The sequence below is a fragment of the Zootoca vivipara genome, chromosome 10, assembly GCF_965207765.1.
Source record: "Zootoca vivipara chromosome 10, rZooViv2.hap1.1, whole genome shotgun sequence".
Taxonomy (NCBI): Eukaryota; Metazoa; Chordata; class Lepidosauria; order Squamata; family Lacertidae; genus Zootoca; species Zootoca vivipara.
This window is the reverse complement of record NC_142593.1, coordinates 10,417,962-10,545,157: the sequence shown is the minus strand read 5'-3', so window position 1 is coordinate 10,545,157 and position 127,196 is coordinate 10,417,962. Positions and strand designations below refer to the sequence as shown.

The 127,196-nt window shown below is 42.4% G+C and overlaps 2 protein-coding genes, 1 long non-coding RNA gene and 1 pseudogene across 7 annotated transcripts; 2 read left to right on the top strand and 2 right to left on the bottom strand.

Moving 5' to 3' along the window:
• Positions 1–26,809: 26,809 nt before the first annotated feature.
• On the bottom strand, positions 26,810–92,172 carry LOC118077020 (kelch domain-containing protein 3-like). 4 transcript variants are annotated; one of them, XM_035100301.3, is made up of 19 exons: positions 92,022–92,172; positions 91,186–91,257; positions 87,971–88,043; positions 87,553–87,595; positions 85,785–85,863; positions 80,472–80,560; positions 77,714–77,860; positions 74,152–74,203; positions 66,105–66,205; positions 64,229–64,314; positions 62,029–62,110; positions 59,630–59,715; positions 54,688–54,772; positions 50,324–50,372; positions 46,257–46,347; positions 38,933–39,033; positions 33,965–34,049; positions 32,488–32,592; positions 26,810–27,798 (listed from the first exon to the last, which is right to left on the bottom strand). In XM_035100301.3, the coding sequence occupies exons 2-19, from the start codon at positions 91,245–91,247 to the stop codon at positions 27,694–27,696; spliced, it is 1,521 nt and encodes a 506-aa protein (XP_034956192.1). In that variant the 5' UTR covers positions 91,248–91,257; positions 92,022–92,172; the 3' UTR covers positions 26,810–27,693. The 4 variants fall into 4 exon arrangements, with proteins under 4 accessions (XP_034956192.1, XP_060136098.1, XP_088508766.1 ...); XM_060280115.2 differs by having other exon boundaries at positions 91,186–91,254; positions 92,022–92,160; XM_088652640.1 differs by lacking the exon at positions 87,971–88,043 and having other exon boundaries at positions 92,022–92,161.
• On the bottom strand, positions 57,248–58,046 carry LOC118077021 (large ribosomal subunit protein eL32 pseudogene; annotated as a pseudogene).
• Positions 92,173–92,324: 152 nt separating the features above from the next.
• LOC148684363 (uncharacterized) lies at positions 92,325–95,032 on the top strand. Its single transcript, XR_015945966.1, has 3 exons — positions 92,325–92,425; positions 94,257–94,329; positions 94,928–95,032. It is a non-coding gene; the product is annotated as an uncharacterized LOC148684363 (long non-coding RNA).
• A 1,012-nt stretch (positions 95,033–96,044) lies between these two features.
• Positions 96,045–126,888, top strand: LOC118076814 (solute carrier family 71 member 2). Of its 2 annotated transcripts, none has more exons than XM_088652618.1 (12): positions 96,045–96,530; positions 101,841–101,933; positions 105,345–105,407; positions 107,944–108,071; positions 108,328–108,442; positions 113,454–113,672; positions 114,663–114,776; positions 116,511–116,582; positions 118,333–118,445; positions 119,826–119,923; positions 122,660–122,817; positions 125,327–126,888. In XM_088652618.1, exons 1-12 carry the CDS (start codon positions 96,333–96,335, stop codon positions 125,525–125,527), a joined length of 1,572 nt encoding a protein of 523 aa, XP_088508744.1. In that variant the 5' UTR covers positions 96,045–96,332; the 3' UTR covers positions 125,528–126,888. The 2 variants fall into 2 exon arrangements, with proteins under 2 accessions (XP_088508744.1, XP_088508745.1); XM_088652619.1 differs by lacking the exon at positions 125,327–126,888 and adding an exon at positions 123,100–124,580 and having other exon boundaries at positions 96,106–96,530.
• Positions 126,889–127,196: the final 308 nt, after the last annotated feature.

The following is a 127,196-nucleotide window of genomic DNA, read 5'->3' as shown; positions in this document are numbered from 1 at the left end:
CCCAAAATCCAACCCTTCCGGACAGCGGTCCTACAAGAGATATGCAAAATAACTAATCAGGTATTAGTAGTCACCCCAGAACTGGCTCGATTGAACATCTTCCAAGATCATAATGACCACACACATTATAAAGGGCTTATAACCCACCTACTCTCAGCAGCCAGAAGCCTCATAGCCAGACTCTGGAGAGACCTGACAGGAGTCTCTCAGATTGTATGGGAAATAGCCTTACTCGAAAAGCTAACCAATAAACTGAAACTGACACGGGGACTAGTAGAAGAGGACACCTTCACCCCAGGAAGGCCCCCCTTTATCACAGCCAACAAGACAAGAACCCACCGACAGCATACAAATCAACCTGGCTTACTTGACCCAACGAGTCCTCCCCCCATCACAAATGCAAAGAAACCCCATTGCAGCCCACCACAGACAACCAGCCACACCCCGTGCCCCCAACCTCTCTCGCTACCGAGGAAACGTAACAAGCAAATAGAAAGAGAACTAATCTAGTTGATGCTGACACAAAACCCCACACGTACACTGTAAAAAAATATAAATTTCACCACCCCCTCTCCTTTCCCCACCCCCTCTTCTTCCCCAACCTTACACTGTACACAACACTAATGTCTCATAACAAATGTAACTGATCTGTAGAAAAGACTGTGCAGCTTGAAAAAAGAGACAAGGCAGGTACTTTTGTAAACCAAGAAAATCCTTAATAAAAAACTATTTTAAAAAAATAAAAAGTCACCCTTTTGTTAAGCAAACAAGATCTTTGCCCATTTTTCACTAAGGTGGGCAAGGAAAGTATTAGTCAGGAAACGGTGCTGGATTACTGAACAGGCAGAGTAGCTACTGGCCCATGGGTCCCCGTGAGAACAGATCAAAATAATATTTATTTGATCTTGAAAGAAAATTACAAAAATGTATTAGGAGATAATTTGCAATGCACCCCCCACCCCACTCCAAGATTCCACTGCCTGGGGGCCTCCACAGGGTTTAATCCGGCATTGGCAGGAAATTCCAGGAGGAACTATGGAAACTGAAGAATCACTCATTTACAGCCCCGTCTCCACTGACATGCCTTGGCAGAAAAGTATTTTTTTAAAAAACTATTAGATTCAAAGGTTCATTAGGTCGAATAGTTCCAACAGGAGAGAACTTATTCAGCTTCGTTTTAAGGACAGGTATATTTTCCTTCCATCTCTCTCCTTCTAGTGTGGGTTTATGGCAAAATTGCTCTTAGAATAGTTAGGGAATGTTTTACTCTTTAATTAAGGTGTATATTGGCTACCTGCTTAGTCTGTATCATTGCTGTCTAAAGTAACATTTTAATATATACAGTGGTACCTTGGTTTATGAACACAATTGGTTCCAGACGTCTGTTCATAAACTGAAGCGTTCATAAACTGAAGCGAACTTTCCCATTGAAAGTAATGGAAAATGGATTAATCTGCTCCAGACGGTCCGCGGAGTACTTAAACTGAAACGTTCATAAACTGAAGCGAACTTTCCCATCAAAAGTAATGGAAAGTGGATTAATCCGTTCCAGGCGGGTCCGCGGAGTACTCAACCTGAAGCGTACTTAACCCGAAGCATGGGTGTAATTGGTTCCAGAAGTCTGTACTTAACCTGAAGCGTTCATAAACTGAAGCGAACTTTCCCATTGAAAGTAATGGAAAGTGAATTAATCTGTTCCAGATGGGTCCGCGGCGTTCGTAAACCGAAAATTCGTAAACCGAGGTGTTCGTAAACCAAGGTTCCACTGTATTCCATCACTCCTGTTTTATATAATAAATCAAGCTTGCTTTATTTCTTTGTGTGAGAACTTCTTGTGGGTTAAAGAGTCAAGAGAGTGAAACTCATAGAATTCTAGAGTTGGAAGGAACCCTGAGGATAATCTAGGTAACCCCTTGTGATGCAGAAATAAGCAGCTGCCCATATGGGGATCGAACCTGCAACCTTGGTGTTCTCAGCAGCAAGCTCCAGCCAACTGAGCTAACTCTTTTAACTGAGTTGGGGTCAGGGTCAGGGTTAACTGAGAGTTAACTCAGTTAGGGACTGAGTTAAAAGTTAACACACATCTAGGGTTGCCATATTTCAAAAAGGTGAAAATCCGGACAGAAGACTTGAGCATTTTTTGGGCCAAAGTCATTGAACTTTTTTTTTTGCAGAATCACAAAGAAATTGAATGGTTTTTTTAGCTATTTCTGAGGGAAATTGGCAAAAATGGCACTCCCAGACCTTCCGCCGAATTCCGCACTGACACTGCTTGAGGCTGCAGTATTCCAGATACGTCTGGAAAATTCCGAACGGGTGGCAACCCTACACACATCCCTAGCAAGCGCACGTCATAACTCCAGCAAAAGATCCTAAATCTCTCAGCTGGCTGCACACAGGTGAGTCCAGGTACACATCCATAAAAGAGCATCTCATGAAATCTGGCATGATGTAGCATATCACGGTATCTCTGGAACATTTGTGTTGGGAAGGGATCGGCTGGCAAGGTTGGAAGAACCCACACGGGAAGTTGTGCAGGAGGCAGAGAGAGTGGGAGGAGTTTGCCGTAGTGATAGAATAATGAGCTAACCAAATCTGCCACTGTTTAAGAGTAGCGCTCTTTTCACAATGTTAGGGCAGGTGGAAATCATGCCAGGCAGCTCACCACAAAACCTATGGAAAGAAAGACAGCGCCAGGATTAGCTTCCTTCCTTGAATAATTGCCCAAGGTCATCAAAGACAACTTTCAGGACTCATCCTGTGAAAAGTTATGATTGTTTTGTAAGTTCTAATGATCAAGTCTTAACAGCAATTATCATATGAATACACAACTTTACCTATGAATGCCTCTTGATTAGTTTTTAATATGCCCCTCTTGTTCAAAGAATCAAGGTAGCTAAGGAATAATAAAGCTTTTTCTTTCTTTCGGTGTATGGTTATACTTGCTGTGTTAATCCCTGTTTTTATTGACAATCATAGTACGGTAAATCAGATTAAAATAACAGCTCTGTCTTTAAAAACTCATTGGGGGGAAATGTAGTGGTTGGTTCTTATACCATTTTTAGCCATCCTAGCAGCATTGAAACTATGATTAACAGCATATTCCTTAATCTGCACTATGAATGCCTCACTAGCCTCAGGCCTGTGGACACAAATCTAGAAATCTAAGGTACTGTACCTACAGGCACAGTGACATACCTGTTTTCCTCAGTGACATCAAATCATCAAATTGTAGAGTTGGAAGGGATCCCAAGGGTCATCTAGTATAACCCCCTGCAATGCAGGAATCTCAGCTAAATTATCCATGAGAAATGATCATACAACCTCTTCTTAAAAACCTCCAAGAAAGGAAAGTACACCACCTTCCAATGGAGCTTCCAATGGAAAGCTCTTACTACCAGAAATTTCTTCCTGACATTTAGTTGGAATCTCCTTTCTTGTGACTCAAGAGACGTTAGGTGTTGGGGTAGGCCAGGCATAGGCAAACTCGGCCCACCAGATGTTTTGGGGCTACAACTCCATCATCCCCGACCACTGGTCCTGTTAGCTAGAGATGTTGGGAGTTGTAGGCCAAAGCATCTGGCAGGCCGCAGTTTGGGGATGCCTGGTTTACGGACTACTTAAAATAAGGCTACATTTTAAATTTTAAATTTTAATATTGTATTTTAATCTGTATTTTAATTAAGTGTTTTCTTTTCTTTTCTTTCTTATTGTAATTTTATTGGAGTTAGCCGCCCTGAGCTTGGCTTTGACTGGGGAGGGTGGGGTATAAATAAAATTTTATCATTATTATTATTATTATTATTATTAAACTGAAGAGAGAGAGAAAATCAAGTTCCCAATGGCATAATCCCAAGTGTTCATAAATAAATCAAATACTAAATTACTGACCTGTCAAAAATAAATAAATACAAATTATCACTAAAAGTGGCATTCTTACTGTAAGACTGAAAAGTAACCAGCGTAACACTGATTCTCCCTCGTCCCTAAAAGGGATCAGGGCTACTAGCATCTGCTCTGAGAAAGTTGGTAGAGAAAGCATGATTAAATAGAGAACAGAATTATAAGCATATAGAAGAGCACGCTTTGCTAAGGAAGACTTGGAATGATCCGGCAAGGAAAAGTCCTGCTTCATGACATTCTTTGGATTAGAGAAGTTATCATCCCTTAGATAAGTAACTGGTTAAAGAACAGGAAGCTGAAGGTAATAGTAAGCAGGCAGATCTTGCAATGCAGGCAAGTAAATACAGAATCTCTCAGAAATTTCTAACAGAACAAGCAATTATTATTATTTTGACAATAAATTCAGTTTTACAGTATTTGCTTTTAAAGGAGAAACTGCATGATTCACACTTCTTGAACCAATTTTGCAAAGCAGTTCTCCAGCCAAACAGTACGCTAAAAGAAATATACATATATATTAAAGTTAAAATGTGCATGAAAGCACATATATTACTGGGAAAAACTTACAGAAATGCCTTATTGTTTGTTAAAAAAAAAGCATATACTGTAGTCATCAAAACTGCATACAAAATATGTTTATTCAGACAAATCCACACTTAAATGCTGATGATCCGTTTGTTAGAACAAGCAATAATTCAGTTGCTTCTTCTTCTTCTTCTTCTTCTTCTTCTTCTTCTTCTTCTTCTTCTTCTTCTTCTTCTTCTTCTTCTTCCTCGATCGCTTGCAGCCGAGTAAGATTGTCTTCCATAAACATGGTTTTAACAATGAGTCTGTAAGGGACTGTGGAGGCCAATTCTGGATCCACACGTCCTTCCACAGTGGGGAGATTGGTTTCCCGGTCGGAAGTTGATCACCCAAGCATGCCTTCCTCTTAGCACAGTGATGGGCAACCTTTTGAGCTTGGTGTGTCAAAATTTGCCAAAAAACCGAGCATAACTTGGGTGGTGTGTCACTTCGAGAAAAACCCCATAATTTCACGATATTTATAGTTTAAATAACAAAAATGTATAATTGTAATATATAACTGTATTTAATAAACCAAAACCTAATTATTTAACCTAACCTAACCAAAAACCCCTTATTTATCACAAAGTGCCCAGAGTTGTTGAGCTTTTTGCGGGGAGCTGCTGACCAAAGTTTTGGAGGTTTTTTGGGTGGGTGTGTGCAAAAAGTTGCTTTGCTTTTGGTGGGAATCCCCAAAGCTGCTGCGCTTTTTTGGGGGGGGGAATAAATGACGAATAATACCTTCACTGGAACTAACACGCAACACCAACATAATCTGCCAAAGCACCAAAAAACCCAGCACAGAACGGGTTAAAAAATGAACGCTGTTACACCCAATCATCGTCAGCCAAAGCGCCAGAAAAACAGCACAGAAAGGGTTAAAAAACCAATCTCTGGCTACCAGCAACAAAAAAACACAAAAAAAGCATCCGGGTTTTAACAGCGGAGACAAGCTGTAGTGTGAGGAGGAGCGGGAGAACAAATGGGGGGGAAACAACAACAACAACAGCGCAGATGGACCAATGGGGCCCGTGCCAGCAGTGAGGGCTCTGCGTGTCACGTCTGACATGCGTGTCATAGGTTCGCCATCACTGTCTTAGCACGTTTCTCCCTTGTGTCCTGAGTTCGAGTGTCTTCAAAGCCCATGACACGTTTGGTAAAGGCTGTTCTCCAATTGGAGCGCTCGCAGACCAGTGTTTCCCAATTGTTGGTGTCTATACTACATTTTTAAAAATTTGCCCTGAGACAGTCTTTAAACTTCTTTTGTTGACCGCCATTGCACTTTCAATTTTTAAGTTTGGAATAGAGTAGTTGCTTTGGAAGACGATCATCAGGCATCCGCACAACATGACCAGTCCAACGAAATTGATGTTGAAGTATCATTGCTTCAACTCTTTGCTTTCAGGTTGTTGAAACCTCCTGCATACTATAAAGAGTTCCAAAATACAAAAATCATTCACAGTATACTAATGAAGCCTAAGGTGGGGGGTTAACCAAGAAAGAGATGTTGGATCATATTGATTAGTTCAATGAAAACATCAACTTGTGCGAGAGAAATGTGTAATCCTATAGAGCAGGATATGTGCTGCCAAATTCAACACCTGTCTATGGTCTCCAGCCAAAACTAGGAGGGCCCCCCCAAAACACATCTACAGGCATCTATGAGCCCGTGCAGGGTCAACCAGAGGGACTGAGGCTCAGCCAATAGCCTAATTTACCTAATCGGCTGACTCTTATGTGCCTCAAAGTGCCTACTCTTATTCTGCACCTCTTCCTTCGTCTTGTCCAGCCTCACGTTTCCAAGTTCATTTGGTTGATTGCTAGCACCTGCTGCTTAATAGCCCAGCAGATATTACTATTCATCTCAGACACTGCAGGGGTGCCAACTTGAATAAAACATTTGGGGGTGGGGACGACGATGACGACAGGTAAGCTCTGCTCCACTTAATCGCAAGATGTGGTACACCATTTGAATGGCAATACCCATCAACTTTTGGGGGCCCAACCCTCTCAATATTTGGGGGAGACCGAAGGGACCTTGGCCCCTGGGAGCTGGCTCCTATGTCAGACAGGCAGTATAGTGTAGTGGTTACCATGTTGGGCTAGGACTTGTGAGATCAGGGTTCAATCCACCACTCAGCCATGAAGCTCACTGTGTGACATTGGGGGGGGGGCAGTCATTCTCTCTGGGCTTAACCGACCTCACACAGTTTTTGTGTGGATAAAATGGGGAGATGGGGACCATGCATATGTTATAAGAATTTTAAGGTCTTAGATATGTAATAAATGTTCATAAATGTACCAAGCAAACACATACATAAATATATAAACCACATGTCTGAAACCCCACAGAAAAAGTCTTGAAACCATTTTGTCCCTCCCAAATTGGCCTCAAATATTTCTCTGCAAGGTCAAAGGAAAATGGGAAAATCCTCCCCATTGTCTTTTCGTTCACAAATCCTGTCTTAAGGGTATATCTGTGTATGAATAGAGTGAGCCTGTGACCTGGCTCAGGAACTAAGTATTTATCATTACAAAAAGACTGTCCAGGCTGCACAGGTAATCCAATCAAGTGACCATTAAAAGGTAACTTGCCAGACAGGAGATAAACAAACAGAAATTCAAATTTCTGTTGTAGACCGCCTTTTTGTGATGTAGGTATGATGTATCTGGGGGGTGATCTTGGGCTACACCCCTTCTGTGATGTATGTATGATGTTTCTGGGGGTGGTTTTGGACTCCAGGGTGGGCAATTTAAATGTCTATATAAGGGCAGGCACACATTGGTTGTGGGTCCTCCTCCTTTCTCCTGCCTGTGAGGGGACACCCTGTTGCAACAGTTCAATAAAGATCAGGCTTACTAGGTGCATTGCTTCTCAATATTCTCTGGTTGGCCTCTATTATTTTCTCCTACCGATGGAGAACCTACAAAGGACTCTATAAGGGCAGATTCTGTTTACAACACATGCTACTTTGAGGTCCCTGGAGGAACTATGGGATATAAAGGCAATACGCTATTACAGTGGAATCTCGGTTTATGAACACCTCGGTTTATGAATTTTCGGTTTACGAACTCCGTGGACCCATCTGGAACGGATTAATTCACTTTCCACTACTTTCAATGGGAAAGTTCGCTTCAGTTTATGAACGCTTCAGTTTAAGTACTCCGCGGACCGTCTGGAACAGATTAATCCACTTTCCATTACTTTCAATGGGAAAGTTCGCTTCAGTTTATGAACGCTTCAGTTTATGAACAGACTTCCGGAACCAATTGTGTTCATAAACCGAGGTACCACTGTACTAATTATCGACTTCAGCTCCTCCACTGTACGCTGCACAAAATGCTTTGCTTATCACACCAACAGGGCGCTGTGAGTTGTCAGACCCTGCCCTGCTTCCCTTTGACGGCTCTCAAGTGATAAAAGGAGGCAATATCTGGCAGATGAAGAGTCCAGAGATTCATCCTGAAGGCAGGTGAGTAACAAGCAGTTGTGCCTGAGGGAACATGAGTTCTCAACAGTGTGACATCTTAACTGTGGACAATGTGGTACCTTTTACAGTGGTACCTCGGAAGTCAAACAGAATCCATTCCGGAAGTCCATTCAACTTCCAAAGCATTTGAAAACCAAGGCGCAGCTTCTGACTGGCAGCAGGAAAATCCCCATCTGTGGAATGCTCTCTCCAGGGAAGTTTGCAAAAATGTTCCTTTTTAACCAGGCCTTTGGTTGACCTGACTGATATCCTATACCCTTTTAAAATGTGGCTCTTTTTTGGAGGGTGTTGTTGGGTTATTGTTTTGATTTTGGTTCTATATATTGTGATCTTTTTTGTGAAGTGCCCTGAGACCTCCGGGTATAGGGCGGTATATAAATTGTAGGAAGAAGAAGAAGAAGAAGAAGAAGAAGAAGAAGAAGAAGAAGAAGAAGAAGAAGAAGAAGAAGAAGAAGAAGAAGTAGTTGCAGTCGTCCAGATGTGGCTGAACTCCATGTCTGCCATCCCTGCTCTGTACGTTGCTCGAAAGTAAGCATTATTGAATGAAGTGGTGCTGATTGCGGACACACGCGCTAAACCCTGCCTGTGGTGCCTACCTGATTCCCCAAATAATGAGACAAGAGACCAGAGTACAGTGGAACCTTGGTTTACAACTACCTCCGTTTACGAAAACCTCCGTTTACGAACGCTGCGGACCCAGAAGTGTTTACATCCGGGTTCCGCGGCGTTGGATGTGCAGACGCGATCTGCGCAGCTCGTGCGTGCGCAGAAGTGATCTATTGGCGCTTCGCACACACGCAGAAGCGTGCCTTCGGCGAGCGAATGCCTCAGCGAGCGAACGCCTCCGTGGAACGGATTGCGCTCGCAAACCGAGGTACCACTGTATGGGTTAAAATCGGCCACAACTTTATTGAACTTCAGAAGTGGGAAACTTGGCTTAGGCCTTGGCAGGTAACCCTCTCAGCCCGTCTGGCTGAGGATATGCAGGCGGATGAGGCACAGCGAGAGGGGACTATAAAGCGCAAACTTACACAGCATGCCTTCCCACTAACCCCATCCCGGGAGTTTGACCTACGTACTGCCACTCTAGGGCCAGGGATTCCCAATTTTTTCCCTTTAACGGGCCCCTGCAAATGCCGCCACATGGGAAGGGAGCCTGGTTGCATCCCTCCCAACCTGAAAATAGCAGGAAGAAAGAACAGAGAGGCTTGACCACAAGGCTCAGCCTACTTTCTTTGGCCTAACTCCACCTCCCCCTGGCCAGGCGTCCCTTGTCCTACCTGGCCAGGTGGCGGGTCATAGGCCAACCCGAGCAGGTGGGTGGCACCCGTTCCAAGCCCCGTGCGATGTCTCAAACCCCGCCCACCTGAGGGGAAGGGTGAGGGCGGAAATTTCTGAGCACCCATGCACAAGATAGGCTGCATTTCAACTACCATTCTGCAGAAGTTTTTCATTGACGTCCAGGAGGGATCTCTACAGAAAAAACAAGGTGTGCTCTTGTCCTTCACAAAAATACTAAATACAGAATATATTCCATCTTTTCCAGAATGGCTGACTTGATAAAGAACAAGCTAAGCGCTCCTTAATATCCCATGGCATAGTGTGGTCAATGCCGCCCCCTTCAGAGTTTCGTATTACACTTCTCAGATTTAAAAGCAACCCTAAAGGCCATTACTTAAAATTAAATAATCACTCATTTTTGTAATACCCTTCTGGGCCTCTGATCTCTCTGCTTGTTCTACCTCACTTTCCCTTATTAAACCATCCTTTTTCTGTTGCTGTCTCCAGGATGATACACTTCTTTTCTACTCTCTGTGAACAAAATAATCTCCATCTTTTGGAATATCACAGAATCTTGCACTATATCTGGGATGCAAGTACGCAGTTACAGAGGAATGTAGCACAACTTTATAGTGTTCTGCTTTTGGCCAGGTGGTCAATGCATTTTTAAATTCTATTCTTAAAGTTCAGCTGCTGTCTGTTGTTTTTGTCACATTTATTTACCCCTTGAAAAAAACATTGTAACCTCACAAATATAATGTAGATGGAGAGATAGTAGCCTGTCTAGGAAGCAAGTTGCTAAACTTTGTAGCTGAACAGGGATTAACCTGAGTTTCTTATCATACATTCATATTTGCTGCAGATGCCACCTGCATCCACAAATTGCTCTGGAAATTTAGTTGTGTTCCTATGATGAGAATACACCAACTCCATAAAAGTCCAGACCACCTGAAAATTGCTTTCTCCCATAATATGAGCCTTGTACTGAGATCATCCAGAGATGCCCTTTTCTCTGTCCTGCCAACGCTTGACATGGAAATAGAGGCATTCTTAGTGCCCAGATTTTTGAATTCCCTAAGGAGGGAAGCCGAACTAGCCACTTCATTGATGGCCTTCTGCCAACAGATAAAACTCTATTTATAGTTGTTTGATCTACTGGGCCGATTTTGTTTGTTTGCTGCTCTGTGGTTCATTATACCGTACATTCATCCTTTTAATTACGTTTTTAGCAGGTGGAGCTGTGGTCTAAACCACTGAGCCTAGGGCTTGTCGATCAGAAGGTTGGCGGTTCGAATCCCCGCGACGGGGTGAGCTCCCGTTGCTCAGTTCCTGCTCCTGTCAACCTAGCAGTTCGAAAGCACCTCAGAGTGCAAGTAGATAAATAGGTACTGCTCCAGCGGGAAGGTAAATGGCGTTTCCGTGCGCTGCTCTGGTTCACCAGAAGCAGGTTAGTCATGCTGGCCACATGACCCGGAAGCTGTCTGTGGACAAACGCTGGCTCCCTTGTCCTATAGAGCAAGATGAGCGCCGCAACCCCAGAGTCGTCCGCAACTGGACCTAACAGTCAGGGGTACCTTTACCCTTTACTTGAATTTTATTGTCATATTGCTTTCATGTTTGTGGACATTTTAACCGGTCTTAATCTTTCTTAGGGTGCCATACTATAAATATAAACTCTGTTAACAGGAGTGAATAACAGCAAAGGCATTGTGGCAGTGCTTCTGTAATCATTGCCAAATAGCTCTGCAAAGGAGGCCCCGTCTGGGATGCTCTTGGCAGAAACTCAAATATAGGAGATAATAAACCAATTAGATACCCACTATTCTTTGTTTTCGGTAGTTTGCCATTACATGGAACTGTAACAAACTGATTAAGGTCATTTCCAGAGCAAGTTGCAGCAGAGTTAGGGTGTTTGCACAAACGATACAATGGAGGCGATCCTGTGTACCTTACTTAAGGGGATGCTGAGGGGTTTTTCCTGAGTAAATGTACATAAGATCAGTCTGCAACAAAAGCTTTGAAAAACTGCAGTGGCTCCTTTATTGATATTTACTATCTTTTCAGGGCCAGAGGAATGCAGTATGCTACAGATTAGTTTTTGTTATATTTTATAAATTTCTGATAATGTTTTACTTTTATATTTCAAAGAATTTTATCATTTTTGAAGCCATTCATAAATTAGAATGATTTTTTTTATGTATCTATGAAATTAGACTGTAGAGTTGATTGGAGGTTATGCTATACACACATAAAAGGTGAAAATCCACTTACTTTTAAATTTTACAGTTACGTCTAAATGTTATTTAGAAAATGGATTCATTTTTCTTTTTCCTATAATTTTTATTAAATTTTCTCTTTACATTTTAGAATATTCATTTAAACAACCTTAAAATAACAATGAGTTCCCTTCTTCACTTTCCATGGTTCATTTTGCATAACATAAATCCCTGCATATTTTATATAAACCATTCAGTATTCCATTATTACATCCATCAAAACTTACTTACATGGTTGAATTCATCTTAACACTGCCCACGTTTTCAAATATACACAATTTTCCTCCATATATTCAATAAACATTTTCCAATCTTCTTTAAATGTATGTTCTTCTTGCTCTCTTATTCTATATGTTAGGTCTGCAAGCTGCACATTGTTATGAAAAATGTACCCCAAAATGTGTTGCCTTTTAGGAAGGAAGGACAGACGCGGGTCGGAAGCTCCAAAATTTGCACTAAGTTCAGCTCCGCCGGGAAATGACAGAGACCACATGATGCTGTCAGGAAAAACAAATTGATCCTTTTATTACAGAAAGAAAGAACTACAGCTGTAGGATCCCTGCCTCAAAGAATGCAGGAAGGAACCCCGGGAAATGGTGCATCTCCCTTTTATACCCTTCTGTCCCCACATGGAAATTCCTGGACTGGGAGGGACGGGAAAGACAAGGAAAATGGGTGCTGATGGGATTAACTGGGTGTTGATACGACTATTTCTTCATATGGTGAAATGTCAATCACTCTCCGCCCGTTGTTGATGGGTTTCCCTTTGTTTGATCAGTCTAGATGGGAGTTGAGGTGGGACCGTTCCTGGCGATTGCCGAGGGGTTGGGGTCCATCCGGCAGGTGTTTTCCCTCAGGTCACGCAAGGATGATCCCTGGGATTATGTAAAAGGTGACACTTTTGGAGGTTTGTCTGTCCCAGTTAATCCATATTTGTCCATGTGTCTTTTGAATCAGGATGGCGATGGGGCAAGGTTCAGGTGGGCTGGGGTCATACACAGTTCATACAGCTTCCTTTTACAGGAGACATATCTAATACAGAGAATTCTATGCAAAAGGTAGTAGTCCTGATATATAAAGGTTCTGAGACATAAAACAGCAATTCAAATACAGAGAGATCCTAGCATACGTCATGAATAAGACAGCAATTCTAATACAGAGAGAATCTAACATAATTTTAAAGGCAAAACTAGGTTCTGTAGTGATAATCTAAAGGAGTCTGGGGCGGAGGGGAAGGTGGAGAAGGGAAATGTGTGAGCTTATGCTAAGTGTTGTGCATATGCAGATCCTTAAGCCTTCCTTCAGGCAGGGTCGTGTCCTAGCGGGAGGGGTGAGGAAGATGGCATTGAACAGGATTCTGGGTAGTTGCAGCTGTCAAATTCTGTCACCCCTCTCTGTTCATTAATAATGGTGTCCTGCTTCCCCCCCCCAATATAATTATATATAACAACATATTCCATCAGTTTAAGTTGCCATTCTTCTTTAGTTGAGACTTTGCTGATTTTCCATTTTGGGGCTAACTAAACACGAGCCACAGTAGTGGCATGAATAAATAACCTTTTTTGACACCTGGGGATTTCCATCTGAATTCTCCCCAACAGAAAGGACTCTGATGTTTTGTTTTTGTGTTTTTGGAAAAGTACTCTTAAACATTTTTTTCGATTCATTTAAAAAATGGATTCATTTTTCCAGTGAACTATGGTTGGTTAAAAATTAACAATTGGAGCCCAAAACCACAAACAAAAGGCAGAATATCCGCCCTCACCCCTCCCCTCAGGTGGGCAGGGTTTGCGACACCGCGCGGGGCTTACCTGGCCAGTGCCACCCACCTAAGCGACTTGGCCTATGACCCCGCCACCTGGCTAGGTAGGACAAAGGACGCCTGGCCGGAGGGGGCGGAGTAAGGCCAAAGAAAGGAGCCAGAGCACATTGGAGAAGCCAAAGGCAGAAAACAAAGCAAAGAGGGACTTTTCCTGAAATACCTTTGCACACAGAAAGCAACTGAAGAACTAGAATATGACAAGGCTCTTGTCTTTTGAAAGTAGTGTTGCAGGAATTTATGTATAGGTTGGGGTATAGGTTCCCCCCCTCCAGCAGATATCATGCACATGCACCCCACTACCAAAATCAGCACAATCATTTGTGACTTTTGTGATTTGTCCCCACAAAACACCTCATCACAGTCTCTTCCTATCTATTCAAAGGGCCTCTGCTGCACAATACCAAATGTAACAATTCACCGATAAATATATCTATTTACTGGCTCACTGGGAAAACTTCAGAAATTCATATAGACATGTGAGCTCAGCTACTCAGCAGCCCCTCTGCCTGAGTGATAATCCCTGGCATCCTGATACCTGAGTGCCAGACAGGTAGCTGTTCCAGAAGTAACAAACCCAGGTGAAGACAAAAGGGTGTGATTAACTTGGCTGGGAAACCAGGAAATGTAAGTATCTCTTTTGTTTCACTTGATGGGTGTGTGGTGGAGGGCAAGAGGAGGAATGGGGCAGGGTCCAGGATACTCAGATTACTGCCACCAGACCTCCCCTTTCATGATGTAACCATGTTATATTACAGTAGTGATGTAGTGGGGGGGGTGTAACATGGGGATTAGGTAAGGTAAGGTAAGGTAAAGGGACCCCTGACCATTAGGTTCAGTTGTGACTGACTCTGGGGTTGTGCGCTCATCTCGCATTATTAGCCGAGGGAGCCAGCGTTTGTCCGCAGACAGCTTCCGGGTCATGTGGCCAGCATGACAAAGCTGCTTCTGGCAAACCAGAGCAGCACACGGAAATGCTGTTTACCTTCCCGCCGGAGCGGTCCCTATTTATCTACTTGCACTTTGACGTGCTTTCGAACTGCTAGGTTGGCAGGAGCTGGGACCAAGCAACGGGAGCTCACCCCGTCACAGGGATTCGAACCGCCAACCTTCTGATCAGCAAGCCCTAGGCTCAGTGGTTTAGCCCACAGTGCCACCTGGGTCCCTATAACATGGGGATTAGCAGCTAATAAAAGTTTGGGTTCTCTTTTTTACGGGGCTTCCATCTTGTTACACCTGGTAGCAGGTGGGAGTCCTGTCTCAACAGTCTTCAATAAAGACCAAGCCTTCTGGCTGCTGTTTTGCTCTGGTATTCCTGGCTGGTGTCCTTGTTTTTTTTGTCCAAGGGAGCCCTCAGATTTCTCCATTAACAGTTGCAGTGAGGGAACTGAATGTGGTGCTCCTACTACAAATGATATAAACTTTGAGACAGAAGTCTCACAAATTGGAGATATCTCTGGAAAACACACAGAGGCAAAAGGAGATGTCATGAAAAAGTAAGAGTACTTCAAAAGATTGTGCCTGACTTGAATTACAGTGAAGGTGCTAACCATTGCAGTGATAATTTACAGTTTATAATATAACATGGACCACAGCAGGTTGTTTCACATGCTTTTCCCAAAGACCAAAAAAAAGATCTCCCCCTATATGGTACAAAAGGAGACTAGCAAATGGTGAAGATGTGACGAGTATAGGACTCCTTTGAGTTATTTACGACTCAATTAGGAGCCACTATTGCCGCCCGGCACGCTTTCTCTAGCGCCTCTGTTCCGTAGACCCGGGCTAGGCAGTAAAATATAGCAGAGTTCTCCTTTTCCTTTCTCACGCACAGCGGTAGCTTGTATAGCCTTTGGATAAAAAGCCTCTTAAGAACACACAGAGTCCGAGGTGTTCTAATAACTACTGAAGTTTATTTTACAGAGAAAACAACAAACGACCTGGTGAGCTCGCAGACATTTTGCGACCGTCTCCAGACAAAAACGAAACCAACTGTTACACAAAGAAATGCTTCCAGTATATTCTGTAACATGATATCTTCCTCAGTCGTCAGGTGCACAGTACACAGTTAACCCTTTGGTTACTTGTTACTCCTCACAGAAGAAGTATGCAATCAATGGTTGATATATTTAGCCTCAAAATAAGTTTTCTTTAAAAATAAAAAAGATGCAAGAAACATGTTCAGAACATAGCTGCCAAGTTATCCCTTTTTTACAGGGATTTTCCCTTATGCTGAATAGGCTTCCTCGCGAGAAAAGGGAAAACTTGGCAGCTATGGTTCAGAAGACTAGGATAATATTGGAGCGATTCTGTCTTCACATGAGAGGAATACTAACCATTTAGAAAACCATGAGAACCAGGGGAAAAAACTGAATTGCGCTTATCTAAAGGAAAAACAGATGAGAAGTCTGAGCCTGAGGTTATCATAAGAGAACATTTCTTAGGATTTGTTCCACTAAAGGAGAATGAAGGTGCCGTTATGAAACTCTTTTTCGACAGCTTGATCAGATGGAATTAGCATTTGAGAACCTGTATGCTGAAGGTTATAATAAGGGGAGCAAACATGGCAGGGGGGGGGGGAAAGGCGAAGAAAACAGTGTCATGGACAACCACATGCGCCAGCCTCCCCTTGAATGTGGGGAATCGTGGTGTGCCAAGAGGTATGACAAATTTAGAAAATGATTCCTGTTTTTCTAAGGATCACAAATATTTTGAGGGAATTTTAAAGCATCAAAGCAGTGTTGCACTGCTGCATTCTTAGGCTGTGATAGCCAAAAAAATTGAAATGATGTTTAAAAGGATGTTATGCTGGAATATAACAAGTGCCAGCAGAGTGTGGAACACAGGGCTTATACTGACTTATACTTGGTTAGCGTATTTGTCCATCTAGCCCACAATGTTGTCTGCTCTGAGTAGTGGTAGCCCTCCAGGGTCTCGGGCAGAGAGGAGTCTTTCCCATTTCCTGATCTTCCTATTGCGAAGGAGTGCATCTAGGGCCTTCTTCATGCTCAGCATGTGCTTTGCCACTGGCTTCAGGTCTTCGCTCTATTTGTGATGTAGTGTAGCAGCAGTTGAAACTAGAGGTTAGGAAGCAGACAACTCTGACTCATCTTGGGGTGGATCTACACACAGGAAAATAACACACACACACACGTAATAAATAAGAAATTAAACGTTATAACAACAACAACAAAACCACTATGGAAAATCGCAAAGAATTTATTTTTTGCTCTCCAGCACCACCTGGTGCTTCATGTTTATAATGCATTAAAAACACTGTTTTTTGACCAATGTAGCTGAGTCCCAACCTTAAACTCACAGGGTGGCCTTTAGCAAGTTATCACCTTTCTCTCTCACGCCCGTCTCCTTTCACTATACTACTGACTTATTTTGGAAGGCCTTAACAGCAATCCCAAAAGTTAACATATGCAAAGCTCCTGGAACACTTAGTACTGTATTTATATGCAGCCCTGTCCCTAAGTGGGAGTAGTAATTCTATACTTCGTTTACTTCACCTGTTTAATAAAAAAACCTGGTAGCAATTATGTAGACTCCCCCTCCCCCAATGCAATAGACAGAAGCAGGACTTTTAATTTTGGAGTCTCAGTTTGCATCTCTCCCAAATAAACTTGGTTTGAATTAGTCTTGAGTTTGGTGTGTGCTGGTGGGGGGGGGAGGGGAAGAGTTATGTAACAAAATACATTTTCCTTCCATGAAAGGGTTTTCTTGTTGAAAGGGTGAGAAGTTCTTCCATGATTCATAATACTGACATTTTGTTCTGAAGCATTTTAAAGTCAACACCTCAGATGTCTGCAACTTTGTATCACCACAGGAAAATTCTTGGTTCCCTTCCCCCCCCCTTTTTGTAGGAAAATTGGAATGAAAAAATAACAGTGAGAAATGAAGGAAGTTGTGTGTGATGAGGAACAGCTGAGATTTTTATGGTCAACTTGCATAAACATTTGAAACCCAGAAACTGAAAGTGAGTTCAGCTCTCCTCGAATAAAGAAAAATAATAGTAAGTTATCACAGCTGTAATAGTTAAAATGAAACCCGAAAACATTTGTATGCAGCTCACTCATAATGCAACAACACAATTGCATTGAAACACAAAAAAATGGGAGAAGACAGCATCTTCCCATGTCAAATCCTTAAATTCAAGTTTTAGGTTATGGAATCCTATCCTGTGTAGATAATAAGGTAAAGGTAAAGGGACCCCCAACCATTAGGTCCAGTAGTGACCGACTCTGGGGTTGCGGCGCTCATCTCGCATTATTGGCCGAGGGAGCCGGTGTTCAGCTTCCAGGTCACGTGGCCAGCATGACAAAACCGCTTCGGGCAAACCAGAGCAGCACACGGAAACGCCGTTTACCTTCCCACTTGGAGCGGTACCTATTTATCTACTTGCACTTTGACGTGCTTTCAAACTGCTAGGTTGCAGGAGCTGGGACCGAGCAACGGGAGCTCACCCCATCGTGGGGATTCGAACCGCCGACCTTCTGATCGGCAAGCCCTAGGCTCTGTGGTTTAACCCACAGCGCCACCTGCATTCCTTTAGATAACATATAACATTAAATCTTTGCAAAGGGAGCCTGGGGCCTGAGGCAAAATATGGCCTTCTATTCAGCCCTTGGGACCCTCCACAAATGACACCCCTACTTGGCCTTTCCTGGTGCTCCCCTGGATTTCTGAAATGTATCCTCTGGTCCTACCTGCTACATAGGCTGCCCCAAATAAATTGGACATCCAGTTTTTGGCAAGTTTTGGGTTGTTTTCGAACTGCTAGGATGGCAGGAGCTGGGACAGAGCGGGGATTCGAACTGCCAATCTTCTGATCGGGAAGCCCAAGAGGCTCAGTGGTTTAGAACACAGCACCACCCGTGTCCCGAATAAACAATCACACAATCACTGATAGGTCCACCTGAGATTGTGAGGCTCAAAGCAATGAAGATGATGCCTCCCCAGCTGTTGCCATTGGCTGTGGGTTTCTTGTGATGTCACAAAAGCACTTGGCAACTGAGTGGATATAAAGGCAGCCCAAGGGGAAAGCCCTTTTCTGTTTCCAGCAGGACACACCTGGCAATGGATGTGACATTCAGCACTGCCCAGGTTTCTTCCACTTGGAGGAGGCAAAGTGGTGAATAGAAGGAGGCAATCCTCTGGCAGTGGGATGCTAAGGAGCGATAATAAGGCAAGTTTGCTTGCTTGAAGGCTGCTGGTATACATGGCAGGAAGCTGGTGGATGTCTCATGATGGACCTAAGAGAAGCTGGTAGATGTTGGTGAAAACATCTGGAGAGCTCATTTCAGACTGCAGCAAGCAGATGAAGGGTAAAGGTAAGGGTTAAGGACCCCTGGACAGTTAAGCCCAGTCAAAGGTGACTATGGTGCTGCGGTGCTCATCTCGCTGTCAGACTGAGGGAGTCAGCGTTTGTCCACAGACAGCTTCCCGGCTCATGTGGCAAGCATGACTAAACTGCTTCTGGTGCAACAGAACACCGTGATGGAAACCAGAATGCACAGAAACACTGTTTACCTTCCTGCTGCAGCAGCAGTACCTATTTATCTACTTGCACTGGCATACTTTCAAACTGCTAGGTTGGCATGAGCTGGCAAGGATTCAAACTGCTGACCTTCTGATCGGCAAGCCCAAGAGGCTCAGTGGTTTAGAACACAGCGCCACCCACAGCTCTCTGAGGTAGTCTTGTGTTCTCTCTGAGGTAACATCTTGTGTTCCGTGTGTTACACAACCATGAGCTGTATTTTACATTTTGGCATGAGATGAGACAGTTTAAAAACCAGACTTGGGTTCTCTCAGATTGTTGTGGAGGTATTGTGTCTGGGAATGTTCAGAAGTGATTCAGCTGCATCACATTTCTGTAGTACGATATTTGGCTATTCAAAAGTAAGCTACTTCCCCCTGCTCCATTGCCATGGCAGCCTCCATCTCCAACATTATTTCTCCCTTTTTTAGTATATTTGTTACTAATGCATGTTTTGTTTCCAGTACATTAAAAAGGCTACGTTTGAAGATAAATCATCTACTTACACTGCTTTTCTTGCCGAAGTCAAGAACACCAAGAAAAAAGGAAGTAATTTTTTAAATAAAAAAACCCAGTGCAGAGACTTTTTAGAAGTCTGGAAGGAAACAAAATGGGGATTTCTGTGTTGCTGGGAAAGGCTGGTTGACATCTTACCATGCTTAGCAGTCAGTCAGTAATTGTCAGGTTTGCTGTACTAGACTGTGGTTTTTCCTCCTGAGTTATAAAACCACAGTTCTACTTTTGGACATCCCCAGGTAGCATAAAAGGGGAATTTATCGGCAGCCAAGGAATAGAAAGAAGCAGCAGAAATGGCTGGTGAAACAAGAACAAAACATTTTAAGTTCGTGGAAATTTTGTCTCTCATTCTCTAGTAAGTGGCGCTGTGGGTTAAACCAGGCTTGCTGATCAGAAGGTCGGCGGTTCGAATCCCTGCAACGGGGTGAGCTCCCGTTGCTCGGTCCCAGCTCCTGCCCACCTAGCAGTTTGAAAGCACATCAAAGTGTAAGTACCTTCCCGGCGGGAAGGTAAACGGCGTTTCCGTGCGCTGCTCTGGTTCGTCAGAAGCAGCTTTGTCATGCTGGCCACATGACCTGGAAGCTTTCTGCGGACAAATGCCAGCTCCCTCAGCCTATAGAGTGAGATGAGCGCCACAACCCCAGAGTCGGACACGACTGGACCTGATGGTCAGGGGCCCTTTACCTTTTACCTCTAGTAAGTAGTCTGATGGTGCTATATGAAAATGTTTTCTTCAATCTTTCGCTCAGGGAACTCATTCATCCTTTTAGATCTGTTGTCTCGTGATGGCTCCCTGGGTGACAAAAATTAGATCTGTTAGGATATGCCTCTTGCACTGTGGCTCCCACATAGTGGAACACCTTGCCTGAGATCTCTATCAGTCTCAGGAATGGCAAATCTATCACTTTCAGTTTCTCTATCTTTTTGCAAGTCTCTCCGCCCCCCCCCCCCCAACATCAAGCTCAGTTCCCCACCTTTGTGATTTAAGAAAAAAAAAGTCCTCACAGAAATCAAGCAACATTTTAGTGCAGATTTCTCCTAATATACACATTGGGCAAGGCCCACTCAGTGCACAAATCCTGAAAAGTAAGGATGCTCACACAGGGACTGTTCCAAAGGTGTGGTTCGAGTATATATGCTTTTGCATCCACGGAACACAGCCCTCATGCACGACACAGTTGTACAGTTTATGGTTTTTGTTTAGACATATATAAAAGTTAAGCATAAGCTGGAAGAGCTTAGAGCATTGGTTTCCAATTAGCCGTGGAACTCGTTTTTCAAAAGCCAAGCCACGGACCCCCTACTTTTGAAAATTTTGGTATCTCTATGGTAGTTTCCGTTATGTGAATGGTGCCGCAAACTCCCTGGGTGGCTTTTGTCCAAAGACCACCAATTGGAAACCAGTAGCTTATAGCATTCACACTCCAACAGAGCTTGCTGTCCAGTTTGGTTTCTAGAGGAGCCCTTTAAGTCATCGATTTGGATCAGCACAGAGAGAAAGTCTTCAGAATGTCTTCACAGCTCTCAGTTCTGTATGAGACCAGCCCCTGGTCTATTGCTGTCTTACACACCCTGATTACATCTCTCACATATATATATTAAATAATTTTTGCATCCTTGAAATATCAATGTAGCAATGACTTCCATTCTTCCCTTTCCATGGTTCATTTTACCTATCACAAATCCCTGCATATTTTACAAAAGCTATACCGTTCAGTATTCCATTATTACAGCCACCAAAACATGTTGAGACTGTTGAATTTATCTTAATGCTGCCAGTGTTTTCAGCTGTGCAAAATTATTTCCTATATATTCAATAAATGTTTTCCAGTCTTCTCTAAATGTACGGTATGTTCCTCTGGTTCTCTTATTCTATATGCTAAGCCTGCAAGTTGTGCATATTCCGTCAACTAAAGTTGCCATTCTTCTTTGGCTGGGCCTTGCTCGTTTTCCATTTTTGGGCTAACAAAAAACGGGTCAGAGTAGTAGTATACATAAATGACTTTTTTTTTGACACCTGGGAATTTCAGTCTGAATTATCCCCAACAGAAAGGACTCTGGTTTCATCCAGGGGTGGAGCGAAAGACCTGCCTTCCCTCCCACTTAGTTTCTGTGGCAGTTGCTCACCTGTACACCTTAGCCATCTGAAGAGATACTTAATGGCTTTACCTAAGTTTGCTAATAAATTGACTAGTTTGAGGAGCCTTGGGCGGAACCCGAATATGATATCCAGACCAACCCACCAATCCCATAACAATGTTTTTAGATTGTAATTAATCATGTTTTATTCCCCCCTTCCTCCTTATTAGTTCGGCAAGTCTCTTTCAAGTGTTTATTTTCCCATGGAAAATTGATTTACATAGCAATTGACATACCCAGGTGAATGGCTAGTCCACATTTTCAGCAGGATTCACTTTGCTGTTGTTTTTTCCGACAAACAGGAGACTGATATATGGCTCTCGGAGGAATGGGGCAACAGCTCATTAAAACGACTGCGCCGTGAGTCTCCTATTCCCTGCACAAACAAGATGAAGATTTAAGGCAGAAGGCAAACATGCCCTCCGATTCAACTCTTGGAAGCACAAAATATTTCCCCCTTGATCCTTTTATCATCTAATCAAATTCAGTCAGGAAGGACCACTGCTTAGTGTTGAAGTACACATTTTGCATGCAAAGGTCCCTGGTTCAATCCTTGTTCTGTCCAGGTTTCTGTCTGAGTCCCTAGAGAACTGCTGCTAATCTATGTGGGCAATGCTAAGCCAAATGGGAATATGGTGTGAGTTGGACAGCTCACTGAGGATTTGGTGCTGCTCATGCCAACCTATACTTTTTGTTCCTTTAATCCGGATGTTTCCTTACCATAAAAAAATAAAATAAGCTGACCTGTTATACATCTGCAGTCCATGTTGCTGTGAGAGCTCCTTAGCACAGTGATGGGCAACCTTTTGAGCTTGGTGTGTCAAAATTCGCCAAAAAACAGAGCATAACTCGGGTGGTGTGTCACTTCGAGAAAAAAACCCATAATTTCACGATATTTATAGTTTAAATAAGAAAAATTATAATTGTAATATATAACTGTATTTAATGAATCAAAAACTAATTATTTAACTTATTTTTTAAAATGGAAGGAGGCAATCCTCTTGCAGTGGGATGCTGGGGAGTGATAATAAGGCAAGTTTGCTTGCTTGAAGGCTGCTGGTATCCGTGATTGGAAGCTGGTGGATGTCTCATGGTGGACCTAACAGTAGCTTCTGGCACAATGGGACATCTTGATGGAAACCAGAGTGCATGGGGATCGGAGTGAAGAAGCAGCGGAAGAAGATTGGAAGAAATTTAAAATTTATTTGAAAAATAAGCATATAATAGATTGAACCAATGGAAGTGAGGGAGATACAAAGAGGTTGTAGATAATACAAGGGTGTGAAATATGTATTGAAAGAAGATAAAGATAAATTAATTAAGAAGTAGATATAGATCGAGTTTATATGGACAAGACATAAAAGATATAGTAATAAGGTAATATTGAAGTATTAATTAGAGTTTATATAAGATTTAGAACTTACTAAGTATGAATTGTAAAGAACCGCAGTAGAAGGGGGAAAGAGGAAGTCAATAGGCTAGAAATAAGGGTTATAAGTTAGAATTTTTGTATTTTGTATTTTTGTATTTTGCATTTTTTGTGTTCTGTATTTTTTTTGTGTGTTTTGTTTTTTTGTATGTTTTTGTTGTTAAAAAAACTTTAATAAATACATTTTTTTTTAAAGGAAACCAGAGCGCATGGAAATGCTGTTTACCTTCCCGCTGGGAATAGCTTACACTGCTGTGTTTTTGAACTGCTACGTTGGCAGGAGCTGGGACAGAAAAACAGGAGCTCACTCCATTGTGGGGATTCGAACCATCAACCTTCTGATCGGCAAGCCCAAGAGGCTCAGTGGTTTAGACCGCAGTGCCACCTGTGTCCCTCTACAGGTGCATGAGATCTATTGAAAACCTGTGGAAATTTATGCTGTATGGTTTTCAACAATAGAGGTCAAAGAAGCAGCGCCCAACCAATCTACTGAATAAGGGAAATGGGACAGCTCCTAATCCACTGGTTGCCGTTTCAAGCACAGAAAAAGAATTGGAAGGCTGGAAAACCACTAGAATACATGATGACTTCTGTTTTGTACTTTCAAAGTGTGTTTAGAAACATGGAAGGTTCAGTACCTTCCGAGACAGAGGCCAAGACTTTTCAACCATTACAATTTTCGGCTGAAAAGCAGCCTTGCTAGAGTGTAGCTGCACCTGCAAGAAACAAAAAATGTATCAATAAGTACCTATGTATGTAGTTGGCAGACTTCGTTTTGAGATTTCCTAGGATTTGAACAGCATGATGCTAACTGAAGGTGAATAGAAGCCTCTTCAATTGGGGAGGGGGCTAAACGCTATAGCAACCATTTTTCATGCTAGTTGGAACTTTCGCATTTATACATATCCGAGGAAAGTGCTTTAAGATATATAGCTTTAAGGGTTCACCACAGAATACTGATGAGATGACATACTAAATTCTTGGAAACGTCTTCTTGTTGATGTTGGGGGATGGGAGAATAAGTCATCGATCTTGTATTCTTGAAGAATCATCTGCTTGGAGTCAAATGCCCCTTAAAACAAGTCTCTATTATTTAAAATGCTTCCGAGGACAAATGCAACATCCACTGAGAAAGCTAAGCTTTTCTTTTTTTTACTATCAATTTTGACGTGACTCTGTGGGTGGGTGCCGCAACCCTCAAAACCACCCAGAGTGCCTCTACCAAAGTTAGCAAGATATCTTCAAAGCAAATGGTTCTCAATAAATTCTAGGTAACAAATGTCCTACTGTGCAAAGCCTCTTTAGGCCTGGCCATAAATCACTTCAGTCTGGATGGTCTACTCTACCACCCAGAACACAATTTTAAAACCATCTACCTATAGAGTGAGGGACGCGGGTGGCGCTGTAGGTTAAACTAGAGAGCCCAGGGCTTGCCGATCAGAAGGTTGGTGGTTCGAATCCCCATGACGGCGTGAGCTCCCATTGTTCGGTCCCTGCTCCTGCCAACCTAGCAGTTTGAAAGCATGTCAAAGTGCAAGTAGATAAATAGGGACCGCTACAGCGGGAAGGTAAACGGTGTTTCCGTGTGCTGCTCTGGTTTGCCAGAAGCGGCTTAGTCATGCTGGCCACATGACCCGGAAGTTGTACGCTGACTCCCTCAGCCAGTAAAGCGAGATGAGTGCCACAACCCCAGAGTCGTCCACGACTGGACCTAATGGTCAGGGGTCCTTTTACCTTTACCTATAGAGTGACATAAGAACTTAAGTTGAGTCAAAGGGTTGCTCATTAAAGATTTTCCCTGACCCACTTCTGGTTATCACAGGAGGATGAAATTGCACATGTACATCTCTCCATAGGTAACGTGGTAATTTGTGGCTCTGAACTCCAAACAGTTTCTCTGCTACTGGTGTAATGTGGAGTAACGTCTGATAATGGAACCAGCTGAATGCAGAGTGGTCATCAGGTTTCTGTACTTGAAAGGGCGCACACCATGGGAGATGTTCAATGAGATGGAAGGGACTTATGGGGAGGGTACCCCATTATATGACGTAGTCAAGCACTGCCATCGTCAGTTCAAGTGTGGTCGGACTTTGGTGAAATGGCTCCAATTCCTGGGTGACCACTTTCCGCCATTGCTGAAGACACCATCCGGCAAGTGGAGGCCGCCATTTTGGAGGATTGCTGCATAAGCATTCGCCCACGAGCTGCAGATGTCAAGATCAGTGTGGTCTCTGTAGAAAAAAGTGATCCATGACCATTTGCACATGGGAAAGGAGTCCGCAAGGTGTCCAGCATGAAGTTCAGTTGTGGTGTGGCAGGGAGTAATTTTTTTAAAAAATAAGCATTTTTATTAAATTTTCCAATTTAAATATCTAATCCATTTTCAAATTATACAAATTATGCAAATATCATAATTAGTCCAAATCCTCTGCCAAATTATACAAATTTATCAACTTCCCATGCTTTAGACTCGAGGCCTAGTCCTCTTATAGTCACTACAGTTCTTTTCAATATAGTCCCGATCTTATTCCATAATCTCTTATTATCTTTCTTCTTTTTTCAAGTCACTGAGTTCTCCCGGCAAGCAAGTTTAATCAAACCATGTATGATTCTGTGTGAATTTATGCCACAATTCCCGTTTATAAATTTAGCACTGTCTCCTCACACACTGGTATCTTGCCAAGTCCGTCCAGAAATCCACAAATCCTTTTCACAGCTGGCAGCCACGATCTTCAAATAATCCCAATAAATCAGATGTTAAAGCCTCTATGATGATTTTCTCCAAGCCTTTTCAGGGGAGGTTTTGCCAGGTCACAACCGTATATACACATCTAATGTCATTATTTATGGCTCCCTCCCCCTTTGACTGTTGTTGTAGCCAGCTCTGTTTCCAAGATGGCGGAAGCTGTTTTTGTAACTGCGTCATAGCTCAGAAATTTCTTGACAAGTTTCCAACTGCTAATGAGCTTGCTTCTCTCTGATGCCCACAAATTTAGGGAGTCTTTAGCCACATTCCAGGCAAGTCCCAAATTACAAACTTTAATTATTTATATTTTCAATTCACACAGTCTATATATTAAAAAAACCATATTATCTCAATAAATTTCCAACATTCCGATCTCGCTTGCTTTATAAATGCTGTATACGGCTCTTCTGGAGGGAGGTTTGTTAAGTAAATAATAAAACACAATTATAGAGTTCTAGCCTCTCCCCTTCTGCTCCGTCACATACCATTTCTTGCCCTGGTGAAAAACATTCCTCAGTTATCTTTTGTTTTCTCAGTGGCTGTGCTTTGCAGAATAAATCTCCTTGTCTGAAGCATGTCCACAACTCATATCCAATTTCTCTCTTAAGTCATGGAGCCCAGCTCACTTGTAGAATCAGCGTCCAGGAGATCCAGACTCCCACGGGGGCTTTCCATCCAGTGCCCCCAGCCCCTCCTTCCGAAGTTGAAGCTAGTGGTGGGCAAGGGAGTAATTAAATTTAATACAAGGAGAGAGGAGAGGAGGGAACACTCCACAAGGGAGGGTGTTTGACAAAGGATAAGAGGCTGCCAGCTCTGCAGGCAAGGGGTGACATAACTGGGCTCCTGAGCCCCGTAGGGGTGCCGCAGAAAGAATGCAGTTGGTTAAGGGAGCTGTGGACTCAGAAAGGTTGAAAACCACACAGTAGCTACGGTACATGCAACACACTGCAGACTCCAGTTGTAATGTTTACACAACAGCAATTGTAAAGCACTTTGTGTATGAAGACTGCTTAACTTCCCAGGGAAAGTTTTACTGGACTTATTTCTGTGTTGCCATGCTTAAGTTGATGATTAATGTGATGTTTAAGGCACTAAATAAACAAATATTAGGAACACAAACTTTATTCAGATAAAATCTCTCATTTTCTTTCTCTCACTGTATGGCACAAGGTGCTTTCTGATCCTCAAACTACCTGCAGGAAAGTGATTTTCAAATAATTACATCAGTGGTATGGTATGTTTTTCAGACTCTTCCACCGGCATAGTAGCGACCTATCTCTGATTCCAGCATGATTGTTCTACCAATCCTCCCAAATCAAGAAGCATTAACACACACCCACACACCCCTCTTACTGGAAACTCACACTGTAGCTATGACACTCACAAAAAGTTAAGAGTTAATGTGCACAGATCCAACATGCCCAATTTTTTGACAAGGAGGACAAAATGAATTTAGATTTTGCCCTTCCTCCACCAGTCCTTTCATCCTAAAGTCATATGTTCTCAGTAGTCCTCAGTACTGTCATTTCAGATAGTAACTTCTACCAGGTAAGGATTGGAGCAGAATTCGGGGTCTTCTAGTGTATACCATTCCAAAGTCTGAGAAAGGGAGAAGGAATCAAAGCGGCTTTTTGATCATAATCTCTCTCTTTGCAAATCCATTAATCTTTCTTAACAAGAACAAATTTCCTAAGTTATGAATATAGCATTATATTCCTTCTGTCCATTTTAAAATGTCGTGTCAGCACATACAAGCACCTGAGATATATATACATAGAAAATACTGAATCAAAAACTCAGAACATTTTCCAAACTGGGTGGGAATTTAATTGAACCATCGTCCTGGGGCCGGATGGAAAGTTATCGAGATCAAACTTCAGTTTGTACGGTAATGGGATCTTTGTTACATAAGAGCTCAGTTGTTCAAGTGGTGCTGTGTAGCTGCTATGATCTAGAAGAGCATGTGACCAGGCTTTTTTCAGCAAACGGTTCACATTCCTTTGAACTGCTGCATTATAGAAAGGAGCTGCTGATTGCGCTGATAAACGCTTTGCTGTTCGTCTCTCAATCTTTCCTGATCATTGAGAATCTCTTCCTGCGACAAAACAAGAAAACCGGGTTTTAGATTATTATTATTTTGAGCCACGGGAATGAACTGCAAGATAGGACATCTTCCTTTAGACCTGCTCCTTTTACAACCTATCCATGTTTCTTGCAAAAAAATAAGGTATATATATATTGCTATATATATATATATATAGAGAGAGAGAGAGAGAGAGAGAGAGAGAGAGAGAGAGAGAGAGAGAGAGAACAAGTCTCTGGCACTGTGTAACACTTACTTATGCAGCAAGATTCCTGTTACTCTCCCCTCCCCATCATCCAAATCTGCTCTAGGACAGGCATCCCCAAATTGCGGCCCTCCAGATGTTTTGGCCTACAACTCCCATGATCCCTAGCTAACAGGACCAGTGGTCGGGGAAGACGGGAATTGTAGTCCAAAACATCTGGAGGGCCGAAGTTTGGGGATGCCAGCTCTAGGAGGTCTCCTGGCGCAGATTTTGAGAGATGCATGGGTGGCGGCAGGGAAGAGAAGGGAGAAGTTATGTTGGGCAACAGGAAGCCTGCTATACAAGCAGAACAGCACAGTTGGATACAACCCTCTGTGTCAGACCATAAACACATTAGCTCAGGCATCCCCTGATTTGATCCCAGAATGTCCCACTTTTCCTTAGGATGTTCCTATTTTCATTGGGAAAATGTTGGGAGGATATGGCGTTATCCAATCCCTGAGCCATCTGAAGGCAATCCAGTATAGGGAAGTTTTTTAAACTGTTCAATGTTTCATTATGTTTTTATATAAGTTGGAAGCTGCCTACAGTGGCTGGGGCAACCCAGCAAGGTATGTGGGGTAGAAATAGTAAAATTATCATTGAGGAATGGGACGTCCCTATTTTCGTTGAAGAAACGTTGGAGGGTATGATATTTTACATGCACAAAGCAAAAAACAAATAAATCACTTGTTTCATTTACTGTTTTGTTTAAATAATATAAACAGTAGACAGAGCAAGAGGTATGGTTTTGCTTTTAAAACCGAACTCTCAGCACAGGAATTCTCTAAAATCAGTGATAAATATAGGTCTGAATGGGAACAAACTATGTTTATGGCCCCACGAACATGGTATCCCTAAAACATTGACAGTAGAAAAGTCTGTGGACACACTCACACACCAAGGAACTGCAGGCTATAGCAAATCACACTCTCCAAAAACAATTTAATGCTGTGAGTCAGAACGAGCAATATGTGAGTCATCACTGGATTTTGCTTTGGGTCACTTCCTTGTGTAAAGGCAAAGGAAAACAAGGCCCATCCGTTAAACTGTACTATTTCTACTTTTGCAGTCAAAGAGAGCTGCAGATCTTTTAATCTTGGAATACTGTCTTTGTGAAAAACATAACTTTCGGTCCTTTCACCAGGCACACGGCAAGTGAGCTACGGGTAACTCCATATAAGGGCAAACTTGCATCGGAAAATTATTGTTGCTCTCCCCAAATTGCAGTGTGGCCAAGACTGGGAATTTAGTACCATGAGGAAACACCCAGATAGCATAAGAACGTAAGAAGAATGTGTTGGATCAGGCCAGTGGCCCATCTAGTCCAGAATCCTGTCCTCACAATGGCCAACCAGAAGCCCATGGGAAACCTGGACAAACCTGGGAAACCAGCGAGCAGGACCTGGACAACTGGTATTTAGGAACAGCAGAAGCAGCTGGGAAGAAAGAAGAGCAGTTCAGGGATATTTAAAAATAATAATTTTATAGGTTGTGTGTCTTTGCTTCTCAGTTTGTATTGCGTTATTGTGACTTGCTGTTATTTTTATTGATTATGGTTTAGAAATTATTTAATGTAAATGATAATAGTGAATTTCTGTTTCATTATTATTTGCTGGTATTTAATTTTATTATGTACTCTTATATTCTAATTGATTAAGCTGTGACATTTTTGTATTAGAGCAGATTATGAGGTGTGCAATCTTTGTTGTTTCTTCAGCTTGTAAGCTGCCCTGTGTATAGCAATATAGAAAGGCAGTATGTAAATTAAGTGAAACGAAAATAAAATGAAATTATTTCCTCCAGCTGTGGAGCCATAATGCCTAGCAGCTTTCAATAGTCCTCTCCTCCCTGAATTTGTCCCATCCTCTTTTAAAGCCAACTAGGTTGGCAGCCATCACTATCTCTAATGCAAATGAGTTCCATAGTTTAACTATGCTCTGGGTGAAAAAGTCCTTTCTTTTATTTCCCCTGAATTTTAAGGACAGATCCTGAAGCTGAAGCTCCAATACTTTGGCCACCTCATGAGAAGAGAAAAGACTCCCTGGAAAAGACCCTGATGTTGGGAAAGATTGAGGGCACTAGGAGAAGGGGACGACAGAGGACGAGATGGTTGGACAGTGTTCTCGAAGCTACCAACATGAGTTTGACCAAACTGCGGGAGGCAGTGGAAGACAGGAGGTCCTGGCGTGCTCTGGTCCATGGGGTCACAAAGAGTCGGACACGACTAAACGACTAAACAACAAATTCACAAACCACTGCTTTGGCAACCAATCCAGAATTCAGAAAAGCAGTTCATGATTAATGACATCTTTCTTGGGCAAGAGAGCCACAGGGACAGCAAAAATTAGTGGATGGGACTACTGACATTATTGTGAAGCCCAGTATGTGCTCCAACACAGGGGCTTGGCATGGGGTTTCTGGGCCCTGGAGCCTGGCCTTACCACCACGTCCCTTGCCCCCTTGCTGAATGGGCGCCTGTCCAGTGTCGGGGTGGGGTATTTGCCCATCAAGGGCTGCATTGGGCGGGAGGACTTGTCCCTGCATGGGCGGGCAAGGTTGAAACGCAGCCCTACTTGGCTCCAGTGGCCAGGGCTGAGCTGGCGTGCGAGTTCCGAGGAACCCTCCGTACCCCAGGCGTGCATGGCTGGCAGCATTGGTGGTGAGAGCTGGCCTGGTGGGGTGGCTTCTGCTGATCCTCCATGCCCTACCTCTGCCCGGCAAACACGCATGCCGGGCAACAGAAAAGGATGCAGCGCTGCTGGTCCAGCGGTCACATTGGGCCTTTGATGGAAGGGGCTGGTTCTCTATGTCCCAAAGGGAGCATATGTGGCATTATGGTCAGGGAATATATTCTGTAGATTTGGTTTCCCAATACGTCCTTCGGGTATACCAAAATAAACTCTGGAAGTGAGCTGATGAGCTTAAACTAGAGAAAAAACAGGTTGGAAATGGCCCATCCCATAGCCACTGCTAGACAGAAACAACAAAATCCACACCATGCATTTAAGGTAATACTATACAGTGTTACCTTGGTCCTCAAATGCCTTGGTTCCCAAAGTAAGTGTTCCAGTTTTCAAACGTTTTTCATAAGCCGAACGTCCAATGCAGCTGTCGGCTATTGTTTCTGGGCGCCTGCACCAATCAGAAGCTGCGCCTTGGTTTTCAAACATTTCAGAAGTCAAATTGACTTCCGGAATGGATGAGGTTTGGCGCTTTAGTTTTTGCTGCTTATTTTGTGTTTTTGTTTCTGAGGCTTTTTCAGTTGATTTGTTTTTGTGACTGTGTGGAACCCAGTTCAGCTACTGATTGATTGTGTGACTGCGGAAATGGATAAAAGCCCCACCCCCATCCAAACAATGACTATCATCCGTGCAGGTAAGGGGAAAAAATAATTTTAATTTTTATCGTCTACAATACTGTCTTATTTATTTTTATAGTACAGTACACTGTTTATTGCTTTCATTTTATGGATCTATGGTTTCGATAGATAGTAAAATTCATGTTAAATTGCTGTTTTAGGGGTTGTTTTTAAAAGTCTGGAACGGATTAATCCATTTTGCATTACTTTCTATGGGAAAGCGCGCCTTGGTTTTAGAACGCTTTGGTTTTGGAATGGACTTCCGGAACGGATTAAGTTTGAGAACAAAGGTACCACTGTACCAGTTGTGGCTTCCTCTAAAGAATCCTAGCTGTCTTAAGCATATCCGGCACTGTGGTGCAAAGATCCCTCCGGTGCCCCCCCTCCATGTCCCAGAGTTGTCAACCTTTTCCCAAGCCTCTGCGGGGATTGCTCTCCTCCTGTGGAGGCTTGGGAAGCAAGCTGCATGCCCGCCAGCCAGCCATATAGTTGGCGGGGCGCAGCTTCCATCCTAAGCCTCTACAGGGATTGCTGCTTGCCCTCCAGCCATATGGTTGATGGGGCACAGCTGGCGGGCATGCAGGGAAAGGGGAGGCCACCAGCAAAGCCGCGCAGCTCCCCCACTTGCTGGGGCGCCCATGAGAGGTCGGCGCCCTGGCGCAAAGTGCCACTAAACTCTATGGGAAAGACGGCTCTGCTGAGAGTTGCTAGGTGAACCCTATTCTCTTCCCCGAGTTGCCATTCCCACAGTTCCCTATGAAAAGGGATTGACTGTTAAACCACACTGGGAACTATAGCTCGGGGGGGGGGGGGGAATAAGGTTTCTCCTGACAACTCTCATCACCCTTGACAAACTTCAGTTCCCAAGATTATTTGCCATGCATGTTAAAGTGGTGTAAGACTGCCTTAAATATAAGGTATGAAACAGGTTAACCAACAAGTTTTATGGCTGGCAGAACTAAAGGTAGACCCTGAATGCTGAAAGTACACGTCTTGCAACAGCAGTGTGCAGTTCTAAGTAAATGTTCCGCGAATAGCATGGAATGCAAACCTAAGGGACAGGGCATTAGGAAAAGCCCTAACTTGTAATATTTACCCTCAGTTTGTAGAGCTCTTTTCTTTCTTTGTCATTCTCTTCTGCTCTGGCTTGCAGCCACGCTTCATTTTGAGCTTTGTGTTTCTCCAGCATCTCTTGGAGTTCCTAATTTATTTTTTTGCAAATAAAATAAAATCCACACTCGTAAAGGTTTTAAGTGTTTTTCAGCCACACATTTAAAGTTTAAAGAACAGTGAAAGGAGTGCAAGAATTGGCACAGCTTCTTCAGATACACTGAAACAGAAGTCACCAGACCCTTATGTATAGTGTGGTGACTTCTGTTTCAGTGTATCTGAAGAAGTGTGCATGCACACGAAAGCTTATACCTACGACAAACTTAGTTGGCCTCTAAGGTGCTACTGGAAGGATTTTTTATTTTTATTTTGACTGCGTCAGACCAACACGGCTACCTACCTGTTACTCCCAAATGTTTAACCATAGCAGCAAGAAAACCCCATCCTCGCCAAACCCTAAATTATGTTCCTGAAATGAAGAGAGTTTTTTGTGCAGGGGGCTGTGAGATCCATTCAGTTCCGATACTAGGATAAATTCATGGGCTCAGAATTCTTTAATTCTCAACGTAAATCTTTTTACACCAGCCTCCAATTGGTGGATCTTGGGGTTGTAGTTTAAAAAGTCCCCACAAACCGAAAGTCCGTCCATCCCTGGCCTAGAATTCTTCCAACCATTTTAAATATTATTTTTCCATAGGCAACAACAACAAAAACCGAGCAAGCGGACAATATTTCAAAACTATCTAGCGACAGAAGCGTCACTGCATCAAACCAAGCGACAAGGTCCCATAAAAATCATAATTAAGGTAAAAGGTAAAGGATCCCTGGATGGTTAAGTCCAGTCAAAGGCGATTATGGGGTTGCGGTGCTCATATTGCTTTCAGGCCAAGGGAGCCGTTACTTGTCCACAGACAGCTTTCTGGGTCATGTGGCCAGCATGACTAAACCACTTCTGGTGCAACAGAACACCACGATGAGTGCCAGAACGCATGGAAACACTGTTTTCCTTCCCACCACAGTGGTACCTATTTATCTACTTCCACTGGTGTGCTTTTGAACTGCTAGGTTAGCAGGAGCTGGGACAGAGCAACGGGAGTGCACTCCGTTGCGTGGATTCAAACTGCCGACCTTCTGATGGGCAAGCCCAAGAGACTCCATGGTTTAGACCACAGCGCCACCCACTCCCACAAATCACAATTAGAGGGACTCAACCCTCAAACATCTCTCCGGAGCAGGTCATGTGTTGACGGAGGTTGCCAACCATGTTCTTCATGTCAAATGTAGGCCATTAAGCAATACCAAGCAATCCTAAAAGTTGTCTATGGTCATCACTGGATTTCTTCTTGCTTCAACCTGTTTTGACCATTTACTAATCAGAGTACCAAACAATTGTCACATGTGAAAGCTACCTAAGAAGATGTAGGAGTGTCAGCCCAGAGTTTCATGGAGGAGCAGAAACTTACCTTCTGTTGATTTTTAAAGTGTTTGTTGAACCGCTCTTTTTCACGTTGAAAAGTCAGTGTTTCCTGGACCAGTTCAGCTTTTGCACTGAAAAGACGATCATAGGAGAAAATAAAAGGTTTAAATGTTTGGATTCAAGAAGCCACAATGATCATTCAGACTGGAGGAGCAGCAGAGCATCCTTGAATACAGGGATCATTCTTCCTACCATACAGACTTTGAGATAAAAACAGTGGTAGTCTCTACATCTTCCTTTGAAGATGAGTCTTGAGGGTTGATAGCTCTTGATGGAACCCTAGGGAAGTGAATCCTAGTTAAAAACAAGGGGGAGATTTCATCTTGCTCTAAAAATTCCAAGGTCTCAAATAAATTAAGGTAAACACATACATAAGTATATAAACCATATAAACCATACGTCTGAAATAGCATGGGAGAGCAATCCTGAAGCCATTTTGACTCTCCCAATGACTTCAAATATTCCTCTTCAGTAAGGGAGACCAATGGGGAAAGCCTTCCCATTGTCTTTTTGCTTACAAATGCTGTCTTAAGGGTGTATTTGTGTAGTAATAGGGTGAGCCTGTGACCTGGACTCAGGAACTAAAGTACAGTGGTACCTCGGGTTACAAACGCTTCAGGTTGCAAACTCCGCTAACCCAGAAATAGTACCTCAGGTTAAGAACTTTGCTTCAGGATGAGAACAGAAATTGTGCTCTGGCGGTGCAACAGCAGCAGGAGACCTCATTAGCTAAAGTGGTGCTTCAGGTTAAGAACAGTTTCAGCTTAAGAACGGACCTCTGGAACGAATTTAGTTCTTAACCAGAGGTACCACTGTATTAACCATCTCAAAAGAATGGCCAGGCTGCCCAGGAAATGTAATCAGGGACCATTATCAGGTGTCCTGGCAGGCAGAATTTCTGCTGAAGACCACCTCCTTCTGTGATGAACGTATTTTTTTGGGGGGGGGTCTTGGGCTACAGGGTGGGCAATTTCAAAAGTCTATATAAGGGCTTGCCCACCATTGTCTGGGGTTCCTCCTCCCTCCTGCATGTGGTGAGTGAGGACCCTGTTGCAACAGTTAATAAAGATCAGACTTACTAGCTGCTTTGCTTCTCAATATTCTCTGGTTGGCCTCTGTTATTTTTTCCAACCGATAGGGAACCAACTTAAGGACTCTATACGGGCTCTTGGATACCCCATAAGTGAAAAGGAGCACGTTTTTATTTATTACAATCTCTGTGATTGATTTGATCCTGTGCCGGGACAACACATAACTTTTTGTTTAATTAAGGATGAAATATCTTAATTCTTTAAATATTTTTGGGCACCTTCCCATTTTACAAGTTCCTGCTCAGGGTTAAGAATTGCCTATGTTTCTGTTTGGTTAAACTGGGAAGCAGTAGTTGATGGAAAAGCACCCCAATTACTATAGAAGATAGGATGAAAGGGCAGAGATCTAAAAATACAAACTGGACATGTCAAGGTCAAAGCAGGTGAGTGATCACTTTGCCTGTTGACTGGTAATTACTCAAATGTGTGCTTTTATGTTAAACTCAAGGGCAGAGATCCATAGATCACTTTTAAATAAACCATACTTAAAAGTTAAGCAAATATAAGTCCAGAAGATTTAATTTCAGGGCACGGGAGAGTAGAAAGCTGAGCTTCATTCATCTGTGAATTATATTGGTGAGGTTGGCACCACCTGTTTGTTAAAAAGAAATATTGTGTTCCCCTTAGACAATCCCCCCCCCCGTTTAGAGACAGAAGCTTTTGGTCTGGGCTATTAGTTTGAGAAAAGTGTGTCAGGGTGTAAAGTATCCCTTTCGGAGAGAGACAAATGCTTGCAATGTTCTTTTTTTTTTCTGGCTTGGGCGGGAAGTATGATGTAGTTTTGATAGGACTCAGGAATGGAATTAAAGGAAGGGGAATGAAGAAGACCTAGAATCTTGGTATAAGTCCTTAATCAAGAGAGGACTAATTTTTAATGAGGAGGAAAGTTATTCAGTGAATTGAAAAGAGTTTTTATATCAGGGATGCTTATAACGAAGTGGAACTTCGTTTGGCTAGGAACTGACTTTTTCTCTCCTGTTTTTTTTTAATACAACTTTTCAGCTTAACTTGGTTTTCCTCCGGGAATATTTTTATCTCTCCTCCAACTGCGCCTTCCCGGGTGGCATGCCGGCTTGGTGTTTCGGAAAGCTGGAAAGTGGCTCTGTGCTTTGTGCATTTCCTTTGGAAAGCCTGCCTGCTGTTTGCTGGAAACCAGGGAGCTATTTCCACCAGCACCCCTGCTGTGTATCAAATCCCAATTGTATGTCATTGTACACATCAGCATAGCCTGATGTGTTTCCAAGTCAACCACGGTTTGTCCACACGAGGAGGCACAAAGGGGGTATGGATGTCTTCATGTGGCTTACATCCCCCCCAGTGTATTTTATTTTTTATTTTAACAAACAAACAAACAAACAAATGTGCAATGCAACCCCCATTTACATTTTCAAATTGGATCTAATCTGGAGGTTTTTCGGGGGACAGATCAAAATGCAGAATTTTTCAAGAAACTACAGGAACAGATGTGGATTGTGGCTAAAGTCTGAGTTTACAGCTTCACAAACCAGCAGTGGGAGCATGCTAGATGCAGAGGAAAGCGGAATGTGTACTCCTTCTAGGATAGGCCTCATAAACTGTGTACACACTTGAGTGCAAATTTTATTATGTGTGCTTTTGTCCAAACCTGAGCTGAACTCAGGTTTGGACAAAACCTGTGTTATAAGAATTGTAAGGTCCCAAATATAAAATAATGTACAAGGCAAACACATGCATAAGTATATAAACCACCGTGTCTGAAATAGTACAGGAGAGCAATCCTGAACCCATTTTGACTCTCCCAAATTTCTCTGCAAGGAGGAAGGAAATGGTGAAAGCCTCTCCGTTGTCTTTTGCTTACCTGTCCTAAGGGTGTATTTGTGTATGAATAGGGTGAGCCTGTGACCTGGATTCAGGAACTAAATGTATTTACCATCACAAAAGAGTGGCCAGGCTGCCCAGGTAAAGCAATCAGTGACCATTAACAGATATCCCGGCAAACAGGATTTCTGCTGTAGACCACCTCCTGTGATGTATTTCTGCTGTAGACCGTCTCCTTCTGTGACGTATGTATGATGTTTTGGGAGGTGATCTTGAGCTACAGAGTGGGCAATTTCAAAAGTCTATATAAGGGCTTGCGCACCATTGTTCTGGGTTCCTCCTACCTCCTGCATGTGGTGAGTGAGGACCCTGTTGCAACGGTTTAATAAAGATCAGGCGTACTAGCTGCTTTGCTTCTCAATAGTCTCTCGTTGGCCTCTGTTGTTTTCTCCTACCAATAGGGAACCCACTTAAGGACTCTATATGGGCTCTTGGATACCCCGTAAGAGAAAAGGAGCAGGTTTTTCCCCTTCTTCTTATAACACCTGAGTTCTCAGCTGAACTCATGTCAGTGTTTCCTGTCCACACTAGTGGGATGTATTGATGGGATATATTCACACTCTGTGTTGTCCCCTCTCCTCAATTAGTACTTCCCCACCCTCCCCGAGATCTGGAAACCTGAGACCCACTGTGCGCATGTCCTCAGGTTTTTTGCCGATTTATGCCAAGGCCAATCACTTTGTAAAATATTTACGATACAAGTTTTCTGATATACCAAACTTGCACCAAAAAGTGGGTTAAAAACTGGGGCAGGGGAATACGTGTGTGTGGCGCCCGGTCCCACCAATGAGGAGCTCACCAATGTAGTGTAGTGTGGTGATAAATGGCACCCCACAAAATGACACTCACCCACACAAGGTTGGGTAACATGTGATTTCATATTGGATTCTCCTCCTCCCCCCCCTAACCACATTCCCCACAGATTGGGGAAATCCAAATTAAATTTGCAGTGAGGTTTTCCCATGCCTTAAAGTAATGAGAGCCATCATCCAGCATTTTCACAGCAATAAACTTTCTATAACTTATTGTCAAACATATGCTGATTTCAATCATCTAAAGACATCGAGCGTTATCTTTCACTGGAGACCAAACCATGGTCTCCAGTTGTTTTTTGGACTACAAGTCCTATTGTCCTGAGCTAGCAGGACCAGTGACCAGGGGTGATGGGAACTGTAGTCCAAAAACAGCTGAAGACCCAACTTTGGGAAGCCTTGCATTAATGAAACAACATTTCCATTAAGTGTAAAGAGAAAGAAGGCACATTCTACACATGTGGTGGACATGCAAGAGGACAAAAGCATATTGGGGAATGATTTATAATGTTTAATATTACTTTTGTGGAAAAAAACCAGAAGCTTTTTTAATAGGAATTCTAGGTCCACAAATACCAAAGGAGCAGAAAATATTGTTTATGTATGCTACGACAGCTGCGCGGATGTTATTTGCCCAAAGATGGAATGAAGACAAAGTACCCACAAAAGAAGAATGGCTGATACAGATGATGGACTATGCCAAAATGCAAAAATAACCGGGAAGATCAGAGATCAAGAAGATGATAAATTTAATAAAGAATGGGGGAAATTTATATGTTACTTAAAATAACACTGTAAACAATTAAAAACATCGGCAGGATTATTAAAAAAAAACCACTTGCAATATAACGAGGACTATGGTGAGATTGGAGTATTAAGTAAATATGGAGAACAGTATAAGATGCAGTTGGAAAAGAATAACGATGGAAACCATGGAGGAGAGGAGGGAAGTCTGGGGATTCAGAGAATCCTATGTGTATATGATGATGATTTATTTCTGATGATAATAGTTAAAGACAAAAATGAATAAAAAAAATAAGAAAGAGGGTGAAGGATCCAGAAGAAGAAGAAGAAGAAGAAGAAGAAGAAGAAGAAGAAGAAGAAGAAGAAGAAGAAGAAGAAGAAGAAGAAGAAGAAGAAGAAGAAGAAGAAGAAGAAGAAACAACATTTCCATTGATGGCAAACAATACCTACGTGCTGAGCTTTTGAAACTCGGAGTCCAGCAAAGTAAAGGCCTTTGTAATCATGTCCATTGCTTGGTTACGCACAGAATGTAAATCCTGCATCTGAGGTGTCTGAGTGGAAAGCCATTAAGTATTAGTTAATATGAGCTACTATAAATGAGGATTAACGCTTCCCCCCCTGCTGCCTCTTTTCTAAAAATTAACTTCTCTACTATGAAAGACAGCAGCCTTTCAGTGTTAAGAGTCACATTTCTCCCCCTCATAGAGCAGTCCCCCTTTTAGCACAATTATTTCCTCCTTCGTGGCAGTGAAAAGGGAGAGATGAATATTGCTGTTACAATATTGATCCAGTATTAAAGTGGTCCATGATCTTGTTCTCTCATTCATCCTACTGCCGAACCCCCTCTGCAACGTATTAGGAGATCTTCCTCTGATTTTGTACAGTATTTGATTATCCTACCTTTTGTTCCAGCACCTAAAGGGATTAGGGCAAATCCTCGGCACTTATTTAATTAATAAAGCTATTATTAATAAGTCGTAGAACAATGTAACCAAACCTATTCTTTTAAACACAATGCCCTCCTGCTTAACAAGTCATTTCTCAACATTCACTACTAATTAATTCATTTGCCAAGGAGTATGTTATGTAGACAAATATTTAATTGGTGGTTTAATTGCTAAGCAAATTAAGTACAGAGTAATTAATCTGCTAAGTAATGGTGATAATGGGGCGATCCGGGAAATGCATATAAGCAAATGATTCAAGGATCGTTTCAATGGGTCCCTCCAGCAAATAGTTCATTTTGAAATAGCATCGGAGCAATGCTTTTCAATTCACATCTGCAGGAGACAATATATGTAGATTGTAGAGAGGCAAAGACTTACTCTTGCTGTACTGGGAGAAGTACAAAAAGGAGACCTGAAGAGTTTCTAAGGGCTCCCTTACACAACAAGAATGGCAAACACAGCTGCGCTAAAAAGAGAGTTCATTTATTTATATTTGTTAAATTTTAAGCCTGCTGTTTGGTCCTCTGGGGCTGGCATGTGGGCAAAACTGCTCCTATTGCACAAGTGCAAGGGCCCCCGCGCTTACACAACAGCAGCCTGCAGAATTTAGCAGCGGGCCTTCACAAAACATTTCAAGGAATATCTCAGCACACCTAATATGTGTGCATGAAATCAACTATGCCCGTTTGTTTAAAATTTGCAAACACCACTCTTAAACTGACTGCAGGACAGTTAAGAATAATATAATAATTCGGACTCAGCTACATTAGTAAAAAAAACAGTGCTTTGAATGTGTTATAAACATGCAACACCAGATGGCGCTGCAGAGTAAAAAAAAACTTTGCGATTTTACATAGCGTTTCTCCCCCTTTTGTCATATCGATTTAATTTCTGACTTATTTATAGTGTTTTCTTCCTGTGTGTAGATCCACACTGAGTTAGATAATGGGCTTTCAGCTGCATCATGCACACTGTGTTAACGTGGAGAGCTCACAGGAGAAAAAGATAATTCAATTTTTCAATTTTGAAAATCGAATTAAGTCTACAAGTCAATCTCCTGGCTACAGCACTAACCTAGCTTTTGAAAAATGCCTTGTTTCCCCCTCGCACATTTCCCTGTGTAATATCTTGTCTGGTGAAGTTCTAGAGAACTTGAAAACTTGCTGTGTTTTTGTAACATCTTGGTTGGTCTCGGTAGAACTGGGGTTCTGGAGGGGTTTTCCCCCCTTAACAAAACTGCCACCTTTGCTTCTTTTTCAAGGGGCAGTTTCCACACTTCCAAATTTAGCATTGAATCCAAAGGGTGGGAAGCTGGGCTGTGGATGTGTTGTGGGAAAAGAAAGCTATGCCTCTCCTTGCTGTTGCTGCCCATGGCCAGGAATGAGCCCCATTGCCAACAAATTACCATGTTGGGGCTCTGTGGGTCAGAGACAGCCTGGGCTATTTTGGTCCAGAGGCAGAAATCCAAATGAGGTGGGATCTTTCATGGTACCCCAAAATCTACTTCTTGAGGCAGGATATCTCTTGGTACCCAATAGCACAGGTTGCCAAGGGGGTAGGGCAGGGGTGTCAAACTCAAATTCATCGGGGGCCGCATCAGCAGTTTGGTCACCCTCAAAGGGCCGGTTGTATCTGTAGGACTATGTGTCCACTCTTTATTATCATAAATTATTGTCACTGCATTCAATTATTACTGTTTTTTGTAATAATGTAAGTAATAACTAGCTCTGAAAGCAGAAACATAGTCAGAATAATGGCAAGTAAAATAAAAAAATTCCTTCAGTAGCACCTTAAAGACCAACTAAGTTTATATTTTGGTATGAGCTTTCGTGTGCATGCACACTTCTTCAGATACACAGTGTATCTGAAGAAGTGTGCATGCACACGAAAGCTCATACCAAAATATAAACTTAGTTGGTCTTTAAGGTGCTACTGAAGGAATTTTTTTATTTTGCTTCGACTCAGACCAACACGGCTACCTACCTGTAACTAGAACTAATGGCAAGTAGATATTCAAATGTACAATTATTGTACAATTTATTGAAAAATGATTTTTGGTAACTGCACTGGGTGGTGGAGGCTCGCTAGGGTTTCATGCAGGACCTTTGCAGAGCTACTAGTACCTGGAGGTGCTGGGGTCCTTCTGCATGCAGGACAGGTGTTCTGCCAGTGAGCCACCACCCTTCACCAAAGGGACTGGCTGAGGTTGACTCACTGGAGCTGCTCTCCTGGTTCCAGGGTTTAAGGGCCAGAAGTATAAAGCAGCACCCTATGTTTCTGAGGAGAGGGAGAGGGAGAGGGAGAGGGAGGGGAGGGAGGGAGGAAGGAAGGAAGAAAAGAGGGAGTGGGAGGGAGAGAGGAAGGAAGGAAAGAGGGGAGAGAAAGAAGAGTAGGAAATAAGGAAGGGAATAAACAAGGAAAGAAAAAGAAAGAGGGAGAGAAGACGGAAAGGGAGAAAGAAGGAAGGAAGTAGAGGGAAAGAAAGAATAAGAATGAGGGAGAGGAAGAAAGATGGGAAGGACGGAAGGAAGGAAGGAAGGAAGGAAGGAAGGAAGGAAGGAAGGAAGGAAGAAAAGAGGGAGCAGGAGGGAGAGAGGAAGGAAAGAGGTGAGAGAAAGAAGAGTAGGAAAGAAGGAATAAAGAAGGAAAGAAAAAGAAAGAGGGAGAGAAGACAGAGATAAAGAAGGAAGGAAGGAGAGGGAAAGAAAGAATAAGAATGAGAGAGAGGAAGAAAGAAAGGGAAGGGGGGGTCGCCGCCTTGATTCAGGGCCAGAAAAGAGCGCGAAGGGACCCCCCCCCGGCCCCAGCTGTTTGTCGGCGCTTTGTCGGCGCGGCACTTCAGCAGCAAGGTCCCGCTGCTGGGTCCCGCTGGCTGGGGCGCTCGGCGGGCCACATGATGAGGTCTGGCGGGCCGGATTTGGCCCCCGGGCCTTGTGTTTGACACCCATGGGGTAGGGGGTCAGGAACTGCGAGCCTGCAAAATATTACCTGTCTTAGTAGGGGAAATAGCAGACCCTCCAAGTGTCTCTATTTTCCAGGGACAGTCCCAGATTTACAGAAGCCATCCCGGTTTCTGATTTGAACCTGGAATGTCCTACTTTTCCTTAGGACATCCCTATTTTCATCAGATAAACGCTGGCAGGTATAGAGTTATCGGACCCCTGAGCATAGGTGCCAAGTTCCGGATTGAAAAATCCAGGATCAGCAGCCCCGTGGCACCAGAAGTCGCTTCTATACACTTCCGGACATGCGTAGAAGCGACTTCTTGTGCTGCGGACATTTTGGAAATGGGCACAGCGGCATCGGAAGTCACTTCTACACATGTCCGGAAGTGCATAGAAAAGACTTCCGGTGCCGGTGCGGCACCAGAAGAACACGGCCGCCGGCAGGAGCTCCATAATCTGGGGGAATATGGGGTATTTTGCCATTTGGGACACCTGCAGGAAACGGTAAAAAATACGGGGGTTTCCCGGGGAAAACGGGGCACTTGGCAGCTATGACCCTGAGCCATCTAAAGACAGCCATGTATAAGGAAGTTTTTTGTTTTTTGTTTTAAAAAATTCAGTGTTTATTATGTTTTTATATATGTTGGATGCCGCCCAGAGTGGCTGAGGCAATGCAGTCAGATGGACGGGGTATAAATAGTAAAATTGTCATTGTGGAATGGGACATCCCTGTTTTAATTGGAAAAATGTTGGATGATATGAAATAGTATTCTTTCCCTAGGAAAAATATTGCTTCTTTCTTTCTTTCTTTCTGATGGAAAAACACTTGCAAAAACCAACCAAGCAGAAATCCTAGACACATATGTCAAATCCATCTGGCAGGAACTCATTCTTTTTAAATTAACATAAGGCTTACGGCACTAAAGGAAGACGTTCAGCACACTTTACCTTTGTCTTGTTTTTGACGATGGCCCGTGAGGGTGACCTATGGCACCAGAAAGTGGTTCATCTCAGTGGACTGGGGCCTGGCATAAGCCATGGTATACCCAGCGGAATATATACCGTATATATATTCCCCTTTGCATTTTCTCCTGCTCTGACCTAATTGTCTCCACTGAATACCCCATGACATGATAGAGATACCTTGGCTTTAAATGCAGGCGAACAGCCAGGCAACAACAGTGGCAAACCATCGGATGCGTCCTTGATACAAGTCCATACCCTCCAAGTGCCCCTATTTTCCACGGATAGTCCCGGTTTCTCTTTTGATCCCAGAATATTCCGCTTTTCCTTAGGACGTTCCCATTTTCATTGGAGAAATATTGGAGGGTATGGAGTTAAGCAACCCTGGAGCCCAGGAGATAAGTAACTACCGTATATTCCGGCGTATAAGACGACTGGGCGTATAAGACGACCCCCAACTTTTCCAGTTAAAATATAGAGTTTGGGATATACTCGCCATATAAGAAATAGGACCCGGCGTAGAAGATGACCCCCGACTTTTGAGAAGATTTTCCTGGGTTAAAAAGTAAGTCTTATACGCGGGAATATACATCTGAAGGCAGCCCTGTGTAGGGAAGGTTTTTTTTAATGTTTAATGTTTTATTATGTTTTTATATGTGTTGGAGGCCGCCCAGAGTGGCTGGGGCAACCCAGTCAGATGGGTAGGGAATAATAATAATAATAATAATAATAATAATAATAATAATAATACACCCCTATTTTCATTGAAGAAATGTTGGAGGGTATACAAGTCTTGAAGAATTCTTATCTAGCCCTGTGGGCTAGGAGTGATTTTCTCCCAATTATAAATTATATATGGCAAGGCTCAAGGGTTGTGTATCAAAAAGGTGTTCAGACAAACTGAAGCCATGCTGGCGAAGTGGCAGGGAGATGAGTCATAAACATACGATATGCGCCCTTACCATTTTTTGAGGAGTAAGGAAACACTCTCACATAGCTGCCAAGTCTCCCGTGTTCCCAGCCGAAAAAATTGATTTTTTTGTTTTTCCCCGGTTTATTCTGGTGCGGCGGCCATTTTGGAACTGGGCGGAGCATGCTCAGAAGCGACTTTTGATGCTGCTTTGCCCAGTTCCAAAATGGCTGCAGCGTGACTTCTGGTGCGGTGGCCATTTTGGAACAGGGCAGAGCAGCATCAAAAGTAGCTTCTGAGCATACTCTGCCCAGTTCCAAAATGGCAGCAGCGCTACTTCCGGTCTGCTACTTCGGGTCCAGTCCCTTATTTCTCAGGCCGGAACTTGGCAGCTATGCACTCTCACTATGGGTCACCTTTCATTTGGATCTCACTAACAGCCCTCCCTCATATAATACAACTATGAGAGGGGAAAGTGCTTTTAGGCAGTTGTTTTTTAAAAAAATGTTTATTGGCCATTTTTAGCTCCGCCATGTCACTTTTGCTCTGCCCTCGCAAAGACAGCTTTCATTTCATTTTAGGCCATGAAGCTTTGCAGAAGGGTTTTGATGCCTCAGGTTCAGAGCGGAGAACGAGTGTGAGAGACCTTGCAGGCCTAAGGCACCCCACTCCTGATTCTGATTAAGAGGCTCCCCCCTGACATTTCTATCCCTCCGCTGACAAGCAGTGGCTCAGTTGGAGCCAGAAAAAAAGCATAACTTGGCAATCTCTGCCTATTTCTGCAAATTTGTATGAACTTCCGCCATAGTTCCAACCTTCCCCATTTTCCTTCTCCTAGCATGGAATATCTTAAATTGTTTCGCTTAAGAGTTATCAATGTGCCGGGATTATAATCAAATGCACCTACAATTGCAATTAGATGCCCATGTTGCCACACTTAAATTAGTCCTAAAACTGCACTGTTCTTCATATGCTTTTAATAACAACAATATTAATTTTATTATTTTTACCCTGCCCATCTGTCTGGGCTGCCCCAGCCACTCTGGGCGGCTATAAAAACGTAGTAAAACACCAAACATTTAAAGCTTCCCTAAACATGGCTGCCTTGAGATGTCTTCGAAAAGTCAGATAGTTGTTTATTTTCTTGACATCTGGTGGGAGGGCCTTCCACAGGGCAGGTGCCACCACCGAGAAGGCCCTCTGCCTGGTTCCCTGGAACCTCACTTCTCGAAGTGAGGGAACCGGCAGAAGGCCCTCAGAGCTGGACCTCAGGGTCTGGGCTGAACGATGGGGGAGGAGACACTCCTTTTATTCTTCAGTTTCAATAAATGAAGTTTTCCTTTTCCAAAACTTGGTCTGTGTGCATGTTCTTGGGTCACACCTCACTTAAGGTACACTTAGAGCAGCGCCTGTTGCAGGGCCGTCTTTAGCAGATGCGGTGCCGGGGTGCAAATATCTGATCAGCGCCCCCAAATTACCACGCATAGGGGTGTGTGTGCATGAAGCTGTGCACTGCCAGCCATGGGTGTGGGTGTGCGCAACTCTCCCTCATGCCGCTGCGGGAGAGCGATCCCTGCAGAGGCTTGGGAAGGAAGCTGCACGCCCGTCAGCCATATGGTTGATGGGGCGCAGCTGGCGAGCATGCAGGAGGGAAAGGGGAGGCCACCGGCAAAGCTGCGCAGCTCCCTCACTTGCTGGGGTGCCCCCGAGAGGCCAGCGCCCTGGCGCAACGCACCACTAAACCCTATGGGAAAGACGGCTCTGGCCTGTTGCCTTTTCAGCAAAAGATCTAGTTCCTCCTTGGGAGGTGGGTGAGTTGGCAGATACACAAAGGGGTCCCCACAGATACTTGAAGCACACCTAAGGTGTAATGTCACAGTGTGAAACATATCCTGCGAATCCACAGGCGTTCAGCTGCAAGGCAAAGGAGCCTCTCACATGTTCCTATGTCCAGCACTGAGAAATTGTAAAGATTTCTTGATCAGGCAAAATGGAAATAAGGCACTCACCAGAACAGGAGGTGGTGGAGAAACGGATCCATTTAGCAAAGGAGATTCTGTCAATTCATATTTCACTTTGGGGATTTTGGTGGGAGTAAACCTGCACATCCAAACATGAGTGGTTTTTTTTAAAAAAGATTGATTTTAGATTATACTAATTTCACATGATCAGAATGAAATAGGGAGAGACAGAGGAGGTATTTCACCTGCTTTGCACATAAAATATGGAGATAAGGTTTTGGAAAGCTAATTGCTTAAGGGATTCAAAGCTGTTCCTGAGCATGTCTCTCATCTATATTGTTATGAATCTGTGGATACAAGATACCCTAAATTCCAGATTAAGCTAGTGCTAAAATTTAATTAAGGCTGGAGTGTTAAAAACTGGTTGTTAGATCTGTTTGTTAAGATATGTATTAGACACATACCGGTACTATATAAATAAGATGCTATGAAAAAAGTAAGATTTTCAGAGGTGAATATTCTTTTGAACTATATACCTATTTTATGGAAAGTGATAACGGGACAGCAAAATTGGATTTTACATGCCCTAATGGTGGCTAAGAGATGGATATTGATGAACTGGAAGACCAGAGATATGATTCCCCTTAACGAATGGCTTGACAACATAGTAGCAACATGTGAACAGACTGCTTATAAACGCAGACTTTCTTTGGATAAATATAAAGATATTTGGAATGACTTTATACAGAATATAGGTTATTGATAAAGAAATTTGTACCAGGATAATAAGATTATATACATGTGTATGCTAATGTATAGAGATGTAATTGAGTATTTTTCTTTTCTTTTCTTTTCATTTTCATTCACTTTTCTCTCTTTTTTTCACCACTAAAAAAGAATAAGAAAGAAGAGACACTTCCAAATCCTAGGAAATTAACATGTGTTAAGAACTAAGCCAGGTTTGGGATTGCCATGTGTCCTCTTTTTCCAGGACATGTCCTCTTTTTCAGAGATAAAATTTGAATTGAAGTTTCTGTCGGTGTTGTCCTTCAATCCTGAATCTCTCCCTCTTCTTTCCCCACCCACAGCAAGCCTCTTTGAAAAAAGTCAGAGACCCATCCCTTCCTTTGAAGTCTTCAAGCAATTTATTTCATCAACACCCCATTATGTAAAAAGGAAGTCAGCTAGATATTTATAGGCACAGGGGGGGGGCGTTGTATGTGAGCAACCAGATATCTCGCATCATTTGGAAACTGTGCAGATAACCTAACCATGTTCGTATGGGACCCTTGAGAAACAAGACAACATTTTTTTCGCCCATGGTAACAATTCTATTGTTGCATGTGCAAAAAGCAAAATCAGAGTGCTGGATTCTAGCATGCCAATTTCAAGCTCATTTTCTTGGATCTATGTGCCACAGGTTTTAATAGTTCTAGTTACAGGTAGGTAGCCGTGTTGGTCTGAGTCGAAGCAAAATAAAAAAATTCCTTCAGTAGCACCTTAAAGACCAACTAAGTTTATATTTTGGTATGAGCTTTCGTGTGCATGCACACTTCTTCAGATACACTAGAAACAGAAGTGTCAGACCCTATATATATACAGAGGGTGGTGGGGGTGGGTGGGAATGGGAGATGGGCTGATGGGAGTGGTAAACCTGTAGATGGGTGTTAATGGCTGCTGATGGCTGCAATTAGTCCTGGGCTGAGGTGCTAAAGAAAGCTTGATCATGCATAATGAGATAAGAATCCGATATCTCTATTCATCCCAGGTGCTTCCATGGTTTTAAGCTTGGTAATGATTTCCAATTCAGCAACTTCCCTTTCCAGTCTGTTCCTGAAATTTCTCTGTAATAGTTAAACAACAGATCAACAGAGCCAGACTGATACCTAGGGAGAACCTGCTGCAAGACAGACCCAAAAAAGAAAATAACAGAACACCACTAGTCATCACATACAGCTCCCAAGTTAAAACAGTACAACGCATCATCAGAGATCTACAGCCTCTCCTGGACAATGACAGCTCCCTTTCTCAAGCTCTGGGAGGAAGGCCTTTCATTGCCTACAGACAGCCACCACAACTCCTCACCCACAATAATACAACCACCAGACTTAACATGGACACTGGTACCAGAGCCTGCAATAAACCCAGATGCCAACTTTGCTGCCACATACACCCGGACAACATCATTACTGGCCCCAACAACATCCAACATACCATCTCAGGACTATTTAATTGCTCATCTTCTAACATTGTGTATGCCATCAAATGCCAACGGTGCCCTTCAGCTCTCTATATTGGACAAACAGGCCAAACCCTACGCCAAAGGATAAATGGACATAAATCTGACATCAGGAACCATAAGACTGAAAAACCAGTAGGAGAACACTTCAATCTCCCAGGACATTCTATACAAGATCTCAAAGCAGCTGTTTTATTACAGAGAAATTTCAGGAACAGACTGGAAAGGGAAGTTGCTGAATTGGAAATCATTACCAAGCTTAAAACCATGGAAGCACCTGGGATGAATAGAGATATCGGATTCTTATCTCATTATGCATGATCAAGCTTTCTTTAGCACCTCAGCCCAGGACTAATTGCAGCCATCAGCAGCCATTAACACCCATCTACAGGTTTACCACTCCCATCAGCCCATCTCCCATTCCCACCCACCCCCACCACCCTCTGTATATATATAGGGTCTGACACTTCTGTTTCTAGTGTATCTGAAGAAGTGTGCATGCACACGAAAGCTCATACCAAAATATAAACTTAGTTGGTCTTTAAGGTGCTACTGAAGGAAGGTTTTAATAGAATCTATGAAGAATAATACTGCATTAAGGCAGTGGTGGGTTTGCTTTTCTGTATCATCAAGTTTCCATAGTCCATATTTCTTTTTAACATTACTGTATGGTGATTTGCTTCTTTTTTTTACCATGTTTTTCTCATGGTTGGTGAAATATACTCGGACTTGAGTGCTGATTTCATGCTCTTATTTCAGCTCATGGTAAACAGTGAGTGAGTGTGTTTTCCCTCCGAAACCTCTGGCTATATATACATTATTTACACAATGGGTCCCACGTGATTGGCTGATTCAACTCCCCTCATGGAGCCTGACTGGGCTGCTCCTGCAGACCAATCAGGTTGCTGCCTTCTAGGATCCTACCTGCCTATTGTTCTAGGATCCAAGCTCAGTACATAACAGTTGGTTTTTCTTTCCTTCCGCTTTTTGTTTGCTTGTTTTGGATTTATGCAGTGCGCTGCCCCATAGTGCTTTTTTAAAACTGAAAAATGGCATATATGGTGACTAAACAAATGACTACAGAAATATATTTGGGAAAATGGCAGGGAAAACAATCCTATACATGCCTGTGCAGAAGTAAACCCAGCTGATGCTACTGAGCTACAACTCCGATCATCCCTGACCAGTGGCCTTGGGGGGGGGGGTAGTTGGGAGTCCTAACAAGACAACTCAATACATGTCTGCTCCAAGGGCAGTCCCACTGAGTTCAATGGGGCTCAATCACAGGGAAGCAGATGTAGGTTGCAGCCTAAAAGCTGCGGGAACAATCCCAAACTCATTGTGTTGAGATATACGGGAGAGAAGAATGGCAGATTAAGTTGATGGATTATGATGAAAGGGCAGAAATGACCGGAAGGATCAGAAATCAGGAAGACCAAAATGTTAATAAGGAAAGGGGAAATTTTTATTATTTATCTTAAAAATCATTGTAAACCGTTAAAACCATTAGTAGGATTGAAATAATTGGTGAATTTTGGACACAATGGAGAGGTACAAGATGTGGATTATCAAAAAAGATGCAGGAGGAAATGACTAACAATTGGACCCACAAAGGGGAGAAGGGAAATCCAGGAGAAAACTTGGAATCTTGTTTTATGTTGTATGTTGGATATGTGATTATAAAACTTTAATTTGAAAAACCAGAGAGAGAGAGAGAGAGAGAGAGAGATGGGAGAGAGAGAGAGAGAGAGATGGGAGAGGTTTTCCTTACTATTTACTTACATTCAAGCTACCATTATTACAAGAATAATTGGTGTTTCTGGCCCCTTTCCCTCTGAGAATGTATAACAAGAAAGGAGAATGACAGACACAATACCTGCTGCTTACTCCCTGGATTCCCAGTTCTGAAAGAATCTCCTTCATAACTGAAAAGAGACAGAAACATCCATTGGCTCAGCACTAGGTTTCCGTTTTTAAAAAAATCAACAGCTCACCATTTGACCATTAAGAAAAAAACAATGAAGTCTGTTTTCTCCAAGGCAACGTAATTACAATTATGCATATACAAGGGTTGCTTGGTAGCTTCTGCAAGTGATAAATGAGCCTAGCAAAAATGCTATGGCTTTCTTCCTCCAAAAGATTGAGGGTATGTTCACATCAGCAGCGTAACACTTTATATCTTTCAATATTTATTTTTACAATATTATAGCCACCTTGGGTGCCTTGGAAGAAAGGCAGTATGGAAATGCAATAGATAAGTCTAAAAGTATAGTCATCGGAAATGTCACATTTAGCTCCCCATCCCACACGGCTGCCAATGATGCGGAGTGTGGGAGGAGAAATGCAGAATGTTGTGATGTTCTGCTAAACGTAACAGAGATGGAGCCGGCCCAGGTATTAGGCAGAGTGAGGCAAGTTCACTCTGCCTCAGGCAGTGCTCCAGCCAGTTCCTTGCCTGCCCTACTGGCAGCATTCGTGGTGATTTGGGGTGAGGTCTTGTTGAAACCAAGTGAGATTTTGCGGAGCCCAAAACCGATGCGGATGTTGGTGGGGTGGGGTGAGCAGCCTACATGGTGGTGGCCATGCGGCCCATTTTACCCAAAGCGGCAGAATGGGAGGTGCAAAGGTAAAAGGTGAAGGACCCCTGGACAGTTAAGTCCAATCAAAGGCAACTATGGGGTTGTGGCGCTCATCTCGCTTTCAGGCCAAGGGTGCCAGCGTTTGTCCACAGACAGCTTTCCGGGTCATGTGGCCAGCATGACTGAACAACTTCTAGCACAATGGGACACCGTGGCGGAAACCAGAGTGCACGGAAACAGCGTTTACCTTCCCGCTGCAGTGGTACCTATTTATCTACTTGCACTGGCATGCTTTCGAACTGCTAGGCTAGCAGGAGCTGGGACAGAGTAATGGGAGCTCACCCCGTTGCGGGGATTTGAACTGCTGGCCTTCTGATCAGCAAGCCCAAGAGGCTCACTGGTTTAGACCACAGCGCCACCCGTGTCTTTGAACAGACAACTACATATGCCCCTATGGCTTTGGAGGCAACAGCACATTTAGTATAGAGTCTACTTTAGTAGCTCTAATGCTGATATGCAGTAATCCAGGCACTAATTTCTTATTCTGTTCTATGGGGTGGAATGGTGACATTTATTCTTCAGGAACATATGAGTGTTAAATGGCTTTCAATAAAGCCACATATTATCATTGCTTCTGCACAATGGTGAGGGTCATGTCAATGTATAGTATTTCCATTATATCCGCAAGGCTAACATTATGGTGTTCAACGGTTTTTATTTGTCATAATTTACAGGGAGAGATCTAGGAGGATTTGTTTCTTGTTTTTAAATAATGTTGCAATGCTCACAGCAAAATAAAATTGGTAGCTTATACGGACCTCAGTCTCAAGCCTTTGATGTATAAAATGTAGTTGACTACTTGGAAGAACTTCTGAAATGGATTTCAAATATCAATAATTTCTACAGCAGTTTTAATGTTCAAAGTGCTTTCCAATCATTATAAGTCATCAATAATCTTATCAATCCCCTTTTTGTGATAATTCTGTGATCATTTCTCAGTCAAGGAGAAGTGGCAAGTTGTCCAATGAACTGTAATTTGTTCTCCTTCTCCTCCTGTGTTTAAAAACCTTTATATTGTTGGATTATCAATTGATTTAAAGCATTTATATCCTTAATGAGCTCAATGCGGCTAACAAATAAATTAAAACAATATCCAAGCTCATTCTTCTCATAGAGAAACATGATTGTAGGCTCTCACAAATTAGAACCTAAAATAACATTAAAATGGGCAAAGAAATGAAAGTCTATTGATTTCAGTGGATCTACTCTGAGTACACTGGAACCTTGGTTTATGAACACCTCACCTCGGTTTATGAATTTTTGGTTTACGAATGCCGCGGACCCATCTGGAACGGATTAATTCACTTTCCATTACTTTCAATGGGAAAGTTCGCTTCAGTTTATGAACGCTTCAGTTTATGAACAGACTTCCGGAACCAATTACACCCATGCTTCAGGTTAAGTATGCTTCAGGTTGAGTACTCCGCGGACCCGTCTGGAACGGATTAATCCACTTTCCATTACTTTCAATGGGAAAGTTCGCTTCAGTTTATGAACGCTTCAGTTTATGAACAGACTTCCGGAACCAATTACACCCATGCTTCAGGTTAAGTATGCTTCAGGTTGAGTACTCCGCGGACCCGTCTGGAACGGATTAATCCACTTTCCATTACTTTCAATGGAAAAGTTCGCTTCAGTTTATGAACGCTTCAGTTTAAGTACTCCACGGACCGCCTGGAACAGATTAATCCACTTTCCATTACTTTCAATGGGAAAGTTCGCTTCAGTTTATGAACGCTTCAGTTTATGAACAGATTTCCGGAACCAATTACACCCATGCTTCAGGTTAAGTATGCTTCAGGTTGAGTACTCCGCGGACCCGTCTGGAACGGATTAATCCACTTTCCATTACTTTCAATGGGAAAGTTCGCTTCAGTTTATGAACACTTCAGTTTAAGTACTCCACGGACCGCCTGGAACAGATTAATCCACTTTCCATTACTGTCAATGGGAAAGTTCGCTTCAGTTTATGAACAGACTTCCGTAACCAATTGTGTTCATAAACCGAGGTACCACTGTGTAACTTATTTGGCTATTGCCCAATAATGTTACAATGAAAAGAGACAGTTTGACAAGAACAGTAATTGATTTAAACGGCTTTAACATTGTATTTCATATTGCTCTAACCTGCCCTAGTGGGTAATAAACCTAATAATAACAATGAACAATGAAGCACTCAAGCCACAGCTAGAAAACACAAACAACCATTAAATAAAGTTTAATCACAGCAATTAAACTTTTTGAAAACCACTTCAAGAAGGGAACAAACACTTATAGCCCCATTTCAACCATTCTGCATAAGGCCATAAGAGAGAAGTGTGGTGTAATGGTTAGAACATTGGACTAGGACCTGGGAGGCCAGGGTTCGAATCCCCACTCAGCCATGAAGCTCACCGGGTGACATTGTGCCAATCACCAACTCTTAGCCTAATCTGCCTCACAGGGCTGTTGTGAGGACGAAATGGGGAAGAGGAGAACCACGTACAACGCCTTGAGATTGGAGGTGGGGGAATAGAGGTGGTATATAAATGTAACAAAAACAAGTGCTTTTCATAAAGCAGCCTGAGGAACTGCTGTATAAGGTCCCCCCACTCTCCAGACCGGATATGGGGGGGCATGTGGGGGGGGAGAGAAAGGGAAGTTTTGCCGCACAGGGATGTCCTTTCCACTTGAAAATTGACACAAAACCATAAAAACAAGCAATAGCATTGAAATGGCACCAAAAGGAAATAATAATCAGCCCAGCAAAACCATAGTAGAAGAGATTGCCCCAGAAGGCCTCCCTCAAACATTTTCTCAGTTATTGCCATAGTTCAGTCTTTTTCGGTACAAATTTGTAAGAAGGTGGATTCCATATCTAAAAGGCAATCCAGATTGTAATGTAACCCTAATTACACAATAACTTGAGAAGCTGCCTTTTACGGAGTCAGATCACCAGCCCATTTAGCTCCGCACTGTCTGCTCTGGCTAGATCATAGAATCATACAATTGTAGAGCTGGAAGGGACCCCAACGGTCATCTAGTCCAACCCCTTGCAATGCAGAAATGTGGCGAGTTTCCATGGCTTCGCACAGCAGCCTCTCCTAACACAACTTGGAGATGTCGGGGATTGAATCTGGTTCCTCCTGCATGCAAAGCAGATGCTTTCACTGAGCTACAGCCTTCCACTGCAGCTGCAATCAAATCGTATTATTCCTCCAAATATGGTTAACTAAGATTTATAGTGTATAGAAATTTACCTTTGGTGAAATCAGTTTTATGAGGCTTAACTCATTCTGTTATACTGATTCATGAGACAAACTAATAGAGCATATTCAGCAATGAAATCAGACGAGCGAGGAAGTCATGCACTTTGAGTTTGAATGTGTTTTTTTATATATATATAAAAGCTGGACAGCAACACTTTACGTGAATATCCAGCACACAAAACTAACGTTAGAGAAGTGTGTTAAATAATTAGTTGGTTCTGTGAAGAATAAGTGATTTTGGAAACCTAGAACTTTCTAGTTGCCTCTTCACAATGGTGAGAGTGGTGCAGAACCGAGTGGTGGGAACGGGTTCAAATTTTATGGCGTGTCATCAAAAACTTAACGAAACTTACTAGGCTGTCTGTCAGAAGGATTGATCAGTTTCATTCCCATGAGATCATTTAATTCTTTTTCATTTCTGCCGCCAAGGATATAGAGCTGTGAATACAGAGAAATAAGAATGAGCAGTAACACATTAGCTTAATATGCATTCAAACAATGGTAACACAAATCACATTTATGGAAGCTTTTGGTCTAGAGCACACACACACAATTTCTCAATTTCACGGCTTCCGGTCCGCCGCGCTGGTGGAGTAGGATGCAGGGACTTCGCGCTCCGAAGTCCCTGGCTTTGTGGAGGGGGGGGAAGTCCGCAGAGCGAGCGGACTCCCCGAAAAAACACCGGGTAGAGAGTCCCGGTGACATAGCGCCTAGCTGCCTGCTCCAGACGCGATTCTTCCGCTGCCCGAGAGCTCCATAGAGCGATCGAGAGCCAGCGAAGTGGAGTCGCGGGAGCCATTTTTGGGTTTCATCTTACCTCCTTGAAGTGAAGCTCCGAGTCCTCAGCCTGCAAGCGGCGGATTCTTCCAAGAAAATAAAAGACTTTTACAAAGTAAGTCAAATCTTTATTCGGACTTTTAAAATTTCAAATTTGAAGATAGGAAGAGATTCTAAAGCAACGGAAGCCGATCTCTTCCAAATGGTCAATTGGGAGGCGCATTAAATATTCTCAAGCCAAAAGGGGAAAAGTTTTTTCTGGATTGTGGACCCGAGAGAAAGAAAGACTTTTCCAAACCTTCCCAGCCCCCGGTGTCGATACCCCTTGAGGTTCAGCAGCAACAAGGGGGAAGACGTTTTGACAGCTGTCAAAAGCTGTCAAATTGCTAAAGGTTTAAGAAAATCGATTTTACTGTTGTGGATTGTAAAAACTGATTGAAGAGGATTCAGAAGTAACTTAAGTGGAATTTAAATTTGAAATGTAATGAAGTTAAAGACAAAGGATAAGATCAGCCAAGATGGACTCGACAACGTGGTAGAGAGGAATTTTCCAGCACCCTTTGGCCCTTATCTCTGGTCTGCCTGTGGTTAAGTGAACTATGAAAACAAAGTTTTCTCGAGCCTTCCAGGAGGCTGTGCTGAACTATCTACAAACATGGGAAGATATTTACAAGGAACGGCAATGTTTGAATCCAACAGAAATGGAGAATGAGGTGCAAGATCAAGATTTAGAGGACAATTTTGATTCTGAGATTGTGTGTGAGGAGCAACAATTTGAGGATAATTTGGAGATTGATTTGGACCAAAAAAAATATGTGTTGGATGATGAAAAACAAAGATCTGAACAAGGAGACGAGGCCGACAAGGAGAAGCAAAGTGAAGAGAAGATTGACGGAAATGAAAATCCTGGAGAGACTGAAATGTGGAGTGGTGTTAGTGAAGGGAGGGATAGGCAGGAAGAGGGGGGAGCAAAGGCCTGGAAGTGGAAGTGGGAAAGAACTGGTGTGGGGTGAAAACTTTAGTTTAAGGTTTCTTTTTTGTTTGATGAATAACGGTGTCTGAATCTTGGCCTGCTAAAGGATATGCTGATCCAATTGGGGGAAGGGACATTGGGAGGGGGGAGGGAGAGAGTTTTAAAAGTTTAGGGTTAAGAGTTTTCTGGAGGGAGCAGAAGAATGGCTGAGGAAATATGTTAGAGTTTGTTTTTGAATATTTTTGGTGATTAGAGAGGTGTCTGGGTAGAGAACTGCCTGTCTCCCTCTCTTTACTCTTGGCATCCAGTGGCAGGGGGTGTCTTGAGGGGAGAGGGAGGGGTGGAAGGAAACCCAGTCACAAAAATGGAACCTTTTGACTGCTGAACCCCTCGGGTTACCCTAGTGGCAGGAGGGGACTCGGAGGGGGGCAGCATGAAGAAGGAGGAGGATTAAGTTAATATAATAAGAATAAGATTTTGAAATAGAATAGAAAACCCGCCATAATTAATTAAAGAAGTTAGGAAATCCAGGAGGAAGAGAATCGTGGAAGCCGCAAACAAACTGTTAAGAAAATAAGATTTGGAATTTATATGTCCTTCTTTTTCTTTTTTCCTTTTTTCATGTTTTTTTCTTTTTTTTCTATTTGTGGTTTTGTTGTTGAGTTACATTAAAGAATTAGCTGGGGGATAAGCCAAACCTCAGAGATCCTCCGCCTCTGTCCTCTCAGTGGCAGGGGGGGGAGGGGGGAGGAGGGAGGGGGGAGGCCAAACCCAGTTTAAAATGGACCCCTTTGTTTCCCAATGCCCATGGGTATCACTGGTGGCAGGAGTGGTCTTGTGGGTGGAGGGAAAATGAAGGGACAGAGTTTATTGTATATGTTTTGTATGTTTTGTCTTTATAAAAAAAATCAAAAATTATTATAAAAAAAAAACCAATTTCTCAATTTCACAATTGTCTCTTTGGAAATTGTCATCGTGGATGGTTTATCCCACAGGGTCAAGATGCCAGGGACCTCAACTGGCCTCAGATAATAAACTGTAAGCAAACTCCCGCTCTGAAATCTGCACTTTGAAATTAGAGCGGAGAATGTTCAAATTTTGCTGTCATTTTTGCACAGAGTGCATTATTGCATGGGAACCAGATTCCTAAAACCAGTGACCTTGTGCAGATTGTGTCCTGTTCTTCAATCTGAATCACTGGTGCTGGATTTTTTTCCTCCCCCCAACACTTTTTGACTTTTTATTAAATGCAGTTGTACAAGGGCAACTATTTATTCATTTCCCTCACTGCACAGCCTGCCATTTGGCTGGGTGATTTTGACAGAGAGCTGAGCTGCTCTTTCCACAATTATCTTCCGATTCTTGGATGAAACATTGTGAGCAATCTCTGCACAACAGGACTTGTTGCTCATCATCGGCTCCTCCAGCTCTTTGACGTTGTGGACAATGAACTTTCTGAATGCTGAAGGCAGCATGTGCTTTGTCTTCTTACTGCTACCGTACCCAATGTTGGGCATCAATATTTGCCACTTGAACCTTCTGAGAATTCTGTTGTCAATACAGCTTCCACCAGTTACGCTTACTTTTGACATAGCGGTCAGATGGATGGCGGATGAACTTCGTCCTCTTCTTGACGATCTTAGGCTTGATGAGGGGTCTGCGGGCCGGCATAGTATCTGCTGGAGAATGGCGGCACCCGTGCAGGGAGGGAGCACGGAGAGAAAGAGCCATCACTGGAGCTGTTGTGAAGAGGAAATCCAGTAGTTGCTCCCAGGGTCCAATGCTGTTGTTAGGGTGCTCTTTCCCTCTCCTCCAATCCACTGTATATCTTCCTCTCTCAGTCACTGGTGCCTTTTTAATGGATCTGGCTTTGACTGCAGTGCTCAGGCCAGGATCCAGGCATCCCTCACACTCCCAATAGTCAGTTCTTGATATTAGGAATTCCCTCTGTCGTCCCAGTAACCAACAGACCTTGCCCATGTAACCAACAGACCTTGCCCAAAGCAGATAGATGACAGGAAATGGTGAACAGTGAAAGCACCTAGTAAATACTCCCAAATGATCAGAACACATATAAAAATATAGCTAGGTAAAGGGGCTCCTGACCATCAGGTCCACTCGTGTCCGACTCTGGGGTTGCGGCGCTCATCTTGCTCTATAGGCCGAGGGAGCTGGCGTTTGTCCGCAGACAGCTTCCGGGTCATGTGGCCAGCATGACAAAGCTGCTTCTGGCGAACCAGAGCAGCGCACGGAAACACCATTTACCTTCCTGCCGGAGCGGTCCCTATTTATCTACTTGCACTTTGATGTGCTTTCGAACTGCTAGGTGGGCAGGAGCTGGGACCGAGCAACGGGAGCTTATCCCGTTGCAGGGATTCGAACCGCCGACCTTCTGATCAGCAAGCCCTAGACTAGACTCTGTGGTTTAACCCACAGTGCCACCTGGGTCCCATTGATACTCCCAAATGATCAGAACACATATAAAAATATAGCTAACATTCAATAATTGCTATCTATGAATGACATTATTAAATACATAGTATCATTTTGTTTTAAAAAAATGGGGGTGGAAGTCAGATCAGGACTGCAATACAGGGGAAGGTTAGGGCAAATTAGTTACTCTGTCCCATTACTTTCATTTCTATTCTCTCTTCCATGTTGCACCTATTTGTACCCTCCTAACCTGCTACCTAATGGCCAGGGGTCCCTTTACCTTTAACCTGCTACCCAGGGCACATGCAGTGCCGGGTTTACATGTAAGCGAAACAAGCTATAGCTTAGGGCACCACTCTTTTGCCCCCCCCCCAATAAAATTAAAGGAAAAAAACCTGGATGTACATTTCCAAAATATAAGATAAAAAACAAATTTAAAAACCCTACATACAGCAACAGTGTTTTGTGTTGTGTAGGATCCTATCATGTAAGTCATGGGCCCCGCCTGCTAGCCTGCTCCCTAAAATATCACTGGTTTGCTCATTTCTATATACAGGGTGCCTACATTCTGCATGTGCAAATGGCTTTAGATACCTATTAGGTCCATAAATTACCATATATTCAACAACAAAATCAGCGACAATCTGTTGTGGACAAAGGACAGCTGGACATATAAAGGGCCCCATTACCTTCAGTTGCTTAGGGCCTCATCAAACCTAAATCCTGCCCTGGGCACATGTCACCTTCCCTTATTCCCCCCCCCATGGTCTTGATCTTGATCGCTCCCATCCCCCACAGCTGATTCTCTGAAAAGAGAAAAGATGACAGGAATATTGAATTCAATGGAGCTTACTCCCATGTAGGTGGGATTTGGGTTGCAGCCTTAATCACTACACTAATATGATGCACCCAGTCTCACTTTCTGAGAGTGATCTAGTAGTCCCCATTACCTGTCTCCATTTCAAAGCTCAGCATATTATTAGGTGCTCTCTTGTATTCTGCATTCTTTCGAAACATGGAAAAGCTCTATGAATCCGTCCACTGAGAGAGGCTGAAATGCAGTAAAATTCGAAGAATAGCAGGCTCCTGGCTTCAAAATGATTTTCACTTACATGGCTATGAAGAATAAACGCCACATGGTTCCGTCTGCAAGCAGGGGGGATTCCTACGTAGAGTGGCATCTTCCATTTCATCCGTGCTGAACGACACAAAAGAAAATAATAATAATGAAAGCAAACGCGCTGACAATAATCTAAACAATGATTCTTTCCCGTGGATTATGCCAAAGGTGCTCTCAGTACTATAAATATAGTACTATAAATATAGTACTGAGAAACCTCTGAATGCCTGAGCTTTGTATAATTGTTGTAAGACATGCTAGAGGAAGAAAAGGAGTAAGAAAAGCTACAAGGGATCTGTAACAAAAATGAGTTAATCCTCCATTTGTACTTGGGTAGTGGAAAAAGAAAAAGAAAGATCCTTGGAGAGAGATTATTGCCTCTTTTTTTTACAGAGTGCAGTAACTGAATTCAAAATTACTAAAGCCAGCCACAACTTCAATCTAAATAGGCTAGATTCAGGAATAGAAAGGGGGAGGAGGAGCCAACTATACTACAATAAACCTGACACCTATATAAACTACAGTATCTTGCATTTGTCAGTTCTCTCAAAATGCTTTACGAATACTGTAAACAGCAAATACAAAACATTGATTAGAATATGACTTAGAAACAGCATAAAATACAACATAAATGCAGCATCAATGTCAATAAAATTTAAAAATTCAGGGATCATTGGGGGGGGGGGGAACCCCAGTAGGTAAACATCAAGTGATCACCAGGGCTAACTGGCCAAGTTGGTCCTATTAGGGCCAGCAGGAGACCAGGGAAGAGTTTAAATGTGGGGTCCCAGAAGGGTTTCTTCATAAAAAGGGAAAAGGGAGCGGTTGCGATGTGCCCCACCCCCGGCACTATGTCCCATTGCCACCACTGGCTCTGTTGTGAAAGGTTTTATTCCCTGTGTCTGCGACAGAGTGGGGGGAGGAGGGAGATCAGTGGGCTGTTGGGCGAGCGATTTCATGCAATCCTCCCCCCAAAAGCTCGACAACTCTTGCCAACTCTTCCTAAAAGAAGCTCAACAGCTATGGGCAATGACAACGGGTAGATCGCCGTCAGTTTTATTATACTGGGAGTACACTGCAGTCTCTAGAGCAGGCATCCCCCAAACTCGGCCCTCCAGATGTTTTGGGACTACAATTCCCATCATCCCTGACCACTGGTCCTGCTAGCTAGGGATGATGGAAGTTGGAGTCCCAAAACATCTGGAAGGCCGAGTTTGGGGATGCCTGCTCTAGAGAGTTGGATGTGCCTGATATACAAGGAAGGTTTGGGAGTACATTCTAGTGTTGACACAAGGAGTTCCTAAGTGAAGAAGTCTTTTTTCCTTTTAAACTTGAGAGGTTCTTGTGGTTTAGACTCCTCGGAGCCTTTTTGCTGCAGTATGCGGTTTCGATGGCAAAAAAATATTTTCATTCCGATGTGTGAAACGGATGTTCAGAGTTCAAACGTGGAGGAAATAATTATCCTCAAAAAGATATGTTTGAGAATTTGCACTCTTTGTTCTCCAGTCATTTTTAAAGTGGCAGGTTAATGACACAACCTGTAAAGCACACGCATCATAGTTCTTAGATCAGCCCCTGAAGAAGAGAATTGTTTCCGAAACGCATCTGGTACCAATAAATAAATTTGGCACTTTCTGAGAGAAATAACTGTTTTCTCTCTTGTTCTTGTGTCGATCTTTGTTTTCCCAATTTATTCTGGTGCCAAAGGCAGTAACTCCCACAAGCGCTCTCTGGCAGTAAAAATAACAATGCAAGAATAGTGGATTAAATAACTTCTAAACATAGCTGTCACAGGTGGCTGCTTAATTCTGCATAATACTAAGGCTGGCTCTGATTATGTGAACCAGGTCTCCCTCCCTCCCTCCCTCCCTCCCTCCCTCCCTCCCTCCCTCTCTCTCTCTCTCTCTCTCTCTCTCACACACACACACACAGAGAGAGAGAGAGAGAGAGAGAGAATTTTCAGCAGTAACATGTAAGCACTAGCTAAGCACTTTCTGCCAGAAAAGCTTCTGTCACAATAAATATCTTAGTCTTTAAGGTGCTACAAGACTCGTGAATTGTTCCCCCCTCTTCCCTGTGACATGATAAATAAATAAGAACAATAATCAGAAACTACCCAGAAGTTATAAACGCACAGCAAATTTAGCTGGAGGAACTACTTTTTCAGAAGTGGGAACAAAGAAGCGCAGAATCAAAGAAAAAACATTATATGGGATAACCAACAGACAAATGGATCAGCCGAAATGGAAAGAACGCGGTGTGTTTTGAGTGTGGAGATAAAGGCAGTATTCAAACAGAATAGCAAAAATGCACCTCAAAATCAGTAACTTTCAAACAGACATCGATGGACGTTATCTAATCCACCATTCCTCCACTTCTCCCCCATCTCACCTAAACTTAATTTCATAATATCATTCCTTGGTATTTGACTCCCATCTTCAGACATGGAAGTTCCTCCAAACAAATAAATGTCCTGAAAGGAAGAACAAAAGAAACTGTAGCAAAAGTAATAAATAACTCAGCGTTATCTTTGCTTTGTCCTTCTACACGGCAACGTCCACACAAAAATATAGCTACTGTATTGGAGTTGGGGTTTTTTACACGTCTCATTAAAGCCCTGCTTTGGATGAACAGTCAGAAAGTCCAATTTTTTAATAACAGTAAACGGATCCTGCCAAATGTCTTGCAGAGGCATTAATACCTTTGCTGAACATTATTGGTAACATTATTTGTCCACTTTTAAAAAACATTTTTATTTATACTTTACAAGTTTATACATTTCATTAGTTTTACATTTCTTCCTTCCCCCTCTTTCTGTGGTTCCTTAAAATATTTTTTAAAAATATCTTCTGCATATCTAACTTCATTTATTTTGCTCATTTAATTATCTACTTTAAATATATACTCTTATGAAACTGCAGGTTATTACAATAATCTTGCCAATGCTTTTATCTGTTTGCAACTTATCTGTAAATATTCAATAAACCATTTCCATTCTTTTATAAAAAGTTTGTTATCTTGATTTCTTATTCTTCCGGCAAATTTCACCATTACTGCATATTCCATAAGTTTTTGTATCTATTCCTTCTTTACTGGGACTTCTGCTTCTTTCCACTTTTGGAAAAGTAGCATTCTCGCTGCTGCTGTAGCATACATAAATAAATTTCTATACAATTTAGGTAGTTCTTTCCCTATAATTCCCCAAAACATTATTTGCCCACTTTAGCTGATCCGAGTTACCATTAGAAAAGGCAGATTGCTATGAACAAGTTGCATCCTACAAAGTAGGCTTGGGGAATCCCTTGATCGCTTCTCATTGTTGACGTCTGGAAGTCTGCTATAATCCTTTGTCTCGCCCTACACACCTCAAGGAAACCTCTGGGGACACATGCAGACCATTACTGCTGGTTGCCTTGGAAATGGCCGGCTTTTGCTAATTAACAATCTGCTAATCCCACTCTGGGATTGATTGGACTGCGGCCAACTCTCCTTGCCTTGCATTTCAGAGGACTCCCAATGACAGGTGTGGTCTGGCAAACCAATAGGGAGACTTTTCCGCATAGACATGGCGGGAAAATGAGTTTGACCAAACTGCGGGAGGCAGTGCAAGACAGGAGTGCCTGGCGTGCTATGGTCCATGGGGTCACGAAGAGTCGGACACGACTAAACGACTAAACAACAACAAGATGGCGGGAAAGCGCAATGAGGAAGGATGGGGGATGGAAGAAAACAACCACAACTGCTCTTTAGTGCTCAATTATGGGCGTACCCAGGATCAAAGCTAGGGGGGCACACCAACCACGCCCCCAGCCACGCCCCCCAGCCACCCGATTGGCTAGCTGACAATGATGTGGCCAGGATCCCCCCAGGAGGCATGGTCAACATCTACGCCCCCCCAGAGGAAAGGGGGCCGTTTGCAAGGCAGCACACGGAGCCACCCACACTTGCACTCCTGCCTCGCCCGCTCCTTTAATGGCAGCGGTGACTAAAACAAGGCAGCAGCAGCGAAGCTGCCTCCGTTGAAGGAAACCTGGACCTGGGCTAACTTCAGCCCACACTCCTTCAAGTCACAGCGAGCACAGCACAGAACGTGCTGCCCCACAATGCCCCACGGCACTTCATTTGCATGTATGCAAATGAGATGCCGCAGAACAGCGATATTTTCAGAACAGCGATATTTTCTGACCTCTACACCCCAGCAATAAAGTAGAAGCGCCACTAGAGATTTTTAAATTTTTCTTATAGTTCAACACAGCTACCGTTCCTTTATCTTCAGCGCTATAGGCCAGGGGTCTCCCAAGAAATTGCTGTGGTTGCCACACACACCCATTTCACAGAGCAAAAACTGGCAATGCTCATAACATCTCCCTCCAAAAATAAATCCAGACAAAACACCTGTACACCCCCCAAACAAAACAGGCAACCCCCCCCCCCGAAATCGTTCCAACCAAAAAAAATAAAGAAGAAAAAGCTGTTTAAATGTGGGTTCCACTGGGTCCATGCAAGCAAGATTCCCCACTCTACTTTCAAATTCAATGAAATTGAAGGCAGCATCATTCGAAACAGAAGATTGAAACTGTCAGGATTTTACCTTATCATGGTGAGCTGTAAATGTGTGTTGCGTCCTTCCGATTGGCTTTTCTCCCTTGACGTCACACTTCTGCCACGTTAACAAAACTTGGGAAGACGAGAGAAGAAAAAGAGCAAATACAATCTGCATTGCATCCTGGGGTTTGTTTCTTTTTTCCTCAGGGAATGCAGTTCAAGGCCTTCAATACTTTCATCTATTTATTCTTATAAAAACAGAGCTAACCTCCCATCGTCCCAGACTGGAACTTACTGAGCAGCCAAATAACTAAATAGTTTAGGGAATGCTAAGCATTTTTAACAGCACTTTTTTGTATATTTTTTAATTAAATTTTCTGTTTTACATATTAGAATATTCATTTGAACAACCTTAAAGTATCAATGACTTCCCTTCTCTTTCCATGGTTCATGTTGCATATCATAAATCCCTGCATATTTTATATAAACTAAACCATTCAGTATTCCATTATTCCATCCATCAAAACTTATTTACACTGTTGAATCTATCTTAACACTGCCCACATTTTCAAATATACACAATTTCCCTCCATATATTCAATAAACATTTCCCAACCTTCTTTAAACGTATGTTCTTCTGGTTCTATATGTTAAATCTGCAAGCTGTGCATATTCCATCAACTTAAGTTGCTATTCTTCTTTAGTTGGGACCTTGCTCATTTTCCATTTTTGGACTAACAAAACATGGGCCGCAGTAGTGGCACACCTAAATAACATTTTTTGCTACCTGGGAATTTCAGTCTGAATTATCCCCAACAAAAAGGACTCTGGTGGGTTTTTTGGGGGGGAAAGCACTTTTAAACATCTGTTTCAATTCATTATGACTTATTTCCCAATACTCTTTTACCCTTCTACAGGTCCACCACATATGATAGAATGTACCCTCAGTCTCATTGCATCTTTCATTGCACTCTTAACTTGCATTATCTAATTTTACGCCCACAACTTTTGGACTGCGGACTTGGGAAGCAACCGTCAGCCTAGTAACGGCTGACATTATTAAGCGAGAAGATTTCAGAGCTATTTTTAGGCAAACTGAGAAAGGACTAGTTTTTGGAATTTTTCCTAGCAACATGGTACCAGAACTCTTGAGTTCTTAAGGGATCTAAACCAAGTTACGGTAATCCTACTTAGTTCCCATTATAATCAATAGGACAGGCTAGCCGTAACTAAACTTTTTACAGAAGTGTAATTAATTTGGCCTGGATTCACCAAATTTTTAATACAGTTTAATTGTATTAATTGTATAATACAGTTTTGATACAATTAAGTGTTAAATGCCCCAGTGCTTATCAGTTATCCAAGTGCCTTTGCAGAAAAGTGGAAACTGGGAGCAGGCAAACTTCTTACTGAATACAGTGGTACCTCGACTTCTGAATGCCTCGACTTCCGAAGGTTTCGACTTACGAAGTTGACAAACCTGGAAGTCTTTTCGCTGCGTGCGCGTTCTGCGCATGCGCAAAGCGCAAAATCGTGCTTCGTGCATGCGCAAAATGGATGCTTCGACAACCGAAGGTTTCGACTTACGAAGAGTGTCGCGGACCGGATCACCTTTGTAAGTCGAGGCACCACAGTAATAAGACAGAATGCATGTTTTTACTTATCTCTCCATAAATTGTGTTTTTTCCTGGTTTATAATGTGTTCAAAGCTGATTTTCATGAGTAAGGAGCTATCTGTCTGGCTCTGATTTTCTCAGAAGTTTGTACTGAGGTACAAACAAAAGTGGTACAGTGTTATTGCATCGCTTTTCATCTATTTGTAACCTGCCCCCAACCCCCCCCAAAAAAACAACAACAACAATGACAACAACACCCCAGTTATTAATACAGTGAGGGAAATGATCTGTAATAATGAAAGACACCTGTGTCCAGGGCAAACAGATCAGTGCAATATTCATCTTCGTCGGAACAACCTCCAAACATATAGATGATTTCTCCGATCGTTGCAAAAGCATGGCCTGATCTGAAAAGTTGAAACATCATTTGTATTTAACAGTGTGCCTCGCAGCTCACTCAGACAGAAATAGAAATGCCATGGAAATCAAAAGTATATAAGGTTACCCCACCACCACCCAACTGTTCTCTTTTTTGGGGGGGGAGGGCAGGTGTATTATGCAAGATGTCATTGCTGCCATTACAATGCATTAGTGGTAGATGTATGCTGGGTCTTTATTAGTTGTTCTGTGATGCTTCCCTAACGCTGTCACATTATTGCCACCGCGGGAGGCGCTCTTTTCATACCTGCCAAGTTGCTGTCAGAGAAATAAGGGACCAGGCCGGAAATAGCAGACCGGAAGTAGCGCTGCCGCCATTTTGGAACTGGGCGGAGCATGCTCAGAAGTGACTTTTGATGCTGCTTTGCCCAGTTCCAAAATGGCCGTCACGCCAGAAGTCGCACTGCAGCCATTTTGGAACTGGGCAGAGCAGCAGCAAAAGTCGTTTCTGAGCATGCTCCGCCCAGTTCCAAAATGGCCGCCTTGCCAGAACCGGGGAAAAACAAAAAAAATTCCGTTTTTTCAGCTTGGAACAGCTGGAAAAACAGGGATTTCCCAGGGAAAACGGGAGACTTGGCAGCTATGGCTCTTTTACTATAGCACGACAGAAAACAAACTGGAACATTCGTTGTATGAAAAGTTAATAGGATTTCTGCATGAAGTGACAAGGGTTGTACTGACTGGAACTGAAGCAATGTATAAGCCCTGAAAACTTTTGCAGGTGCAAACGGTATTGAAATCAGGATCATCCAGTGACAGATTTATGTATAAGCTAAACAAGCTATAGCTTAGGGCCCCACTCTCGGGGGCTCCTCCCAAAAAATTAAAGAAAAAAAACCCTAGTTGTACATTTCCAAAATATAAGATAAAAAAACAAATAAAATAAAACCTACAGACAGCAACAGTGTTTTGTGTTGTGTAGGCTCCTATCATGTAAGTCATGGTCCCTGCCTGCTAGCCTGCTCCCTAAAATATCACTGGTTTGCTCATTTCTATATATAGGGTGCCTACATTCTGCATGTGCAAATGGCTTTGGATACCTATGAGGTCTATAAATTACCATATAGCATCTATTCAACAACAAAAAACCAGTGACAATTTGTTGTTGAAAAAGGACAGCTGGACAGATAACGGGCCCCATTACCTTCAGTTGCTTAGGGCCTCATCAAACCTAAATCCGGCCCTGGGATCACGTATAACTGCCCCGATGCAGTCAAGAGCACAAATAATATCATTGCACAATAAGAAGGATTTCTAGAGGAGTCCGAATAAGCAATGTGGTAAACATTAGGAAATAAACATAAGCTCAAGCAATGTGAAGGTTCTTCCCCTTTGAAAGAAGTGACACATATAGGCTGTATGCTTGAGCCCCCCCCTTCTAATTCCTGGATCCAGCCTGGATTCAATTGCTGGAAATAGCCAGACCAGCCTGGTAATAGCCCACTAAAAATGGGTCATTAAGGGAACAAAGGGAGTGGCTCTGTGCCAGATGTCAAATGGGTAGGCTTCCCTTCCCCAACTACTTGTTGGTTAGAAAGACACAAGGTCAGTGTTGAGAGTTGAGTCATGTGAGCTAGAAGCTGGAGTCGAGAGCTGCAGGCTGGGAAACCAGAGAGAGCGAGAGCGAGAGAGAGCGCAGTGGCTAGCTAGATGCCCGTGAGAAGCCGAGCAGCAGAATATGAGTGCAACAGTGTTCTCCTGCCATTCTTCCTGAGCGGCAATCAGAGGCATGCCACTCAGTCACTCAGCTACTCCTCTAGACCTGCTCTCTAGGAAGCCCTGAGAGTTGCGTCTATACAGCAGCAAGTGTGCTTTTCATGAAATAACTGCTATCAAAACTCACCACTGTCATCTCCTCTGGCGCCAGGTCTGCAGAGGTCAAGTGCTCTCTTTCCTACCCTTTGCTGATCCCTTCTGCTCTCTGCCACCCAGACCCTCTGAATTAACTCTAAGGGTTTTCAAGTGCACAGCAACTATATCAAGTACCTGCTAAGGAGCTGAGCGAGAAGCCAGAAACCAGGAGTTCATGTGGATTGTCAGTAGGCCCTTGTTTCCTTACTAAGGTATCGTAGCCACGTGTCACACTGGCTTACCCTCAACCATGTCTCCTCTTCTGTTTCTTACTGGTCATCTTCCCCCTTCACTAAATCGGAATGATTTCTAAATCTGCATCTATGCATCAAAACCGACTCAGGATTATGTGCAAATCAGTGCCTTCTTCCGTCCTCTTTTCCAGTGATGCATTCACTGCGTTTTGGCAACACATCCTGTTCCTGAACTCCCCCCTTCCCAGTCTACTCACTATATTCTCAATCCTTTCCCCCAAATACAGTGGCACCATGGTTCTCAAACTTAATCCGTTCCGGAAGTCCGTTCCAAAACCAAAGCATTCCAAAACTAAGGGGCGCTTTCCCATAGAAAGTAACGCAAAATGGATTGATCCGTTCCAAGACTTTTAAAAACAACCCCTCAAACAGCAACATGAATTTTACTATCTAACCCGACCAGTGATCCATAAAATGAAAGCAATAAACAATGTACTGCAGTCACACAATCCATCCATCAGTAGCTGAACTGGGCTCCACACAGTCACAAAAACAAAACAAAAACAGCTGCAAAAACAAAAACGCAAAATAAATAGCAAAAACAGACAGATCTCAGCACAGCACTCAAAACGGAAGTGTGGCACTCAAATCGGAAGCGTAACATTCAAAACAGAGCATGTTCAGCTTCCGATAAAAGTTCGCAGACCAGAAAATTTACTTCTGGGTTTGCAGTGTTTGGGTTCCAAGTTGTTTGAGTACCAAGGTGTTTGAGAACCAAGGCACCATGGGCGTACCCAGCGAGGGGCAGGGGGGCAGCTGCCCCCCTAGAAGCAAAAAAGGGGGGAAATTGTATAAAACAGCTCGCGGTGCGCGCTGTTGTCAAGGCAGTTCACCTTCTCGGTCGGGTACATGAATTTGCCGCAGCGGGCAGGGCCGTCTTAACTATACCAGCCGCCATGGTCCGGCGCCCTGCCAGGCAGGGCCAGGCACAGTGGGCAGCTGGAGAGCATGGCACGACAGGCAGGGATGCTGCCAGCTGTGCTCCGCCTCGGCCTGCTCGGCTGAAGCGAAATGGCAGCAGTGTATGCAAATGAGGTGCTGCAGAGCATTGTGTGGCAGCACTTTCCGTGCTGTGCTTGCTGTGACTTGAAGGAGTGTGGGCTGAAGTTAGCCCAGGTCCAGGTCCAGGTCTAGGTTTCCCTCAACAGAGGCAGCTTCGCTGCTGCTGCCTCGTTTTAGTCACTGCTGCTGGTAAAGGAGCGGGCGAGGCAGAAACGCAAGTGCGGGTGGCTCCGTGTGCCACCTTGGAAACGGCTGGAAATGGCCCCCTCCCCTCTGGGGGGCGTGGACATTGACCACGCCTCCTGGGGGATCCAGGCCATGTCATAGCCAGCCAGCCAATCAGGTAGCTGGGGGTAGGGGCGTGGCTGGCGTGCCCCCCTAGTTTTGATCCTGGGTATGCCCATGCAAGGCACCACTGTATATGCTCAGTCCTTTCCTCCCAAATAAATGCTGCCTCTTGCTCCTCGCCCTCGCTGAAACTTCCCTGCCTCATTCCCTGTTTGTGTTTCACGTCTCAACCTTCTTTCTCCTGTCCCAGCAGCACCACCTCTGAAGCCCAGGAGCGGGGAAACCCTAAACCCCAGCCAACAAGGTCAATGCTCAGGGTTTTGTAGCCCAATAACATCTGAAATGCCCCAGGTTAGCCAGCTCTGCTGTAGTTGGCCTCTGAGCCCCGCTAATTCCCATGAAAAGCAGCGCCAACAACCCATGGCTGTGCCCACCTGCTATGCCAATCCCTACCCCTGAATAGTGCTTTGTAAAGCAATGGGAACAATGAAACTTAGTACAGTATATGATACACCTGTGAAATAGCTATTTGAGGTGCCGGTAACATATTGCTTCCTGGTTGCATTGTCGCACGTAAGGAGACATTACTGTTCTGCAGAAAGCCTATTTTGTATGCAATCCTATATAGACAAACCTGGAAGTAACCCTCGTGGAACTTAGTGGGACTGTATAGTAGACCTGTATAGGATTGCATTGTTAATGCCACATTTTCAAATGATCAAAGACCTGAATGTGTATACAAGTTCCCTTACTGTAAATAAATAATAATTGCATTTTGAAGGAGACCATTATCTCCTAAGGCAAGTGAGCTCATGTGTAATAAGGTTATTATTATTATTTATTGAATTTAAATACCGCCATACATGGGGGTTCACAGAATAAAATCAAGATATAAAACCACAAAATACCTAATAAATACACAAACAGTTGGGATGGGATGGGATGTGGGGTGAGTTTAAGCAGGAACAGGGAATGGGTAAAAATGAATGTGTGTGAGGGGAGGGGAGGAATCTTGTTTGAGGAAAAGGCACCACTTCGCCCCCCATGGTGAAATTATTGCTTTCCTTGTAGTAAATACAAATATACTGAATAATTTGTTCCATCACAATAATTGTTTCGTTGCCTAGCTCATAAGGATTGTGATTATACAACTGGAACAATACCCTTTATTTTTATGCTGGGAACTACATTTGTCAATTCCTTAAACTTATTATGTTTATTACAGTAGTTTAGCAATAGAAAAAACAACAACACAAAATCAATCTTGGCAAAGGCAAGGCATAATAATGTGTTTGCGCAAGCTTATGCCAAGGCAGAATTTCATCCAAAGCTAGTTAATTGTCATTTATTTATAAACACGGCCCAAAGATTTCTGCTATGAAGCATTCTGGTAGCAATCTTATCAATATCTAGCATGAGTCGTAGTGTCTGAAATCCTACGCATCTGCATTTGTATTGATAGCCCAACTTCATGGATCGTGACAGTGACGAGACTTTGTCACTCGCTGATAGACAAAGTAACACTATGCTGGTTAGCTTGAACTCTTGTGTGGCCCATCGATGCCCATTTGTGGCCTCAAATTTAACTGGAATATTGTTCAAAGGTCTTACAGCTCAATGCTGTATACCAGGGCCAGGGAATCTTAGGCCTGGTGTGTGTGTGTGTAAATGTGGCCCTCCAAGTCACTCTATTTGCCCCCCAAACTCTATACCACATCTCCAATGTTTTGCACCCTCCTTGCGTGTTTTGGCTGGCTGCAATGGGTCCCTGAACTCTGATAATGCCTTTTGATTGTCTGGCTGCAGGACAGAGATGGTTCTTCATGCGTGTAGTAGAAGCTCCCCTACAGCACAACGGTAATATCAACATTATTTGCTACTCCTCCTTTTCCTTCTGGTCCCACCGGTGCCAGATTTATGTATAAGCTAAACAAGCTATAGCTTAGAGCCCCACTTTCTTGGGGGCTCCCCAAAAAGTTAAAGGAAAAAAACACCTGGATGCACATTTCCAAAAATATAAGATAAAAATAAAATAAAATAAAACCTACATACAGCAACAGTGTTTTGTGTTGTGTAGGCTCCTATGGTGTAAGTCATGGGCCCCGCCTGCTAGCCTGCTCCCTAAAATATCACTGGTTTGCTCATTTCTATATACAGTGGTACCTTGGTTCTCAAAGTTAATCTGTCCCAGAAGTCTGTTCCAAAACCAAAGTGTTCCAAAACTTTGATAATATACATATTTTGTTATGTGCAAATGGCTTTAGATACCTATTATATACAGTGGAACCTTGGTTTATGAATTTTCGGTTTATGAACACTGCGGACCCATCTGGAACGGATTAATTCATTTTCCATTACTTTCAATGGGAAAGTTTGCTTCAGTTTATGAACGCTTCAGTTTATGAACAGACTTCCGGAACCAATTACACCCATGCTTCAGTTTATGAACGCTTCAGTTTAAGTACTCCGCGGACCCGTCTGGAACGGATTAATCCACTTTCCATTACTTTCAATGGGAAAGTTTGCTTCAGTTTATGAACGCTTACTCCGCGGGCCGTCTGGAACGGATCAATTCACTTTCCATTACTTTCAATGGGAAAGTTCGCTTCAGTTTATGAACGCTTCAGTTTATGAACAGACTTCCGGAACCAATTGTGTTCATAAACTGAGGTACCACTGTATATATAATGCACATATCACATATATTCAACAACAAAAAACTGCAACAATTTGTTGTTGACAAATGACAGCTGGACATATAAAGGGCCCCATTACCCTCAGAGTGGAAGAAGCCGGGGTCTGAAAAACATTCCCCAACCCTGCTAGTCTTAACTTCTCAGATGTAAGCCCTGTGAAGTTCATTGGGGCTTACTTCCAGGAAAGTGGGTATAGGACCACAGCCTTGCCAGATCAAATCTGCAGCTGCCGCTTTTCATGCATAAGGGGCCATTGATGCATTTTTAAATATCTGCTTCTTTACAAAACAGCGCACATAAAGATGGCTGGAGAAACTCCTGCATATCGAGAGTTCCTCAGTGGTACTGACAGCAGCTCCTCGGACTTCTGTGCGCCTGCAAGTTCCTTTTGCCTGCCTGGCATGCATATCAGAATTTGTGGAGGCTGAGGAAAAATCGCCACTAATTTGTCACGCTTGTGTTTTGCGCTAGTGCATTGTGTTGCCTAATGATTTTAGGTTGGTGGCAATTTGTCACGTTCAGGTTCCTGGGCATTCTCCAGAGCGCTATGAATGAACAAAGCGCTCCTCACTGCGCTCTGAGCGAGCAAAGATTAATTTCAACATTTTCATAAGCCGGTCTTAGCTCTTCCAGTTATGGTGCTACCAGTACTACTGGAAGAGAGGATGGATCCAGTGAGGGGGGGGGGACACTTATTGGGAACAAGACTCCTTTAATATAGTTAAGCAAACATCTGAGGTGAGCAGCTATTATTTTCGGCCGAGCACTTGAGGAGCAAAATGTGCCATTTCATTTCATTTTTATTTATTTATTGAATTTATATACTGCCCTATACCCGGAGATCTCACAGTTTATTATTATTACATTTTTAAGCCAACTTTCCTCCAAGGACCTCAAAGTGGTATATTTGATTTCTTTCCCTTCCCATTTTATCCTCAGAAAGACCCTGCATAGATGCATAGATGGCCAGGAATCAAAGGAAATAATACATTATTTGCCTTGCCAGGATGGCCAGGAATCAAAGGAAATAATACATTATTTGCCCAAAGTCAAACCCTCACAATTGTATCAAACTCCCTGTAAAACACTAGTTGCAGACCCTTCAAATGCCCCGTTTTCCTTTTAAGCTATTTCTCCTCTCCTTCAAAGGAAGACTCGTCAGTCTTTAGCCAGGCAAAATCCAGTGATTTCTGTTACAGTGGTGCCTTGCTAGACGAATGCTTAACGAAGAGATTTTTCGAGTGGAGGTTGCCAGGCAAGACGAATTCGTTTTGTGAAAAATTCGTCTAGCGAATCGTGGTTTCCCATAGAAATGCATTGAAATTCAATTAATGCGTTCCTATGGGCAATTTTTTTAAAAAAATAATAATTCAATGCATCCCTATGGGATTCGCTAGACGATTTTTTTTGCAAAATGGAATAGACTCACACAACGAATTAAATTCATCTAGAGAGTATCTCCTTAAACACCCTTTGCCCAAAAAATTGTACAGATTTACACCCCCACCACATGTGAACATAATTTCCTAATTCCTGGCATCCCCTCCAACGTAACACAGAATATTCCTTTTGTATTATTAAAGCAAGATCTTCCTCTATTCTTCTTCTGAATGGCAAGGTCACACGAACAGTTGAGGGGTCTGGCTCAGCTCTGAGAAATGGTCCTTACGCTTCAAATATTATTCCACCTTCATCAGCTGTTTCTCTGGTGGAGAACATGACTAAACTATCTTTTGCTTGTGCTTTTCTTATTCCGTTTCAACTCTAGTGTTAACAAGTAACTCACCTAAAAATTAAAAATATATAAAAAAATCAGCAACTCACCTGGCACCAGGGGTTGAGCCAGAGGTTTTGACTGGGGTCCAGCTTTGGGACACTGAAAGATAACACAAACTGTCACAATAGCAAAGGGTACTTCAGGGTGTTATGACAAAAAATTCAACAAAAGTGGCAGAATGGCAATCCATATAACAGTGGGTAGGAGGCAAAAATAGTGCCCCTCAGGTATTCTGGCCTCCAATTAGCATCATTCCTGGCCATTGGCCTTGCTGACTGGGGCTAATGAAAATTGGAACCCAAACACACTTGGAGGGGACAACACTGGCTACCTCTGCAGTTTAATATTATTATTTCTATCAAAACAGGGAACCACATGAATGAAGCCGAGTCTATATACTTTTTAATCCACAGTTGTTGTTGTTGTTGTTGTTGTTGTTGTTTAGTCGTTTAGTCGTATCCTGTCTTGCACTGCCTCCCGCAGTTTGGTCAAACTCATGTTCGTAGCTTCGAGAACACTGTCCAACCATCTCGTCCTCTGTCATCCCCTTCTCCTTGTGCCCTCCATCTTTCCCAACATCAGGGTCTTTTCCAGGGAGTCTTCTCTTCTCATGAGGTGGCCAAAGTATTGGAGCCTCAGCTTCACGATCTTCACGATCCACAGTTACTGATATAAAAAGTGTGCCTTCTCCAGGTGCCGAAATCCCAAGGGAGCAAAAAAGACTATCTATCTACAAATGTTATTTACCAGAGATGGAAAGAAGATAAAGTTCCTACCAGAGAAAAATGGCAGATGAAATTGATGGGCTATGCTGAAATGGCTAAAATGACCGGGAGACTCATAAATTGGGAAGACCAAAATTTTAATAAGGAATGGGGAAAATCTATAACTTGTCTTGTAAACAGTTGTAAACAGTTAATATTGTTAGTAACAAAACATTGTAAACAGTTAATATTGTTAGTAGGATTGGAATATCACTTGTAGTTTAAGGGTGAATTTTGGACATAATGGAGATGTAAAAGATTTGGATCATCATAAAAGATGCAGGAGGAAATGATTAATAATAGGACCCACAAAGGGGAGGAGAGAAGTCCAGGAGATTTCTTGGAATCTTGTTTTCATGATTGATGCTTGATATATCTCTGTAAAAATTTAATTTGAAAAACCAAATAAATAATTGTTTTTAAAAAACAACCTGAAATGAGTGCCTTGTGTGGGGCAGGGTGGGGAAAGTGGTATCCTTCAGGCGTGGTTCCGATTCCCATTAGCATGGCCAATGGCTAGGGATGATGGGAGTTGTAGTCTAACAACTGCAATTTATTACTTATGCCCTACCCATCTGACTGGGTTGTCCCAGCCACTCTGAGTGGGTTCCATCATGATATTGAAAAGCATAATGAAATATCAAACATTAAAAACGTCCCTATACAGGACTGCCTTCAAATGTCTTCTAAAAGTCAGATAGTTGTTTATCTCCTTGACCTCTGATGGGAGGGCGTTCCACAGGGCAGGTGCCACTACCTAGAAGGCCCTCTGCCTGGTTCCCTGTAACTTCGCTTCTCGCAGTGAGGGAACCACCAGAAGGTCTTTAGAGCTGGACCTCAGTGTCCGGGCTGAACGATGGGGGTGGAGATGCTCCTTCAGGTATACCAGGACAAGGTCGTTTGGGGCTTTAAAGGTCAGCAATCTTATGTTCACTGAAGACTGAATGCAACTAATGACCACCACTAGTGGAAGCCCACACAATGACTTCTGCAACAAAGCTTTCATCACCCTCCCCCCCCCAAAAAAAATTGGTTCAGGGGTGGGTGGGAGAACCACCAAAACAACATGCAGGGGAAGAAGAGGAGATTGTTCCATCTGCTGAGCTGAAATGCTAGTACTGATGTGGGTGGCTTTCCGGGTCATGTGGCCAGCAGGACTAATCCGCTTCTGGTGCAACAGAACACTGTGACATAAGCCAGAGTGCACGGAAACGCTATTTACCTTCCCGCCACAGTGGTACCTATTTACCTACTTGCACTGGTAGGATTTTGAACTGCTAGATTGGCAGAAGCTGGGACAGAGCAACGGGAGCTCATGGGTGGCACCATGGTGTAAACCACAGAGCCTCTTCTGTTTGCTGATCAGAAGGTTGGTGGTTCGAATCCACATGATGGAGTGAGCTCCCATTGCTCTGTCCCAGCTACTGCAGAGTATGTTGGGTGGGGCCATTGGTATGACAGCTCTCACACCCTTTTCAGCCTGGGACACCTCTCCTCGGCTTGTCCTTTATCCTGCTTCCTGCTCCTATTTTTCTTATGTTCCCACCATTCTCTGTTTTAGGCTAACTTCTAGGACTTTTGCTCCCAGACCCTAATTCCAATATCTGTTTCTCATTTGGGCACTGTTTTAGAAGGCTTCAGCCCCTTATTTCTGTCCCCCCAAGCTGCTCACTCTGCGAACAAGACAGAATGCATTGTGGACAATTCCTCTTCATCTAACTCACTTTTGTTTTCCTCTTTCAGTTGCCTCATCAAAATGCATCCCCTCCAGCCTTTCTGCTTTATCAGTGCATCCCGAGGGGAGAAATGTGACCTCCAGTCTCACTAGATTTACAGTGGTACCTTGGTTCTCAAACACCTTGGTACTCAAACAACTTGGAACCCAAACACTGCAAATCTGGAAGTAAGTGTTATGGTTTGCGAACTTTTTTTGGAAGCTGAACGTGCTCCGTTTTGAGTGTTACGCTTCCGTTTTGAGGGCCCCACTTCCGTTTTGAGTGTTACGCTGAGGTATGTCTGTTTTTGTTATTTAGTTTGCATTTTTGTTTCTGTGGCTCTTTTTTTGCGACTGTGTGGAACCCAGTTCAGCTACTGATTGATTGATTGATTGATTGATTGTGTGACTGCAGTACATGGTTTATTGCTTTCATTTTATGGATCAATGGTCTTGTTAGATAGTAAAATCCACGTTAAATTGCTGTTTTAGTTTTTTTTTTTAAGTCTGGAATGGATCAATCTGTTTTGCATTACTTTCTATGGGAAAGCACGCCTTGGTTTTGGAATGGACTTCCGGAATGAATTAAGTTTGAGAACCAAGGTACCACTGTACTGCTTTTAGGAGTACTGCTGCTCCCTCCTTAAATCTAGAAATATCTGGAGGATCACGGGTTCCCCACGCCTGCTCTCAGGGTTCACTACATAAACAGTACAAAACTAAAACCAACCTTTTAAAAGCCTGGAAGCGAAAATACAGAAATATAAAAAGTAGGAGGAAATAATGAGCTCAACCAGAGGTGATAAGCTATGTAGCAAATAGCAACAAAGAGAAATCAAGGAGAACTATATATTATATCGACAATACACCCTCACCTTTGTCACCGGAGATATTTAAATTTTTAGGACCCTCCCTATTTTTCTGATGTAAATTATCTTAACTGATTTTTAGAAAGATATCTTTATATTATTTTAACCTGACCTAGGGATTTATGCTGAAGAGCAAGAAAGATCCCAAGAAACAAATAAGTTCTATTTGCACTTACAGCTATAGTTTGCACTACTGCATAATTGTGGATTGATTGACCACATACGAAACCAAAATTCTGAAAGGAGATTTAGTTCTACTCACCTGTGTTGAACACGTGCAGGTCATCAACAGCTGTTCCGCATAGTGTACCCCCATATACGTAGATGTTTTCTCCAACTGCAGCTGAACTGTGTTTGAGAGTCTGAGGTGCGATGCCAGTGGCTGCAACTTTCTGCCACATTAAGGAACCTTAAGAAAAGGAAATACAGTGGTACCTCATGTTGCGTATGGGATCCGTTCCGGAGCCCTGTATGCAACATGAGCAGTACGCAACATGAAGTGCCGCCAATAAAAAAAAGGCCGGAAATGTTTTTGTTAAATATATTGCCTCCAGAAATTAAAAAAGATACAAAATTTTTACTGCTCTACGCAATGAGTGCGGCCAGGGTGTTAGTGGCAAGAAAGTGGAAGAGGGAAACCTTACCCACAATAACAGAGTGGCAAATGCTTATGCTCAAATATGTACAGCTGGCAAAGCTCACTGACTCAATAAGGGGATCATCAACACAAAAAGTATCGACAAAAAAAGTATCGAAAGAATGGAGTGTTTACAAAAAGTATTTAAAAATGTACTACCCAAATACAGTGGAACCTCGGTTTATGAACACCTCAGTTTATGAATTTTCAGTTTACGAACGCTGCGGACGCATCTGGAACGGATTAATTCACTTTCCATTACTTTCAGTGGGAAAGTTTGCTTCAGTTTATGAACGCTTCGGTTTATGAACAGACTTCCGGAACCAATTACACCCATGCTTCGGGTTAAGTACGCTTCAGGTTGAGTACTCCGCAGACCCGCCTGGAACGGATTAATCCACTTTCCATTACTTTCAATGCGAAAGTTCGCTTCAGTTTATGAACGCTTCAGTTTAATTACTCCGCGGACCGTCTGGAACATATTAATCCACTTTCCATTACTTTCAATGAGAAAGTTCGCTTCAGTTTATGAACGCTTCAGTTTATGAACAGACTTCCGGAACCAATTGTGTTCATAAACCGAGGTACCACTGTAATTCCTTATTAGCAGATATAGAATAACGTTTGAAAAGATAAAGTTGAGAATAGAAAAAAATTAAGAAAAGAAAGTAGAAAATTTATAATGCAGGCCCATGGCACAGAAAGAGTTTGGTATTGTATAATAAGGACGACGGGAAGTATCTAAGAGGAAAAGAAAAAGGAAGAAATATATGGATGGTATACTGTTCACATTGCGAAAAAGAATTTGTGTTGGATTATGTATTCTTTGTATATTTTCTGTATATGATTTGATGAAGAGAAAATCTTATGTTGTAGTTATGCTATATTTATGTTATGTTTAGTAATTTTTTAAACAATAAAGTATTTAAAATTAAAAAAAGAGAGAGTCTGAGGTGTGATGTCAGTGGCTGCAACCTTCTGCCACATTAAGGAACCTTAAGAAAAGGAGATACAGTGGTACCTCATGTTGCGTACGGGATCCGTTCCGGAGCCCTGTACGCAACATGAGCAGTACGCAACATGAAGTGCCGTGTCTGCGCATGTGCGTGGCGCGATTCGGTGCTTCTGTGCATACACATGACGTCATTCGTCGCGTCTGTGCATGCGCGAACCACCAAACCCGGAAGTAACCCGTTCCGGTACTTCCAGGTTCGGCGCGTACGTATCCCGTGTTGTACGCAACCCGCAACTAGGACTCTAGGACCCTACCAGAACCCTCATGCCTCCTTCCCAAAGCTCAGTACCTCGCTTACCAAGATTTGGGAAGGCAGCGCGAGGGCTGAGAGAGCTGCGGGAAGGGGAGGCCCCAAATGTTGCTGAGGGCCGCATGTTGCACCACCCTGTTCTATTGTAAAGGTGCCAGTTTTGTTCCCCCATGCAGAGACACTCAGTGGAAGAAGTTGGTAAGACTCTCCAGTGAAAAACTCCATGAGCTGCTGCTGATCGGGAGCGCCGAAACTGCACCCCGAACCATCCATTCATGTAACCTTGTGCAGCAGATCTGGGGAAACATACATTTTTGCTTTCCAGAAAGCAGTCAGCGTTTGTTTTCATTGCAATTTCTTTAAAAATCCCAGCCAAAATTGGGGTTGGGTTGTTGCTCCAGGCTAAACTCCCCAGGCCAAACACCCAGCGTGTTACAGTATTTCCCCTTCTGGAACTAATCAGTCTAAAGTGGGATTTAAAATATGGTACATTATAAATTGGCATTCAGTAATGAGGGATCCTTTGATTTGGAACATTCTCAGCAGGGAACCTAAACCAAGAGCCAAATCACCTTCACTGAGCAAAGGGAAGATATATCTTAAAGGGAGCTTGAAATGAGCGACATTCCTTTCCGTTCTCTAGGTGCCATGGGAAAGTCAGCTTCAGAGCTCCATGGCAATAGACCTAATTGAATGGCATTCATCTTTCATTTGTTCAACCACTATGAGATATATTTGTGCAAAATGAGCTCCAGTTTGCCATGAATAGAAATAATAAATAATCTTACCGGAGGAAAATAATAAGTTAGGAACAAGGAGTCGGGATACCCAGTCGGGTTTTTGTTTATATCTTTCAAAGCTTGCAGTTTTAAAATGATTAGCTTTTTTTTTTAGCAATGCTGGTTTGTTCCTCCCTGATCCCACCATCATGACCAAGTTACACCAGAAAGACAAGTTTGGGATCATCAAAATTCGTAGTTGAATGCTGCCATGGTCTCCACCAAACAATAATAAATTAATAAATGCTTTTTATTCTACAAGAGCAAAAGGCTCTTTGACTTGCCATTAACTAAATGAACTATAAATCCCTGGCAATCTAATTCCATGTTTTTACTCACCAAGATCAAAGGTGTAGACTCCTGGAAGGCAACACTCAGCATTCGTGCTTGAACAACCTCCAAATAAATATATTTTGCCTTTTATTACACTGTAAAGCAAAGTTGAGAAATTTTACAGTCGGTCATAAACCACCTCCCCCACAGCTAGAATTTTGTATAGAAAATATACATTTGTGGTCACAATGGACATTACCAAGCTCTTTTATTCTTTGGCAGTACAGTGGAACCTCGGTTTATGAACACCTCGGTTTACGAATGTCGCAGACCCATCTGGAACGGATTAATTCACTTTCCATTACTTTCAATGGGAACGTTCGCTTCAGTTTATGAACAGACTTCCGGAACCAATTATACCCATGCTTCAGGTTAAGTACGCTTCAGATTGAGTACTCCACGGACCCGTCTGGAACGGATTAATCCACTTTCCATTACTTTCAATGGGAACGTTCGCTTCAGTTTATGAACGCTTCAGTTTATGAACAGACTTCCGGAACCAATTGTGTTCATAAACCGAGGTACCAGTGTACAGTTGTATCTATAATCTACATTCTGGGCAGATTTTATTTTTGACCAGCTCATAACGTGCAGCTGTACAACTGCTTGTTTCACATTTGGCAATGGGCTGACTCAGTGTATACATTCGTAAACAGGTTGCTCTGTGGAAAACAGTTACAGGAAACCAAAAGGGTGAGCAATTCCAATGAGGAAAGATGTAAGTGGCAGAACATAGCACTACCTACAGTAGCTGGATATGGAACAACTGACTGGTTCAAAATTGGGAAAGGAGTACGACAAGGTTGTGTATTGTCTCCCTGCTTATTTAACTTATACTGTATGCAGAATTCATCATGCGAAAGGCTAGATGAATCCCAAGCCGGAATTAAGATTGCCGGAAGAAATATCAACAACCTCAGATATGCAGATGACACAACCTTGATGACAGAAAGTGAGGAGGAATTAAAGAACCTTTTAATGAGGGTGAAAGAGGAGCGCGCAAAATATGGTCAGAAGCTCAACATCAAAAAAACTAAGATCATGGCCAATGGTCCCATCACCTCCTGGCAAATAGAAGGGGAAGAAATGGAGGCTGTGAGAGATTTTAGTTTCCTGGGTTCCTTGATAACTGCATATGGTGACAGCAGTCACGAAATTAAAAGACGCCTGCTTCTTTAAAAAGAAGCCTACATGACCAGTCCAAGGAAGTTGATGGTGAAGAATCATTGCTACGACACTGGTGATCTTTACTTCTTCCAGTACACTGACATTAGTTCACCTGTCTTCCCAAGTGATGTGTAACTTTTTTCAGAGACACCATTGATGGAATCTTTCGAGGAGTTGGAGATGGCGTTTATAAGTGGTCCATGTTTCACAAGCATATAGTAAGGTTGGTAGGACAATAGCTTTGTAAAAAACCAAACGACATACACCTACAAAACTCTCTCTCTCACACACTCATAAACACACACGGAGATGTGTGACCCAAAAAGAGCTCCCTATAAGCCCTTTTGTACATATTGGACTAAACTATCTAGTTAGAAATACAAATCCAGACATTTCTTTAAAGAAAAATCCACTGTTTTTTCAAGCTAGCTGACATATTTGTGGGGCGGGGGGGGGGGAGTGAAATGCCCCAAGCAGCTTTGAAAGCTGTTGGCTCACAAATGTTTGTAGACCTTTTGCACATTTTTGATAGTGTCTTGCTAAAGTTGGCAGAGATATGCATTTTATTTGTGAACTTTTTTTTTTTTACAAAAAAAACCACCCTCAAAAGAGAAGCTTTAAAAAAATCAAGGGAAAATAATTGCACACTATTCAAAAATGAAATGCAGTGCTTTTTTCTTCTTCTAAAAAATGTTTAGAGGTACTCTCATTTTCCTACTTGTATTGAAAGGCTGACCCTCAATGAGGCCAAACTTAGATTCACAAAATGTTTAGGGGTATGCCTACCCCCAGAAAAAAGCACTAGTGAAATGTTTTCCAGCCCCCCCCTATAAAAGACTTAAAAAAATATCTAAATTGTCTTGGCATCTATCCGTAGTAGACATTTGAGGGAGGGAAAAAGCTTTGTTGTTATTTAGAGAAAGTTGTCCCAGTGGTGGCTTTAGGATGACTCCGATTCAGATGGTACAACAGTTGCCTTTCATGAGAGGGAGTCACAGAATCCTAGAATTGTGGAGTTGGATGGGACCACAAGGGTCATTTAGGCCAACCTCCTGCAAGGCAGGAATCTTTTGCCTGACATTGAGATCCTTGCACTAGTGTTGGGACATGACTGGAACATAGCTGCCAAGTTATCCCTTTTTTAAAGGGATTTTCCCTTATGCTGAATAGGCTTCCTCGCGAGAAAAGGGAAAACTTGGCAGCTATGCTGGAAGCAGCTGCTTCCTTGGCTAATGCCATCATCCTGGGTCCTAAAAGTAGCTAGGGTTGCCAGACTCAATAGAGGACAGGACTTCTGTGCCTTTAATTGCCCTGCTCTCTTTTGATTCTGGAAACCTTAAAGAGAAACCAGCAGACCCTTTGTTTAATTTCCAAGCAAAGGGTCTGCTGGTTTCTCTTTAAGGTTTCCAGACTCAAAAGAGAGCAGGGCAATTAAAGGCACAGAAGTCCTGTCCTCTATTGAGTCTGGCAACCCTAAAAGTAGCAAAGCTGAGCTGCACGGGTGCCATTTTTCCCCACTCTCAAGTGGGCCAAGCTCCAGGACTGAAGTGCTACAATGTTCACTACTGAAACCCATGTAGTTCTTCTCTTAAACTTTCCTCCCCCCAACCCTCCAGCATTTTGAAACCTGTTACAGGCAATATGGTTTCCATATGGGCCATGCCTGTGCAAAAGGCAGTAAAAGAAGCAGCATAAATCAGAGGCAAAGTATATTTTTAAAAAAGCATGCGGAGAATCCAAATGATTAACATATGGGAACAGTTAAATGTAAGGGGAGCTCAATGAGCAGATATTAGCTGCTTAAAATAGCTCCCGAGCCCCTTCTTCTGGGTTTGGAATATTTCCCTGGGCCAATGGTGAATGCAAAGATATGCAGCCTGATCTTATTCATGCTTACTAGGTCTGCTGTCCATTTTAATAGAAATTAAGGTGTTTTCAGATGTGAGTGATTTAGCAGCATCAAATACCAGTGATTGCTCTTCAAGCTGCAAACAAAATAGCAGCTCTGCTTCTAGACCTCTGGAATACGAAGGGCCAGGGCAAGGATTCCCCCTTTTCCCAGACTGAAATTTGGGGGGACAATTTTCATGGGTATCACATCCTCCCTTATTACAGTCATGTTTGTGGTTGAAGCTGCCCACTCATTTGTTTCAGAGAGTTTGAGAAGGAGAATTTTTTTTAAAAAAAGCAACGCTATTTGTAAGGGGAAGGTTTATAGCGTTAAGATAACTCCTGGAGCAGAAGACCACAGAGAAGGGAATGGCTAGAGCAGGCTGGCCCAACTTTTCATACCTTCCATGAGTTCTGTAAGCCTGAAACACCTTGAGGGCTCTGTCCCTGGTTGCAACATAAGAGACTCTATTAGGAAATTGCTGGATCTGACTGAACATAGCAAAACAACCAAACTCCCACTGACAATCATGTCCCTGGACATCCTCAAAGCCTTTGATTGTTTGGAATGCAAATACCTAATACAGTGGTACTTCGGTTTATAAACACAATTGGTTCTTGAAGTCTGTACTTAATCTGAAGCGTACTTAACCTGAAGTGAACTTTCCCATTGAAAGTAATGGAAAGTGGATTAATCCGTTCCAGACGGTCCGCGGAGTACTTAAACTGAAGCGTACTTAACCTGAAGCGAACTTTCCCATTGAAAGTAATGGAAAGTGGATTAATCCGTTCCAGACGGCTCCGCGGAGTACTCAACCTGAAGTGTACTCAACCCGAAGTATGAGTGTAATTGGTTCTGGAAGTCCGTACTTAACCTGAAGCGTACTTAACCTGAAGCGAACTTTCCCATTGAAAGTAATGGAAAGTGGATTAATCCGTTCAGTCGGGTCCGCGGAGTACTTAAACTGAAAGTACCCAAACCGAAGCGTACTTAAACTGAGGTATGACTGTAGCAGTATTAACCAACATGAAATTTGTCCCCATCTTCCTACAGTGTGGTTTATCTGGGCCTGCATATTCCTTGCTGTGATGGGGTGCAACACAGCCTTCAACACACTTTATTTTCTTAACCTGCAATTTTGTGCAAATCAGAGAATGACGACTTAGGAGGTTTTTTTTAAAGGCATTTTTGAAAATTTGCTTTGGGATAAGTTAGCTGTTGTGCAATTTTTTTTAAAAAAAGGCAGGCAGGCAGGCAGGGCCAAACAAATACCTGCAAATGCCCTCGAGGTGTTTCAGGCTTCCAGAACTCCTGGAAGGTAGGAAGGTAACTAACTGAGGAGAGCAGAAAACAATAAACCGTGTGATTACATTCCACCAAGCGCTGCCCACCAGTGTGGATGAAAAACATCTGCATAGTTTTTGGAGGCATTGGCATTGAAACTGCTTGTGTGAGAGCACGAACCCAAACATGGAAACAGCGAGCTACATCTGTACTAATACCACAGTGAGGACATAGCCGGAGTGCGTTTAATAATACCCCAAAGGCATCCACTAGGGAAGCACAGCAAAGGGACTGAGAGGATTAAAGCAATCACCCCCAACAGCTTATCTGAAACAGGATACAGGTGAAAGAAATAGCACCTCTAGGGCTACAAGATAATGGAAATCAGGAAACCAAGTGAGGAGTAAAGCAAACAGCAAAAATCCGACCAGAGAAGACTAGCATCACACCTGTAAATGTACTCTCTCTAAATACATTTCTCACTACCAAAAATGTAGCTATAGGCTTTCTATTGTTATAAAATTAAAACAAAAACATGAGCACCATGTTATTATTGTACTGGTTGACTCTGTGTGCATGCTGGATATGACAGCTTTGTCTGTTACATGATGTGCACGGCTAACAGTAATTGAGCATTTTCATCTTCATAACTGCTAAACATAAAGCTCCAGATTTTGGTCATCGGTTTTCTCTCAGATTTGTCAATTCTCAAATGCTCACAAATTAATAATAATAATATATGCTTGGTGGTAGTTGGGTTTTCTTATGGGTGTGCAGAGCGATTAATCACTGTAAGCATTTGCGTCTCAGTCAGATGCATGTTTACATGGACGGCAGGCTCTTAATTCTAATATATTTCCTTCGTTCAACATACACGCGCTTAGGTCGGAGAATAGGCCCACCTTCTTGTCATTGCAGCGATCGACATAAAAGTACTAGAAATAACCAGCGTTTATTTTGCTGAATTGTTTGCTTACCAAAGTGAATGACCTCCTCTTGGACAAGGAATGTGCCCATCTTGTGGTATCCTTTCCCATGTCATCTCAGTGGAAGAAACTGAAAATGAATGAATTTGAGATGATCGGTACATTTACACCCATACACAAACATATATCTACACAACCATACAGTGTTTCGGTTTCAAAACATACTGGCTAAAGCTACAAATGTTAACCAGAAGGTTGGTGGTTCGAGTTCGCCCAGGGATGGCTGTGGGCAGGATTCCGAATCCAACTCTACAATTCTATGATTCTACAAGCATCTATTTTAATGTGCAGTCAATTTTAGTGATTCCTACCATTATTTCAGGGGTGTTGCAGTGGCGGTGTGGCAGGGATGACAAGAGGAGACCGTTCCCATTTTGCCTCAGGTGGTGAAATGAGACATATTGCCACAGGTAGCGGCACTGCATCCGATGGCAGTGTGGTGTAGTGGTTAAGAGCGGTAGACTCGTAATCTGGGGAACCGGGTTCGTGTCTCCACTCCTCCACATGCAGCTGCTGGGTGACCTTGGGCTAGTCACACTTCTCTTAAGTCTCTCAGCCCCACCCACCTCACAGGGTGTTTGTTGTGGGGGAGGAGGGGAAAGGAGATTGTTAGCCGCTTTGAGACTCCTTCGGGTAGTGATAAAGCGGGATATCAAATCCAAACTCCTCTTCTTCTTCTTCTTCTTCTTCTTCTTTGAATTGCTTAAAGCTAAACTTGGATCTTATCCATTAGAACTACTCCCTGCAGCAGGTTTTCTAAAGTTGACATCAAAACGCCAGCAATTGCACTCAAGTTTATACGTCTCTTTTTAAATCTTTATTCCCATAATTCTCTCATCTTGTCTATTACCTCTAAGTGAGACTACTAAGACCAGGATGAAAAGTAACAGGAGAATGGGCATCCCTGCCACATCCTCTTCTGTATATCATAGGATTAAGTCAAATCTCCACTAACCACTATCTGTGCTGTCTGTGATGTATAAATTGATTCCACCCGTTTAATAACATTATTTCCAAAGTTCATTTATTGTAAAACTTCAAAAATAAAAATAATCCCAGTTCAGGTTGTCAAAGGCCTTTTCTGCATCCAAAAAAATCAGAGCAGCTTGCTTTTCATTATGATGATTCAAATATTCAAGATGTCTAATGCATTTCTTACATTGCCTCTTAACTGTCTTTTAAGCAACAATCCACAGTGAATTGCTTAAAGCTAAACTTGGAGATAAGATGTAAGGCCAGTAGAATGACTATTTCTATAGGAAATACTGTGAATATGTAGAGTACATATGTGACTCAATAAATAAAAAGGTATGTTTATGACATAGCTGCCAAGTTTTCCCTTTTCTCGCGAGGAAGCCTATTCAGCATAAGGGAAAATCCCTTTAAAAAAGGGATAACTTGGCAGCCATGGTTTATGAAAATCACAAAACCTGAGAGTGAGTGATCACACTTGCACCTAACAGTTCTGCCTATGCCTTATTGACCAAAAAAAAGGACTGCAGTAGGTGCATTAATACCAGGGGAAAAGATAACTATGTTGTTGTACAGCTGTTCAAACTAGCCTGGGAGGGGTGGGGAACCCTCTAACCTTAATCCATTCTAGTCTCATTGTTTGCAATACACTTCCACAATTTTATAGTGATAAGCCTTTCTTTGCGTTACAAATGAGTGGTCTATTACAGTGAAATATGTGCCACTCCAAAGGGAGGAATAAACCCACGAAAAAGCTGCCTGCTAGAAAAGATTAATAGTATCTCACTTGTCAACATGTAGAAGTCATTGAAATATGTTGGCTGATCATCCTAGGAGAGAAAGAGAAAGAGAGATTGAAGCTGATATCTTTATTTACAGGGCATCAATACTGCCATCTAGATAAGGAAGGCTTTTAAAATTACATTCAGGTTTAAGCTATCTAAAGTGACTACCAGTAGAAATAATAGCTAAACAGTTACCCGGAGAGAATTGGCAGGCATGTCTCCCCAATGCATATTAGTAGACAATGACAGGAATGCAGTGATTCTTCAGTAAGTACTTGTGTACAGTGGGAAATAGAGAAGATTGAAAGCAAACAGCAAGAGTACATGAGGCATGCCATTTATTATACTCCCAACAATAGCAAAATGTCAAACGGTAATGAAATTAACAAAGGACAGCAAACACCGGCTTGTGGTACTTACAGACGTATCATTAAAGGAACAGCCTCCAAATATAAATGCTATATTTCCCGCGATTGCCAATGCATGTCCGTGTCTAAAGAGCAACATGAAACAAGGGTAAATGAATTTGGATGCAGCAGTAACAGTGAATCTTTCCCCCCTCGCTCAGAGGAGAGGCCAGCCTTACTGTGGGAGCCTATTCATACCGCTCTTTACGAAGGGTAGAATAAGGGTAGAATATGAGAGAGCAAGCTAGCAGTTTCTCAAGACCTGAAGCCGACGCAGCCTGGGACGAACTAAGCTTATCCACAAAATCTATCAGGGAACAACCCCTTCACTTAAAAAAGAAAAGGGTAGAAAAAGAAACTGGTTCTGTTAAATATGTAGAGGGATTAACTGTAGTTTTCCACTTTTATGTCATTATTGCAACAGGAATGACGACGGCTTCTGCGCTGCAATCACCATTAGGTCCAGTTGCGGACGACTCTGGGGTTGCGGCGCTCACCTCGCTTTACTGGCCGAGGGAACTGGTGTTTGTCAGCAGACAGCTTCCGGGTCATGTGGCCAGCATGACAAAGCCGCTTCTGGCGAACCAGAGCAGTGCACGGAAACGCCGTTTACCTTCCTGCCGGAGCAGAACCTATTTATCTACTTGCACTTTGACGTGCTTTCGAACTGCTAGGTTGGCAGGAGCTGGGACCGAGCAACGGGAGCTCACCCCGTCACAGGGATTCGAACCGCCGACCTTCTAATCAGCAAGCCCTAGGTTCTGTGGTTTAGACCACAGCGCCACCCACGTGCAGGGATTTGTGATATGCAAAATGAACCGTGGAAAGAGAAGAGGGGAAGTCATTGATATTTTTAGGATGTTTAAATGAGTATTTAAATTGTAAAACAGAAAAATCACACAGACACAGACACACACACACACACACACACACACACACACAGGTACCTCGAGTTACAAACGCCTCAGGTTACAAACTCCGCTAACCTGGAAGAGTTACCTCGAGTTGAGAACTTTGCCCCAGGATGAGAACGGAAATCGTGTGCCAGTGCCGGTGGTGCAGCGGTGTTAGCGAAAGTACGCCTCTAGTTAAGAACAGTTTCAGGTTAAGAGCAGACCTCCGGAACGATTTAAGTTCGTAACTAGAGGTACCACTGTACACACACACACACACACACACACATTTAGTTTTTCAAATTTTGAAATTTACAAACAATTGTCAAACAAGCAAAAAGAAAAAAAAGAATTCTGTAGATTCCCCTGGACTTTCCGCCACTATTAATCCAAATCTATTACATCTCCATTACAACCATAGTTCTACGTTACGCTGCAAGTATCATTCCATACCTACTAATCATTTTAATTGTTTACAATGAGTTTTAAGGCGAATTATATATTTTCCCCATTCCCTATTTAAGTTTTGGTCTTCCTGGTTTCTCATTCTTCCCATTATTTTTGCCATTTTGGCATAATCCATCAGTTTAATCTGCCATTCTTCTCTGGCAGTACTTAATTGCAATCCTAACCATGTCTACTTAGAAGGAAGCCCTATTAAATTTAATAGAGCTTACTCCCAGGTAAATGGGGTTAGGAGCGCAGATGCAGTCATGCTTAGAGTAGACTGTTGTCAATGGGACAAATCAGTAATGACTAACAAGTCCCGTCAACATTTATTTATTAATAAATCCATATATATAAGCCACAGTGGAACTGACTACATTTAGGATTGCCCTGCAACACATACCACACATCCCCTCCTTTGTGACCCGTGTTGAATTTGTGTCATCTTCAGGGATATCATATACCATCTTCGAATCAATTTTAGGGATATCTCTTGGATAGATGCTGAGAGCGACTTGAGTGGCATCACTTTCAAGAGAACCCCCCCCCTCCCAGATTGTCTCCTACATCCTTTCAGTGCATTAAGTAATCACATGTCTAAATCCTCTAAACATTTATGCATTCATGGCATAAAACCTTTGCTTTCTCAAAGCATTTATTCAAATCACATGAGGGGTTTGGCTGCTGTTCGCTTGTTTGTAGTGGGTGGTTTACATCTGTGGACCCAGTGAATATGAAATCAGTCAACATCCTATAGTTTTGTTCTTAACTGGTCTACTGATAATGGTTACCTATTTAAATATGAATCAGTGAGGTAATACAATAATTTCCCCTTGCATAGTTTATATCATTTTACTTATCTACACTACAGAAGTATGGGAGAAACACCAGTAGGGTTTAATGCTGAAGTCCCTTTTATTACGGTAATTTCATATGTCATCTCTTCCACACCTGCTGGTAGTGGCACCCACTTGTCTTGTGAAACAAGGGAGGTGAAGTCAGACTAAACTGACCTCCCTTGGGTGCAAGCCTGTAGTCACAGACTTATTGATCCAATTTAGATTTACCAGTTTTCTTTTGACATAGACAGCCAGTGCCATTTTTTTCCTTGTCTTCCTCTGTTAATTCCATGTTTGTGCTGGTTTATCTTTTGGGATTTGTATATATGAAACAACATTTCTCAATTTATGTGCAGTGTAACATTTCAGCAAATGAGCTTCACCCCATCATCCCTAGAAGTCTCATTGGTTTTAATTGGCCTACTCAAAGTATGGCTAAGTGTAGATCCAACCCAATGTTACTTGGTTTTTTTTCTCTTTTTTGTCTGTTACTGTATTTGTAAACCTTAATGGTGAGGGCACTCTATAAATACTGAAACTGCCTCCTGTTCAAAATAATCTGTGTCACAACACTGCCCCCCAATAAAAATCCTGGCTACGCCAATGTGTGTTATCATTTCACAGGTGTTACAGAACACACACAACCTACATATTATGCATGACAGCTGCTGGCTTTCATGGTGTGCTTTTTAAAACAATGTTCAGTAAATACTTGTTGTGATAAAAAACAAAAGAAGAAAATGGTAAAACTGACCAAGAAAATCCAGACATCACTGTTTACTATCTCAAAAGATTTGCTATGGACCATTAATAGCCCCCTTAGTTTAACTATGCACACATCACATTGTTATATTCATAATAAATGCTCAGAACTTCAGTATACTGTATATCTCACCTGGAACTTGTCCTATTGCTATTTATTAAGTGGTATCACAAGCCAATTCAACACAATAAATGCAAATAATAACTGATGTTCTTTAGACAAAAGAAATAGGCAACAATTTGCAACAATTATGTTTCATTATACCAGTTTTACCATTATCCCATACCTAGGACTTGGAGCATCCCCAATCACATCTTTTGTAATCCAGTGTCCACTTGCTAATGCCATCTTGGAACTACTGAAAAAAATGTATTCAGAAAAAGAGGTATGAATTGTCTTGAGAGTATAGTAGGTTAAAAAAAAAACAACCCACTTTTTAGGGGTGCCTCCAGCCCACCACTAATTTTGTGGAATTCATGCGTAAACTGGAATTTTAAGTTTGCGTACTTAAAGTGGATTAAAGAACTCTGTCAATCTAGTGCAACAAATCCACTTTAAAAAACACAATCCATAGCTGCCAAGTTATCCCTTTTTTACAGGGATTTTCCCTTATGCTGAATAGGCTTCCTCGCGAGAAAAGGGAAAACTTGGCAGCTATGCACAATCAGACTTCTTATAGTTTGGAAAGTTTGGAAAGTGACTGGGATGGACAAACGACTAACAAGAAGAGTTTAAACACTGTGAAAGCAACTCAGGAAAGATGCAGGAAGGATGCTTAATTTCCTATAACTGTCCTGCAAGCAAATCAGAATGAAGACTCAGTAAAGAACGTCTCTATATAATCTAATATGCATGTTAACTTTGTGCAAGCAAATCAGGATGAGTACACAGGTTGCATGCAGGGTCCCCTTGGGAAGCTTTTAGAGAAGAGAAACGGCCGCAATAAGAAAGGGAATCTGGGTAACACTCAGTTGCATTTGCAGAAGTCCCTCTGAATTTCAGTCTGTAAAGAGCCTAATAGTTGTGCTAATTGGCTGTTGCTTGGGAGAGAAAAAAAAGTTCAAGTCATTACAAAGCATGAATAAGAACTGACTTCCTTTATTCTCCTGATGTTCCACTCACCTGTGGTTCCTTAATCTTTCATTAGGAGCACCGGAAATAGGTATCTGCAAGCTCTAAGTATGCCGCCAGATATTAATTTCTAGTCTGCTTTATTCACCAGCTTTATCTAGCTCTCTGCCTTGCTTGATATCAGTTGCTATGACACTGTGGTACACAGAAAGAAACACACACCTCACAGTTGCCTTTCTGATTCTGCATTACTGTATTTCCGGGTTACCTGGAGCCATGGCAACTTAAACAGAGCCTTCCCATACTGTATATTCCAGCCACACTATGTACAAAACTCACACCATTTTATCTCCAGGACAGGAACCACATGTTACATCTCTGCATGGCATGCTGCCATAAAAGCCACAGTAGCAACAGTACTTTGCTAAAGGGGCTGGAAAAGATACCTCTGTGAGGTAGGGACTCCAATTCCCAGGATTCTTTGAGGGAAGTCATGTGGTTTAAATGTGCATGGAACAAGGTTTAAATATATAGTGCAGATCTGGGGAATCAGAACAGGAAATGGGTCTAGGAGTCCAGTTTTTATACCCTTCTGGACAAAAGCCGCAAAGGAAAATCCAGAATTGATTGGATCAAGGGGGTGATGAAAGAGGTGACCGAATGTGAGTTGTGTGGTCAGGAAGATGGGATGCTCTTTTGTGGAGACAGGTGGTCCTATTCACTTTCCAGCTAGTCTGATTAGATCTACCGTAAGTACAAACAATGTACTTCTCTCCTACTGAAGCAAAGCATTTCCTGGCAGGCCAGGATGTGGTTTTCTTTTCGTGGAGACAGGTGGTGTTAACATCACTCTTCAGCTAGTCTGATTAGCTCTAGATTGGAACAATGGGCTGCTCTCCTGACTATTGCAATTATTTTTCCCATCACATTGATTGGATTGTGAAAAGTCAAGCCCTGTACATATGACTTGGGACATAATCTCTATCGAAGTGACCAATTTAACTACTTTGGCTTATTCTATCAGGCCTCTTGCACCCTCTTTACAAAGTGGCATTCTTTTTTTTTAAAAGCAAACAATTTTTTATTGAAACAAAATAAAAAAAATCCTTCCAGTAGCACCTTAGAGACCAACTAAGTTTGTCATTGGTATGAGCTTTTGTGTGCATGCACACTTCTTCAGATACCTGAAGAAATGACTTCCATTCAGGTATCCATTCATGTATGGGGCCGCCTCCACTGAACAGCTGAGAGGCGCGGTGGCCCCAAGCTTGCGCTCCGGGCGCGAAGCTCTGGAGGCGCGCAGGGGGAGCGTGAGCCTGTGGCCACCTCGCTGCACCTCTCAGCTGTTCAGTTGAGGTGGCCTCAGCCTCCCACTCCCCATGCAAAGCTCCGCAGGCACGCTGGGAGCGCAAGCCTGGGGGCGAGGCTGCCTCCTCCCGTTCTCTGCTCCGCTGCAGCCTGCAAGACCCTGCTGATCATGCTGGCTGGCAGGCCCCGCTTGCCCTTCTGCCGCTTCTCTGCCGCTCCCCGCTCCCCTCCGGAACTTCTCGCCGGGAGCGTGAGCCTGGGGCCGCCTCGCCCGCCTTTCAGCTGTTCAGAGGAGGCGGCCCTAGGCCCGCGCTCCCCGCGCGCCTCCGGATAGCGGCCTGAGGCAGCCCCAGGCAGCACCGGCGGGCGGCCTGGTCAGCACCCCCTCCATTTTGGCACCCTAGGCCGTGGCCTAGTTCGCCTTAATGGAAGCGCCGGCCCTGCTTCCAACATAAAGGGGAAAGGGAGAGATTAATTTTTGCCAGTGTCCAGTGCGATCGGAGGATGACCTTGAGTAATGCCTCCTATAAGGCAGCAGAGATGGCTTTTTTGTGGGTTCCAGATACCCTCCCATTTGTGATATTCAATTAGGTGGCCTAAATCTGATTCCCATACAATTCAAAGGCCTCTGGCATCCCCTGCTTCATGATCTACGACTGCTGTATATTAGGGATGCAGCACCTTTCAGATTATGTGCTGGCCTGAAGCATACAGATTCAAACAAGTATGCATAGGCTCCTCTTCCATGCACTCTAAACGAAGTGCAAAAGAATGGGCCTGAGCTACCCGAAACCAGGTAATATGAATGCCTTTTAATTTACCTTGCAGTTCCTCTTTGGAGATTGTTGGTAAGGCAAGCATTTGCATGACCAGTTCAACATTTCTATGGGTTTCTATGGGAACATTCCTAATCTGCAGCCAACCAGCAAAAGGAGGATAGATGACAAACTGATTTGTGACATCTCTTCTCCTCCCTAGTTTGTCTGATCTCGCTGTTCTTCCATGGTTTATGCCGAAAATTGGCTGCTGCTGAGCAGCAGAGCGCAAACAGGTAAGATGCTGGATGTCTGAATCTGTGGTGTGTATAGCAAGGTTTGGGCATAATTCTCTTTGTTTGGATAACTGAATTTTAACATAATGAGATGGCAGATAGCGGGACCTGCGTGTGTTATGCATCGGACCCTCAGTCAAGTTACAGTGGTACCTCTACTTACGAATAATTCTACTTACAAATGTTTCTACTTACGAATGGAGCTCCGTCCGCCATCTTGGATGCGGTTTAGATAGGATTTATTCTACTTATGAATTTTTAGATAGGGTTGCTTCTACTTACGAATTTTTTATCCCAATGCATTCCTATGGGATTTGACTTACAAATTTTTTCGACTTACAAATGTGCGTTCGGAATGCATTAAATTCGTAAGTAGAGGTACCACTGTACTAGGTTTTCAAAATGTGACCATTTAGATCCAGAATTCATTTTCAGTCATGGGACAGACCCAGTGGGTCCATCTCTCCACGAGAACATTGTTGCTCTAGCTCTTAACCTTTGTTGACCTTGGAAGATGACAGTCACATGGAAACCTTTTGCATGTTAACTATACAATGCCATTCTGTTTATCTTCTCCTCCTGCTTTCTGCTTCGACAGAGGCTTGGGTTTCAGAACATCTCTGGACTCCAGATTCGATGTTTCCGAGAAGACAGTTGATCCAATTCATTTTTATTAAATGAATAAAGGTATTATTTTTATTAATTTATTTATAAATTTATTTATTTGCTTTTTCAGATTAAAGTTTTACAACCAATATATCCAACATACAACATAAGAACCATGATTCCAAAGAATCTCCTGGACTTCCCTCCTCCCCCTTTGTAGGTCCTATTGTTAATCATTTCCTCCTGCATCTTTTATGATAATCCAAATCTTTTACATCTCCATTATGTCCAAAATTCACCATTAGGCTACAAGTGTTATTCCAATCCTACTAAGGATTTTAGCTGCGTTGATGATTTATCTTGAAAACCATTGTAATCCCCCCCCCAATTCCTTATTAAAATCTTCTCAATTTCTGATTCTTCCGGTCATTTTAGCCATTTTGGCATAATCCCTCAACTTCACCTGCCATTCTTCTCTGGTCTGGACTTTATATTCTTTCCATCACAGGGATCCTTTTCAAATGCAACGCCTAACTTAATATCGGTGCTCCCCCCCCCCCCCACAAATACTGCTAGCGAAGATAGGAATATTACAATAAGCAATTTAACAAATTATTAACTCCAGCACTGGGTTCTTGGGTCTATTGAAAGAAAAAGGGTGCAAGAAATGGAAGGCCTTTCTTGGATTAAACCCGCCCCCCCCCCGGATAAAAATGGATTTAAAAAATGGATGAAAATGATCCGAAGCAATGCCCAGGCAGTTTAAGGCACTGTTTCCCAAACTTGGCCCTCCAGCTGTTTTTGGACTACAACTCCCATCATCCCTAGCTAGCAGGACCAGTGGTCAGGGATGATGGGAATTGCACATCCCAAACAGCTGGAGGGCCAAGTTTTGGCTATGCCTGGTTTAAGGCCTTCCATTCTTCGCCACGAGCATCTCCTTCGGAGCAAGGAAAGCAAAGCAACGGCCCTAAACGCCCGCTCCGAGTCACGTGACCCCGGACGTTCGAACGGCGGCAGCCACTGCGCCAAAAAGTGGGCGGGGTGTGCGTGAAAGCAATGTAGCACAGACGCCACGCCCCCTCTCCGAGACGACATCCGCGTGCCCCGCCTCCGTGTGTGACGCAGTTTCCGGCGGGAGGTCCCTGGGGGGAGGGAGGCTGGGTCACGTGCGGCCGGGAGGGTTCTGAGAGGGGAGAAGCGAGGCGGAGCGAAGACGGAAAGCGGCGGCAGCGGCTCGAGACTTTTCCCCGACGCGCTTTCCTCCCTCCCGGCTTCCGTCCCTCTCTGCCTGGCTCCTCGCGACGGTGGCAGCAGATGAGGGAGCCGGCGGGAGGCCTCCCGGAGCCCCTGCCTCGCCGCCGCCTCCTCCTCCGGGGCGGCAAGATGGGAGCGGAATGAGCCCCGAGCCGGAGCCGCCGCCGCCTCCTCCTCCGGCCCGGGAAGCGGAGGTGGTGGCCTTGACTGTGGCGGCCGTGGTGGACGGAGAAGCGGCGGCGGCGGTAGCGGCAGGAGCCGGCGGTGGGAAGCAGTGGGGGAGCCGAATCATGCTGGTGAGGAGGATCGGCCTCAAGCCGGGCGGAGGCGCCGCCGCGGTGAGTGTCCCGGGGATAAGGGCCCCTTTCCTCCTCTTCGCGCTTCTTCGCCCTCCCTCGACGCAGCTTCGGGGGTCCCGGCTCCGGGAAGCGGGCGCGCTGCGGGTCCGTTATGTGCCGGGAGAGGCGCGAGGCATCTTCCTTCTCAGTCCGGGAGGGGGGGGGGAGGTCGGATGGCCGCCTCCGTCCTACTCGCTCGTCCTCATTCATTTTTTGGGCTCCCCGTTCTGTGTGGCCTGGTTGGGCTCTGTGGGCTCCGTGGTGAAGGTCGGACCAGGGAAACACGGGGGAGTTGTTTTTGTTGTTGTTGTTGTTGTTATTATTATTATTATTATTATTTATTAGGGAAACACGGAGGAGTTATTATTGGGGAAACACGGGGGAGTTGTTGATGTTATTGTTGTTGTTGTTATTAGGGAAACACGGGAGAGTTGTTTTTATTGATTGATGGATTGATTGAATTTATATATGTGCCACCCTATACCCGGAGGTCTCAGGATGGTTCACAGAAAAGATCTCGGTATATAAACCAAAAATAAAAAACAATAACCCTGTAACACCCCCTCCCCCCAAAAGAGCCACATTGCTTGTAACTCAAAAGACATTAACTGTTGGGGTAGGCTCAGCCCCCCTTCATCCCCACTCCCTTCTTCACTCATTTCATTATTATTTGATTGATTGATTGAATTTATATACCGCCCTATACTTGGAGGTCTCGAGGCGGTTCACAGAAAAGATCACAAAATATATGGTACTTGGCTTGGGCTTTCCAGGCCTCACCCTTGATAACAGTCTAAGTGAGTTATTGTGTTTACACTATATGGGTTGTGTACCTGCTGAAGTCTTTTAGGCAAGTGTGAGAAAAGGCCTTTTTCAGTTTTTGCAACTCTTATGAGTCATTGTACTATTTGCTGCTTTAAAAAGTTCTATGCATTGGAGCGAGCTGGATTATTCCCTTTAAGTCTCAGCCCATGGGCAACCCACTGCTACAGTGTCTCCCACTCTTTCACAGTTTGACCAATCTGTAATTTTTTTTTTTTGAGAAAGCAAAATGTGCCTTATATATTTTGTGTTGTCAGTTACATGCTAGATTGTGTTCGTATCTTCTGAAGATAAAACATTGATGTTATCTAGAAGTGGGCATGCAGAAATTCATTTGAAATACAGGATTGTCTCCCTGCAAACATCGCTAGCAAACATTGAATGAAGTGCCTACTGGAACTAATTCAAGCATCACTTGTGTAGTGTAGAGTGCACAAAAATAGTGTGTGCATAACCACTTACATGCGGTGTGACATGATGTTTGTGTTTGCGTATACTGCAAGACTTGACACAAAGATTTGGCATGTCTTCATTCAAGTGCTGTGCATATCTCATAGTAGGCCCTGGTGATTATGATGATGTATTCAATATATTAATCGCTTTTTGCAATTTATTAGTAATTTGTTACATAAGCCTCTAGACGTCTTTTTTTTAAAAAAGATAATAAATTTATTATTATGAAACATAACATAAGTTCAGAAAGAGCAATATGTTGCAATAAAAGCCATTCAGTAACCCACAGAACAATTGATTCAGCTGCTGAAACTTATAGTATCTAAGCTGTTAATCTTTACTGATAAAGCCAGTACAATGGTACCTCTGGTTGTGCACGCTGTGGGTCACGAGCTCCGGTAACTTGGAAGTAGCCGCTCCTGGTTGCAAACATTGGCCTGGGATGTGAGTGAAAATCGCTTGCCAGAGGCACGCTTTTGCCAATTATGCCTCATATTACGAGCGGTTTCCGCTACGAATGGACCTCCGGAAAAGATTCAGTTCGTAACCAGAGGTACCACTATATAGGATTAGCATTGGTTAGTCTTTCTTATTTATGGGAAAACTTGTAGCAATTAGCGCTCTTTCATCACATAGTATATGCATGCAAGTGACTTTGATCCGATCCGATCAAGTGACAGCAAGCTAACAGTCATGGTGATCATCTGTGGGATGGTGCTGTCTCTAGCTGTAAACACACCATATGCCACCACGTCCTGTATGGCAATACATAAATATTTCCCACCAGTTACCATGTTCAAGTAAGGTTTGTGGCAGCAGCCAAATCAGTATAACTGGTTTAATATTTCAGTTAGAGTGGTTGTATTTTGGACATGGCTTATTGGAGTGAAAAAAGTAGTACAGGGTACCTCACAGCCCTTTAAAGTTGTTACAGGTTCCTTGTTTGAGTTTTGCAAACTACTCATTTAGAATGAATTTTTCCTTGGCCGGAATGGTTACTTGCAAAGTAGTTTAGGTACACAGGGCTCCCAAGTACCATATATAAATTAAACCAGCTTGTAAAAACTTTTGTTTGTGATTTTTCTAGTAAAACAGTTGTGCAAACCTTGTTTTATGTATTTTAGACAGTGGCAGTCAAATTTCCTGACCTCAAATTCAGTGTGTGAAAACCTCTATTCTAGGCAATAGGGGAATGCTTCCCTTGTGTTCTTCAATAGGAGTTTTAGGGCAGGATTTTGTGGACCCATAGCCCTCTTGAGCATTGGCTAGCATAATTAAGGGACAGGCAAAATTTTGTTCTGTTACAAAGTATCCAGCACACCTGTTCTTACAACATTGTTTCATTCTCCCAAATTCTGGTGAGAAAATGTTATCCATAAGCACAAATGAGCTACGAGCTTGGGTGGCACATCAAAGGATTGAGCTCCAGAGTGTTTATTAACATTGAAATGAAGGTCCAGAGTGGTTTTTCTTAAATATTTTGATGCTGCTTTTCAATGTAATAAAAAAAGGCAATCAGTAGAGAGTGTGGAATTGAAAATGTAATGCATGGGGAAATAAATTAGTAGGTGAGGAAACATGCAACTTCTATGTTTCAGGCAAACTGGTAAAAAAATAGTTTTTCTTGGTTACACTAATAAGTATTCTAGAGCAGTCTGTCCCCATTGGTATAAAAAGTGTCTGACATTAGATCACAACCTTCTATTTGCATCTTATATCTTATTTCCCCAATGAATGCCCATGTGAAATCTAGCTATAGAGTTCTTATTTCTTAGCTAACAGTCTCTAATGACTATTTTTAAATGACATAGGGAATGTGACAGGTTAATTGAAAAGAAATCGGCAAGACAAACGCCGATTCTTCTCTCCCACCCACTTTCTATATAGAATTCATAAAATCTTAGGTTGGAGGGGACCCAAGGGTCAGCTAGTCCAACCCCCTGCAGTTCAGGAATCTCAGCTAAAGCCTCCATGACAGATGCCCATCCAATCTTTGCTTTAAAACTTCCAAGGAAAGAGAGTCCACCACCTCTTGTGGGAGTCCGTTCCACTGCTGAACAGCTCATACTGTCAGAAAGTTTTTCTAGATGTTTAATGGGAATCTCCTTTCTTGTAACTTGAAGGCATTGGTTCAAGTCCTACCCTCTAGAGCAGGGGTCCCCAAACTAAGGCCCGGGGGCCAGATGCGGCCCAATCGCCTTCTAAATCCAGCCCACAGACTGTCCTGGAATCAGCATTTTTTACATGAGTAGAATGTGTCCTTTTATTTAAAATTCATCTCTGGGTTATTTGTGGGGCATAGGAATTTGTTCAAATTTTTCTTCAAAATATAGTCCGGCCCCCCACAAGGTCTGAGGGACAGTGGACTGGCCCCCTGCTGAAAAAGTTTGCTGACCCCTGCTCTAGAGCAGGAGAAAACAAGCCTTGTTCCCTCTTACATGTGGCAGCCCTTAAGATGGCTATCATTCCCAGATCCTTCAACCGTTCCTCATAAGGCTTGATTTAATAGAGAGGAAAGGGATTTGTCATCACTACCATCTTTTAGCAGGAACCTCTTGTGTCTGACTATTTAGAGATAGTATACCATTTTTTATTTTTAAAAGGGATGTTTTAGTCTTGGGTGCATTTATTTTTCACCATTCAGTATTAGGAGGGGGGATTTGAGCAAAATGTATGGGGGAAAGGGGAGTAAAAAGGACAAGGAAGTGTTAGTAGAAAGGAATTTGTTTTCCTTTATACAGTAATTGGCAGCAATTCCTTTTCCTGTCACCACTCACCACCCTGGTGATTCAGTACCAGCTTAAATAAACTAAAAGCTTAGTTAATTGAATTGATTGAATAGTTGCACATAAAAATGTCTGCCATTGGCACACATACCAAAAAAAATCTCTTAATGGCACAAGTTTTAATGAGTTGTATAAGCTAAACCATTTAATTTTGCAAAAAGAAACCATATAGGTGGTTAGTAAGTCCACAGCATAGCATTTTGTCATTTTTGCTGACTCCAGCATTCTGTGTACTCACAGGAGATTATTAAAACAATTCCATTTAATATTGTTGAGTAGCAGGAAACATCACAAATGAAAGGAAACATTGTGGAAACTGTTGAAATTCATAGGCAAATCTATATTCCTGTTTCATAGATGATTAGGGGGGGGGAAACTTTAGTTGGTGCTATTTTGAAGAGTAGAGTTGTACATAGTAAATGTACAAGTATCCATTAATTTATTTTCTGTTATTTGTTACATATTTGGTCCACCTTTTCTCCAAAGATTTCAATCAGGCACCCCCCCCCTCCCCAGCCTCTCCATTTTATTATTGCAATACAGTACACTGTGAGGTTGGATAGGTCAAGCGACTCTGGGGTCACCTGGTGATGTTCATGGCAGATGGGGATTTAAGCCTGAGTCTCCATGCTCCTGGTTTACCACTTTTACCTGCTTCAGCACTCTAGCTCCCAGTTAAATTAATAACTCACTCTGGGATGAAGGAAACAGTTCAGTGGAACTCTAGTAAGTGTATTGCAGCCTGAATATTTTAAAATAATCTCCCAGTTTACACAGACAAGGTATCATGTGTGGGAGCAAACCCTCTGCAAAAATGAAACCCTTTCTTTTCACGTTTTTCCTCTTTCCCTGTGGATTTGTCACTCTGGCCATTTTCAGAGAGTACACAGCTTTTATTTCAGTTGGATTTTAATACCCTAGTTTAGTAAGTAAGCTTTTTATATCTTCAAGGATTTGTCTAACCCATGTTTAAAAATTGTTAACCTGGCTTGAACTCGCAGGATAGACTTAATTAGAAATAATTTCAAGAGAAACATAGAATTGATGTACTACTGCTTCATTAATTGGCATTTACCCCACAGCAGTATTCTAGCTTAATGCGAGCTGTTAACTCCAATTGATTTGACAAACCCCCCACTGGCTGTATGTTTAAATTAAAATAGAACGCCTTATACCATTTAAAATGTTATCAGAAGCAAGTTTCTAAGAGTTGTGCTGTATTAATATTACATTTCCCCCCCTTTAACAGCAAGGTATTGGTCGACCAAGTGTGTACCATGCAGTTATTGTCATCTTCCTGGAATTCTTTGCTTGGGGACTGCTGACAACTCCCATGCTCACAGTAAGTTTACTAACTTGGTTGTTTTTGCTCAGAGCTGTGTAGTATTAATAAGTACATTCAGAATTATATGTGTTTGCCTGTAACAATAATGGTCTACAACAATGGTTTTTATTTCTAATTTCTGGTACTATACTTGGAGGTTAGAGTCCTGCTGTTACTTGACTGGCTCCTTCAGCTGCCATTGCACCAGCAGGTCCTCTCCATTAAGCTGGCATAGGCTAAAGGTGGCTAATGTTGCAGATGTTGGTGAACTAGAACTTTCACCGTTGGCTATGCTGGCTGGGGCTGCTGGGAGTTTTAGTTCAGCAACATCTGTGTTGGAGTAAGTGGACACCAGAAGGGTTTAATTTCCTTCATGAGTGTAAATCACCCCATGTTGCTTTGGTAACAGCCCAGTGCCACGACTATATCTGTCATTAATGTATGTCATTCTGTGAGTCTGCAGTTGGTAGTGTCCGTCTGTTAGTCATTGTAATGTCTGTTAGTCAATTACTTGTTCAGTGTTATATTTTGAACTGCTGAACTTATTTAGAGCAATGGAGATACTTCATATTTGTACAGTAATACCTCTGCGAACGTCTGCCTTGTCTAGCGTCCATTCCAGCAAATGTCCGCAGCAAACCCGGAAGTACTAGAACGGGTTACTTTCGGGTTTGCCACTCCCGCATGCGCAGAAACGCTAAATTGCGCTTCGCGCATGTGCAGAAGCGCAAACAGCTCTGCGTGTGTGTTCAGAAGCAGCACTTTGTCCTGCGTCCTTTTCAGCAAATCGAGATACGACTGTATGTATATATCTGTATTTGCAAAAGCCTAGAAGCTGTTTGCCTACCCATGACTTAGTCATTATGTAAGAGCTGGTATCTGAATCTGCTTAGTTTCTCTTTCCTGTCTTTTGCTTTTTATTGATTAATTTGTAAGCCATCATTTTAAATTATGAACCACCTTGAGTGCAGAAACATGTTGCATAAATATAGCAAATCAGTAGTAAATTGATATGATTGGCGAGAATGTAGGGACCGTTTTGAGTTTCCTCCCCACTCAAGTAGCAGAGTAAAATTCATCAATGAGCTTGAACTACAATATATATGGCTTGAACAGTGTTGCTTTGTGCTCTGTTTGACCCACCCTTTTCAGGCTTCCACTTTTCAGGGGATTAAATTAGCTATTCACAGTGAAAATCAATAAAGCATTGACTTTAAAATAGAGCCCAATGCACATTTTGCTAAATTTGCTGATGGCAATCGGGTCAAATGCTAAAAGATTGGCAGGCTCCCTTGCCATGTCAAATTCCTAGTATGTGTTGCACCTTTCTACTTCACTGGGCGCAACCATTTTAATCTCAAACACCAATTGTACCTCTCTCTTTGTGGAAAAAAATGAATCTCATTCCTCGTGGTTTAATATGAATCTAGCAGGCATATTTCAGAAGTGTACACTATATTGTGTTTTTGTTTAAGGGGTAGGGGGTAGGGAACCTTTTTGGCTTCACGGACCAGATCCTTATCGGGATCTGTCTCACGTACCAAATTTGTCAGGTGGGCAGGGCCTCTGAACTCAGATCATACCAAAGCGAGGAGACTTGCAAAGGCCTCTGGGCTTAAATTCCTGGCCCTTGATGGAACAGAGGTTGTCAAAAATCCCCCGCTTTTTTGCAGTGTATTGTAGGCGCACCATGCATGAAGAAAGGAACCATGCCAAGTGCTTTTAGGGCAGCCTCTTTACTTCTGTTAGGAACACAGGGACTGTCTAAAACAGGCACCCCCAAACTTCGGCCCTCCAGATGTTTTGGACTACAATTCCCATCATCACTGACCACTGGTCCTCTTAGCTAGGGATCATGGGAGTTGTAGGCCAAAAAATTTGCAGGGCCGCAGTTTGGGGATGCCTGGTCTGAAAGTTGCAAAGTGCCATTTGAAGCAATGTCTCATTACTTACGGGGAGGGGAGGCTGTTTGAAATGGTGCTTTGTACTTCTCCTGTAAGCAGGTGGGAGTCCCCCATTGCAGCCTTGAGACCTCCAGGTATAGGGCGGTATATAAATTCTAATAATAAGATCAGATCAGATTGGCCTGCAGGCCAGGGGTTCCCTACCCTTCCCTAGAGCTCATGCATAGATATAAATAGAAATACACACACACATACACCCCTATCCCTTCACCTATAAATCCTGATTTTCATACTTATTGAATTCTTGCTATTGGTAGAACTTCTAAATTGGAAGACATCTTTGCTGGTCCAGTCTAACTTGTAAGTCTTGGATTTAGCATCGCCATATATGCAATGTGGTTATGTTGGTTATGTGCAACTTCTGGTACAATAGAAGGCAAGTTGCAACCAACCTCCTAAGCGCAAGAAACATTTGCTATAGTACAATCATATACATACAATGAAGAAATGAATAGAATTCCTATTCAGAATTAGACGCAGTTGAGTTCATTGGTACTTATTCTCAGGTATGCATGTTGAACATTGCAACCTAAATGTGCCATTGAATAGAACTTTTTTTTTTATTAAAAAAGGCAACAGTACATACCTTTTTGCCATTGCTTTAGCTTAGCATATTTTTGCTTTCTAGTCACTTTGACTCAGACGCTTGTTTGCTGTTAAATTGTAATATTTGAAGTACAGGTGTGATGTGTTCATAATTGAGGCTAAGAGAACCTCAAAGAACTTGCTGTATATTCAGATTTCCTATTTGGATATTGGTTTCTTTTGAACTGTCAGCTGAGTGTTAGAATTTTATCAGGTGGTATGTAGAACTATTGTCAGAATAGAAGCATGCTGGGTGCGTGTAAGTTCCCAGTTTGATGTTTTAGATCCTGCACTGTGATGTTTAGAGGTGTAGTGCTCAAAGTAGTTAGACACATATACCAAAATATGAATACTGCCAGGCCCCCTCCCCAATTGTTTTTAGTAGATTTAAATAGTTGGAAGTATAACTGGGGTAGAGTGTTAAAGCTTGAACATGCAGACACATCTCAACTTTTAAAAAAACACATAAACAGCTTCTAGGTTCTGTTGATAAATAAATTCTTAATTTTTTTAGTGAGAGCCAGCTGTTTGTTAACATTGTATTCATCATGATATCATTATACAGTATTCTGTTTCTAGAGAAGGACAATGTGGGGAGAAAAAAAATCTATATAGCTCTCTTGTGTGCTTCTTGACTAGGGAAATAGCAGATCTGTTAAAAATACTACAAGCCAGGTTTGGCAGCTGTTAAAGCTATGCTGCTGTATGGCTTTGGATAAGATGGGGAAGACTGACTTATATATTTGACTGTGATGAGTTCTGAAACGGAAGTCATGGCATTCTAGATGGGTCAGTAATGGCTAAGTATTTATGTTTTAAAGTAGTTTAATATATCTTATTTAATGGAAGGTTACTTTGAATAACAATATCTTCTCTTTAGGTCTTACGTGAAACATTTCCTCAGCATACATTTTTAATGAATGGCCTCATTCAAGGAGTTAAGGTAATTTTTAAAAAGTCTGTTAATCATAACCATTCTTGAACTGTTAATTTTTGAAAGCCTAATAATAACACAATGTTTCTGATACATTGGCATGTATCAGAAACATTGTGCTATTATTAGGCTTACATTTGTATGAGACAAACAGCATTGATGCAGTTATGAGAATGATTCCTGCCAATATTTGCTTTGGAGGGCTGGGGATCCCCCAGAACATGGGGTGCACAGGAAGAGGAATTTCCGTTGAACAGCCAGAAGTCGTTGTGCTAACAGAACTACCTCATTGGATTACCACCACGAGGCTGCAATTTAGTTGACATTAAGTCAAATTAATCTTAATTTGGGCTGCCTTCTGAGTAGACATTTATATAATTGCACTGATGTGGAAACAAATGGAGGTGTAAGAACACATTCAGTCTTGGACAACTGACCAATGTCAACACGCCTAATTCATCAGAGATATGAAACCATCATAAGTCAGTTTCAGTCTGGCTGGTGACTGCTAAGCACAGTTTTATATTTCCATTAGCTTGTGTTTGCAGTTCTTTTCTAGTCTAACTTTTGGCTACCTTCCTAGCAATAGTTCATTTAAAAACCGTTTCTCTACTTCTGTTAGCATGTGCAAATTTCTGGTGCACCCTGCAACCTCATGCTATTGTGGATAAAATCATAGCCTTCAGTCTTGAGACATTTGCTTCAATGATGTAACAAAACAAAATCTCTGCAATGACGTCCTTTGGGAGAATTGAATGTATTAAAAACTGAACAACTTACCTGTATCTTTTGTGTATTTCAAATATTGTTCTAAATATATTAAAGGGATAATACCAGAGAAAGCAGTTTGCAGAAGCCACGTGCACTTTCTTTTGGCAAATGTCACATTTAGCATAGCAGACTCTTTGGCTGAGATATTGTTTAGGGATATTGTTGGGTTTTTTGTTGCTGCTATTGACATTTTTTGGTATATTAATTTTTAGATCTTACAATGGTTTATATGGGAATAGCTGGAATTGTTCAATTTTGGTTGTGTACTTTTTAATGCGTTTTATTTATTCTTTATGTCTACTTTTGCTATGTTTGTAATTAGGTAAATCTTTTCATGCTGAAAGCAGCCTTGAGCACGGTTTTAACTGTGGAAAGGCGAAATACAAATTAAATTATGATGGAGTTATGTAGAATGGCGGCTGCTGTGTGCAATTGTAAATTTTTCAGCATGGATGAAAGTTGCCTACTGGAAGTGCCAATTTGTAAATATTGTGGATATATGTTAATTGTTGACAGCGTAATTACCTAGTTCAATATTTTTTGCCTATGGAAAAAGCATTTCTTCTGAGGGTTATTTTGCATTGAGAGAATTCAAACTTTGCAAAATGGTTCAGAGTTCAGACACTGTAAGGAAAGTGGTTAGAGAGCAGAAACAATTGGGAATTGGGAGTCTAAAACATCTGGAAGGTACCAGTTGGGGGAAGGTGGACTTAGTGGAACCTTGAGACTGGTATGCTGCTTAACTAAGACTTGTGTGGATTTCCTGCCAGACAATTAACAATAATCTGGTATTGCAGCAATGTGGAATGGATTTGGCAGACTTTATGCTTTAGAAGTCTGACAATTTCTCTCATGCTACTTTGTGCTCCAGAATGTAAGCAGATGAATAGCTGCTTTGTCTCCTGGGATAATTTAATTTGTTGTTCTGTGCTGAATGTATTTTTCATATTGACATTCATCAGTTTTGCACTAAAGGGAAATGGTTCACTCTTCGTCTTCAAACAAAAAATGCAGCCCAACAGCTGTAGCTGTCATTTTTTGAAAGGATGGTTTGAGAAGACATTTGGAAAATATTAAGGGATAAAAGTAGATTTGGAGTTGACCCATTATTAGTGTTAAATTTAAGTGTTCTAATATAGTAGAACTAATATATTAAGCGATTTTACAGTATATTCTTGGCTGCATTGGGGCTATGAAAATCTAATCCCTGCACATATTTTTGAATTCGGACCTTGTGGTCGGCACCCATGAGTTTTTAATTGATTCTTTCCAAATCAGAAGGTTGTCTCCCATCTCCAGCTATCCTCATTTTTTTGCAGCCTTTTTGTCCTTTGTATAAAGTGAATTTTGCTTTATGCATGTAGCAATCTGTGGCTATTGTGACCTTTACAAAGCTCTAAAATGCCATTTCTAGTTGGGAGAAATTGCATTCCTCATTCTGCTGAGGATCAGTACATCTCTCCACTAAACAATTCATCAGCACTTGCTTAGCATCTTCACCTTTGCCTTGGAAACAGTATTACCTAACTCTTCCAGAGTACGGTGAGATTGCACAAGTCTTTACTGCATGCCCACCCTGTATGTGCTATATATATATAATTCTGCCTATGTTCCTGATTGTTCTCTTTGGCTCTTTTAAATTGTGCTGTATAGGAAGGCACATCCCAGCATGTATAGCTAATTTGCTCATCACTGTGTTCCTTAGAATAAATTGTAGATTAAAGATAAAAGAAGGACCAAAAATGCACTAAAAGCACTTCTATTTCATTCTTAGGGGTTTTTATCCTTCCTGAGCGCTCCACTGATCGGTGCTTTGTCTGATGTCTGGGGAAGAAAGTCTTTCCTCCTCGTTACAGTTTTTTTCACTTGTGTCCCAATTCCGTTAATGAAGATAAGTCCATGGTAAGTGGTTCAAATGACAGTAGGTGTTTTTGGTGTATGAAGGAAACTAGAAGAGATAAATCACTTTTCTCTAGTCAATTATCCCAATTTAGGGTTCAATTACTGCTGCAGGGTCCAAGTGTGTCAAGTCTGTTCTTTTAATTGGGTTCTTCAAAATGGAATGCTTAATTATAGGTTGTAGAGTGATGATACTTATACAGTTTTACAACTATCAAATCATCTTTGCATAGTTACATTACACCTTTCTCCTTTGCAGGTGGTATTTTGCTATGATTTCGGTTTCTGGGATTTTTGCTGTTACGTTCTCTGTGATATTTGCTTATGTGGCTGACATAACACAAGAGCATGAAAGGAGCACTGCATACGGACTGGTAAGACAATTTCTGAAAATATTCTGATGCTTTGACAATCGTATTTATTGGTAGTCTCTCATTTTTAAGATACTACACTCGCTATGTTTGAATAAGGCACATCCGGTTATTTTGGGGGTTGAGAAGATGGGCTTATCTTGCAGCGGTGACAAAGTCAAGAAAAGATGATGTGTTGGAAGGGGGAGAACAGAGTCTTAGATTTCTTTATTCCTAGACACTCAGCTGAGAAACCGGATCCTGCACAGGTAGAAGGTTGAGCAGTCATCTGTGTTAATTGTAGGTATCTTGTATCAAAAGATGTAGCTGGACCAGGTTACTTAATGGATTGTTTGAGCTCTGATTCTCTTGGTAAGGCATAGCAGGAGTCTAGTTTATTACTAATTGCTGAATCTGTTGCTCAGCATGGCAGTTTAGGAAGGGAGGATGACATTAAGACAGTTTGTTAATCTGACATATGCTAGGTAACATTTGAAAATACCTTTCAGTATTCTGGTTTCTTCCTGGATGTAAAGGCAGTATGGGCAGTCATCTATTCCTTAGGTTGTGCCTCCAATAAGGTTGTCTGCGTAGGTTTTCACTAGCAAAGGGAGGCTTCTTATTTTCCTGCCTACCTGGGATAGGCAGCAGCTGGTCCCTAATAAGCATCTAATCCCAGAATCATAGAATCACATAATTGTAGACTTGGGAGGGATCCCAAAGATCTCTTGCCCAACCCTCCACAATGCAGGAATGACTTTGAGTAATGATGAAGGTGCATCTGAACATTTAAAAAAATCTGAACCAATAGTGGAATATTAATGCCGGTTGACTTAAGTCATAATTCCCTCTACTGAGAATCTCCAGTCTCAGCCCAGCAGGTGACTTGGTGTTTCCTTCCCTGATATGCTACGCTTGCAGGGGCTACCAAGGGTTACAACTGGGCTATTCCTTGCAATTCAGCGCTTGTGCTTGTATTCCTTTTTGCACTCACTGAGTGAAAGCGTGGTTTTTAGAATGTGTGTGTCTCTGATTTTTTTTTTTAAAAAAAGGAATAATAGGTGAATTTCCATAGTTTTTCATAACAGCAATGCAGGTATTACCACTGCCTAGCTTCCCCCTTGCAGTATGTACTGATTAGTGATAGGTGAGTTACTATGGGATGGCAGTTTCATGTGAACAGTCTTTGTTGCATCCAGTAAAGCCATCCCAAAAGTGCAAGGACTTCCACCTGAGCAGCAGGATGTCCTCTCATCATATACATCCCCTCTCTGGTGTGCTGGTTGAACCCCTAGAACAGGCATCCCCAAACTTCGGCCCTCCAGATGTTTTGGACTACAATTCCCATCTTCCCCGACCACTGGTCCTGTTAGCTAGGGATCATGGGAGTTGTAGGCCAAAACATCTGGAGGGCTGCAGTTTGGGGGTGCCTGCCCTAGAACAAATTGGGGTGGGGTTGTAAGGAGACACAGAAGAAGTCCCCTTGTGATTGTGTTACATACAACCCTGAATTGCCAAGATACTGTCATGCTCTTTGGATGCGGCCTTCTATGTAGTCATTTCCTCTGCTGCTTCATTAGTACAGAAGTACCATGGCAACCCCTGAAAAACAGAGTGCTTACATTTCTTACACCTTGCTAAAAACATTTTTGAAGTGTTAAGCTGAAGTGGTGATGAAGGAGGAAGGCATCTGTTAGGCAATTTCTTTTTGTGACTTTTAGACCTGCTGTATTGCAGTTTCTTATATTGACAAGTTTTGTGGTTTTCTTATGTGATTTTAATTATACACTGATCCTAATTGTGATGTGTTTGAAACCCACCCTAGAACCATTTAGTGATGGTTTCAAATACAAATAGTAAATAAATTAATAAGTTTAGAATATTCTATGTAAGCTTTGACAGATTCGCTGTTGTTGAACAGACATGTTTTGTGGCATAAAAATAGTTCTAGATTTCTTTTAAAATAAAGATGTGTGCTGTTAAGGTACGTTCTCAGGGTCATTGTCTGACACTTCTCGGTTTACCAAGCCATTCTTTTAGCCTCAGGTGCAAACTTCTTCCCAATAATTAACTATCTGAGTCTTTGCATTTAGCAGATAAAGTTTCCCAAGCTTGGGTCTCCAGCTGTTCTTGGACTACGATTCCCATCATCCCTGACAGCTGGTCCTGCTAGCGAGGGATTATGGGAGTTGTAATCCAACAAAAGCTGGAGACCCAAGTTTGGGAAACCTTGGGCTAAATGTTTACCTCTCCCCCGAAAATAAAAACCTCCACCAGTGTTAAAAAGCTACTGTCTCAACAGTTCTAGGAAATGGAAATAGTTGTAGTTCAAATCCAATTTGATCTCATTGTCAGCTTCCCTCTAGATTTAAAACGTAGCCACCAAGTGGCAGATATTGATGTGGAAGACCTGGAGTTAGGCATGGCCTTACCAGTCAGCTGCATAGCGGGGGATGAATATGACAGTGTGATAGATACAAGGGAGGAAGGGTTTCACGAACATAGTGAAAGCACATTTGTTGCACTGTGCAAATGTGTGTACTTGCTTGATTTTGATCCGAACACTGCTGCCCATGGATCAGACAGAGAGGGTGTGTGTCAGCGTGTGGGGAGGGGGCGAGGGAGGGAAATGGGTTGGATAATGGAAGAAAGGATGGGAGGAAAGTGGGCTGGGAAGAATAAAGTACAAATATCAATCACAAGATAAAGTTAATTAAATCCTAGCCTTGCTTATTTAAGTCTTCCTTTTAAAACTAGTGCAATATTGTGCAGCCTCTTTAGTATAAAAATTAGATAAAATAGAAATGGTATCATCAGGTTGCAAGCCTTGCACACTTATCTAGGTGGGAATATATCCTATTGAACTCAGTGGTGCTAATGTAACATATTGGTGGATTTGTAGGATTTCAAGGTCATATGCTTAAACTCCCACCATTTCTGAGCATTGACTGTGCTGACTGGGGCTCATATGAATTGTCTAAAACAGGCACCCCCAAACTTCGGGCCTCCAGATGTTTTGGACTACAATTCCCATAATCCCTGACCACTGGTCCTCTTAGCAAGGGATCATGGGAGTTGTAGGCCAAAACATCTGGAGGGGGTGCCTGGTCTAAAACATTTGGGGCATACCAGGTATGGGAAGGCTGAACTGTATAATGAATGGTTTTTTTTGTGAAAACATGAAGAGATTTCAAACTAATTTATTATGTATATGATTATCCTGAAACTCAATATGCAATAAATTTGGGTTCCCGAGTTATCTTTAATCAAAGTGCTGACTAGGTATGGTGAAGGGTGTCCAAACTGCATGCAGCGTATTGGGACCAGAAAATGCTGTTTACATCCCTGCATAGCTGTGTTCAGATAAACCACTGTAGGAAATAACAGTTCATAGCAGCATCATATAGCTGGGTGAAAGGGATGGTGTTGAGGAACATGGATAAATTCTAGTCCTGACAAAATATAAAGACATAAAGGGAGTGAGGGAAAGAGACTAGGGGAAAAATATAGAGCTAAGTACAAGAGTAGAGACATTTAAAGGCAAGAAGTTCATAGTAAATGTGAAATGAAAGACTAATCCAATATAAAACAGAAAAGTGGAAGATGTGATTGAAGCTGTGTGCAGAGCAAATGAGGCAGGTGGCAGAATTATGAATAGAAGATACCTTAAAACAGCTGAAAGGGCCATAAAGATGAGCATTGCAATAATCCAATTTAGGAATGATGAAGCCATAGTGAGGATTTCAAAAATAAAAAAGAATGAAAAGTGGCAACCCTTGGATAGAGGGTTGAATCTGAAAAGGATGGATCAGATTTGACACCTAAGTTATTACCATCATTATTATTAAGGGCATAAAACTCTACTGAGCATGGTATAAAGAATAAAATACAAGCATTTGTCAGTGGCTTAACAATCTTAAATACACTTGCGAATAAGAAATAGTGATACTACCAAGAGGCAGAAGGGGGATAAATTGTTCTATAAATGCTCTGAGATGTTGCAGTCTAGTTGCTTAGGGCTGCTAGATTTATTATGTATTTTTAAAACTGGTCCCCTGCCTTTCTACTCAATCCCCTGGCTATTCAGAGAAAGCCAAACACTCTTTGAAACTACCCCCAAACAGTTTAAAATAAAAACGAGCATAGTTTTAAAACAGCTTGAAAATCGCACCCCCAGTGTGTAAGTAGAATAATTGAAAAGTTTTAATGCCTTTAGGCTTCTGGGATACAATTTTCTGTCTTCCTCCAATTGCCAATAGGTCTTGAAAGGCAAAGTGGAATGTAAGAGATATGTACACACCCACCCCAAATGTTGGTTTTCCAGCTCAGTTTAGCTGTGCTGCACTCATGTATCCCATGGAAAGAAATGTTTGGTATGGCCCTCGGCGCCTGAGTTGTAGACGTTGTGATGGTGCTTCTTATTGCTTCTGTAGAGCATCAAGCCTGGTAAATTCATGCCTATCCTCAAGATCAGGGTTTCCCAAACTTTGATCCCTAGCTGTTTTGGGACTACAACTCCCATCATTCCTAGCTATGGGGACCAGTGGTCAGGAATGATGGGAATTGTAGTCCAAAAAAACAGATGGAGAGCCAAGTTTTGGGAACACTGCTCAAGAGTCTTCGGTGTAGCCGAATTAATGTCATAATTTCAGCAGCTTACCTTAGTAGGTGGATATTTCTGTCAAAATGCATGGTGACAGAAAAGGCTGTGGGCAGTACACAAAATGTAGTTCTCTTAGCACAAAGACTTTGGCTGCACAACGATACATCCCTCCGTCTCCTTCCCCATAATCTCTTCTGGGCGTTCCTCCAGCCCTCTGGAGAAGATTTGGGAGGCCATTCCGGAGCAGAGCAGGGAATGTTCCATTGAGCAAACAGAAACCTTTGTGCTAACAAAACTGCTTCACTAAATACCACTCTTCTGGTACTCTGTTGCAGGAATCGGGATTTGGGAGTTCAGGTTTCAGTTGGTGAGGAATGTTAAGTTGTGCATGAGGTCATAATGAAGCAGTAAAATACAATGTCTTCTTTTTAGGTATCTGCAACATTCGCAGCCAGTTTGGTAACTAGTCCTGCCATTGGAGCACACCTGTCTACATTATATGGAGATAACTTGGTTGTATTAATTGCTACGGTGGTGGCTGTTGTAGATATATGTTTCATTCTACTCGCTGTACCAGAATCTCTACCTGAAAAAATGAGACCACCTTCATGGGGAGCCCTTATATCATGGGAACAAGCAGACCCATTTGCAGTAAGTTACTGTTTTTTTGTTTATTCTCCTTTATTAGTCAGCAGTGTGATATTGGTGCTAAATCTAATGCAAAGGAAGGAGGCACTTCTGGGAATGGGTTGGCAAACTGCTCTCTGAAGCACTTTCCCCTTTGTTAAACAGCTCAGTTAGGCTGCCTGCCCCACTACATACAATTTTGCTTTCTTGCCCCCCTGTTTTCTGCTCTGTCACCATGCTGGAGTTGGTGTGGCTACCTATTGGCAGCCACATGAACTGCAGCATGTCAACAGCATTGCATTTTTATGTTTATAGCAGGGATGTCAAACACGTCGATTGCTATTTACTGGTTGAGCCTTGTCAGACTTTGGGAGATTGCGGTCAATCGCCGGCCCCCTTCTGGCCCCGCCCCCTCTCTGCACTGGCCTCTATTGTTGCATAAGGGAAGCCTGAGTTTTGAAACGGAGGCTTTTATGTTGTAAGCTAGCTGAACCCCTAAAAAAGGGGCATTTCCCCTCCCTAAAGAAAGCTCAGAAACTTTGAGCTGAAACCCCCCAAAACAGGGGTAGATCACCGCCAGATTTTAAATTTGAAAGTAGATTGCAGTGTCTCTGGAGTTGGCAACCCCTGGTATATAGGAAGAAGTGAAGAGGAAACAACATTATCAGTGGTTGCTATAGCCGAACTTCACTGACTTAGGAGCCTGAGGCCTTTTTACTGAGCAGAATAGAATCAGGCTTTTGGAACAATCAAGCTATTCATTTGTTTAGTCAACTTTTATTAATTTGGGAAGAGATCTTATCTAAATTCAGCATTAGGAAATTATCATGGAAACTCAAAAACAGGAAGAACAATGGTCTTGGAATAAAATCTGTTCATAGGTTTTTTCCGAAGCAGACCACAGATGGAATATATTCTGAAAAATGCACTCATTAGCGAAAAAAAATCACCTGCTCAAAATGTAATAATCCTTTTCAGATGTTTCATTTTGACTTGCTTTACTTTTTTTGACAGTCTTTGAGAAGAGTTGGAAAAGATACTACAATTTTGCTGACTTGCATCACTGTCTTTCTTTCTTACCTGCCTGAGGCTGGCCAATATTCTAGCTTTTTCCTATATTTGAGACAAGTAAGTAATTTAAGGTACTTTTTGAGTATTGGACAAGTTGTTCTTGGTAGATAAATTAAAGAGTACATGCAGGGAACAAATGAAGCCTTGGAAGTATCAAAGATGTACATAGTACGTAGCCATTGCATTTATCAAAAACTTGTAACACTTTTTTTTCTGAAGAAAATAGCAAAGAAGTTCACACAGTAGTAAAATTGGTAAAGATACAATGAAATCAGTTGTGCCATACAGTTACAGCAGTTAATAAAATTAAATAGCGTAATCTAGAGTTTATTCAAAATGCCAGTCATTGGTAAAAATGCAAAGCTGTTTAAATAGCACAGTGGCAAAAATCCAGATTGCATGACTAATAATTGTATTATCACAGTAGATCCCCACCCACCCTTTTTTAAAAGTAGGTCACGAAGTTCAAAGGTAATTTCTGATTCTGTATGGGAAACTGCTACAAAGTTTCAAGCTGGGCCTTGAGATAACAAGGGGTTTTCGGGATGTGGTCATAGGCATTATTGACACATACCATATTGTATGGGTTTTGTTTTGAAACTTATATGGGATGGATCCCAACTTTTTGTTTTTCTTGTGAAAGCATTTACATGAGCATGGCTCTCCTGTTGACAGAGCAAAGAATTAGGATACAAACCATTTGGTTTTCCCCCTAACTATTTGAAAACAGACAGAACCTGCTCTGAATTGGCATGTTTCTGCTTTTGTAAAACAAAACAAGCTTGGAATAATCTCCAATATTATCGTAGGCAAAAATAAAGACCCAAGGCTTTCTGTTCCTGGTAGGCGAAGCGAATGAACAGAACACACACATCTTCCTTGAACATCACTAAGAGAAGATTTTAATTAGGCAGTATATAAGTTGTTTGAATAAAAATAAATAAAAAAACCCCTCTGCTTCTCTTTTAGATAGAAGAAAAAGCTTAATATGCATGAATATTGATACAAATGCAGAGAATTGCATATGTGACAACAATGCATTTAACTTCATGTTGATGTGTTTGCTCCAAACTAGCAGAGCCGGGGGGGGGCATACTTTATTAGTATAATAAAATTAAGGACCAGAAAATGATAAAGGGATACCAAGAGGATGGGAGATACACATACCATCTTAGGCTGCAGATGTAGACATAATCTTTGATTGCAGGTTAAAAAGTAGACTTAAGCAGCAACTGCTGATAGACATATCCAGTAGCTTGTTCAAGATACAGGGGATTAGCTCATGTAACTGGGTAGAAAATAAAAAGTACACCAATGAAAAAGTTAGATTGCCTTTTGTCAAATTAGAATTGGCCGATGGAAGTGTGTTTTCCTGCATGTTTGCTGTAAGGATGTGATCTTGTATACACCTGGGCATTCCTACAATGCAAGCACACCCCCAATTGTAGTTCAGGGAGTACAAAGGAAAATGCATGACTTAAATATGGAAGCATAATACAAAGGTTGGTGGTTCTTTTCATTTCCCGTAAGAGAGTTCAATTTATAGTCTTATACTAAATATGACCTTAATGTCATGACCTATATTTGACTAGATGTTGATATGATATTTTTACCTAATCTTGGCTGGAGTCTTCCTTTCCCCACCCCAACTCTTATTTCCACCTCTGAAATCATTTTACCTTCCAGTCTTCCAAATTTGTCCTTATGAAAATGTAAGTTGCCTATAATTGTAATTGTTCTTCACTTACTGTTTCCTTGAACTTTACACACATTGTTTTGTGTTATCTGCAGGTGATAAAATTCGAGTATGCCAGCATTGCAGCATTCATAGCTGTGATAGGAATTCTGTCTATCGTTGCGCAGGTAAGCATTTACAACCCTATGTCTTAGGTGACAGCTCATAATAAAAGGCAAATATTAACGATCATGTGATTAGCACATTAAGTGTACATAATGTATTTTGTGGGAAGTCTGAAATAGAGGTGCGCAAATTGTGACTGAATTTTTGTGGCCTTCTTGCAGGCCACAGATGATTAAAAACAGTCTTGACATTCTTTGGGAGGAACAAAACTTGGTCCATGAAACATCCAATAAAGATGTTTACTCACAGATTAATGCTAATTTTACCACCAGATACATTATGAATGTATGTATGTTACCCTTTTACAGTTCTTGAACATTCAACCAAGCCTGTAACTTTTAAAATAGGTAATATACAATGAACCTAGATGAGGTGTATAGTTTGCTGCCTAATGCTATCTTCCTTTAAAAAAAAGAAAAGGAAAGTAGGATCTTTCTGTAAGGGTTGTTACATTTCCAGCACCTTTTCAATACAAGAACTTCTAGCTACGATAGAATGGTGTGTTTGTTTAAAGTTTGATGCAGGCAGGGAGAACATTTTTACTCCAGGTCTGAACAACACTTAGGGTCCGTATTAAAAAGTTTAAAAGTGCTAACAATCCTGGGATAAAAAAATGGTATTTGGACTGGTGCAGGAAAGTTCTGCTACTCAGAAGTCCTCTCCTCCTTTTCATATGAGTTGCTAAGCAGACCTTGTATTACTAAATCTCTGCCTTGGGTAGTAAGATTCATTTAGGGCCGAGAGCTGCGCACACAATTCTCCAAACTCTCTCACATCTGTTTGATGTGAGGCTACCTTAAGAGCTTGCCCTTCCCTAGATACCCTGCATAGTTAGGGATTAGCAGTCCAGAGCTGAAGAAAATGCGGTCATAAAAAGGGGATGAAATTGCAGTGGTTGGGAATGCCAGAAAGGAAGGATGCACATGAATACTGTTGAAATCATTTTTCCGATTAACTATCGGAGGAAGCGCTAGGGAAGGGGGCGGGGAACATTTTGCTGCTAGTGGGCTCCGGATACTTAGCTCCCCACCGGGGAAAATTTGATAGGAGTTCAGGGCCCTTGTAAATCACGATGGTGTCAGGTGATGTGCTTTGAAGTCCCAACAGTCCCAACAAGCGAGTGATTTTAAAGGCAAAGGGGTTTTCCAGCCATCCCTCCACCCCATCATCTGCTTCTGTTTGAGTCTGTGGATGCTTTCGGACAACCCCTGCGGTCTGTTGCAAATAACTGTGCAGGTTTTAACCCCTACTCACCGGCTAATGAATATAAAATCTTACTATCTTGGCTGTGGAAGCCTATCCTTTACTGAGAGCAGGATATGCAGCCAATGCTGGATTTAACTCTGTCTTCCTGTCAATCAGCTTATGTCGCCAGTCATGTCAGTTGATGAGTGGATGGGTGGGCATGTTTTGGGGGAAATGGATCCACAGCCCAAATTGGATCCCTTAGCAAGTCAAGACTGGCCTGCAGGGCATCCCTGAGCTATGGTGACAGGCATTTCTGAGGAGGAAATCCCCAGTTCAAATTTTGCCTTGGCTGTGGTTTCACTGGGTGGAATTAAAGCCCTTAATTCTTTTGAGTAGATATTCATACGACTGCACTGTAAGTGATTAATTTGACGCTTTGTGCTTCTAACTGTACAGATCAGATCTTTTAAAAAAAGTATGTATTAAATGTTTTTTATTATAAATATATAGAGAACTTTCCAATTTTAAAGCTTTTCCTACATTATTTATTATCTTCTTTTGTAGACTGTTTTTCTCAGTATCCTAATGAGGTCTATAGGAAACAAAAACACTGTGCTCCTTGGCCTTGGCTTTCAGATGTTCCAGCTGGCTTGGTATGGATTTGGTTCCCAACCTTGGTAAGTGTAGTAAATGCCATGTCTCTGCCTGCCTGCTTCAATGCTCTTTCTAATTCTTTTGGGTGTACTTTTATCTTTCAAATTGCTGCAAGTCACCTTGGGGGCTGGTTTGGGCTGGCAGTGGGATCAGTAGTGGCAATGTAGAAATATTTTGATTAATAAAAAGAATCTTGGGGTTTTTTTTTTGAGTGCTAATCTGAACTTTCTAGACCAGTATTCCTCAGCCTTTTCAGATCTGAAAATCCTTAGTCCCCATGTGCATTTGTCGACCTACTTCTTAAATCTTTTCGTAGGGCAGTATCCCGTAAAGTAATTCCATTAGCTCAATAACTTCTGGCTGTGCAATGGAACTTCCCCTTCCTCTCCCGTCCTATTCCTAGATTCCTTCTACTCCCTCACCAGATCTGCTCTGGAGGGTTGGAGGAAAACCCAGAACAGATTTAGTGGACATGCAGGGAGCGATACTAACGGATCTACTTCATTGGATACCATCCCCTATATTTGTATGGCGGTAGAGCTCCTGTGGCCCTCGTTTGGTCTGGCTGCAATTAGTGGGGTCCCAGGCCACACACTGAAAAGCATTGTGTTATAAGACTAATGGATAAATATTTTCGTTCCTTTAGCCATTATACTGATTTCCACCTAACTTGCAAGTTCACTTTGTTGCAACACTTCTTTGTGAGTGTTCCATATTGGTGTGATTCATGCCTGCTTTTTAACTTCAGATAATGTACAACTATCCAGTTTTGCCTTGCTATGCTGTATTTTTACCTGAAAGCTCTTGCTTGTACACGATAAGGTTCTTTACACAAGTTACGTTACCATGGGCATTGGTATTCCTGTAGAATATGTTATACGCACTGGCTATAGCAATTATTTACTGTATTTTCCCATGTAGAAGATGCCCCCATGTATAAGACAGGCGCCCCCTATTTTGGGGGACTCCAAATTAAGAAAACACCCCTGAGCACTACCTGTGTATAAGATGAACCTGAATTCCAAACCTAATTTTTTGGTTAAAAAACCAAACAAAAGCCTAGTATTATACATGAAAAAATATGGTACTTAGCCACAGTTATTGTGTGAAATGAGCGCCACCTTCTGAGTATTATGGACTCCACTAGCAGCCGCTAGTGGTGTGGGGAAACATGCTAACTGATGGTCCCGATCCCTTCCAGCGCTGCTAAAAAATCACAGCTAGTGGGATAATAAACTTCCCCTGGAATGCTGCAAACCCTCATGGCAACTGTACCTTCTAGTCTGACTACAATTCTAACGCTTCCAACAAGGTACCCCAATAGCTGGAAAGCTGGTTTTTGTTTCTGCACAGCTCCTTCATTACAGACGATGTAATGGCTTTGCTTTGTGTCTTGCTCTCAGGATGATGTGGGCAGCTGGAGCCGTAGCGTCGATGTCAAGTATTACATTCCCAGCAATCAGCGCTCTTGTGTCACGAAATGCAGACTCAGACCAACAAGGTGAGTACAGTGACTTTGTTTTTCATAGAGTTGTAGAGTTGGAAGGGACTCTGAGGATCATCTAGTCCAACCTCCTGGAATCCAGAAATACGCAGTGGTCCCATAAGAGGATCAAACCTGCGACCTTTGCGTTATCAGCCCCACGCTCTCTATTTTCTAGGAAACCATGTTCTGTGAAGCATCTTCCATAGAGCTATTTTCTTTCCAACACCAGCATGCAAACATTTACCTGTGCTTCAGAAAACAATTTGCTTTGGGATGTTCACAGTACTCTAGGCCAGTGTCTCCCAACCAGTGTGCCTCCAGATGTTTTGGGACTACAACTCCCATCATTCCTGACCACTGGTCTTGCTAGCTAGGGATGATGGGAGTTGTAGTCCCAAAACATCTGGAGGCACACTGGTTGGGAAACACTGCTCTAGGCAAAGTAAGTGATATTATTCTTCACGAATGATTATTCTTTTTTTATGCTGAAGACACACAATTTTACCCAGGACACCTGAGATCGGCTTAATTCCTATAACACTAATTCATTTTAACTGTTAATAATTTTATAATCTGCTCTGGGGACCTGGTGCTGAAGGACAACAAGTATACACAGTCTTCAGTACAGTTTCCATGGAAGGTTGATTGTGGTAGATTATTTTTCTCTTCCAAAAGTACTCTGACCGTAGCTCAGACTTGTTTCCAGAACTGTTCAGTATTACTGATGACTAATTAAAATATACTCTTTGCCGGTTTGGTCTCACAGGGCCAGCAGGAATGTGATAATCTTGCAGTTGGTTATCCCAGCCTCTTTCCTGGCCCAGTTGCAGGCTCTGTGTGAGATTATCTGAACAGGACATACAGATTTGGTTCCCTTTCCTGTAGGATATCTATAGTTTTTACTGATTTGCCCAGAATGGGGCTAAATTTGTTGGCATTAACATGAGGAAACATGACCCTTTAAAAGTAATTTGAGTGGGTAAGTGCAAGTTACAGCTGAGGAAATCCCAAAGTTCTTCATCTTTTTTTCAATTAAGAATCCTTTGAAGTAGTTTTAGCAGTTAGGAATTGATGTTAACACCCTCTAGTGGTGATTTGAACATGTGACAGATTAGTGTTTCTCAAAACAGTGGCTCAGGACCCACCAGAGAGCCTTAGGCCACTTTTTGGTGGGCCTCTGTGCCACAGTTTGCCTAGCGCCTCCACACTTGCCTGCCCCATCTGCTCGCCATGCCACAGCCTTTTAATTAGACCAGTTCCGACTCCAGCAACTCATTTCATGCTAAGTAAAGGAGGTTGGGAGACAAAGAAAAGTTTTTAAGCAAGGGGGATGGAAGGAAGACCTGTCTTGAGCAGCGAGGGCTAGAGGAGGTGTTGAAGGAAATAAGATATAGGTAAAAGATAAATCTTTATTATAATTATTCAGAAATAAGCCGGGAATAGAAATGAAAGGGATAAGAAACAAAAGCAGTTACAGTGGAACCTTGGTTTATGAACACCTCGGTTTACGAATTGTCGGTTTACGAATGCCGCAGACCCATCTGGAACGGATTAATTCACTTTCCATTACTTTCAGTGGGAAAGTTTGCTTCAGTTTATGAACGCTTCAGTTTATGAACAGACTTCCAGATCCAATTACACTCATGCTTCGGGTTAAGTACGCTTCAGGTTGAGTACTCCGCGGACCCGTCTGGAACAGATTAATCCACTTTCCATTACTTTCAATGGAAAAGTTTGCTTCAGTTTATGAACAGACTTCTAGAACCAATTGTGTTCATAAACCGAGGTACCCCTGTTTAGGAGGAAGACTGATTGTAAAAGGACCCAGAGAGGAGGGATGCAAGAAATGGTTAGGCAGCAACTGGTGGTGGGAAAGCTACAAGTTGAATGTTAAAGGAGACTGGGAGAAGGAATGGCAGGAGATGGATGGCTGTGAATACTTTGAGCAGGGAATGGGAAAGCCTCTGCATCAGCAAATTCTGCCTAAAATGAGGCAGCTAAGTGACAAGACTGACCAAGCAAGTACCTGTATTTAGCCCGAGGAACACTTTAGCCCAAGGTATGGAGGACATTGCCACAAGGCAAAGAATTTTATATTTTCCAAAGATTAAATGTCGGCAATAGAAAGTGATGCCAGCCAGCTGATTATGCCAAACTCCGCTTCCACCGACCACCATTTTGCAGTTCATTCATCTCTTGCACTGCCATTTTGTGACTGGTGGGCTTCAGTAATTTTCAGTTACCTTAAGTGGGCCCTGGGGGCCAGAAAATTCAAGAAGCCCTGGATCAGAACTTTCCTCTTCCTTCATTGAAACAAGTTCATTTCCTTGTTCATTTTGGAACAAGGAAAGTTCTAGTTTGTGCTATTATTTTGAAGTTCAGTTTATCCTCCTTAAACTATTTTATTGAAACTGCTCAGTTTGAAATAAGGTCAGCCTGTTAACTGCATGATAGCCTGAAAGTACAGTACAGTGGTACCTCGGTTTACAAACACAATTGGTTCCGGAAGCCTGTACTTAACCTGAAGCATACTTAACCTGAAACGAACTTTCCCATTGAAAGTAATGGAAAGTGGATTAATCTGTTCCAGACGGGTCCACGGAGTTCTTAAACTGAAAGTACTCAAACCGAGGCGTACTTAAACCGAGGTATGACTGTAATTAAACAGCAAGCTTTTCGGTTTTTGCATCATTTTAGAACGGGAGTCAAACTCATGGCAATTATTTCTCCTGTTCCCTTGCTCTTTTACAGGTGTTGTCCAGGGAATAATAACAGGAATCAGAGGCCTTTGCAATGGTCTTGGTCCTGCTCTCTTTGGCTTCATATTCTATCTGTTCCATGTGGAGCTTACTGAGTTGGTGCCGGTCCCAGATCCTGATAAAAAAGCAATGCAGGATCCAAGCGATGAGGTAAATTATTGTAAATCGTAACTTTTAATAGTGCTTGATCAAGGCACCCCCCACTTATTTATGATGTTGCATTTCCTGGTAAGAACCCATGCTGTTCATATTACTATTGGACTTGTTAGTCACTTGTTAAACAAAGTTGTCAAGCGACTTAGAACCTATTTTAAAATACGTTCTAACATTGATACAGCCAGATAGAAACACATACATAACAAGTAAGCAAAGCAAGCCGCCCTCCCCATAGGTGAACCTCATGTTACATATGTTTTTCTTGCTGTATTTTAGGTACCGAGTAAAAGTCTGTGTAACATTTCACATAATGAAATCTTCTGGCATCCAACTATATACAAGATAGTCACTTCTAGGCTTCATGGCTGCTTAGAGGGTGAAACGTGGAGTAAATCTACTGGAATATCACTAGATGGGTCTGCCAGTAGTTGGATATGATCTCTTTGCAGTGTTGTACAGCTGTGGCAAGTTACACACCATGAATTTCTCCTCCACCATTTAGCAGAACAATTCTTTTATAACCTCTTATATTTAAAAACCTATGTTTTGAAATCACTTTAAAATAATGCCAGTTGAGCTTACAGTCCATCCTGGTTGTAGATGCTTGGTTTTTACAACTGTAAATGAGAACCTCTGCTTAAAATACACAACACCTCCTTGAAGAATAAACTACTGGAACTAGTTAAATGATTATTCCCCATGAATTGTACACAGCGAAACCATCATGAGCAGAAAAACATCTGTTCATGTGGTGGAACTTCTCCCTCCACTCTGCAAAAAATTGCTCTGGCGTTGCTCTATTTTGTTCAGTCACTTCTGAAATTATTGTGAAGGTTGCCTTGCTTTGTAGAAAAAAAAAAAGCCTGTTGGGACATTAGAACTTCCTTATGTACATGGAATTAACAGCAGGGGGGGGGGGGCTGGCTGAGTTTTTGTCAAGTATCTCTCCGAGTGGTGAAGAAACTCCAGTGAAAATCCTTGCTATTGCATTTTTTTTTACATGGCTGTTTTTGTATATCTTTTCAAATTTTATATATTTTCAAATTGCGTATACGGATGTTTTATGATGGCCCATATTTGTAATGCCTAATTAAGTTTTGGCGAAGTAAATATGTACATGGAATGCTTTCACAATACAGTGGTACCTCTGGATACGCATACCTCCAGTTGCGTATCCTTCAGGATGCGAACGCGGCAAACCCGGAAGTATTTTTCTGTGTTTCACCACGTGCACATGCGCAGAAGCGCTCCTCTGCGCCGCATGCACATGCAGAAGCACTCTACGGCCCCGCGTGCATGTGTAAAAGTGGTCCCTCTGGTTGCGGAAACCTCAGGATCCGACCGGAGTTCTGGAACGGATCCCGTCTGCAACCGGAGGTACCACTGTACTCCAAAACTGCCTCTTCTGAGATTGCATTCAGTTCCATGAAAAAAATATGGTTCTTTAGATATTGCCCTTATTCTTTAAGAACTAAGGCTGAAAGCTTTTGAGAAATACAATATTGAGACTGAACGTTTATTTTGCCATTTGTGTCTGTCAACTGCATTCAATGGGCATTTTATTGTACCCGCCCACCCAACCTCATCACCACAGTTAATCTATATTTATGTAGTTTTTGCTTGTGTGCTTTGTAACAGGGTTGTCATAACAAGGTTATGGCCGATTCAGCACTCTGTTGATAGTCCTGTAATTTTGATAATTTGTGTTTTGTGCTGTATGCACTGCTGAAGCCTGCGACAAAGGGTCTCGAGTGAAACATTTTACAAGTGCCTGAGTTTCATATTCTTCACCAGGGCTGATATGGGTGTAATCCTTTTACACTGCAGTACTGGACACGTCTACTCAAAAGTAAGTCCAGCCAAGTTGAGCAATTGGGTAGGCAGGCATGCTTGAGTTTAATCCCGTGGTTCAGACAGCCACTCTCAATTGTGGACCAGCTTCTCCCTTGCAGGTTCTGGACAGGCAATCTTGCATGTTTCAGCTGCTTCCTTGAGCAGGCTCTTCTCAGCCTCCTACAAGCCAAGGTGAGACACAAGCGTGGGTTGTTTTCCGATTAACTTTGGATGGCATTTGAAACCCCACTTCCAAGTGCTGCCTCCACTCTACAGGACATCAGAGAAGAGATCTCGGCGCTCTTCTGAGTCAAGGGAGGATGCGGGACAGTGGATGCCACAAATATTTGAGTAGGGGCCGGGTCCAGCCGAAATCTCTGGTCTCCTAGCCTTACTAAGGTGTACTACAAACAGGTGTCACCCAAGCTTCATTCCTTACCCAACCCGAGCACCCTTGTGTCCTTGAGGTTGGATTTCCTCCGCATTGTCTGCAGCCATGAGCCCTACGTTGCTCCGGTCTCCTACTTTCTGCTTCATTGGTAAATCAGTTCAGTGGTCTGACTAAAAACTGGTATCTGTAGGCAAATAGGAATGCTTGGACCCAGCTTTGCACAGCCTGAGTTATTCCCCATAAGCCTGTTCATGGTGGCTCCTTTCTTTCTCTCCGCAGAGTTCGATTATTCCTGGTCCGCCATTCCTGTTTGGCGCATGTGCAGTCCTCCTAGCTTTTCTGGTTGCCTTATTCATCCCCGAGCACAGTAAAGCCAGCAGAAAGCACACCAACAGCATCAGCAGCACCACCCAGAGCAACAACCCCGACCGAGGCAGCGACGAGGACGTTGAGCCCTTGCTGCAGGACAGCAGCGTGTGAGAGCTAGATTTTCCTAATATTCACGTAGTCTGCAAGCAAGCAAAACCCATGCACTGAGCTCTGGATCCAGAGCAGGACGTAACTGGAGTGAGCTTTTGATTTGTCAGAAGCTTTTGCACATTTCACTCACCTAAGATACTCTATGTTGGTGTCCATGGATGTCCCGTTGGGACGGATTGAACCACTTTTCTTTTTTCTTTCCTTTTCTTAAAAAAAAAGAGAGAAAGAATTCAACGCAATTATTTTTCTGTATCTGATTTGGAAATGCTATCGAGAGTCGCACCGGACAAAATACGGAATACACACGGTATCTTGGGAAAATCTTCAAACAAAGTGGAACTTACTGAGTACACACACTGTGAGCAGACCACAGCCCCTGCCAATTAGAGAAAAGTTATTTCTACTGACAGATAAAGATAACAAAAACCCTTCGCCATTATGTCCCTACATTTCTAATTAATAGGCTGTCTGGTAAATTGAATATTGTGTAACTGCTTAGAAGTGTTACAAGAGAATTCCAGCCGTTGAATATAGATTTGGGGTTTTTTTTTGGGGGGGGGAGTCTTCAACCCTCATTCCCAAGGACTCCTTACCCGTATGTCAGGAGCTCCTTTGGAAACCTTAAAAGGGCACATGTACTTTCATTGATGGTTAGTAACGCTCACTGAACTCTAGGTAGCACTACCAATGTGGCCAGTTTTGACATAGAGGCTAATTAACTGGATGCTGAGGCAATTTACATTTACTTGTGTGTATTTATTGAATCACCTATCACTTTTCATCTGCCGTATGAAGCACTCCCTCTCCTGTTAATTTCACTCCTGCCTTAACTGCTACTTAGTGTGCATTCGTTACCAACTCTTATTTAGCCTTCATATCAAACTTCGGAAGAAATTCATGGGTTATAATTATGAAATGCCTCTCCAAAAGAGGCCCTAAAGATGGTTTAATTTCTACAGAGTATCATGCTATACTTTTTAGAGACATTTTATTAAATTGCACAGATTTCTATGTATTTTGCGGCAGTGGAAATGGACCATTACACACAAAAAACTAACCAAGTACTCTTTAAGAATGTTTTATATGTATTGAATATATGTAGATATTTGTAAGAAGTTTTACTTTTTCCAGATAAGGTACTGTGTAAATCATGTATTTATAAATGTAATGATGGTGATGGATATACAGCTTTTATAAAGGATTGTGTAATGACTGAACAAAATAAAGAAATATATATATATATATTTTGAAACTTGTTCCGCCTTAAGCAAAGATAACAAACCTTTTGTACTATGCAGTTTGGTTTTTAAGTTAAAAAGCTTCCTAATGCATAATAAATTTGCAACCTATGCTATATACAAGTGTGGTTTTATTTTTATTCCATACATTTTCTTCCAGTACTGAAGCTGAGTTTGAATTATTTGTAGCACATTCTTGGCTAATGTGTTACTGCATATCAGTCTGGGGAAACCCAGCCAGATGGGCGGGGTATAAGTAATAAACAAACAACAACAACAACAACAACAACAACAACAACTTATCATCTTAACTCTGAACTTCTTTTCTCCCTACACCCCTTCCCTGGCTGCACATCCATTAATCTAAATGATGGCATCGATACATCTATAAGGATGAGCCAGTCACAACTGCTTTGCTAGTAACAATTGTT

What these genes read in the sequence shown, in the direction of transcription:
- LOC118076814 (XM_088652618.1), top strand. Translation starts at nt 96,333, where the DNA reads ATGAGCCCCGAGCCGGAGCCGCCGCCGCCTCCTCCTCCGGCCCGGGAA. An exon ending in TTAATGAAGATAAGTCCATG is followed by an intron (nt 108,072 to 108,327) that starts GTAAGTGGTTCA and finishes TCTCCTTTGCAG; the next exon opens with GTGGTATTTTGCTATGATTT. An exon ending in TTCTGTCTATCGTTGCGCAG is followed by an intron (nt 116,583 to 118,332) that starts GTAAGCATTTAC and finishes CTTCTTTTGTAG; the next exon opens with ACTGTTTTTCTCAGTATCCT.
- LOC118077020 (XM_035100301.3), bottom strand. Translation starts at nt 91,247, where the DNA reads ATGGCATTAGCAAGTGGACACTGGATTACAAAAGATGTGATTGGGGAT. An exon ending in TCTGTTTGCCCTGGACACAG is followed by an intron (nt 64,315 to 66,104) that starts GTGTCTTTCATT and finishes CGTCTTCCCAAG; the next exon opens with TTTTGTTAACGTGGCAGAAG. An exon ending in AAGAGCTCTACAAACTGAGG is followed by an intron (nt 27,799 to 32,487) that starts GTAAATATTACA and finishes GTTTTGTCGCAG; the next exon opens with GAAGAGATTCTCAATGATCA.